The sequence below is a fragment of the Aulostomus chinensis genome, chromosome 16 (assembly GCF_037954235.1).
Source record: "Aulostomus chinensis isolate RoL2024-O1b breed Wild chromosome 16, RoL_Achi_v1.0, whole genome shotgun sequence".
In the NCBI taxonomy this organism is placed as follows: domain Eukaryota; kingdom Metazoa; phylum Chordata; class Actinopteri; order Syngnathiformes; family Aulostomidae; genus Aulostomus; species Aulostomus chinensis.
The window spans coordinates 1,085,957-1,210,287 of NC_141335.1; the positions used below are offsets into that span (position 1 = coordinate 1,085,957).

Below are 124,331 nucleotides of genomic sequence, written 5' to 3' on the forward strand. Positions count from 1 at the left end.
GACGCATCTTTACGTGGTCCGCAGCTGTGGATGCCAGCAGCCCCTGAAGGAGTCACCTGAGACTCCTGATGTCACAGGTTCAAGAGGAGCAGAGGAGGCTCAGGTGGTGGATGGGGACTGGATCTGTAGGAACTCCAGAACACGTCATGCCTGTCTACTACTGCTGCTTGCACACTGGGAGATGTCCGGTCACCTGGGCGAAGGTGTGATATCCAAAACCCCAGAAACACCCCAGGTCCAGGTCCAGGTGCCCTGGAATACTATAATACAGGTGATTCTAACAGTAACAACACGGTGGTGCTGACGTTTGTCTGAGTAAAGTAGATGTTGGAGGAACGAGGCCTAAAGTTTGACTCTTACCTGCAGTTACTTCAGTACTTGTTGTACTTTGTTGGGTGAAAGTACAAGAGAACGTGAGCTGGAAACCAGAATCCTCCACTTTCTTGGACTGGAGAGAACAGAAACTGGCCCCCCTTCACTTTTCTATCCGGTGACAGACTTTGACTGACGAAGTTTTCATGAGCGTGGCGCTGCAGATCCGTTGTTCAGCTCTCAGTCTTTTCTCCTGAGAAATCATCATCACCATCATCATCATCATCATCATCATCTGACCAGGTTCTTGTTGAAGCTGGTAGAACCACTGTTCTCCTGGGACCGTCTCAGTCTGTGCGTGCCAGCTGCGGTGACGACGGCAATGAAAAGAAAGGTGGAACTTCCTGAGTATTCGCAGCAGGATTGGCTGGTCAGAGAGCAGATGCTTGTTTTTGGACCGGTACCACGGAGGATGGACCGCCACTATGGTGGATGGACCGCCACCACGGTGGATGGACCGCCACCACGGTGGATGGACCGCCACCATGGTGGATGGATCGGTACCACGGACGATGGACCACCACTATGGTGGATGGACCGGTACCATGGTGGATGGCCCGGTAACCACGGTGGATGGACCGGTACCACGGAGGACCACTGTCTGTGTACTTTTACTTGTCCATGGTGTTGAAGGAAACATCTCCTGTATGATAATGACTGAAGAAGCGTGCATCTATTCTGTGATAATCGATCAGTACCATAATGACTATAATCGTAGTAATACCATAAGATGGCAACACACACACACACACACACACACACACACACACACTCCTACAGCGAACCAGCCAGGTAACCCAGTGACAGGCCAGTAACTTCTGCTGGTGCACTGGTACCACAACAGGAACATGACATCAGTGTTTTACTCCCTCCTGGTCTCGTGAGCGTTGTCACTTGAGCCCTACATCTCCCTCTGGGGCCCTGCTGAACTCCTCACTGGGCCGCGTGAAGGGAATCAGAGCCTGGTGTCCGTGTGTGATGAGTTGTGAGTGTGACTGTGGAGGTTTCAGCTGGAAGCGTAAACTCAGAGAGGGAGAGGAGACGCAGAGGCTGTCTGGGAACAACAAAGGAAGGCCGACGTGCCTTGAAGAGAGCATGCGGTAAACAAGCTGTGGTACCTTCAGAGAGCTCGCCGAGCTGAAAACACTCGGAAAAAACCCAGAAGGAAAATTCCATTATTTGTGTAAACATCAGTTGTGTGCATGTTTTGTGTGGCCTGACCACATTAGTGTGTGTGTGTGTTTGTGTAGCATCCCCACAAGTGTGTGACATACAAGCAGGGTGTTAATTACTCGTCCGTCTCACTGCAAGCATGAATGTAATCAGCCTCAAAACCAATTAATTCAACATCTGCGCCGATCAGATTTGCTGCTGCCAAGTGTGGATGATGTTTCCACACACGATTGTTCCCTTCTGCAGCCATCGGATCTCCAGCCATCGGTTCTCCAGCCATCAGTTCTCCAGCCAGGACGGCGAGTCACAAGCATCACTCGCACTTTTCTTCTTCTGGATTTAGGAATCTAACCAGCGAGATGGTTTGCTGGTGTCGCAGCTTCTCCGACCAACATCTGATCGTATTCAAGGCATGAAACCTTCTGCTTTCATCGAAGATCTGTTGCTCCACATTGATCCTCTCCTCTCCCTCTTCATTCTTCACTGGTGTTTTTGTCTCAGCAGAAAAACTCAACCTTTCCTCTTGTTGGTCTGACGTCTAACAGTTTTGACTTAAACGCTTTGAGGAAGAATCTCACAGTTCGTCTCTGAAACATCTGGATGAGTTGTGGAGACCTCTCAACAGTCCATGATAGGACAGAGCTGTTAAAACTGTGTTTATCAGAATGAATATTCGTGTGGAAGTGTTAATGTCCAACATGTTTTGAGTCCTTAGACACCAAATATTACATTGACAGAGCAGCTATGGCATCGATCACTGGGATTCCCCCACGTGTCCACCGGCGGGCTGCTCTGACACCCAGGTGGTCACGTATCGTAACTCCAGCTTCTAAGAGGCCAGGTTTTATTTTGGGAAAAGTTCCCGACCACCGTGGGAACTGCCATCAGATTCCAGGCTGCAGAACCAGGAAGACACACCAAGATGGAGGAAACTGTGCCATCTGAGGTACATGGAGCTTCTCCTCCAAGACATCGGAGTACATGGAATCAAGAGTCTCCTGGGATGGAGAGGCATAGAGAGGAGAGAGAACGCAGGGCCAGAGCGAGCGAGTCGTTGGTCCAGGGCAGGAAGCGATCAACCCAGCATCTACGGCCCCAGGTGACCTGCAGGGCGAGAGCACAGACACCTCCAGGAAGACATTTAGCCAAGCAAGAACAGAACCAGCAGGCGGCGGCGTCAAACAGCGCCGGGGCAAACCTCACCGCAGGAAGGAAGCTCTGCTGGCTTGACTTGAGTCTGGCAGCTGGCACACTTCCATTCACTGGAGCTCACCATCCTCTTGTCTGGACTCTGAGGATAAAATTGGGGCTGAAGGGTTAGTGGTTCTGAGTGGCTGTTGGTCTTGGTGTCTTTGCTGTCATTCATGGAGGGGAAAATAACAGTTGATCCACTTTCAGCAAAGTCTAACAGAGGTCGCACCTCTTCCACGGTTGATGATGGAACCCTGTTACATGAGGAGTGGCGTTTTTTGTGTCCACCGCCACAGGAGCCCAGCTGCAGCTTCTGGAGGGAGAAGACGTGTTTGCTCAGCTTGTTTCCTCTCAACTCAGACTAGTGCTGCTCTGGTAAACACAGACGGAGAGCAACAAGCCGGCGTGTTTGATGAGTCATCCTCAGGTTCACATGGTAACAAGAGAGGAAACGCTGGAGGAGAGAAACAACTGCAGGAGAAAGACAAAACAATCTGGGCAATGTCAACCATCTGCAGCTAACATGAACCTGCTAATTACAGATTAGCGTGAGCGTCTGAACAGACGGATGACAGCAACGCAGCTGCAGACGAGAGTCAAAGCGACCCAGAAAGTCGCGAACAAGAGAGTCGCAGGGATGCACGAGCCTGCTGGGTTACTCAGCCAAACGTCCGGCCAGCGCCCAAGATCTCCCGCTCCCTCGCTCATATCCACTCACTCTGACGGGGCTGTCATGCAGCCTTCTCTCCAGCTCAGGAGTAATCAGAGCTCAGTGTCTGGCTCAAGGACACAGTCATGGTCTTGGCGAGTCTCATGTATCCAGACGTCCATCTCGTGCAACCCATGGTAACTCTGCTTGCATCCCTGTTAGCCAATCACGACTGTCGAAGTCCAGGATTCTTTGCAAGATCCCAATCTTGCGACCAGCTTTCTAAGCCTAATTTTGTTGTTTGACATAGCGAGGAGGAAAATGGCTGCTTACAGCAGCTAGAAGAGCACGGCGTCTCATCACGTCGAGAGGAAACCTTTGCCGTCGGCTAAAAACAATAAGAGACTGATGAACAGTCGCAACCCTGAGCTCAGCCTGGCACGGCTCGCCTGCTCCTCATCTCTCCTCTCTATTTGTTCAGATGCTCTGTTGATGTGGTGCTTTCACAGCACGAGACAAAAAAGACAAGAGCAGAGAGAGAGTGTGTGTGTGTGTGTGTGTGTGTGTGTGTGAGGGAGAGATGATAACTAGAATAGAACATAATGAGGTACAGTTACGACATTGTTGAGATGACAGCATGCAGCCAGTGACAGACTTCCTCTGCTGTAAACAGACGTGGAGGACAGCATTGGAACCACAACCCTCCTGGGCTCATCGGGAGCCTCTCACTCATGAAATCCACCCCCGCCACCACTCCTCCACTTCTCCTCCTCACGTCTCGTCCGGGCCACAGCGGACCAGTTCAGGCTCAGTTCTAATTATGGAGCTGAATGATTTGGCTTGTAGTGCCATTGATGGGTTCGTTGCCAATCTTGTTTTCTGTCCAGTTGGAGAGGCGTTTCTGGAGGACACCGTGCCGCTGCTCCTCAGCGTTTTCTCCAAATATCAATCGATAACTTGTTTACGTCAAATTGTGAGATCGACGCCTGACACCAAACGGAGGGTTGTAGCCAACCATGTGGGTTGGGCTCAAGCAGGAGGCCTGACACGTTTGAGTGAGCCAACTGAAGCGCCGTTGCTGAGGTCTGAGAAACAAAAGTCTGAAGAATTCGAGACTCCCCAGGACTGGGAATATTCAACACGTCTGAGTAAAGTCAAGTCAAAGCAGTGACACTGGCTGCGCCCCTCCCTCACTCACGCCCCCTTCAGCGACCAATCCCAGGCTGCCCCACACGCTCTCTCCATCTCCGGGGTCCCTCAAACACAGGACACGCCTCCGGTGACCTCACGACTAACCATCCAAACAGATCGGTCATGCGGCTGTTTGATGTCCCGACAACATCCGAGGGGGGTGATGTTAGGCTCCCTGGGGGGACGCACTCTCATAACCCTCCAAACTTCTACAGGGAGGGATCCAGAGCCACTCTCTCTTCCCGCCCACTGCTCCTGATCTCCCGTTCTGATCTGAGATCAGTGCTCCTCCTGAGCAGGGTGAGAGGGCTGCTGGGCTTCAGATCATTCGTTCTAAACCATTTAATTTGTTATCTTCTGGAACTTCAACTGGGATCTAGTAGATCCGCACCTCGCAGGCTGAGCGCCGTGGTGCTGCCGGCGTTGATGACGAGCTACCTGACCATCTCATCTGCCCGCTGGTCCGTCCGACCATGTGACCTGATGTCTTTGCTTGTCATATCAAAGGGGAGGCATGCTGAACATAAGTGTGTGTGTGTGTGTGTGTGTGTGTGTGTGTGTGTGTGTGTGTGTGCGTGCGTGCACATGTGTTTGTCCTTAACAAGCTCAGAGAGGTTGATGTACGACCGGCCAGTTCCCATTCATTCCCTGCTTGATCATGGTGATGGATTGTTGGTCCAAGTGTGTGAGTGTGTCAGTCTGTGTGAGTGTGTGAGTGTGTGTGTGTGTACAAACCTGGGGGTTGAGAGATGGAGGTGAGTTTTGTGGTGAATTCCCAGAGGCCAAACTTTAAAAAGCACTTGAGAAAACAATGAGTGTGTTGACGCGACTCGGCCGTCTCTTTGTGGCTTTGAGCAGTCGAGACAGCGCCCGATGTTATTGTTGCTGGAGCAAATAACGTGAACCGTTCAGTCGGGGGCTGAGGACAGAGACGACCACGTCTGACCGACCTGTCACAGACGAAGATGAGACCGTGAAGCAGAGTTTGTATCCCTGTGTGGTGACAGGAAGCAGGCGACAACGCAATGATCACTTTGTACTGATTTACTTGGTCGCCACCAGCCAGTGTGAGGTCATGCATTTATATCATAATGCATGTGAGTATTTATCATGGGGGGTTGTCTTCTGTGTCCATTTTCAACCACCCATCCTGGAGGCTGGACACTAACCAGCTGAACCAACTCTTCACGGCAGCGCCAAACCAGACGTGTTCTTGGAAGATCCTTGAATCTCCACTCAAAATGTCGGAGTAGAGGACGTGATCCCATTCAAACAAACGAGGAAGACAGACACGCCTCTGCAACACCGTCACGTCCCGTCCCTCCTCAACACCTCGTTGTGCCTCCAGAATCCAGAGAGAGAAAACGCTACCTGGAACACGTGCTCCGCGAACTACTGCTGCTCCAGAAGGGTTCTCGCTGGTAGAATCCCCGACCAAAATGTATCACGGCGATGACCTGGAGAGTTAGTGAAATGACGTTTCTGGACAGTTTAGCCATTGCTAGCCTCCGTTAGCTTGAAGCTAAATACATGTGGCTGGATCTTCCTGCTCGCTGGGGTCACTAAGAAGTGATGGAGGGGGAGAAACCTCTTAGTGAGTTAATGACACCAGATTTAATCATCAAACTCAGATTTTTCAAATAACATACCTTTTTTTGCAGCAGTGACTTCTTCCACGGCTGAAGACGTGAATGGCGGTCAGCTGATGTCTTTGTTACGTCATGTCTGTAGACTGTTCTGAGCCAAGCAGGTCGGCAGTGTGGCGTCTGATTGGTGTGAGATTTTACATTTGAGGCTGATGGGATCTACGTCCTGGAGATGATGTTTCATCCTCTCACTCTCCTGTAATTAAAAACTATCAAGGGACGTCCAGGTTTCTCTCTGTCCTCTTTTCCTTCCGTCTCTTTCCATGTTTTCCTCTCCTCCTCTCATCTAATCCGCCGAGATTCAAATTACCTGAACGCCCTAATGGTTCCTTTTAGCGACGCATGAGTGGGATCAACTGAAGGGAGTCAAGCAGTGGATTAATTCACACATACATCCACTCACTCACTCGCTGGCTCGCCCGCCCACACACACACACACACACACACACACACACACACACACACACACACACACACACAGGGTGTTTTAATAAACAGCGCAGGAAGCGGCTGCAATAAATTCCAACTGCACTCGCCTCGGAACGACTCCCATAACTGCTGCGTGAGTGTGCTGGTGTGTGTTTATTGAAGGAAAACCTGCCAGGTGCTGGTTTGAATCAGCCACATCTGGAAGTCTGAAGTGAGGAGAATCAATGTCAGGCCTTGGAATGTCCCACACACCAACGCTCACTCAGCCTGTTACAATCAGCCGCCTATTTTCTGCTTGTAAAGGTAAATAGGGGCAGCTAGTCAAACATGGCAGGTGGACGACCTACAGATTCAATTAGACTCCTCTTTACGTGGCCTCAGCAGCAGAACCAAGCCGTGGACTCTTTACAGTCCGGTAAAGGAAAGTAGGAAACTTTCCCCCCTCTGAGGGCAAACGTGCCGGTGGGCCGAGAAAAAACCAACATCGTCTGTGTCTCTGCCTCCTTGGTACCCCCCCCCCCCCCATCAATTCATAACAGAAGAATAAATGAATCAGGATCCTACATATTGAAAGAGAATTTTCACCGCACGGGAAACGGCAATCATTTACAGGGTGTTTTCTTTTTGAGTTATGTTTAATTTTTTGACATCTGGTCTGTAATTTGTCTAAATTTCAATTTCTTTCTTTTCTTGTCGCTCAGCGGGCAGCCCAGTCGGCCCCGGGCTCAGGGGAAGGATGCGCAATCTGGGTGGGAAGTCGGGTACAGAGTTGAATTGTAATTAGTCTTGAAAATTAATCATTATGTTGTTTTTGACGCAAAATGAATAAACTGATCAATTTCATGTCTCGGCTGCCCGGTGGAGCAGTGGTCCTCCCTGTGGCCCCCAGCAAGAAGGTTGTGGGTGGGGCAGTGGTCTTCACTGTGGCCCCCAGCAAGAAGGTTGTGGGTGGAGCAGTGGTCCTCCCTGTGGCCCCCCAGCAAGAAGGTTGTGGGTGGAGCCCCGGCTGCAGCACGGGGTCTTTCTGGGTGAGTCTCCATGTTCTCCCTGTTCCTGCTGGGTTCTCTCTGGTACTCCAGCTTCCTCCACAGTCCAAAGACATCAAGAGGGACCAGGTTAATCCAGACTCTAAATTGACCGTAGGCGTGGCTGGGAGAGCCAATGGTTGTCTGTCTCTATGTGTTGGCCCTGCCATGGACTGGTGACCTGTCCAGGGTGAACCCCGCCTCTCGCCCGTTGACGCTGGGATAGACTCCACCCCCCCGCGAACCTGAATGTAGGAATAAGTGGAAGACAATGCATGGATGGAATTTCATGTCTCATTCTTTCGGAGCCAGTCACACCGCCACAGTGACACCTCACCCTAACACATCGTTCATCAGGCGCTCAGCGGCGGACGTCTCCCCCTGAATCCAGAGCTCAGCCTCAGACTTGGTGCTGGAAGCTGCTGGAGACTAACAGGCTTCGTTTGAATGAGCTGGATGCCACTTCTGCTAACAAACCACACATTCAAGATATTTGTTCTTGATGAAAATGTAACCTGAAATCCTCCAAAAACCTGGATTCATTCAGCAGTAAAGCTTAAATCACCAAACATCTTCAGCCCATCTGAGGTGCTGGGAAACAGGAGTTCCCTGATGCCATATGAGAAGGTGGGAAGTTGTGAGACGCAACTGAACTAAAACGTTGGAACGGCGGCGTCTCCAAGCCGCCATCACGCAGCAGAAACAATACTCAGAGTTGTTTGAAATCCGATGAGTCCAGCTCAGCTTCCCCACAAAGTCCCAAAATGCAGAAAAAAATAGTTTTCCACAGATGTTTATTCCCATTCCAAGTACAACCATGAAAGAAAAGGGGAGGAAGAGGAGGGCAGGACCAAGGCGGGGAGGAGTGGGGGTGGGGGGGCCAGTTTTGCAACTCCGCACTCTGTGTAGCCGTGCGGTCGCTTTGTAGCTGTAATGAAACAGCAGACTTCTGGAAGTAATCTAGGGCCTCGGCTGACACACACACGCACGCACACGCACACACAGTTGCATGGAGTCTCGGAGGCCCACAGAGACGCTCTCGCACACACAGACACACAGCTGGTCATCGCCCTCCATAACCTCCAGCTGCTTTAATGAAAGCCTGTAAATCTATTTGTGGCACCGAAGCTACCAGGAGGCGAGGCGGGGTCACACACACTCTCTCACACTCCTAAACTCGAAAGTATACTGTTATTTTTTATGGCCTCGAGTCCTAAAACTATGTGTCATTGCTTTCCAAATGTCTCCAACCGCCAAAGCTTGGTTTTCTTGTGTGACCATAAAAAAGACGTGATATCATTTCTCTCTTTAAAGAAGCTGTAACTCATCAGAAAGCGAACTCAACCAGACGTGCGGAGGCGCAGGGAGGTGTCGGGTCCTCATTTAGCTCTCCTTCACTTTCGCTGCTCAACAGGCTCCAACACTTCAGCACGGCAGGAGGACTCCAGATGCTGCACATTCAAAATGGTTTTGGTGCCATGCTGACTTTCATTCCTCCTTCCAGCTCCAAACTTCTGTTTCTGTAACTTGATCTGACCGCTAGCTTGACGTGCTGCTTTTAGGTCCCTGAAGCTAGCTGGGGATTCTCAGTACACGCAGAGTGAAAAACAGAGGAGGACAAAACACTCTGGTGCAACGCTGGCTTTTAGCATTTTAGCACATTCTCAACTGCTGTGGGTCCAGAGCAGAGAACCAGTTCCAGTTCCTCTCTGTCCCAGCTCTTGTTTAAGTTGCACCAGGCCGATACTGGAATCACGTATCAGTCAGATCCTGATGTGGCGCTGATGCGTCTGGCTCCGCCCATCATTGCTCTGCTACAGTAGGAAATTCACTCTGGCTTGTCTGCGTTTCTGTAAGCCAATCATAATCGTCATGGGCGGGGCTAAGCCCAGGACGTATACCACGCTCCATACTGGGGAACTTGTTTATACGTGCATGTGTGCTGTGTCGCGCTACAACGATGGCATTCACGAACATAAAAGAGCGAGTTACACCTCAGTGACTTCAGAACGTAATGTTGATGTTTCACGGTTTGAAGGGGGCTGTGCCACGTTAGCGTGCGTGTCACCCCTGACATGTCATCATTTCTCGTTTTCTCAGACTCAACAGAAAGCCTGTTTTATGACTGTTGGACCAGGAAATCTTTGCATCATCACTCCAGTTCCAGAGAAGGAGAACTCACATTTCCGGCGCTGCTCCTGCAGGGCGAGCAGCAGCGAGGATCCTGCCATGTCTCCATCTGCAAGTCAGCCTACTTCGTTTCACCTTTAAGGCCTCTGCATCCACTTTGATGGGAACTTAATTGTTCTGGCTGGGAGCAGTTGGGTGCAATTACTAAAAGAAGAGAGAGAGAGTGACAAGTTCAGCACGTTTATGCGTGTGTGAGTGTGTGTGAGAGAGTGAGTGAGACAGGAGGCCAGACCAGTGTCAGCATGTGGAAATAATTAGATTGGTAATAACGTGCTGAAAGTGGGAAAACGAGGCAGAGAAACACATCAAGGCAGATCATAACGAGGATGAAGACCAATGTGGAGGTGAGGAGGAGCTGAAGGAGCTACAAACCCTAAATAAATGAACACAATGGAAACATGAGCAGGGAACCAACAAACAATAGAAGGAATCAGTTAAAGAGACTGTAGAGTCTCAAAGCGCCCTGCTGATTTAGCAGAGTAGCTAACAGTCACTGTAACAGTTGGGCCAATTGTAGCCTTCAACCCAGAATCCACAAATAATCCCAAAGTAGCGAACCATCACAGGTCCAGGACTCGACCCCTGTGGAACTCCACACTCGGTCCAACTCAAATATTTGGATCCATAACTCATAACCTTGCTTATCATAACAACAACATTAACAAAGCGATCACCAAACTGCATGAAAAGGCTCCAGGTTGATGCTCGCTAAGCTCAGAGCTCTTGTAGCACACTGGAGTCACGATGGCTCCATTCCACTGAGCCTCCAGTCAGCTCGTCACAGCTGGACTCAGCCATCGCTCGCGGCCCTCAACCCACTCCTGTTTCTGCTAAACAAATTGCCCGACATGTAGAGGGCCTGTTGGTATCGCTCTGGTGCAGTTGTTACGCCAGACTGTGAGTGAAGAGTTCTTCCCAGTTGTCTGGTAGAAATCTTGTTTTTTATTTAGCTTTATGAAGACCAGGACCCGGGGAACACCGAAGACCTGCTGGACTCCACATCCTGACTGCACGATGTGGGTTTGCATGTTTGACGGTGCACGGGACAGATGCACAGTGTTCTGGTCCTTTTGTGGCACATGAAAATAAAAATGTTAATTCAGGTACAAGCATTACATTACAGGTTACTTAATTCAGTTACATTGCAACCAAGCAATTAAAGTGTAGTCTCAGTCTTCAATAAACCCTTTGATTCAAAGTCTTCTGGGTTTTAAATAATTTAAACTTTTGCTGCAGTTGCTCAGTAACTTTTATTTTCGTGCCCATTTTGTCATTGCAGATATCCTCCGCGTGATAAACGATGCTTCTAATGCACCACAGGCTGTTGGCAGAAAACAATATCCTCCTCGCTCGCTCGCCCCATCTGCTCTCTCTCTCTCCCTCTCTCTCTCTCAGCAAATCTCCTAAACGCTCTTGGACTCTCTCCATCTGTGGAAGATGAAATTGATCGCAAAGATGGAAATGATCAACGGGAAGCGAAAATGTTTTTTAACTTAAGTAGAAAGCTGTTGAGCGAGGCCTTTTCAGCACAACTGGAGGGCTTACTGGGAATGTCAGTGTCTTCCTCAGACTGGGATCTATATGAGTCCCACACACACACACACACACACACACACACGCACTGGTGAGCAACATAACGAAAGTGAAACACTGAGCAACATCTCAACTCACATCATCAACAACATGTAACTGAAACCTGAAGAGAGGCCGTGAAAATCAGAGAGAACGTTTTAAATGACTGAGCTGGAAATGACCACGTACACGCGTGAATACACATACAAAATATAGTACTTATATGTGGATATTTATGTGTATATACATACATGAATGTACACGTGTGTACATACATACATATACGTACATATATTTATACACACACACATATATGTATATGTATACACACTGCGGCACGGTGGTGCAGTGGTCAGCACTGTGGCCTCACAGCAAGAAGGTTGTGGGGTCAAACGCTGCCTCTCGCCCCAAGGCTGCTGGGATAGGCTCCACCCCCTGCCACACATAACAAGATAAGTGGAAGAAAATGGAAGGATGGAATACGAACACTGTAAACGTACGCTGAATACGTACGCTGAATACGTACGCTGTAAACGTACGCTGTAGACGTACGCTGTAAACGTACGCTGTAGACGTACGCTGTAGACGTACGCTGTATACGTACGCTGTATACGTACGCTGAATACGTACACTGTATACGTACACTGAATACGTGCACTGAATACGTACGCTGTATACGTACGCTGAATACGTGCACTGAATACGTACGCTGTATACGTACGCTGTAAATACAGCGTGAGGGGGTGAGGAGCATAAAGAGGCGGACAGCCCGGCTTGGGCCTGATCAGGTCTCCTTGTCAAATCAATCTTTAACCCTTGACAAATGTCGCCGACTGCAAAGACCCAACAACGCTTGGAGGGGAACAGAAAAATTGCCCAGCACTTCGTCTACTAGCTGATCGCCATCATCCAGATGTGAGATGGGTGCCACTGAGATCCCCGCCGCTCTGATGAGCATCGTTCTTTGTCACGTTTACGTTCTCCGTGTTTGGCAGCGTCACTGTCGTGTGTGTGGAGGAGCGGCTCTTGTCCCACGAGCTGCAGCATTGCATCACACGGCCCATTTCGCATCCGTCGTCTTGACAGTAAAGTTCAAAAGTGTTTGAGCTTTGTTTTGCCAGCAAGAACAAACTGACTCACAAAAAAGAAAAACAAGTTGGTTAAGACTTAAAAAAATGATTTTCATGTTGTTTTGACTTTGAATGACGGCGCTCCCCGGCTCACCAATCCTGCAGAGATGCTGCCCAGGGCTATTGGTACAAACACACACACTCTCAAAAGAAACTGCTCAAACACACACACACACACACACACACACACACACACACACACACACACACACACTCAGAGGCCCTAGAGCATTTCCTCATGCTGCCAGAATGCAGCAGCCATGCCCAGGAGCAAAGGAGCGAAAGGCGATGAATAAATGACACGAAGAGAAAAAAAGAGTCTTTAATTCAGAGTAATTCTAGGCTACGCCCCTCGCATCCGCCGAGTCGCTGGCCTAAAAAACCTCCCCAGATTAGGGGGTGAAGAGAGTGTGTGTGTGTGCTGTGGTGTAGCATGTCATAGGCCTGGTATGTGAGCTCTGAGGTAGGTGGCAGTAAACCAAAACCAGCTCATAACACACACACACACTCATATATACATATTGTCAGGGTGGTGGTGGTGGGGGGCTCCAGTGTGAGCGACATGGCCTAGATTGGAGGGTGAGTCATTTCCTCTCAGCGGTAGAAAAGAGCAGGAATGTCCCTTTATGGAAAAAAGACGCTGCTCCTTTCAAGCAGCTCGTCTGTTGCCTCCAATCTCTGAGGACGCGGAGCAAAGAGTCTTTGTGCTAAATCCTTCGCAGACTTTGCTTCTTTTCTGATATTCTCACTCACCTCGGAATTATTGAGCTCTCAGAAAAGATGGAGTTTGTAATTTCCATGTGACATGGAGGCTGAATGCTGTTTGCTTGGAGAAGTGTAATTACAGTGAATCATCATGATGTAGATGCAGGATGGGAGCAGGCAGAGCGCCGCCGCCTCATTTTGCCCATGAAAACTTCCCGTGTCTGCAGAGAGACGTCACAGCGACCCCTGGTCAGCACGTCTGTGCAGGGATGCGACGCTCGTCGGTGAGAGTAAAGGTGTCACACGAGCTTCATCAAAGTTCACCTTTCCCAGTCACAGGTCCATAAACTGATGAGCAGCACGCTGACGGGGGAAGCTCCGCCCCTTCCTCCTCTGTATTTGGGTAACATTGCCACAAACACCAACAACAATACCAACAGTGGACTTGTTTTTATCAGGAAAACTGATAAAAGAAGCGATGAAAACGTGCATCGATGGCTATTTTTCATCGGAGTCCTGTGATTTCTTGTTGTGGGAGCTGGTTGCTCCTCTGCTTCGGTCTGCTGCAGCCCGGCTGGGATTGACCTCATGACCCTGAGTCGTATTCTCAAATGTGGCTAATTCCAAAATGAGAGATGAACAATTTATGAATGGGCTAGAAGTTTGAGTCATTGAACGATCCGAACAACAGACCTGCAGATGGTAGAGACGCAATCCTGGCGACCTTCCCGTCCTCAGGAGGAAGGAAGTGGTCAGAGGAAGACGAGGACGTCTTAATCAGCCGGGGCCTCCGGGTGGGGGATGACATTTACTGAGGTTAAACTCCCACATGGCGTGACTGGAGGTAGATTTAATAGAGCCGCACTCCCGGGGCGAGAGAATAGCGTCACCTTGACAGGTCCCCGCCATGACACAAGTACGTCTCATTAGGCCCGCTGCTGCTGGAGAGGACGACATCATTAGGCAGGATGGAGTTGCCACCCGAGAGCCTCCAGAATCCGCTTGAAATGAAAGACGACCCGCTAGAACAGAGATCTACAACTGGCGGCCATCTTCAAGCTGCTGAAGCTCCCCATTGGCCCGCGGGACGTCGCACGTCCCTGTGTTTGAGAGACAGACGCTGAAGAGACATCAAATCACTCCTGAGCTGCAGAGTTCATCAGCGCCACGGCTCCTGCAGCCCAGGACGGCCACTTGTCAAGTTATGAAAAGAAACCAGTCGGTTTTATGTGGACGCAAGTGAAGCGAGATCCCAGCACAGGACAAGTAGAGGGAAGGGAGGAGCAGAGGAGCTCTGAACGAACAAACACTGCAAAAGGGAAGTGTTGCTTCGTTTGTTCGACTCCAACTGCCACTTTTTTGGATCCTTTTTTTTCCATCAATTTTCTTTCATGCTGAGGTTCAAATACAAACAGCCTTTTCCATGTTTTTATTAAAAAAATGTTGTGTTAATGTAATATAATCGACTCTTAGATGTTTGTGTGGAAGAGGGGAAAACAAACGGAGCGAAAATCAAAAGAGTGATACCTGGACTGTCACGCAGCCGCCATCCTGAATACTTCTAGAAAAGGACACGGGAACATTAGTGACTTAACCCCCCAGCAGTATTTCATCCATCGTACTGCATTCATCCCTGCGTCCCCTGAGCAACTCTCGTCTGTCTGCTTTGTTTTGACCCAGACGCACTGCTGCAGAAGCTCAGACAAAATAATAAACCTCATCACTTGCCAGTCGCACCATCCCAGCAGCGGAGGAGGACGGCGAGGAGGGGACGTCCCTGCTGTCTCCCCTCTTAAGTCCGTCCATTAATGGACTCAAGAAACTACATCCCAGCTTCAAAACTCTGAAATAATCAGACAACAAAGTGTGTTTATTACCAGCGTTTGTTACCCAGCAGATGACACAGAGGGAGGAGACGCCACCACCCAGGCTGGAGACACGCTGGGGCCGCCTGGTGCCTGGAGGAGCCTCGGCTCTATTCATATATATATATATATATATATATATATATATATATATATATATATATATATATATATATATATATATATATATATATATATATATATATTTATATATATATATTTATATATATATATATGAATATAATATTATATATATATAATATTATATTCATATATATATGAATATATTATATATATACATTATATTCATATATATTCACATATATATCTGAATATTATATATATATAAAATATTATATTCATATATATGAATATTTTATATATATTATATTCATATATATGAATATAATATTTTATATATATTATATTCATATATATATGAATATATTATATATATGAATAAATTATATATATTATATACATATACATCTATATATATAGATGTATATAGATATATATAGATGTGTATATATATAGATGTATATATATACATCTATATATATATAGATGTATATAGATATATATAGATGTGTATATATATACATCTATATATATAGATGTATATATATCTATATACATATATATAGATGTATCTATATACATCTATATATAGATGTATATAGATATATATACATCTATATATATAGATGTATATAGATATATATACATCTATATATATAGATGTATATATATACATCTATATATATACATCCATATATATATAGATGTATATATATACATCCATATATATAGATGTATATATATACATCTATACACACACACACACACACACATATATATATATATATATATATATATATATATATATATATATATATATATATATATATATATATATATATATATATACATCTGTATATATAGATGACTGATACAGGATCAGATTTCTGATCTCTGGTTCTCAGGGTTCAGCTTCACATCAAAGCCCGGAGCAGAACTCCCATCAGAGAAGCCGCTCCAGTGGTTCTTCCTGGCGTCTTCGTCGTACAGCGTGAATCGTCGTTGTGTTTAGTCTCTGCAGATCTCGTTTCCAAGGGTTTCCTTTGTGCCACGACGCTCTCACCTCTGATCGCGTTCTAATCTGGACCTAAACGATGCACAGTGCCAATCAGTCAAACTATTGATCCCCCATTGACTGACATAATTCATGCTGCTGCCTGAACCAATGACAGGCAACTGCTGTATTTTAACAAGGACGATACGGTCAACGCCACCAATGACCTTTGACTCTTTTATTCTGGATTCTCGCTATCATGGAGACAGATGTGATGTTGTGGTAACGAGTAACAAACGACTTTCAATGAGAACAGGAGGAGACACCAGCAGATACATGGCGCTGAGGTCAGATCGCCGTCTCCACCTCCTCTAACAACTCCAGCTCAAAGGTCCAGGCTGAGATGGAGAGCCTGGCGAGGGCGTTGGGTCTCATCGGAGGAGAGCTTGGTGAAGGAGCCTCAGCAGCTGGAGACCATGATGGGAGCTGTGGTGCTGTTTGCATCTGGACTGGCAGAGACTGACTGGCTCCGCTCTTTGGGAATGTGCTCTTGCTGCAACTGAATCTTGATCGAGGCGCTCGGACATGGACCAAGACCACTTGGAGGAGGTGTTCTCTCGTTTCAGTCCAGTCCAGTACAGTCACTGCTTTCTAGCACCCAAACAGAGTGGAGCAGTGGTGGAACTGCGGCAGTAAAACAGGCTTGGAAACTCTGGCAGACGTTGGATATTTCATGTATTTTTCCACTGAGATCATCTGATTAGATTACATGTAGGAAAAGACTGAAGTATCAAAAATGAGCATAAAAAGATGGTGAACATCACAAGAAGTCGACCGCATCTTTTTAAATCTTTGAGGATGAGGGACGACACGGCAGCTGAGACATTTGAGAGGGAGAACTGTCAAATGTCAACATGTGAATGTGGAGTAGAAGCAGCAGAGACACACATGCTGGCGAGGCGAGTCCTGTCCCGGTGATAATTGGGGCCACATCTGGCGTAAATCCCATAAAAGCCATTATGTGTCTCCAGGCCTCCAGCGCGGCGCAGGTGTTTCTACCTCTGGTGCTGTTAAATAAAAATAACGTCTGACACATGCCCACATACGTGCTGAAGCCACACATTAACATGCACAACACCAGCACCTCTCCTGCAGCTTCTCTCTCTCTCTCTCTCTCACAAACACACCCACCCACACAAACACACACACACACACACACACACACACACACACACACCTCACGGAAATAACAAGCCGAGCGGTGCTAAAACCCCAGATTAAGATAGCACGGCAGAAAGGAGACACTGACATAAAAACAATTTAAAAAGAAAAGCTGCAGCTGCATTCAACTGCCCTCGACTCACATTCACAGCGGCGATGCACAGAAGCTGTAACAGAAACAATTATCCAGCAGGATATGATAAAGTAGGTAATTTCATGGCCTGCTGCTTAACTGGTGGCTTTCCTGTCAGCTCGCCGTGGAAATCACTGTCACATATCTCCGTTTTCTTCCACTGCCCCGGAATGGTGACCAACAACAAACACAGCGAAAAAGAAACGGAAAAAGGGTTGGAATGAATTCCAATCGAGGAGCCAGAAACAGACACAAGCAGACCAAACTGGAGATGAGGTCAGTTTGTAGTCCAACAGGAAGCTAGCATGGCAGGGAGGAGGTCAAGTGTGTAGTCCAATAGGAAGTTAGCATGGCAGGGAGGAAGTCAGTTTGTAGTCCAACAGGAAGTTCACATGGCAGGGAGGAGGTCAAGTGTGTAGTCCATCAGGAAGTTAGCATGGCAGGAAGGAGGTCAGTTTGTAGTCCAACAGGAAGTTCGCATGGCAGGGAGGAGGTCAGTTTGTAGTCCAACAGGAAGTTCGCATGGCAGGGAGTAGGTCAGTTTGTAGTCCAACAGGAAGTTAGCATGGCAGGGAGGAGGTCAGTTTGTAGTCCAACAGGAAGTTCGCATGGCAGGAAGGAGGTCAGTTTGTAGTCCAACAGGAAGTTCGCATGGCAGGGAGTAGGTCAGTTTGTAGTCCAACAGGAAGTTAGCATGGCAGGGAGGAGGTCAGTTTGTAGTCCAACAGGAAGTTAGCATGGCAGGGAGGAGGTCAGTTTGTAGTCCAACAGGAAGAAGCTCAGAGGAAAGATGCTGACGTGTCCTCGTGACATCATGTCAGTGCCTTTCTTCCTGGTCTGGTCCTGCTCAGCTCAGTGTGGAGGCACAAGTCAGACTGAGACGCCGCTTTTATACAGCAGACAATCAACTGAGCAACGACAGATAATAAACTTAGGAGAATAACAGGATCAAGTTCCAGAAACAGTTTGTGTTTGTGTAAATGTGTCTGCAGCTGTAATCTACATCTGACTGGGGGGGGGGGGGGGGGGGCAGCAACGCAGAAGAAAATATCAGAACCAAGAGGCACTGAAGGAAAATATACGGTGGCCTTGAGAGATCAATGCACAACCGCTTAGGAAAACACAACACAGGACGAATGAAGCAAACCCCCATACGGCGGCGTGACAGTGAACACTCCCGCGTGCAGGGCTCTGCCGCTCATCTGCATCTTCTCTTATTTGTGCGTTCGGCCTTTTGCCGGCAGTCTAACCTTGAGTGTGTGCAGTGTGTTTAGATAATTTGACAATTCCAGAACGCCAGGAATCACTGACACAGGCGGAAGGTCAGAGTGTTGTTCCAGCTGAAGACATCCACCATGTGGACGTCTGACCTTAAAGGGACATTTCACTCAAAAAGAGTGTTCTGCCACTGAAGTACACACAAAGACGTTCTTCTCTCCTTTGTCACTTCTTTGTGTCTCCAGAATGCAGAGAGAACCAGCCACGTACTGTGTATTTAGCTTGAAGCTAACCGAGACTGACGCTAACAACAGTTAAGCATTTGTTTCCCAACTCTCCAGGCCCTCTGGTATAATCCATGTCTTCTTGATGCAGCCAACTGAGCTATGCTAACACTTCCCACCCGCTACCATTGTGCTAAGCTAACTAGCATTGGTCATCTTTGGTGATGATGGACCAAAAAGACTTTCCCTAAAAACTGGCATGATCCTTAGGTTGTGGTGTGTTGAGCTCTCAGGGCCACAGGAATGTTCAAGAGCTACTAGGGTGCATGCAGATGTGTGCGTGTGTGTCTGCGTGTGTGTGTGTGTCTGCGTGTGTGTGTGTGTGTGTACAGATACTACAGACTGCTCCACAGGTGAACCACCATCAATTTGAGCACCCACCCTACCATCTTGCTTTCTCCCTGCACACTGCATTACACCTGAAAAACACATACATACATACACACACACACACACACACACACACACACACACACACACACACTCACACACACACACGTTAAAATGTCCTTTAACGCATCAGGGGTCTCCTCCTGTATGTTTGTTGCTTGCTGAGAGCGACTGATTGAAAATAACATTTCTCTTACTTTTCCTTCCCTGGTCCCTGGTGCTGCTACACGGTACACACACACACACACACACACACACACACACACACACACACACACACACACACACACACACACACACACACACACACACACACACACACACACACACACTTCTCTATCTCCAGAGTGCACGGAGACTGCAGAGGCAGTTTTGTTGGCACTCTAAATGTGAAGCACACATGTGGCAGCACCTTTTCCAGAATTGCTGTCAGAGCAGGTTTTCACCTTCTGTTTGTCCTTTTTGAAATTGTCTGTAAACTGTGACGACTCGACGTTTTATCATCAACGTGCTGCTGTTGGCACATGGTGGCTAAGGACGCGGCTGGCGCCACACCAGAGCGTCAATCATACTGTCACCATCCCTCAGCAGTGTTGTCGTGTTCCAAGGTTGAGGAACATTTGCAAAACAAAGAGGACAGTGTTCTCTCTGCGAAGCTGATTCTGGAGGGGGGAACATGGATAGTCAGAGGTTCTGCACTGGCATCGCTACGCCCAGAAGCACTGATGTCCTGATGGTAGGAGCGCTGACCAGACGACGTCCTGAGGAAGCGTGTCAGCAGCCCTGAAGATGAGTGAAGGTGATGCTTCAGTCTGGAGTTTCAGGATAACAAAACACACTAATTAATTTTTTTCACTGACTGCCCAGAAACAGCTAGTAAGTGAAGGTGCGATTCCACCAGTCTGAGCTGACCGTCCGTGGGTGGAAAAGGGACTCATTGGAGATTCAAGAGTTCTCTTTTTCAGGCTTCCTGCTCTCCTTTGTTCACATCCACCAGTCTCACCAGCCGTCTCCGTCCCTCGAGGGCTGACTTCTGCTCAATTTGCCCCGACCTTTCCGCCTGTAAACAGCCAGATGGCGAGGAGACTGACTGGCTGTCCGACTGATTCTAAATGGAACGGAATGATACTGGTAGGAGGAGAGAGAGGCCACACAGACGAGCAGAGAATCTGCATCCCAACCTTCCTGGAGGGACAGAGGGAGGCAGCCGGAGCGTCGACAGCAGTTAACGCGCTGGTAACAACCGAGCTGTGAAGGTATATTGTTTTTGGTATATATTTGACTGTCTGGGGTTGTTGAGGGACATTTTCTCTGAGTCTGAGGGTGAAGCCTTGCCCCGACTGAAGCTGAGGAGGAGGTCCGCCTAGGCAGGGGTGATGAGGTCTTCAGAGGTCAACTAACGTGGTGAGAAACTCCACAATCAGACGAGTTAAAGGTGAGGATGATGTCATTGTCTAAAGCTCACCAGTCTGGAACCTCCGCGCCGCCACGTCAGTCAAGTTCCTGACACTTTCTCCACACACACAAGCTAGTAACTCGGCTGAGGGTGAAACACATTTTCATTTTTTTCATCTCAGATTTGTCAGAGACGGTTACTCGTGAATAAAAATGATGCCTTATTAAATGTTTGGCTCGTTTACCAAGCTGAAGTCTGCAGCGGCTGACGAGGAAGCATCAGCAGATGGATGTAGCATTAGCTTGTAGCCGTAGCTGCCACGAAAAGCTTTTATTTCCATGTCAGCTGCAGCTTGTGCAACTAAATGTATTGACATTTGCTGTGTTTTCCATCCAAAACATTCTTGCAGATGTAAAACTGAGGTCTCGCTTCTGGTCGGTCCTTCCACGTGCCGCATACCTGCTGATAGAGAACGTCACAGCCAGTAGAACCCATGAATCCAGAGCTTTGGACCATTTACAGAGAGCATGGGAGGAGCTGTCCAGGTCTTCACCACCGAGTGGGAAACAGAGAGACCCAGTAGGACCAAGTGAGAATGAGCAGACCTTCCCTTCACCCTCACTCAAATTTGGCCTTATGGAAATTTCATTACTGGAGAACCAGACTCTAAATTGACCGTAGGCGTGGCTGGGAGAGCCAATGGTTGTCTGTCTCTATGTGTTGGCCCTGCCATGGACTGGTGACCTGTCCAGGGGGAAGGCTGCTGGGATAGGCTCCACCCCCACCACCCTCAACAGGAGAAGAGGGGGAACATGGAGGGATGGATGGATGGAGGGATGGATGGAGGGATGATGAGTGGATGGAGGGATGAGTGGATGGATGGAGGGATGGATGGAGGGATGATGAGTGGATGGAGGGATGAGTGGATGGATGGATGGAAGATGGATGGACATTCTTCCGTCAGCTCACTTTGTCCATGTTTTGAACCCTAGATCCTCCAGTTTAATTCAGTAATTTTCTCTTTATATTTTAGATTTTCCATCTTCTCTTCATGGCTGGTTCAGTTTTCTTTCCTCATTGTGTGATGTTGTTGTCCTCCACTGATAGAACCTCCACAGAACCCAATCCAAACATCAAGCTCCGCCTCCTGAGGTTCTACAGGGTGGACAAGTTCAGGTGTTGGAGGCATTGTAAATGCAAAATTGGAGCACACAGACACACACAGACACACACAGACACACACACACAGACACAGACACACACAGACACAGACACACACACACACAGACACAGACACACACACACTAGAGTCCACGTGGCCGTGTGGTTCCAGGCTGAGAAGCAAACAGGGAGACCTTCTCTCTCTCTGTGTCTCTGTCTCTCTCTCCTCTTTCGCTCCAACTGTTTTTCTTCTTATTCAAACTTTTTTTCTTTTTCCCATAAATGAAAAAATAATTCACTGCAGCGACTGCAGATTAACGAGTTGTCCAATCGCTGACTTTCCTTTCCCACCCCCTTTAATGGTTCTTTTCTCTTTGGCTAAATCCACCATCCCTTAAATCCCTCTCTCCCTCCCCTCTTCCTCGTCCACCTCTCATCCTTGGGGGGGGGCTCTTCTACTCTCTGTCTCTGTCCTCTCCCTTTGTCTCTCTCTCTCTCACTGTCTCTATTTCTTCCCCTCTCTCTCTCTCTCTCTCTCTCTCTCTCCTCCTCTAAGCCAATGTAAACCTGCTTTGGCAGCCTGGCCTGTGTTCATGTGTTCATGTGTGCTTCCCTGTAAAAGAGCAAGATTGAAGCTTTATGGTAAATCCTCAGCTTCCTTCTGAAACCTGACGGGGGGGGGGGGGGTGATGGAAGTTCTGAGGGCCGAGTCTCTAAAGGGGGGGGGGGGGGGGCTGAGGAGAGAGAGGAGTAGAGCCATGGTGGCTGGAAGGAAAATGACACATCCTGTTGTTCTGAGAAGGCGGAGCCACAGACCAGGAAAAGCAGAGGAAAATAGACAAATTATAGGAGAAGACAGACGGCGCTAAATTCCTCCCCTGAAATAAACCCGAGTTCTAATCTGAGCTGCTGGAGGAGCCGAGAGGAGCGGCGCATCAGCCAGACGCAGACCATCCAGCCAGCTGATGAGGTGGATAATCACGCCCAACACTGCCAATGTGAGGAGTCGAAAGTGCAACAAATAAGACAACGATGAAGTGCACAGAGGACTGATGTAAAACAAACGGTTCTACAGGTAAACACTGGTTACCATGACAGCAGCAGGAGGACAAAGAGAGAATGCACGAAGGACACAAAAACACTGAAAGAACCAAAATGAGTACAGAGAGAATTTGGAATGAAAACGACTGCAAGTCCATCAAATCCACCACAGACACGTGGTTTCAAAAAGAAAAAGTGATTCAAATTGTTGGGGCAGTTTGTAAAAGTGGGTCGTGGAACCGGAAGTCTGCTGGTTCTTCACCAAGGAGCTCCGACCTTCCCTTTGTGTTTTTATCGGCTCCAGAGGCGGAGAAGTGAAGCTCCAGTGGACGGGACCATCCCATAAAGTCCTAAGGAGAATTCCCAGTGCTGTAGTTCAGGCGTGTTGATGAGTGTGAGTAGGCAGGCACGCCGGTGTGACGCCGCTGCAGCAAAACTTGACCCGGGAGCTAAACTAACAGGTCCCATTCATTTTTGTTCTACTGCCCAAAGTCCCAAATCCCGGGGGAGGAGCAGGATTTCCTCTCCACTGGAACGAGATGATGTTCCGCAAGAAAAACACATTTTTATTCGTAAACTTCAACTCTGGTCTTTTCAATTGCAGTGCTGACATTTGTTCCTTATTAGGACTTTTGTCAAGTGATGGTGTTTGAGGGCAAAGATAAAGAATGACTCCATACTTACTGTTTGAGCTGCGATCATCACGATCACTTCTTGTGATTTATTTGTGTGTGTGTGTGTGTGTGTGTGTGTGTGTGTGTGTGTGTGTGTGTGTCCTGGGTGGAATGCCTCTGAGGACAGCATCACACATGGAGCTCATTACCCCGCTCCTGCAGCTCTGGCGTCGGCGTCCCTCTGCCAGGTCGCTTTACTCCCTGATAATCGGGTCGGTTTGACAGGAATTTTCGGGTTCCCTGGATGAAATAACAGAACATCAAAGTATCAGAACCTTTACAAACCCACTTTTATCTCATCACACATTTCAAATAAGAGCCCAATATTGCTCACACACACTGGGAATTGAACCAGTGACGCGACCACATGAGCCCCCGAGGCTCATCACCCCTGACCCAACGCTCCTTTGATCTCTTTAATCTTTGTCACAATCTCATTTTGTCCGGAATTGACAGGTCACATGACTCCAACGGTAGCGTCGTGGCTCTGGCTGACGCTTAGACCTGCACCTGTTGGCTGCATCCAGATTTCCTACAAATTCACTCTTCAAACATCATCAAACATCAAAGACGACCGGAGGGCCCCTCGCCAGGAGGATGTGACATCAGGTCCGATGCTCCAGGGCCATAAGGGAGCCACCAGCCACACAAGGTTCTCTTTTTCAAACTGACTTTCAAAAATGGCGTTAGCATTCATTCAGTAAAGACACACCTGACAATAACGAACTCAAACCTGTGACAACACACACACACACGTACACACGCACACGCACACCCACGATGTGAGTCGACTCCGCTCACAAATTAGAAAAAGCCTAAACAAGCAGAGGACAACTTCATTTCCATAAAGAGATCCCTCACACGCTCCCTCCCAGGGCGGCCGTGCTGAACTCTGCCCATCAGTCTTGCTCAAGGACACTTTGTCTCATGGACAGACGAGATTAGCAGAGTCAGAGCCGCCTCCGTGCGAGATCAGCCGAGGTTCTGCTACCTGGAAACCACGTTGACAGGTGCAGTCGGGGATTTGCAGACTGGAGGCTTGGAGTGTTCCTGACATGCTTCCTATTCCGCAGGGACTCATTTACTTCTCACATAATGACAGTGACACAGTCCTTGGCTCAGAGTCCACCCGTGTCTCCACGCCTCCCCAAGGGCGTCCCAATGTCACTCTAACTGGTGGAGCCACGTTTGTTACTCCAGCGAGTCTTCCAGGCATGAAGCAAACGAACAGAGAACAATTAGCCACTCACCAGTGCAACCCAGTTTAATTGACCCATGAGAGGCTGAGGACCCCGCGCCGGGTCCTGATCCTTAGTTTCAGAAACGCTGACACACAGGGTGTGTTTTAAATAAAGGGTCTCACCCTGGGAGCCAGCAGGCGAGTGAAAGCATTCCTCCGCCGTGTCGAGACCCAGCAGAAACAGATTCACATCTCATTTTAGACCCTGAACTTGTTTTGTCAATGTCTGGTTCAGGACCAGAAGTGGGTCACGGGAAGATTAAAACTGGCCTTCCGATGATTCTCCAGAAATAGATGTCAGAACTCATTGGCTGTGCTGCGTTGCAGGAGCGCCGGGTTAGCACGCTGGCTGCAAGCTAAAGTTTTCCATATGAGTGTAGGCGGTGAGTCAGCAGGCTAGAAATCAATTCATTTCAATTCCACCTCACTGTCCTCCAGGGGACGGCGTCAGAGCCAAGAGTTTAAGAAAACATCAATACCTTCATAAAATCACATATGGAAACCTCACTGATCCGATGGAGCGTACGAGGTACTTCTACTCTGAAACACTGGCCTCTGCTTCCTCTCCAGCACGCCGACGTGAATCTCCGTCTGACTGCAGCTCAGATGCTCCTCATTACTGATCGATCAGCTTCAAGCGGTTTAATTTCCAATAATGACTGCATTATTATAATAATGATAATCTCAACATCACCACAGCCTCAAGAGAAAGTACGTCTCAAACATCCTCATCATCTGTGGGGTTTCCCTGGAACAACAGACACGCACCAGTCAGCTGACGGGGGCGTGTCTTTGTGAAGTGTCCAGGTTTGACTTGGTTTCCTCGCTTTAGTTTTTAGTGATTTGTGTTTGTGTTGACCACCAGAAACACTGAGGTTTGTTCAGTCCAACCCTCACTGAGCCACCGGAGCACTTCCTGCTAGCAGACACGGCTAACATGCCGCGCCACACGTGACCAGTTGACTGTGATTACAGGCGTCGGTGACAGAATGTTTCTCGTCATGACATCATAACCTGAAGAGGACAGTTGCACTGACGCGTGTTCAGAGAGAGAAGTCCCATCCTCCATCATGTGCAGCATTTTTACATGAAAGCATTCGTGGAGGAAAAACCAAAGTGAACAGCTGAGTCATCATATTAAACAGCCAGATAAGAACGGTTCGGCGCTTCCTGATTGGTGCGGTCCTGGTGTGTAACCTACAGTGAGGAGCAGCAGGAAGTGAACAGTGTGTTGGTGAAATAACTATTTCAAAGGCTCACAGCTTGTTAGCTTAAATCTCAGAGCTGCAAAGCTGGAGAGAGAAGCGGACGGTTACTGGAAATCCACTGGAAGTCCTTTAAGCGTGGAAGCAAACTGGCTGATTAACTGGCTGGCGTTCCACGTGTGCCAGGGAGGCCTAATCAGATTTGGGGTTGTTTCATTGACTTGGCTATCTGAGGTAGTGTGAGCACTTAAAGCATGAAAGCCTAACAACCAAAGAGAATATGTTGTAGGGGGAGGTTTCAGTCAAAAGGATTAATTAGCACTAAATGGCTGTTTTAAGATAAGAGGACTCGTTCCTACCGAGGCCAAATGAGTCTGTTTGATCCAACAGCTCACTCTTTGGATGTGGGAGAGGCTGTGTGCTTGTGCATGTGTGCACAGAGACAAGACGGCCTCTGAAAATATCAAATAAATAACCAAACAGCTGCCTTCTCATAGCTGTCCAAAAAAGCATCACTTTCAATAAGTTATCGGGTGAGCGCCAACCCTCCGAGCCACAGGCGACCCCCCAGAGGAGGCTGCGACTGCTGCCTCTCCAACACGCTCCGGTTTAAAGGGAAAGAGAAAGAAAGACATGAGGGAGTTGATGAAGCTCGAGAGAAAGAGCGAGACTGAATGGGATTCTAGAGGAACCTGTTGAAAATGAATGATGGCAACATTTACAGGAGCCGTGTGGAGGATCTGGAACAGGTCTGACACACGTAATAAACATAGATGACTCCCCCAGAAGCTGCGTCCTCGCCACGCGACAGCACCGGACTGACCTGAGTAGAGTGCAGGTATTTATACTGCGACACCGCTTCGCTGTGCTGCACCAGGCCAAACTGAGAGCCACAACTCAAAGAGTTTAAATTCACCCACGAATCGACCTGATTAGCATCTGCGTGGGATGCAGCACCCCCCCATACTAATGAGCGGCTGAAATATAGGATGAATGTAAGGGAGGGAGCATTACCTGTTACACACACACACACACACACACACACACACACACACACACACACACACACACACACACCCCAGCGTGCAGCGGGGAGGTTCATAGATTAACCCCCTACACTCACGGCCATTATTTTTAATTTCCGTATGAAAGATGACACCAAAGTCCTCAAGTTTAACCTTGGGACAACAACAACAGACCCTTGGAGGTTGGCCTCCCGACTCCTCGTTCTCCGCGCCAGACAAGAGTCACACTTGAACTTTGATTTTTGTGTAATCAAAAATGATGTGATTTGGAGTTCATGTGGCTAAATATAAGCGGGGGGGGGGGGGGGGGTGGCGTGTTCACGGTGGAGTGTCAACCTGCTCACCTTCACACACCAACACTTACTCAGCTGTGTCTGAGACTCAGGTTGGATTTGATGTTAAAGAAAATTACTGATCAAATCTGAACTCCAGTCAACAAAACAGGAATGAAATTGTTGCCCTCAAAGTCGTAACAAAGAAAGACGCCACATTGTGTGAGGTCAGCATGAGGAGGTGGCGTCTGATGAGCAGGTTGTAAATGAATCTGGGAAGCAGCCGTCACTGTAGCTGACTCCAGATCAGGTCACAGACTCAGACACCACCAGCCTTCGCAGCAGGATCCTGGTTATTTCAGTCCTGCGTGATGACAGAAAGTGGGAGGAGCCTGTCTAACACCTCCTGTGTGAACGAGATCGGCAGGTTGGTGACAGCAAGTTTCATCTGATCCTTCATATTCAGTGTCGCTGCTGCTTCAGGACACTGAAATCCAAACCACTGCAGCTGAGAGGTACCGGCCCGTCACGCTGCGACTGGTAAAGCCATTCAGGCAATGTTGGTATTCTGGTTCCCACAAACGTCGCCACCGTCTACATGCCAGACTCCCACGTCACCTGTGGTCTCCATGTTTGTGTCGCCGCCGTCCAGCCGACCCGTGATGGCACACACAGCTGATGTGCTGACACGATGCTCCATGGCCTCAGTGACTCTCACACATGTAAAACTAATATGAGTTTGTTCGATTCCTCCACAGCGGCGAACGACCTCTGACCTCGGAGTCGAGCAGCACCAGAATCAAGACGAGCTGCAGGACCATGAATCCACGGGTCACGCGTGGCGGCCGGAGGAGCTGAGTTAGAGGTACAGATGAGGGCTGAGAATATGGAGCAGAGCACAGGAACACGCTTCCCACCATTTTAATAAATGAGGTGTGAGCATGGGGAAAAGGCAGGACCTTCAATATTTGATCACACAGGCCCGTTGTCATGGCAACCCACCTGCGATCATGAGTGGCAGCTGTCATTAGAGGAGGGGAAGAGGCAAACAGATGGAAACAGAGCCGAGGAGAAGAGAGTGGAGAGCCTGAGACTGATCCAAAGAAGGGATGAGGGGAAGAGGGGAAGAGGGGAAGAGGGGAAGAGGGACGTTGAGACGCGAAGAGTGAAAATCCTCATGACTGCACCCAGATGGACGGACGGGTGGAGGACAGATGGACGAGCAGACGGGTCGACACAGACCAGCTGACAGGAAGACAAACGCCGAGCGCCTCACATGCAATTTACAAGTCAAGAAAAGTAAAAATACACTCATGTAAACAGTATATGAGGCCGGAAACCTCAAACTGCTAGTACAGTCAGAGTACTTGTACTGTACTGTATGTAACGGAGTGAATACTTGTTTCAGGGACATTTTTACGCCAAGTATCTTTTAAGCCTCCATCCTGATGACTCAAACCCAGGCCAAACCACCAAGGTGTGTGTGTGTGTGTGTGTGTGTGTTTCTTGATGCAAACAACTCAACAATCATTTCACACACGTTCTAAACCCAGGCCGGGTCAGCACAGTTGATGGACGGCAGTATGACCTCATGACCTCATGCAGACGCCTCACCAGTGGGGAGGGACGTTTTTCACCACGTGAGTTGAGCATCAGGGCGCTTCAGTAATCGAGTGTTTCCCAGCGGCGGCGGCGGTGGCGAGTACAGCCAGTAAACCTTTAATAAGCCTGTAACTTTTGTCTGTCACGTGCGATTCTTAGTTGGGGGTGAAGGTGAAAGGTCATATTTGCTCAGGAGGGCAGCCTGTCCTCCGGGCCCGCTGGTATGAGGCTCCGCCGCTGGTTTATGTTGCCCGTGACCTTCGGTTCACTCAAATGTTTCTTTTTAGCTTTTAGACGCCTGAGTTCCAGGTTTGAATTACAGATTGTTAAAGTGACTGGGAACCTTCTCAGCTCCTCAGACGAGGAAAATGATTTAAGTTGAGGAAAGTTGAGCCAGAGGCGACCCCCCCCCCCCCCACACACACACACACATCCCTCCTCCAATCAGAGACAATCATCAGACGTCTGCTGAACACAGACGTCGCCTGACCTTATAAAACCAGAATGGAGTCCAACAATGTTCCAGGTATTTTACACTGAATGTAATAAGGTTTTATTAGGATGAAGGAGGATTCTTTCCCACATTACCATAAATTTTTACGCTATAGAGACGAGTTGTGGTCTTTAGCTCGGGTTGGTGGCGGACCCGGTCCTCTCTCTGTCCGTCGCTGAGTATATAACGCGGCGCGTGGACGGCCTGCAGCTTTGATGGGTCGTTCAAACCATCCTGATGAGTCTCATAAAACACAGCTAGCTGTAGTTTATTAGCTGCTTTTGGCAAGCAGGGGATAGTTTATGAGCTTCCCTGCTTTATCTAGCTTTTTATTGTTGTGGTGGTGTTGGCTTCCTCCTGAGGAAGCTTCACATGTGCTGCTAACTGTTGCATTAAAGCCTCTGCGCTCCAGAGACGAGGCGCTGCTGCAGCTGCTGCAGCCACTGCAGCCACAGGTACTCTACAAGCGCCGACACGTCCCGTACCGTCATACGTGGTCAGAGTGAAGGAGTCCTCTCAGGTGGAGCTGCTGGAGCCGCGACCGATGGCAGCACGTGAAAGTCAGATGGCTACGGAATATCATCTCAACGTCTGCGTAGTGTCTGATCAGCCTTTTATATTCACATAACACCAAATTACAACAGTTTATTATGACACTTTTTAAATAAGCCATCTTTAGAACCATGGTCTGATTACGGAGGCCCAGCGCTCCCCGTGTGAGAGCAGAGCTATGAAACCATTGAGGTAAAACCTGTGTTCCCAGTTGTGGTTCACTGATCTCTTGACAGACGACAAATCTACATCAACAAGTCAGCGTCAGACAACTGCTGCAACAAAACCTAGGTCTTTGTGTCTTTCTGCATCCAGTGACAATGTCCCCAACCAGTGATGAGTCCATAGATACCAAGTACTTCATTGTACTTAATGTACTGCAGTTTACGATCAGCTGTTTGGGATCAAACTGTGACTGTCTCTTCCTACTTTCAGATTTGAAGTACAGGAAAGTTGGAGCAGTGTGAATATCAGTCCATCTGATGTCTTTTGATGGAGCTACGCTAACACTTCCAACCCACTACCAGTCATTATGCTAAGCTAGCGGGGGTCTCAGCTCCCTAGAGAAGGGGCTCCATCTTCTTGTCTGGCTCTGGAGACGATGGACGACGAGAGGCTTTCCATAAAATGGACATTATGCTAGAGCGCCATCTCCTCAGCCTGACGTCATCAGCGCCGCTCACATAGATTCTCAATGCAGCACAACCAAGAGCAGGTTATTGGTTTTTATAAAATGGGTGTAAGTGTCTGTGTCTATGGCTGCCATCCGTCATGTTGCAGTGGTTAACATGGCAGCAACGAAACACACACACACACACACACACACACACACACACACACACACACACACGTATGCATGCACAAGCTCCCCTGCTTCTCAAAGCTCCATGTGCAGCTGTTTGACCTGGAGAAGATTAGATTGAGGTACTCCAGGTAGAAAGCGTGTGTGTGTGTGTGTGTATGTGTGTGTGTGTTGTCAGGGGAACAGAGTTGATTTAATCTCTGCTCGTCTCCCCTCAGAGCGACTGGAGATGTGGCGCACACATCAACCCACACACACTTTAAAGGCTTCATCTGAATCCACTGAGCTGAAGGGGAATTTGCATGAGATTTTAAATGTTAACAAAACAGCGCCTGTACGCACACATGCACGCACACACACGCACACACACACACACGCGCGCACATATACACACACACACAGGTTTGTGCCTTGGGGCTGAGGTGCTCTAACAGAAAAGAAATCCCTCTGCAGCCGAACTAACACCTTCCTCTCCATCTCTCTGTCCTGGTGACACTGACTCATCTGTGAATGTTCTCTCCCCCAGGTAGAACCCCTCCCCCCCACCACATCCCCTATGCAGCCATTTCCTCCCAAACACACACTTGGTGTCTGTCGCTGCTGTCACATACAGGAAAAACTAGTCATTGTTTCTCAATAGCACAACTAAGAGGTAGGTTTTCACCTAATTTAGTGGAAGGGGGCGGAGCCTGGGCAAGGACATACCCCCTAAGTTTTGGGTCAAATGAGTCACAGCACTGCCAAATGGTTACAGGAAGTAACCCTAATGGTCCTGCCTAGAACCCTCGCACTCTACCTGACAACAGCGCCATATTGGTTCAGCTGCTGAGACGCGTGGCCAAAGCTTCAAAGCCACTCCCCTCCTTGAATACTGGCTCTTGTGATTCTTGATGAATTAATTTTAAATTAACGATCTGGACAGTGGTGCTGGACAGCTCGTTAACACACCCATAAATTACCAAACACCTCAGCCCACATTTACACCCTCAAAAGATCCTGAGATGAAGAGATGAGAGGACGAGGACACTCCCATCATCAGAGGACGACCCAGGTCACTGCTGTTCATGGACGCAATAAAACGGACCTCAAACCGGCCACATCAGACCCTCAGGACAAATAAGAGCTGAACATGACCTTCATCAGTGGAGTGACAGGTGCCACCTGGGGATGGAGCAAATGTGACCACATGACATCAACACATAGACTCTGTTCACTTAGGTGGTTCTGGAGGGTTCTACAGAGTCATGGCCGCTCCAGCGAGCCAGGGTTCTCAATACCAAGAACTCGAACCCTGATGGAACGCGACCCAAGCGTTGTTATTCACCACACCTTCATGAACACGTCTGTAAAACGTCTTCCTGTCAGCCTTAACTCAGCCGGGGCTCAACCATACATTAGCCGGTGAACGTCGTACAAACGCTGGTAATAATCCAGCCTGTCACCCCAGAAGCCTCGAACACAGGTGGTGACAGCGACCTGGTGCCATCTAGTGGCCGTAGTGATTATGACCAGAGCGTCAGTGAGCGTGGAGCTGTTGGCACTGGATATTCAGGTCAAACTGAACTTCCTTCAGAACTCAGGTCTGGAACCTGAAACTTTTAGTCTCCTTAGAAATCTGGTCAAACATGTCACCCAACTGATCGGGTCGCTCGGTTTAGGCCGGCCCACCTCTGTAACCATGGGAACTAGCATCCACATGTGATGATTGTGTTACCACAGAGAAAGATATTCCACAGAGAAAAATGGGCAGCACCAGGATCAGGATCAGGACCAGGACCAACATCAACTCCAGGACCAGGACCAGCATCTGTACCTGCAGCAGGACCAGGACCAGGGAGACAAACATGTAACTAACTGAGACACCCAGACCTTCTTGTTCCAGCAGCTCACCACAGCAGCTGTTTCTCATTCCTAACACATCATAGAGGAGGTGAGAACATCGCCGAGCTCTTAGCACCTCCTGTGTGTGTGTGTGTGTGTGGGGGGGGGGGTTAAACACACACACACACACACACACACACACACACACACACACACACACACACACACACACACACACACACACACACTGTCATTAACAGGACAGTGTAAATGTAATCAGTTATGAGCATTAACATCATATATTGTTGTGATTCCACGATTCTATTGAGTGAGAAGCAGTTACACAACGCACGCAGCATGTTTCCACGTTAAAGTTAAGGTGTGTAAAACTGCGGCCTCCCCTCAGGGTCATGGCGTTTCTATCTACATTGAAAATAATGACATGGACAAAAAAATTGAAACTGAAAAACAGAAAAGCAACAATTGCTCAAAATATACTCCCAACATGGTGAGCTGAGTGTGCTCTGCTCTTCCTGTGGACTGTAAAGGCTCCACACACACCTCTCAGGTCTGTTGTCATCGTTAGCAGTGTGTGTCTCTTTATCAACCCGTCCCTTTCACCCGTCTCCATGTTGTTCCTTCCCTCCATCCTCAAGTCTTTTCCTCTCTTTCCCTACATCTTTCTTTCCTTCTCGCTTGCTTTCTCTTCTGATTTTTCTCCTCCAGTGAGTGTTGTGGATGGAAAGTCAGAGCTGTTAGAATGAATTCAACCTTACTAGAGTGTGTGTGTGTGTGTGTGTGTGTGTGTGAGAGTGTGTGTGTGTGTGTGTGTGTGTGTGAGAGTGTGTGTAGAGTTGTTAAAGTGAGATTGATCCATTGGCTCCAGCTGAGAGGGCCTGGCTGATTTTCATTCCTTCCAGTTTGCTCTCCTCGGAGGAGCAAACAGGTTGGCTGACTCCAGGTTGCGTCAGGCTGCCGCCGCTCCCACAGAGGAGCGCCCACTCTGGCCAGGTTTCAATCCCAGTTTATCCCTCTTTTATCAGCCAAGCGTTGGCTGAGGTCCAACGCTGAGCTCCATGCTCTCACATTATAGCTGTGTTTATTACTCAGGGAAGGAAGTTTGGCTGGAGGTCTTTCCTGGTTCCCCCTGAGGATCTAGGAGACCCCAGGCAGCCAGGTGGGAACAGCATTTCTGACGAGGCAGTGGTCCAGAGACGGCCCACCTGGGACCACACAGGATGACGGTCACCTTCATCTACCTGACACAGGTACAGGTGACATCAGTCAGGTGAAACATGGAAGTTAGGCAACGAAAAGTCTCAGGCTAACATGACGAGAACGTGACTAGAACATAACTAGATTGTGACTAGCACATGACCAGAGTGTGACTAGAACATGACTAGAGTGTGACTAGAACATGACTAGAGCGTGACAAGAACATGACTAAAGTGTGACTAGCACATGACTAGCGTGTGACTAGAACGTGACTAGAACATGACTAGAGCGTGACTAGAACATGACTGGAGTGTGACAAGAACTTGAGTAGAGCGTGACTAGAACATGACTAGAATGTGACGAGAACATGACTTGAGTGTGACTAGAACATGACTCGAGTGTGACTAGAACATGAGTAGAACGTGACTAGAACATGACTAGAGTGTGACGAGCACATGACTAGAGTGTGACAAGAACATGAGTAGAGCGTGACTAGAACATGACTAGATTGTGTCTAGCACATGACTAGAGTGGGACAAGAACATGACTAGAACATGACTAAAGTGTGACTAGCACATGACTAGACTGTGACTAGAACATGACTAGACTGTGACTAGAACATGACTAGGGCATGACTAGAACATGACTAGATTGTGACTAGCACATGACTAGAGTGTGACAAGAACATGACTAAAGCGTGACTGGAACATGACTAGAACATGACTAGGGCATGACTAAAACATGACTACATTGTGACTTGCACATGACTAGAGTGTGACTAGAGTGTTACTAGAACATGACAAGAGTGTGAGTAGAACATGACTAGAGTGTGACCAGAATATGACTAGAACATGACTAGAGTGTGACTAGAATGTGACCAGAACATGAGTAGAGCGTGACTAGAACATGACTCAAGTGTGACTAGCACATGAGTATAGTGGGACAAGAACCTGACTAGAACATGACTAGAGCGTGACTAGAACATGACTAGAGTGTGACTAGAACATGACTAGAACATGACTAGAGTGTGACTAGCACATGACTAGAGTGTGACTAGCACATGACCAGAGTGTGACTACAGTGTGACTAGAACATGACTGGAACATGACTAGAGTGTGACTAGAACATGACTAGAACATGACTAGAGTGTGATTTGAACATGAATAGAGTGTGACCAGAATATGACACGAACATGACTAGAACGTGACTAGAACATGACTCGAGTGTGACTAGAACATGACTCGAGCGTGACTAGAACATGACTAGAACGTGACGAGAACATGACTAGAGTGTGACTAGCACATGAGTAGAGTGGGACAAGAACATGACTAGAACATGACTAGAGTGTGACTAGAACATGACTAAAGTGTGACTAGCACATGACTAGACTGTGACTAGAACATGACTAGAGCGTTACTAAATTATGACTGGATTATGACTAGGGCATGACGAGAGCGTGACTAGAACATGACTAGAACGTGACTAGAACAAGACTAGAGTGTGACTAGCACATGAGTAGAGCGTGACTAGAACACGACTACATTGTGACTAGCACATGACTAGAGTGTGACCAGAATATGACTAGAACATGACTAGACTGTGACTAGATCATGACTAGAGCGTTACTAAATTATGACTAGATTATGACTAGGGCATGACGAGAGCGTGACTAGAACATGACTAGAACAAGACTAGAGTGTGACTAGCACATGAGTAGAGCGTGACTAGAACGTGACTAGAACAAGACTAGAGTGTGACTAGCACATGAGTAGAGCGTGACTAGAACACGACTACATTGTGACTAGCACATGACTAGAGTGTGACCAGAATATGACTAGAACATGACTAGAGTGTGACTAGAAGGTGACTAGAATGTGACTAGAGGGTGACTAGAACGTGACTAGAGTTCCCGGTGGTGGCAGGATCTGTGTTCGGCCCAGGCAGCAGGTCCCAGGTTCTCCCCCTGCTGGGCCCCTGTCATCAGCTCAGGGAGAGCACCAACAGGCAATAATCTCTCCCTCCGTTTAAATCCTGAGGCTCATCAAGATCCTCTGCCTGGATTGGCAGCGTCCCTCACAAACTCAGCGGGTTCTGGTCTGTTGGGTGACGCTGCCTGCCTGGCGCCGCTTGTCAGCGGCGGGCCGATGCCGCATGTCTGAAACACGTTCAGAGTGGGAGAACGTCACATGCACCCGTCCACCCATGTGGCACTGCTTTGATTCTCTCCTCATAAACCAGCTCGTCTTTGACAGCGTGAGAAGCCAGAAAACCAGAACCAACGGAGTCCTGATGAATGTGATTCTTCAAGACACAGGAAGCTTGAGAGGACGTGAACCTGGACTCTGGTGGAGTGGTGGCCTGATTCAAGGGAACCCAGAGGTGACAAACTGAAATATCAACACAAGTCATTCTGGCTGCGGCGCCATAGAGAGAAGAGAGTTTTGATTTGAATAAGTGCTTTAGTGACAAATAAAAACACACACACACACACACACACACACACACACACACTGGGAGAGGAGGGAGGAGTGAGCCCACCTCCTCTCCTTCATTTCCTGTATAGGAGGAAATACAATAAGTGCTCTCGGCCGTCTCCTCCAGTAGCCGTTTCAATGGACTCATTAATTGCAGGATAATTAAATAGAATTTATCAAAGGGAACTTCACTTGTTGGGCCCAGAGGCAGAGCGGTGTTACTGGCAGTGATCAGGCTCCTCCTTCACGCTACGTCCACGTGAACTCACACCATGTCGAGTCTGACGAGACAGAAGTGTCTCCCACGACGTCCTGCTGTCAACCGCAGCATTCGATCACAACCTTCCTTCAGGATTTATCTGTCCTCATCAGTGCCATGTGTCCCGAGGACAAAGGTATTAGATGTTAATGAAAAAAGGCATTAATGGTCGAGTCTGTACATTAAAAAAGAAGAAAAATCAAACCAACAATTTCAACATCTGTTTAAAGGCAAAAGCACTAATGAACAGCCATCGACCTGCACGGTGCTGCTAGCCAGCTACTCGTGTTAGCAAACTTCTCTTGCTAGCGAGCAACTCTTGCTAGCAAGGTACGCTCATTACCAAGCCAATCTCGTTTCGAGCTACTCTGGCTAGCAAGCTACCCTCGTCAGGGTGCTACTCATATTCGCGAGCTACTCGTGTTAACAAGCTACTCTTGCTAGCAAGCTACCCTCGTCAGGGTGCTACTCATATTCGCGAGCTACTCGTGTTAACAAGCTACTCTTGCTAGCGAGCTACCCTCGCTAGCAAGGTACTCTTGTTACGAGCCAATCTCGTTATGAGCTACTCTGACGAGCTGTTGCTGACGTACGCTTCAGCGGTTCCGTAGGAATCACAGGAACTTCCTCCACCAAGCAGGTCATGTGACGCTGGGTGGCAGGATGTAAAGGTGAGGACTGTCGATGGAGGTTGCCTCAGTGGGGTCAAGCTGTTCATCCTCCTGAGAACAAGACAATTCCACTGATTCTCGCTGTTTCTTTATCTATTTGGACTGTACGATGACTCCAGTGTTCCAGCTGTTGCCTGGAGCGATAAATCTGTGACATCATCCGCTCACTTCCTGCATAGCGGTTACTTCCTCTTTTCGCGTGTGTGCTTTTGTCGGCTGTCAGAAACATTACGCACTTCCTCGTTTAAGAATTCATTGAATGTTTTCTGAACAGACCACAACAAAAAGACGACTCCCCGTGTGTGTAGTTCCGGTAATTATCTTGATGAGCTTTTAATCAAATCAAATCCAGTCGTTTGTGTGTAATTAAGGTTGAGCAGCGACGTCCTGTTACAGCGAGGTTGTTTGCATTTTGTTGCTTTCATCTGTTTCCACTGACTAATAAGATGCTCCAGAAATGTCAGTTTTTGTTTACTGCCGATGTCAGCGAGATGGAGACATCCAACACACGCGCACACACACACACACACACACACACACACACACACACACACACACACACACACACAAACACACACAGAAAAACACACACACAGACAAACACACACAGATACACACACACAGACAAACACACACAGACAAACACACACAGATACACACACACAGACAAACACACACAGACAAACACACACAGATACACACACACAGACAAACACACACAGACAAACACACACATTGGCAAAAACACACAGACACACACAAACACACACAGAAAAACACACCCAGATACACACACACACACAGAAAAACACACACAGATACACACACACAGACAAACACACACAGACAAACACACACAGATACACACACACAGACAAACACACACAGATACACACACACAGACAAACACACACAGACAAACACACACAGATACACACACACAGACAAACACACACAGATACACACACAGACAAACACACACAGACAAACACACACAGATACACACACACAGACAAACACACACAGATACACACACACAGACAAACACACACAGAAAAACACACCCAGATACACACACACAGATACACACACAGACAAACACACACAGAAAAACACACCCAGATACACACACAGATACACACACAGACAAACACACACAGACAAACACACACAGACAAACACACACAAACACACACACACACAAACACACACAGACAAACACACACAGACAAACACACACAAATACACACACACACACAAACACACACAAACACACACAGACAAACACAGGATGACGTTAGATGGAAATATCAGTGCGTCTTTTCTGCTTTTTTCAAAAGAAACAAGTAAAACCAACACGTCATCTTCTTGTTAAAATGTGATTCAAAGACACGCAGGACCATGAACAAGGAAAAGAAACACACACACACACACACGGATACACACACAGAAACACATACAAATACACACAAACAAGCACATGGATACACACACCAATACAAACACACACACACTCTCTCAGAGTGCTGAGGCGTGCTGACCACTCAGGACACAGAGCTGCATCCGTCTGCACGATCAGATCAAACCTCAGTGTTTGTGGGAGCTGTTTGGACGGAGGAGAAACGCTCCTGTTGCTCTGGAAACTTCTCTGTGCTGATTGTGCACAGAGAGTTCTATCTGGTTCTCTCCTTTTTGTCCCTCCAAGCGAGCAAGGACGTTCTTGTTATTTGAGGTTTTCAGCACATTCACTGAAGCTCTGTGCTGAAGTGGAGTTTTGAGGTAGACCTTTTTTCTTCCACTAGATTATTTCCTTTCTGTGCCACTTCTTCTTCTTCCAGAGAAATCTTCTATTTACTGGACAGCTTTAATTACATGCTACCTCTCAGGCTTTTTATACCACGGATAATAACTGGTTTGGTTCGAGATGATACTAGAGGGCGAACTTGGCGAGCCAAACCCAAAAGAGCAGTGGGTGGAGCCTCAATACCCCGCCCACATGCCAGTCTGTGAGGGAGTGTGTGAGTGTGTGTGAGTGCAGCCTACATGAAGGAGCAGACTGAGGCTCCACTGTGGGGCGAACATCACTTCCTGTGCATGATGGAGCTGTACATCAGGTGACAACAAAACAGGGTCATGTGACGTCTGTTCCATCAGACTCACTCCCTGTAACCACCAGGTGGCGCTACGTCCTGCATTCAGCTTTTAGACTCTGCAGGACTCTCATCAAAAATCTGACCATGTGACTCCAGTTACTACAGTTTCCTGTTCTGGTCAGATATCAAAGATGGCCGCCTCCTCGTTTTAGTGTCATCCTGCTGCCAGACGAACGCCAGTGACAGCAGCAGCTCCTCAGCAGGGCTCACCGAGGCTCCTAACCCCACTTTTTGGAGTCTTGTGTGTTGTGTTGTGTTGTGTGTGAGTGTGTTTGGAGGTCCAGGACACGGTTCCTCTGAGACGCCCAATCTGGAGTGGTGAGGCTTCATGGACGGTTCAGATGCTGAATGACAGAGGAAACACGTTCAACAAGTGGCTTTAAACCTGCTGTTCCACCGCGGACGAGGCTGGGCTGGTTTTTGAGGGATTGAGGGTGGCAAAGGTCACTTTGGTAGTACTTGATGAGGAAGGAGAGACGATTTCATATTCCAAGATCACACCCGACATCCTCAGCCAAGAACTCGAACCTGCAACCTGCTGCGGCATAATAACAGGTCTAGATGTGAGATTACACGTCGCGCATTCAGGTGTGAGACCCTTATCAGCAGGCGCTGCGAGAGATGATTACTGCGAGTCATTATCTGTCCTCAGCCTTACACCGCCGCAGCTGCTGTTAGCGCCACAATGGCCTTCAGCCAGATGCTGAGAACAGACTCATTTACTGCAGATTTATTACATTTCAGATAGCAGCGATTTTATCTGTGCGTCTGTCACTCCGTCTTTATGAGAGCATGCATGTGTGCCTTGAACAGGCCAACAGATTACTTCATTATCTCAGTCTCATTCTCGATGGCCACAACTTTATTACTGCTGGACCTCTCCTTCTCTTCTCAAGCATTCATAACTTTCACTGCTTTAACTCTTTATTTCTCATTATCTTTCATATCCTTTTCATATGACCTGACATTAGCGGGGCTTGACAACTGGCAGCAGAGGCAAATGAACAAAAACTTGGAGGGAAGCAACTTTCCTGCTGTCAAGAAAACCTGGAAAAGCCATCAAATTTAAAAATAGCCAATTCCAGATCCGGAAAACTTTTAAAGCACGAATAACGCCAGAAATCTGGGTATTTGATTCCTTAATATTAGTTCCGTGTTCTGGCGTCCTGGCCTGAGGTTGGGTCACGACCCACTCAAGAGTCACAGCCGGTTTGATTTGAGTCACAAAGACATTTGAGAGAATACAGACAGAAGAGGCTGACTTCCTCAAAGGCTGACAGCTTCAAATGGTTTGGGTACCTTTTCTAGAAAATGAAGTGATCCGGAGCGAAAGGCAGCCAGGAAGGTTCATCAACGCTCATTCAGCTACGTGAGCTACCTTTACAATCTTCAAGTTAGGAACAAAACCACTAAAACTGAAAACATTTCACAAATATTTTTCAAAAACCTTATTTTCATTCATTCCTATTTTTCCAGCAAATTGTGGCAGATGGAGCGCCACAGCGTGTCTGTGAGTCTGAAGGTCACTGGAGTCACGCCCAGTTAGGAGTCACAACTCTGATTGGTGGACCAGACTCACTGGCATGGAGACAAGAAATCGGCTGCCTTCCGCATCAGAGCTGTCAATCAACGTGGCGAGAGCAGAACTGGGCCATTTTGTCTGTTTTAGCCAGAAACGCCTCCAAATGTGACAGCGTCGTCCTCCACGCTCACACAGCAAGAGTCAGGAGGGTTGACATGGTAGTTTCCTGTCATCCCGTTAACTCACAAACAAACAAACTCACTCTCACTCAGACGCCGCATCAGAGCAACTGTGTGTGTGTGTGTGTGTGTGTGTGTGTTCTCACAGGTGTGGTGCTTTTGACATGAAGTCGATGTAAACTTTGCCAAGTGTGTGTGGGTGTGATTCAGTATAATTCCACCATCATCTTGTCAGTTCTACTTTGTTACTGAAGCCTTTTTACTCACTCAGCTTCGTTACAATTCGAAACGACTCATCGCAGAGGCACCCGTCCATATTTGAGTGTCCTGGCTGAAGTTTGCCGTCTCCTCCTGGCGCTGTTTCACGCTGACATCATCTATTTCACCTCCTGTTCCCACTTTCACAACCAGCCAAAGCTACCGTGAGCAATAACACTTAAGAACACATGGTGGGAATTCGGAGACCAAAGTGTAACTGAAACCTCATATGCTAACAGTTAGCTGTTAGCCAGCAGTGTCTGTCCAGGTGGTGCTGATGTAAGCAGCTGTCCAAGATGGCGGACACTCTTGTGTATGTGCAAATACAAGCTGAAGCAAATCTGGAGACCAGCAAGAGAGGAGGAACAGCTGGAAGGACATGTTCTTGGCGAGGACGAGGGAGGCTCTGTGCCAGGAACACACACACGGTGGAAGACTACAACTGACACCAAGAAGGCCTGAAGCATTCCGAGTCCACAACAGAAGAGATGATTAAACTGGTCTTGTTGTCCTGACAGGCATTGGTGTGGACTGGTCTTGAATGTGACACACGTGTTTCTATCTGGGACCACTCCACCATGCAGGATGTGAGCATTACCTCCAGTGAGGACTTGAGGCGCAGGGAGGTCACGAGGGTCCAGAGCACGTTTCTCATTCTCCTCCTCTTCAAGGATTCTGTCTCTTTCTCTGGTGGCCTTGCTGCTGTCCAAGGTCTCCACCGAGCTACAAGGCCTGCAGTGAGATTATTAAGAGGCTATTCATCTCACACTCTTCCTGTCAGTATTCTACATCACCGCTGGACCAGCCAATTATGAATGCGGCTCCTATTCAACGTTAAAAGGACCTATCATGCTTTCCAACTTTTCAGACTTATAAATAGGTTTAAAATGTGGGTTACTTGTTGGCAGTTTCAGGCTCTGCACTGCTGAAAATGCTCAGATTTGGAGAGTTTTTCAAAAGACTCATTTTGTAATGTCACAACTTTATGGGATGCTCCATATATGGAAACTCACCTGGCTCTGGTCTCAGTGCCAGGTGCCCACTCTGCCACCAAGTACACGGTGCAGACAGCAGGGCTACAGCCTTAACGTCGAAAAGGCTAACAGTGTTTTGCCAGGAGCCAACACTTCTTATCTTTGCATGGACTTCCCAAATAAGACAAATTAAGGCAGCAATGGGAAGATCTTTTGTTTCTGGGGGGCCAGTAACTCTTTTGCCTTCGCCGCCCGTGTGCTCTCGGCATTTCATGGACAGCAGTTTCCTAAACAAACCTCAGCTTGACACTGGATTTACAAAAAAGCGAAACCTGAAGGCAACTGCTGTCCGTCTTTCCATGGTCGTGAGGAGGACACGAACCACAGGCTGGGAGTAACGTTCTGTCAGCGTCTGGTGTGTCTTTAGCTCTGAACGGCAGTGAAAGCATTGCTCATACAAGCAGCAGGGACACACAGAACAGAGCTGAAGTCTAGTGTCAGGCTGCAGCGACTAAAGCACAGTAACAGAGCAGTTAGCAGTTAGTAGATCATGAGATGAGGTGGGATTTAGCGTTCACCATTCAGAGACGTCTTGCAAAAGTCGTTGCTGCAAGAGAGGTCCAGGTTGTGTGTTGTCGTTGTCTGGGTCAGATTCCGGGTCCAGGACGTATGGTTGAATCGCTGAAGTTGACATTTTAAAATGCTAAAATTGTAAACAAGCCCGTTACCGGGTCAGACAACTTCTGCAACAGTTAGCAGTGCTAAGCTAACGTTAGTCTATGAAGGCAATCCACCAGGGTCACATGACTGAAAGGTCACCACCTCTAAGCTTCAGGCTTCTTGTGTTTCCCCTGATGACCTTTCATGACCTCCAGGACCTCTGTAGGCTCCTCTAGACTCTTGTTAGCAACCCAGGTTTTTAAGACTCCACCACTCCAACATCCACCAGTCTGGTGTTACTGGTGGATCTGATGTAGAACTGAACCTCCACCATCCACCAGTCTGGTGTTTACTGGTGGATCTGATGTAGACCTGAACCTCAACCATCCACCGGTCTGGTGTTTACTGGTGGATCTGATGTAGAACTGAACCTCCACCATCCACCGGTCTGGTGTTTACTGGTGGATCTGATGTAGAACTGAACCTCCACCATCCACCGGTCTGGTGTTTACTGGTGGATCTGATGTAGAACTGAACCTCCACCATCCACCAGTCTGGTGTTTACTGGTGGATCTGATGTAGAACTGAACCTCCACCATCCACCAGTCTGGTGTTTACTGGTGGATCTGATGTAGAACTGAACCTGCTGATCTCTTCAGCTGCTGGGAACCAGTCACCTGATTACAGGTCTCTGACCTGGAGACCAGGAACCAGACGTTCTACTGTACTAACACATTAAGTGGTTCTACACGTCATGAAAAATAACTGAGCTCAGTTTGTTTGTGCACAAATCCTTGCCAAGATATACAACTTCTGGTTTTTATTCCAAAAACAATAAAAATGGAAGAAAATCCATATATTTTAAGGACATTCTATAAAGGGTGGTACGTAGAAGGTGTATATAATACAGACACACACACACACACCTGGGTAGACTGAGAAACTAGTGCCGAACTGATGACTTCCAGACACACATCTGTATTCTGGTATTGCAAGGACTGAACTCATAACCTGGGTCATATTCAGGAAGAACCTTTTTAATGCGTCTTCACATTTTAATCACAAAAAATACCTGCATGCTGAATATTTAACTACTTTTGGAAGCTGCAGTGAAAATAAAAGTTTTAGGAAGCAGAGAAACTCAGTAAAATGCATCATTTTGCCATCAGGTCTGAATATAGATGTGGTATATAAATCAAAGTAAACGCTGGTCTCCTGAAACAGGAATACATTTTTATGTAAATGCTCTTCCCGTCTCTTCTTCATCCAGTTGCTCTCTTTGATGTTTTTGTGTATTTTTTAAGGAGGAGGATGGTGGCATCGTCACAGAGGCTGCTCGACACGGCGCCGCTGCTTTCTCTTTGTCGTCCTGCCGCTGCCAATGTTTGCTAATGCTGTTACATGAGCGCCGTCTTTGAGGGCAAATGAAGAAAAAGAAGCAGCAACACGCTGTACAGCAGATTATTCCTCTCCTGCTAATTAGCATGTCTCCGCCTCTCAGCGCCTCGGATTCCCTCACACACGGATTATTAGACAATTCAGCAGCAACAGTTTCTGTATGTGAAAAAGAGACGAGTAATCGCTTATTAAGAGTTGATTAATGGATACTAATTAATTATCAATTAATTAATGCTGTAAACATTTGGCAAAATGAACAAATGAAGAGTTCATTTTTAAAATATCTGTTAGAACCTATCAGACCTTTTGAAGACAGATGCTCAGAGTTGAAGAGCTGCAGTTTAGCAACCAGGGCAGTCGTTAGGACAGCTGCTTCAGCGGTGGAGGTTTCTGCAGCAGCACTTGAAGGACAGTGTTACTGGTGGATGAATACAACAGTAACTTCCATCTGAATGTAAAGCACTTCAATTAAAAAGTGCTATATAAACAAAATGATTCTCATCCCACTGAGAGCATCGCTGTGAGCTGTGACAAACGTGCTGCAGCACTCACTGCAACCAAGAATGTATCTTGAGAACATTGAGATGAAAGCAGCTAAAATGTTAAAAATGTAGCAGAAATGTGAACTGATGTTGATCTGAGCGCCTCCACGGAGAAGTCACCTGACCCAAACCAGCCGGAGCTACAGACGACCACCTCAGAAGAGTTCCCAGAACGTGACAGCAGAGTTGAATAAAGACGAGTTCAATCATAGGAAAGGATTCACCTGTAAAACCCGTGCTGACGCTTCCATCAGGACACCTGCACTCACAGGACGGAGGAACACCTCTGGGGTTGCTGGGGGATTAATTACTTGTGTATCTGGTGACTGGACTCACTCACTATCTGACTCAGCCTGACCGTGGCTGAACTCGTCTCCACCGGGCCGCTTGAGTCACAGACTCATCGAACCGCTGACAACGCTGCTTACTAGCGGCCTGACTGATGAACCATCTACACAGCTGTCTGTCAGGATAACTGGCTTATTTTTGCAATTACTACGCCCCGCAGGGTGCCATGTTCAACCTCACTCCAATGGCAACAGGCCTGAGGCAAAGATGTTAGCAAAAATATCCGCAATCTGACAGTAATGCCCCTCTACGGCACCGCTCAAATGAGGCAAGTGTGGTGAAATTCCCTTTGCAGACGTGCATGTAAGAACACACACCGACTTTCCTGAGGACACTTCCTCCTTCTCATTTCCTGCCGCCCTTGCCGTCTTTTCCCCAACACTTTCCTGTCCTTAAAGAGCGGCCTGTGTGCTACACGATGGTAATTAAAGTCGGCCGTGATTGGAAATACACCCGCACACCATATCATTTTAATGCCAGGGCCCTAATAAGCCAAGCTACTGGCTGTAATTGGATTTTGATTGGTTACTAATGAAGATGCACTTCCTGGGAGACAGACGTGACAAGTCATCTGTTTTACCCCGACACCCCTGGAGTGTGTGTGCACACACACATAGTTATGAAAGCTCGTATGCAGAGCAGAGTGGATATCCATATGCATGCACACGTGCAAAAACATGAGGTGGGAAGATACGTGAATTTACACACACACACACACACACACACACACACACACACACACACACACACACACACACAGCTGGGGCCACCACCTCACACTCACCAGCGAATCATGGAACTGCATTCATTCATATTTGGCTTCTAGAGTGGGGGGGGGGGGTATACCTCTGCCTTACATCTTACACCACAAACATGAATGTTTCAGAGAAAATTCGCCTCAACACAAACGCCTGTAGTCCTGGTTTGTGAGCCCAGAATGCAGGAGGAGCCAGCCACGTATATTAGCTTGAAGCTAATTTGACGCTAGTTTTCAGTGTGTGGAATAATCCACATCTTCTTTATCTGGCTGTATGATCAGTGATCAGTAGTTAGCGACATGTCCGTCCATGTGTGGACCGCCGCCGTAGCTCATTACAGCTTTGCGTCATTAGCTAGCGCCTCCACGTGTGACGATAATGATGAGGAGGCATCGTGAGGTCCAAACATCCAGTGAAGCTCACAGCTTCATGACAGCGGAGGGATCCACCCACACTGAGCGTGCTCAGACCTTCCTGCTCACATCTCTCCACACAGTCCCTCGCTCTATTTTTCTCCACCTGGATGAAACTCCAGAGAGCCAACACATGTAATTAAATGAGCTCCTGTATTTCATTGTTCAGGCGAACGCTTTCTCCAATAATTTGACGTGTTGGAGCTCCGGGAGGCTTGTTACTGTACGATGACGAGTACAAACTGAAAATGAGTCTAAGCAGCAGCTTTGTATGGCGAACACACAGCATGATGACAGCTGTCATTCAGAGCGGATCATGGAACACTTCAATTCACTCTCTACTGCACATGGAAAACAACTTTATTGAATGGCGAAAAGATGGGCCCATCCAGGTGAGACAGCTACCAGACTCCTTCAAGCCCATTGATGCTTCAGGATGGAGTCACTTTAATGTCTTCAGACTTCCAGATTAATATTCCTGTCCAGTAGCATCATGCTGCTAATGCTAAATTAGCCAATTATCTGAGCCTTAACTGATCAATTAAATGTGTCTGTAAACAAACCCTCCCTCTTCCATCTGTGTGTGTGTGTGTGTGTGTTTATGTGATGTAAACACGCCTCTGCTGACATCTCATTAAGCATTAATTAAGAAGCCAAAATATCTTCCGAATGCATCGGTTACAAGACTGCAAGGTTCAGATTAGACTAAAAAGCATCTTTCTGCCTCATCGTGCCTCCAACTCCCTCCCTCACAAACACACTGATACATTTATTTTAGAGACTCCTTGCTCTCCTGTTAGTCACAGAAAAACCCAAAATATCTTTATGCTCCCTGATTACCCTCAAACCACCTCCCTCTCCTCCTCCTCGTCTCTTTAAAGCCAAGCTCTCCTCACTCTCCGTCCCTGTCCTGAATCGAACATCTCATTTAGTGGAGCTAAAAGGAGGTCAGACACAGATTTCAAATGAGCCTGCCACCCCTCCCTCATTCTCCTCCTCTTCCTCCTTCCCCCTTAATTCATCTGCTTCTCTCCTTCTTTTTTCTTTTCAGTTTTGTTTCAGTTTCTTATCAAATATCGACCCTCTGTTACATCAAATTTTTTTTCCCGATTTCGTCCTTCACCTCCCCTTTTCCAGAGACAGCACCAGGCAGGAAAATTTGGCTCAGGATAAAAAAGGAGCACGGCAACTTTCAGGGAAAGTCTATAGCTGTGTGATGATAGCTGAGACCCCGCTAGTTAGCTTAGCTCAATGAATGGTAGTGGGTGGGAAGTGCTAGCATAGCTCCATCTTTGTCTTGTCTTTGAACGTAGGATTGTTGTGGAGGGCGGGAGAAAATAATGTTTCCTGTTGAAACTTTGCTGCGTCGCTGAAAATCTCAGGTTTCCCGGTTCTGCGATGGTTGGACTGCAGGATGTGTGTCAGTGCGTCTGCTCGTGCGCGTATGGTGAGACATAAGGGCAGTAATCTGTTTAAGCATCTGCGTCTCAGTAGACTGCTAATGATTTCCCACCAGGACCACACACACGCACGCACACACACACGCACGCACACACACACACACACAGAGGATCAGATGTCTGGCCATGTTTGGATTCAGCAGCTCATCTCTCTGAGGTGTGTGTGACAGAACTCTCCAGAAATATCACTGGCTGTGTGTTTCAGTACTGAAAACTACTTGTTCCTGGGATCAGAGGGGGCGGAGTTAAACTGACAGTAGAACACAGCGGGGCATCAAGGGTCTCCTGCCTACCTAGTTCTCATGAGTCCCGCCCATCTCTCAGGGATGGAGGAGGAGGAGGAGTCAGCGTCACCATGTGGTGATGTCACCTGTCTGGCCTCGGCATCAAGGGTGATACGCTAAAGATGAGCGTAGGATGTGAACACCATGTTTGTCCTCAGGTTTCCATCTTGGTCTCCAATCAGTGAATGAATGTGTCAAAGGTGCTCTTGTCTCCTGCCAGCAACACCCCCAACAACATAGGTTCCTACCCAGAGGACATGAAAGGCAGAGTTTGAAGTATCACTGGTGGGTATCTGTTGCTGGCGCCCAGCAGCAGGAAGTGTGTCACTGCAGCAACAGAGAGGCGAGCGGTTCTCCTGTAGATATTCCTCTGATTCCTATTTAGACCTCAAAGCACTAAAACTCCACTCTGGAGCGATGTTAATGAATTTCTTTGAAATGACACGCAGCACTGAGTCAATAGTAATGAGGGTTTTTTCTCGAGCAGCATTGAGACTATTGTGCACGATCGCTCTTTAATGAAATCAATGACGGCTCAGGTTCACAAGCTTCATGTCTGCTTTGAGAGGCAGAGAGAAGAAGCCAGAGCTGGGCTGAGTAACCACACCGAGCCTGAAGAAGACCAAGGACCAAGTCAGCATCTTCTCAAGAAGCATTTCTGGCATGACTGACTGAAAGTTGTCTCTAGGTACTCCTGCATCACCCTACCAATGTCCAGCAACACAAGCGGCCGCGCCTGTGCAGCGCCAGCCAGCAGGTACCTCATCTGAAACACACACCTGAGTTTGGCCTCCATCTCCCAGGCTGAGGTCATGAGGTCAACTGTGACACACGACTGCAAACTCCTGCATTCCTTTTCTTCTCAGTGAAAAAAGGCAATATTTATATTTTTACTTTAAGATTCCACAGCTCTGTGGTTGGGCTCCGATCGGGTTCGGACAAAAAAAAAACCCCATGATCGTGCATCTGTCAGTAAAAACGGAGGACCCTCAGTTGTAGGCGGTCGCTGGCGCCCGCCAGTGTCAGACATGTCGCTGCTTCTCCGGAGAAGAAAGTTTGGGAATAACCGAGAAGACCGTGGCAGTCACATGACTTCAACATCCACGACATCATTTTTGTGGACAAACCCCCCGTGATGTAAATGTAAAAACTTGATTCCATTTTTCCCCCCAATTCCATTGTTTCCGTTAACCCTTTCTGGAGCGTTGCTATGCTGATGGGCAGGCAGGGCGAATGCCTCCGAGCTGTCAGAGCTGTAGGGGGCAGCAGACAAACTTCAACTTCACTCATCAGGAGGGAAAATAACAGTCCAAGTTACGCCGTCCCTGTTGACCTTCCCCTAATCTGAGGAGGCGGCTTGGAGAGGAGGGAGGTGCAGAGGGAGACAGACGATGAGAGGAGACTGACATTCACATTTGTATGACCTCATCTCCTCGCCAGCAGCATCGCTCACCTCTGCTAAAGCCACATGATTACGACCGGGGGGGGGCCATCTCCAGCCCTCTATATGGAACTGATATCTGGTGTCCGTCTCACACACACACGCACACAAACACAAACACACACGCACACACGTTTGTGTGTGAACATGATGAAACTCCTGATGACTTATTTTAGAGATGTATGCGGCCTCAAACATGTGTGTTCACGCCACAAACAGCATAGACATATGCATATGTGCGTATACACACACACACACACACACACAAACAAACACACACACACACCTTGGAGGTTTTAGCGTTGAAATCCAAATGAAGCACTGATCTGTTTTTAGCCTGAAGAACTCACTGCAGTAGGTATTTAGCTGCCTCGCACACACAATGAGAACTCATTATACTCAGGACCACAGGCTGTGTGTGTGTTTCTGTGTGTGTGTGTGTGTGTGTGTGTGTGTGTGTGTGTTTCCCGTCACAAGAAGTCATCACACTGCTTTAATTAGAAGTAACTCTGTGCTTTCGGAGGTTGTGAGAGAGCTCCGGAACGGCGGTCGGCCTTCATAACTACAATCACACCCAGAACACTTGAGAGGCAGAGAACCATCACATGCGGGTGCACAGGAACTCTACTTTCTCCTGAATGACCACAAAGAAATATTTTTGGACCGCATGCAAGAATGTTTGTGTGGGCGGAACATTTTTTGGAACTTGTATAATGTTCTTCTTGGAAGGTTATGGATGGCTTGCAGTTCAAAGTTCCCTCCATGGCTGTAAGGAAGATCATTCAGTAACAGCAGAGGAACGTTCTACAAGAGACCCTCGATGGAACATCTGACCAAAAATCCCCCTCAATGTTCTTGAGATTGGTCTGAATGTTCTCTTAAAAGTCTGCCTCCTTAAGAATCCCACACGGTGACGGTCTGGGAACGTTCTACCAATGTTGTTACATGAGGTTCTGTACACCGGGATGGGTGTTCTCAGAACATTTAGTCTCTGTTGGTGTAAAGAACATTGCACTGTAACGTCCCTCGAGCTCTGTAAACAGTTAGGGCACGTTTCCACGGGCTCGCTACAGCTCGGGTCGGTGCAGGTGCGTTCCCACTGGCACCGGTACCACGTCAGCCTGGGTAGATTCAGTGGCCGAGGGTTCCCCGGCGTGATTTGCCGTGACAACAACAACAATGGAGGACGTGGAGGCGGCGTGAGAACATAGTACTTCAGACAGACATGTTTAAAAACACCTTTAGAACATAGTACTTCAGAATGTCACGTTCAGCTGGGCGATGGTTATTCCTGATGAAGTACTTCTTCCCAATCCTACTTCAAGTATGAAGTTCTCTCACAAAGGTCGCAGGTAATAGCGGCGCGTGAGGCTGGCCGAGACGTCGTCGACGATCATGGCGGCGGCAAGGAAACCCGACGTGTCCAAACATGAGTCGAGAGAGAAACTTTGCCAACAAAGTGGAGATTTTTCCTTTCATCCTCCCGTTTTGTCTCCTTGTCATATTTTTCATGGTGTGCGCTCGTGGTATTTGTCTTATTTACTTTCTCAGCACTTTATTCAGACTTTATAATTATTCAAGGTTCAGGGATTTGCACTTTGTTTGTTGCTGCTATTATTGCTGATGTTGGAATTGAAAAGCAGGCGTCTCTGGCTCTCAGTCATTTTAAGTCTAAGTAACATCAAAAACCTCATTTATATGTTAATCTCCCTCGTGACAAACTCCAAGATGTCTTAAGGCGTCTTAACAATCACTACAAATCAGACCAATCCATTAAATCATTATTCATCTCAAAATGTCGTAAACAAGGCGGAACAATGAAACTCGGGCGCTGATTGCAGCATCAGGACCATCGGGTGAAACGATGACCTTTTAACTCCCAATTAATGAGCAAGACCTGTTCAAGTTTCTGGCCAGAACCACAGAACCACGGGAGGGACAGACATCCCGACCTATGACTTCACGTAACCTTTAGCTTAGCTTAGCCACCAACAACAGAATTCCTCGACTTCAGGTCAGTTTTTAAATTTTGTTTAGACGAAGACTGTCAAAGCAACTCTGATGCAACAATAGGAAAGAAAACATTGCTGCTTTTATTTAGAAGGCAAGATCACCTCACATTTTTGGAGGTAACTGACCCAGGATCAGTTAACAAGAGAGTTGACAAGCGAAACAACTAAATAAATGAATGATGGTGTTTCCCAATCAGACGGACAAGCTTCCTCACTCAGCTGAGAGCTGACAGCCGTCCCTCCAGGCTCTGTCCGTGTGAGCAGATCCATCCCAGGTGCTGATGTCTACTCAGGTGAGCATGAGACCAGAGCCCAGGACACATTCAGGCTCACAGACACCACAGCAGGGATGCATACAGCTGCAGATCTGCAGGTTTTTAATCTACATTCAATTCAAGTGAAACTAAAGACATTTTAAACTCTTCTTTCATTTCTTAAACTGAACTCCTCACACTGGAAAAGCACTAATTATGATACTAATGATCTCTTGCTGATTCGGTGAAGTCTAATGAGGAATCCGTGGTTCTTTGATTGTTTAATCACATTCACCCACGTTCCACTCGCTGCAGCTATGGTAACTGATTAACATTTACTGGGTCTTCCTCCGTTTTTGAAAGTTCCCTCAGCTCAAACCCAGAAGCTGCTAGTGCATGGCGGCGAGGTGGCTGAAGACGCACGTGCTCACCTGCACCACGCATCATGTCGGCAGCTGGTTCTCATCAAGTTCCAATTACCAGAAGCATCACTGAGTGTTAATAATGCCAACGTTCATGTGCTGGACTTGATGACTTCCATGTTTGTAGTCCAGCAGGTCAACATGTCAGTGATGAGATACTGTAGCCCAACAGGAAGTGGTCATGTCGGGGATGAGGTGCGTTCATAGTCCAACAGGAAGTGGTCATGTCGGGGATGAGGTGCGTTCATAGTCCAACAGGAAGTGGTCATGTCGGGGATGAGGTGCGTTCAAAGTCCAACAGGAAGTGGTCATGTCGGGGATGAGGTGCGTTCATAGTCCAACAGGAAGTGGTCATGTCTGGGATGAGGTGCGTTCAAAGTCCAACAGGAAGTGGTCATGTCGGGGATGAGGTGCGTTCATAGTCCAACAGGAAGTGGTCATGTCGGGGATGAGGTGCGTTCAAAGTCCAACAGGAAGTGGTCATGTCGGGGATGAGGTGCGTTCATAGTCCAACAGGAAGTGGTCATGTCGGGGATGAGGTGCGTTCATAGTCCAACAGGAAGTGGTCATGTCGGGGATGAGGTGCGTTCATAGTCCAACAGGAAGTGGTCATGTCGGGGATGAGGTGCGTTCATATTCCAACAGGAAGTGGTCATGTCGGGGATGAGGTGCGTTATAGTCCAACAGGAAGTGGTCATGTCGGGGATGAGGTGCGTTCATAGTCCAACAGGAAGTGGTCATGTCGGGGATGAGGTGCGTTCATAGTCCAACAGGAAGTGGTCATGTCGGGGATGAGGTGCGTTCATAGTCCAACAGGAAGTGGTCATGTCGGGGATGAGGTGCGTTCATAGTCCAACAGGAAGTGGTCATGTCGGGGATGAGGTGCGTTCATAGTCCAACAGGAAGTGGTCATGTCGGGGATGAGGTGCGTTCATAGTCCAACAGGAAGTGGTCATGTCAGGGATGAGGTGCGTTCATAGTCCAACAGGAAGTGGTCATGTCAGGGATGAGGTGCGTTCATAGTCCAACAGGAAGTGGTCATGTCGGGGATGAGGTGCGTTCATAGTCCAACAGGAAGTGGTCATGTCGGGGATGAGGTATTTTGACATGGAATTTGAGACGTTAGAGTCCTGGCGGGGCGGGTGAGGCGAGCTGAACGGGGGTGTGAGGCTGGGAGTGAAGGACTAGGTGAGTACTGGAGTTTTCAGCAGAAGAGGTCTTAATTCATCTCTATCATTCTCTTATTGAGCGAATTGCCAGGAAAGGTCCCTGTCCTCCGTCCTGGCTGCATCGTTATCCACTCATTATGCAAACACTGCCCCCAACATTGATTAATGTTTAATGACTCCTTAGCGTGGAAGTTGCAGGACAAAGCAACCTCCTGTCACCCCACACTTGAGTGTCAATCAGCAGTTGAAGACAACAATGATGCTACGGCCGCCGCCTCCTCGGACTGAACCACTTAAAGCACGCTCAGACCTTCACCTTCATCCACCTCTGAAGATATCCACCCACCTGAGATGGATTCTTCCATCGTGCATCTTGTTATTGAGCTCATTACAGCGGACATGCAAATGGAAGGACTTGCTTCCCTGAGTAATGGAGGTCGGGTATCTGCTTCCAGCCAGCGCGCCTCCATTCAGAGACACTCAACTATGTCAGACGTTCTAAACATCTTTCACTGGCTGTAGTTACCACAGCAGAGGAGGGGATGTTTGTCTGATGGACCGGGGTCCCTCATCAGTGGCTCTCCATGAGGTTTCATCACCTGGATCCAGGGCGCAGCACCTCACCTCCACACATGGGAGGAACGGAACTATCGACGACTGCCATCAACACAACTTCATTCTTCTTTCAACACCAGGGAGGCAAATGTTGCAGCGGGGGCTCGGACTCACGGAGCTCGAGGCCTGACTCCTGGCGAGGAGGAGAATCACCTCTAGTGACCCGCTGCATCGAGTCACCTGGTACTCACAGCGCTTCACAACACACTCACAAAGTGAGAGTATTTAAAAGTTTTACACTAAAACTCCACTTTGACTAGTAAATCAGCCAAAGGGAGCGGCCTCAACGGAGACATTTAAAGACTTGGAATTAATCTCTCGTGTCAGGAGGTATTGACTCCAACTTTTTTGTTCCTCCCACATCATCAGCTGGTCATTACCAAGCAAAGACCTGGGACGCTGGTTTTTGGGTGCGTGTTCCACTAATTGTGCAGATATTGAGTGCCTCAGGAGGCTAACGTTCTCCTCTGTGTTCCTCCCACATCATCAGTTAGTCATTATGAAGGCTGAGTCATTAGTACGCAGACGGATCGTTAATGCATAGACAGATCGTTAAGTGAGGCCGACTCTTTGTCCTTATTGAACAGGGAAGTATTATTTTCACACCTTTGCTATTCATCTTTGTGACGCTGAAAGGGAGAACCGAGCTGGATTTATGGACACTGATGCGGTGGAACGCCGCCGCCACCTCATATCTCATCACGCAGGAATCGTTCAGCTGGACGTCGGCGACAGAGCCTCTGCTCAACCCCACCCCAAGGAAACAGGCCAGGTAACTGTCCCAGCTACCCTCTCACTGGAGGGGGTGCAGGCCCTGTGGTGACCCCTGTGACCTCTAACTCACCCACACCAGGAAAAAAATAAAACACTACAGTTGAGTTTTATCATGAAAGGAAAATGTTTGTCCAGACTCAGAACAGACACACTGACTGAGATGATGATGAATAGGGTCAATAATACCATAATGTCATATCGAAGTTGACCTTCGACCTTTTGAATATGAACGTTATCGCTACAACAGGAAAATGATTTATGTGTGTGACCTCTGACCTTCAAAACATGACACAAAGACATCACAATATTTAATCTAAAAAAGCATTTTGATACAACTGGCCTTTCATCACGTTTTGCATCTTCCAAAGATCGGAAACAGCTTTTTTTGTGGTCGATGTGTCAGGTAACAGAGCAGCCCTGGAGGAGCCCGCCCCCCTGCTGAGGGCCGGCTCAACCTGCAGCGCTCACCTGTAATCACTGGTAATGGCAGTCCAACTCTTTCTGTTCAACAGCAGTCGTCCAGGGAGGAGAAGATACAGTTTCCCCCCAGATCTGCGTCACCGCACCTCTAACAGTCCTGGACAGAGACCCCCGCAGAGCGTGAACTTTCCCAGCTCGCTGCATTCAGCCTGATGTGAAATGGAATCAATATGGCCGCCATTCAGAGACACACTGAGGCGCTCACTTCAGGTTCATTTCATTCTCCGTCCAGTTTGCTCTTTCTCTCCTTCAGAAGGAATAGATAGTGGGGGGTGGTGGAAGGTGGGCACACACACACGCACACACACACACAAACACGCACACACACACACACACGCACACACACACACACACACACACACACACTCACACACACACACAAACGCAGCCATTCATCCAGGCATTGAGTTGAGTAATGAGTGGTTTTAGTGAAGGGGACAGCTCACCTTCTTACCAACCCTTCTCAAGGAGACTTCTGATCATTGTTGTCAACTACAGCTAAGCAGATTAAATGGATACTGCACCGTCCGAGCGCACACATGTGTGTGCGTGTGTGTGTGTGTAAGTAATTGAAGATGGAGATAAATGTTTAAATGCATGAGAAACCAACAGAGGAGGGAACCAGAGCTTTTTTAAATGCATGTTTGAGTCTCTGCATGTAAGTAATTTGTGTGTGTGTGTGTGTGTGTGTGTGTGTGTGTGTGCGTGCGTGTGTGTGTAATAGTGTGCTTGTGCGTGAGTGTACATATGAGTGCTACATCTGTCTCCCATTACATCAGGACAGATTCACTGATAGAACTATAATGAACTTTCCTCTCTTCCTTTGTGATGCTGTGTCTTTCTGTGAGTGTGTGATGCTGTGTGTGTGTGAGAGAGAGAGAGACGCGTGTGTGTGTGTGTTTTGTATTCAATCAATTGCAAGGTGGCAGGTAGACAGATGATGAACAAACTTGGGAATTCAGTGCTAAACTCACTTTGCAATGAGCAACTAAATGTTCTAAAGCTGTTTTTAAACATGTCTGTCTTAAAGTAAATTTATTAAAAAGTCAATTTTAAAATAAAAAACTATGACGTTTGTCATCTGGATGTATCAAAGCACAACTAACCATCTTGCCCTCAGTGTTTTTAGTAAAGGTCTTGTTGATGCGGCGCAGCGGTCCTGGTCCTTCCCTGTGAGGCAGGGGCACTGAGGAACCCTCGCACCTTCCACTGCCTGAGCTGTGATGCTTTCACCAACCCAGAGGTTCCTGCGCCTGGCGGTCAAATGTTGCACTTTCGTCTGAGCAGCAAAGGACGACCAGCTGAAGCTGATGTCAGTCAGACAGTCCAGGGAGAGACGGACGTGCGAGCAAGGAGCCACACCCACTGCTGCTAGCGTCCGTCCCCAGCACGTATCTGAACTATTTAAATATAATACAACAAGGACGCTACTGACTGTAGCATACAAGCAGTCACTGATCAGCACTTTGATCAGTTTGTAGTTTTATGCTCTGAAAGTTTGTTTGCATGCAGAAAGAAGAAGATTCATGGTGACGGAGGAAGTCAGAAGCCTGAACGCTCTTAACCTCAGCCACACTTCATGAGCAAATACAAAGGAAACAAACAGAATAAAATTAGCTGCCAACGACAGGATCTCCTAAATCAATTTAACATAATCCCACTGGACACAAACAGGATCACACACACATGAAATCCCAGTTCAGTACAAACGGAGCTGCCGATGATCTGCTGTCAAACATGAGCAACACAATCCAAAGACAAATATTTGTTGTGACGGGGGACACACGCCAAATGCTAATTTTCCGACGCCGTAGAGAATTAAAACTGTGATCAGCAGCGAGATTGACTGGAAGGTTAGAGGAGAAAATCAACAAACTAACGACAACAAAACAGAATGAAAAACAAGATCATCAAGAGAGGAAGAGATGCTCCAAACTTAGAGAGGGGGAGGTGAAGTCTGGGTGAGGAGTGCATCCAAAAGATTTCATTCAAAATTTATGGTATAAATCTGGCAACGCACCCAGTTTGACCTCCGTAAAACACACACAAGCATGCGCACACACCCCATTCATTTCCTGTCCCCCGACCTCTCCGTCAACAGCGCGTTGCATCTCAGTAAAATATCCGGAGAGGATTTTGCTTGTCGCTCGATAACCTTGTGTGGACGTTTGCTTCACATGAGCACATTTGGTTCTCATAAGGATGCAAATACAGGAAGGCTGGCGGTTCCCCCTCCCAGCTCAGCGCTGCTTCATTATTCAGGGTCGAGTCCCGACGGGGATAAAATAAGAAGCTGTTGAAGTGTGTCTGTAAACGTGTGCACATGTGGATCGCCTCAAGGACGTTCACCTCCGATGAGGCTCTTTAGCCTTCTGAGAGCAGCTGCAGGCTCCACTGTGAGTTCAGGATACGGCCACAGTGACTCACTCTCTGAGCCAGAAAGGCTCATTCTGCAGCTCTGAGGTGCCCACCGACAGACTCTTACACACCAATAGAGAGGGCGAATGCAACAGGCAAAAATAACCCCCCGTATTCCAAAGTCACTGATCAAGCTCGTATCTACCATCATGAAAAAGTTCAGCAGACAGCTGGAGAACTGCAGCAGACACCTTGACTCAGACCAGGACCCCAGAGTTCAGGATCTCGCTGAGGCTGCAAACCTTTCGTCATTCATCATCATTAATTACTGTTCCGTCGATCAGAGGCATCGTCCGTCCCTACGTCCCATTCCAATGAAATATCTCTGGAACGCTTTGATCCAATTTCCCCAAATTTGCCACAAACACCAACTGGCACTCACTGATGAGATGTGGATGGTGAGATGGAAAGGTCACTGAGAGAGGCATACAGCTGCGTTACTGTATTGGTAGTTATATTTCTATCATGATACGAAGGCCACACTCAGCAGAAACTATGGGATTTGCCCCAGCCTTGGTGCAGGGGTGTGGGCCAAGAGAGAACCGTTCCTCTGGTTGAGGCTACTTCCTCGTTTAAGCCTCTGTAGCCCACAGGGACGAGGCCATCACACAGACGTGCGTAGAAGAACCTCAAACAAAAACAACACAAACTCTGAACAGCCGTGCTGAGGAGGCCACAACACAGAGCTAAGCTAATGGTTGCTAACAAACAACAGCAATTAGCAATTTTAGCCTCGGAGAGCTTCAGGTTGTTATTGTTAATGTGTAACGCCATCACCATGGTGATGAGATGGCCCACATGACTTGTCTGTCTTATTACCGCTGTTCCAACTCTGACCACATGAGGTTGGTTGAGTCAACCTGATGACCAGGAGACGAGATTAGTGCAGCAGGAGGGAGGGAGACACCTGCTGGCCGGGAGGTGGAGGTGTTCAGCACAGCACCCTTAAGATTAAAGGTGACATTTATTTTGGAGAAATGGATCCTGACGTTTACGAATTCTATCTCCGCACTAGTTTGCAGTTTCTTCCCCCAAAAGGTGCATGTGCGACTCCGCGGGTTGCTCCATCAGACAGAACCGTAGTGTCGTTTTTTATGTCGCTGCCTGACCGTGTTTGAATCTGCAGCCTCAAAGGAAGAAGTCCATTAACATTAGAATGAAGGTGCCTGAGAAAATGACGTTGAATGGATTTTAGAGACCCCAGTTTTCGACCTCACTGAACTGTTGTTTGATCAAATGTGCATTCAACGCACGGCTCGGTGCTGTTTAATTTACACATTAGCGGTGTGTGATAGCACGTATTCAGAAACCTTTCTGGACATCTCTTCGTCTGACTTGATAAACGAGCTGCGCTGTGAGAAAACAGCCCTTTCTGAGCTCCAATAAACCCTTTAAACTGATTACAAAGACTTATGGGTAAATAGCGGCACTGGCAGCAAAAAAAGTGGACATCCTTCTTAATAGCGCTTCCTGGAAGAAGAGTGTTTCTCTTCCCGTCACTCGCTGATGAGACATAAATGAATGAGATTAAGGCTCTGAAGCGAGCGGCCGTAGATGTGAGTGTCGGAGGGAAAAAGACAAAGTGGTGTTATGATGCGAGCCGGTCAATGTGGCCGCCTCTCAAAATGGTTGGAGCCGTGTGAGGTTTGAGTCCACAGGCGGGCTTCATTTATGACCTGAGACCAACTTGCAAACGCACGAGAGACTTTAAAGGTCATTCACACCGCTGTAATAATTACAGATGTAAAACATCCGCCAATCATTGTTGGACCAATCAGCAGAAAGTGAATGTTCAACTTTCCTCAAGTGAGCATCTGACGGGAGAACAGGGGAGCAATGAGGAAGTTACAGGAAGTCATGTGTTTCATACCAGCACAGTAAAACACACCTTCGGTTTTTATGCAGTGAAAATCTGTTCTGCCAATTTTAAGCAGCCCTTGAAATTACAGCAAGACGCCGTGAGAGCTGTGAGGCGCGAGGTCAAACTGTCTGACGTCGACTTTCACGTTCCCTTCTGCACCGATTTTCTAACCTTGAAAGAACTGCTTTCTGTTTGCTGTAGACAATCTGCAGGGCGTGGTCTGCAGCTCAGGTGCGTTCTGGGCGGGTCCAACTCATTCAAGATTGTTAATTGAGACATGCTGCAGGTGCAGACTGGCTTCATATGCAGAGAGGCTTTATTTCAAGTCTCTTAATAATTCCATGGTTCCTGCAGGCTTCACTTTAGTTAAAATTCTGATTTTTTTTTAAGTGTCACGACCCGGCTCAGAGATCGTGACATCGAAGGAGGGAGGCGCGGAGTCAACGTGACACACAACTAATAATTTATTATTAGTAACGCAAAATCAACACAAGGCAAACCATAACGTACAATGGAGTGTGGTTATCAGTAGTGTCAGTGGTGAGTGCGAGTGTGTGCATGAGTGTACAGGGGGTGTGTGTGTGTGTGTGTGTGTGTGTGTGTGTGTGTGTGTGTGTGTGTGTGTGTGAGTTGTGATGGATGCAGAGAACTAAACAAGACATAACTCAAGAAATGCAACCATCGCTCCGACGTGGGCCAGGAAGAGTGAGCGAGAGACAGCCGGCCAGGTTGGCCGCCTGCTTTATAGCTGGGAGACGCCGGGGCCCAGGTGCTCCCAATTAGTCAGCAGCTCCGCCCCGTAAAGCTCCAACTTGAGAAGGGAAGGAAGTCACACAAATGATGCCACGCCCCCATGCCCATGACCATGGGGACGTGGCATAAGACATTTTAATTGGGCTTTGAATGCAACTCAAGACCTCGTTTGCAGGCAAAGGTTCGAGCAGGGTTCTCCCACACGCTCACGCAGACGCAAAGCTTGCAACTTTTGGTTCAGTGATTTATTTCCAGTTGTTTGGGACCTGAGAAAGACGGTTCCTGTATCGCCTCCTTCAGACATCGAACATTGACATTTTTTAGTTGTCAAAATCATTTTGAAAAACAAAAGCCAGCAGGTGTAACTGTGTCCTCAGCCGATCACATAATTGTCCTTGGAATGTTTTCTGTTCAGACATCACAAGAATGATGACCTCTCTCAAATTGTGAAGCTTCAATATTGCAGCTAAATTATCAGTCGCGATAATCACAACGAGGTATTTTTCCAAATCGTTGTGCTGCAGAATGAATATTTATAGTCATTAAAGCGTCAAAGATGATGAATCTGACAGGAGCCTTCTGACTTGAGCTGCTTGTCTTTCTCTCACAATCCAGTCACGCTCGAGGGCACAGCGGTGATATCATCACCCCGGCGATGGGATCCACTTTGTTTCCGCAGGTAATTCACTTAGAGACACATTACACTGGACGAGCGGATGGAGGGATGAATGGAGGAGAGGCGGAGTAACAGAGGAAGAGTGAAAGTGATACGTTCAGGAGCAGGAGGAGATACAGAGAGAGGGCAGGTGGAGATGAAGAGGGGAGGAGAGGAGGAACATTGTTGGGAGGTAAATAAGAGATGAGAGTGACGAGAGGAAGATGGTGGAGCAGGAACGAACAAAGCAGCTGAGGTGAGGAGTCAAACGGAACATGACGGAGACAAGTAAGATAAACCAATTACAGTAGACCCTCGCCTTCCTGCACTCTGGCTGCCTTCGTCTATCTCCATCCATCACTCCAGCCCATCATCGCCTCATCCTCGCCGCCCTTCCCGGAATGCAAGCGCCACGTTTTCCCGCTGATGGCCAGTGGCGCTGCTTCCCGCAGGCTCTTTAAAGTGAAATCAGATACATGAACATGCAGTCAGAAAGCTTTTAACTAGCGGAGCGGCGGGTTGCCAGGTGGGTAAAGTCTTCAGCTGCGTGTGTGTGTGTGTGTGTGTGTGTAAAGCAGTGGTCAGAGCACTCACTGGAGCTCTTGATGTGCGTCTGATTTCTGGTTGCGGCCTGTTTGACTCTCACACTCGAGATGCACCGACCGACTTGCTTCACTTCAGTTTTTTTCTTTCCTGAGTGTAATGGCGAAGAGTCTGAGAATCTGGAGTGCATTTGTTCAGTGTTGACGTGTTTCATTGTCTGCTGCTTGGACGTGTTGTTGTTAATGACTTACGGTGGCGTGTTCAAGAGTGTGTGTGTGACTGTCAGGTGTGCGGGCAACTGTGACCTTTGACCACCAAACTCTTCAGTTCATCCTCAAGTCCCAGTGGACATTTGAGCTGAATTTGAACGGACTCCCTCCCCTCTGGGTCGTTCCACTAACAAGAGAACATGAGAAGATGGCGCTGCTGGTCCACGGCGGCACCAGCGAGGAGGGTCAACACCACCGCGCACTTTGATTATTCATGATAATGATTTATAACGCTGGCTGATGCTTTCATGACTCCAGTCAACCGAGGCAGAAAACACACAAAGCTGGACGGCTTGCACCATCTATCTTCATATCACTGCTGCTGTTTATCCTGGAAACATCGACACGTTTGACATTTATCAAGTCACACGCCACTGAGAGGGTTCACAGAGTCAAAAGGCAACTGAAAATAGAGCAACGTGCCAGCGAGGCTGCTCTGATCTTTGATGAGCAGGCCGCCGAATGAAGCTGCAGCTTCACGCCATTGATTTTCTATCTGTTGGTCTGATATGGCCGACCTGTCCGATCTCTCACCACACACACACACACACACACACACACACACGTGCGCGCGCACACAAGGATGAAGGTGCAGGATCCATATCAGGTGTCTGACCCCTCCATCTCATAAAAACATGGATTTGAGATGGAGTTGAGACGGTGGATCCAGAGATGACATAAATGTGTTTTTCTGACAAACTAACCCTTCACCTGCAGCGTTTACATGCCAGAATCAATCGCTGGGTCAAGAGAGAATACGGAGCAATAAGAGCACAAAAAAATCAAAATAAAATGGACTGAAAAGGCCAGCCTAGCATGTACGGGTGAGCTGGTCAGCATAGACATCTCAGAATCCCAGGGGCGCCTGGTGCAACACATTTATGTGATCTAGTTACTCTTCTCTTTACTTTTGCTTGGTCATGATTGTTTTCTGAAAAGTGTGGTTGCCACGTGGAGCGGTGGGGGGGGGGGGGGGGGGCACAGAGACTGGCTGACTGCAAACTAGCTTAGCACAATGACAGAATTAGCATACCTCGGTCCAGACTGTGACAGTTAGCTGATGACTCACTTCTCTCAGTGCCAGTAAAGACAAACACAACTTTGTGCTGATTGTTTAAGAGCTTTGACTAACGCTCATCTCAGATGAGATCTTTTCATCAGGTACAGGAGTGTTGCCACGGCAACCACAAGTGAGCCACCCGGTGTTGTCACCACAATGGCTGCCTCGGTCGGGGTGTTCCGTCCCGCGTACTGAGGGAACCATGAAAGAAACTTCAAAGGCCTGGCCGCTGTTTCATGTTCCTCAGTGTCACAGGTTCTCTATCTGAAGCGCCGCAGCTCCTGATCCGTGGACCTCTCACATTTGAGTCAAACAACACGAGCCCAGGTTTGCCGCCTCAACACTGTGACCCCCCAGATACTGCGTGTGCTACATTTCCTCAGGTAGAGGGACAGCGTGAGGACACGCAGCCTGATGCTGGACATCTGAAGCTCGCTGCTATTTCAGGAGTACAAATACAAATGAGCCACTTCTGCTGAATCCTTCATGGTTAATCAGTGAATCGTTACAAAATATCAGGAAAGTTTGGAAAATCTCATTTTCCCAGAACCCACAGAGACGTGTTCACACTGCTTTTCCTACAGGCCCAAACCTCAACTCATTCTCTGTCCTAAATGCCAGCGCGTACAGTTGCTTGAAAAAACACACAAACCCTGAATTATCAAAATGTTTGATTACTTTTACTACTTTCACTTTGATTGACTGATGAATTGTTGCAGCTGTCACTGATTAAATAACTAACAGCTCTGTCACCGCCCCGTCTGGGCTTTTAGTTTGGGAGCATCAGGTTTTGGACTCTTGTTTGTGATGTTCAGTATTTTCTGTGGTTCCCTGTTGTAAGTTCCTGTTTTATTTTGAAATGTTCTTCCCTTGTGTGTACTCTGCCACTTCCTGTTGGCTTCATCACCATTGACCAATCAGATCCTTGGCTGCCTTGGCGTTCTCCGGCCTGTTGCGTCATGAGTAGAGGTGTTTGGCTCTCTGTCCCACTGTCCTGCAGCCTCAGCATGTTGGGCCATTTAAATGAACAGCTCCTTTTCCTCGTCGCTGATGCTTCAACACTCCTTGAGAAACGGCAGGAAGTGACACAAGAGTACATGCAAGGGAAGACCCTTTCAAAATAAAACAGGAACTTACAATAAGGGAACCAACCAAATCAGTGAACAGCAAAAACAAAAGACTCTCCCGTCCACGTCTCACCAGCAAGACACAGGTCTCCTCTGGACCAGGTCAGCTAGAGCCTCATGCAGATGTTCAAACAAAAGCCCTGTTCCCAGTCGGGGCGGCGCGCTGGACGTTAGTCTGAGGGTTCGAGCTAAAAGCTCTCGCTGAAATCATCCGTCTGCTGCTCTGGATTACAGCTGACAGCAGAACAAAGAGGATGGAGGGAGAATGAAGGAAGAGAGAGAACGTGTGTCCAGAATGACCTGTTTGTGTGTGTGTGTGTGAGTGTGTGTGTGAGAGAGAGAGAGAGAGAGAGAGAGAGAGAGAGAGAGAGAGAGAGAGAGAGAGAGAGACCATTGTTGTTGATTCTGTCTGTTCTTCATCTCTTTTCACAGTGCGTCTTCTCATTTAGGTCACCGACTCTCCGTCTCCTCCGTTCATTCATGTCATTTGTCTGCCTCGCAGCATTCTCACATCAGAACTACTTCCTCGCAGCATCGTGTCCTCCAGCTCTCCGAGAGCAGCCACCATAATCCCATCCTGTGGCAGCGCGGCAGAATTTCAGAGCCGTTGTCCCTTCACCCACCGGTCAGGACCTCAGGGTGGGGGCAGAGGGAGGAAGAAGGCTTTTGTTTTCGTGCCGTCTTCGCCGTCACAGGACAGGTGTGACACCAGGGATGCCGTAGCTCTGGCACCTGCTTCAAACCCTCATAATCAACAGGAAGTTAACTACAGGAGCCAGAGCCCCTTGTGGGCGGAGCCTGTCAAACTGACGCAACTACCGACCAACTGAGCTTCATTTCATTGTCAATGTTTTCTGAAACATCGTGGAGTTTGTAGGGGTGGCCATATTTGTAGTACTTACAGGAAGTAGCTCTTTCCCTCCCCAGCTGTACGAACCTGTTCTCAATCACCTGAACGGAGCCTCCGCCACACCACAGCCCCCCCCCCCCCCCCCGGTTCATTATATGTTCCTAAAACTGAACACTGCATCAAGCATCATCTTCCCCTCCTCCTCTAACTTCATATTTCCTCTTCAACCTCTCACCGTCTGTCTCTGCCTTATTTCTTTTTCTCCATCTCCTCTTTTTCACGTCTCCAACTGTTCTGTCCTGCCGTCTCTCCTCCCGCAGATGTCGGATCGAGCCACACGGCTAACGCTGAGGGGCTGAACTCCCTCTGATATCAAGACCGCCAGTGTGGAAGCTCGGAACGTCGTCCTGACAGCCGCTAAACGGAGGTCATGTAGGTGGAGACCATGTGTCCACTGCAGGCTTTGGAAAACAAATCTGCTGAGGAGTTCCTGCTGGAATCTGTAAATGTGTAACCCCACTGATCCGATCACCTTCTTCTCTGTTCAGAGGGAAGACAATGCAAATCCGTGCAGTAAAATATGTTGTGGTTAGCGGCACAGCTCTCTGCTGAGGTGCGACATCTCCCCCAAACAGTCACGTTAACGTGCCGCGTCTTTTCCTCATTGAGACCGTTTGCTGCTGAAGAACAAAAACTACTCAACACGCCGAGCTAAGCAGCTGCGTTTTGCTGGCGAGACAAAGATGTTAGGCTATGTGGTTGAACCAACTGGGTCATTGCAGCACGTTCTCAAGCTAGAACAAGTAACGACACCCTTTAGCTAATTTGACAGCCTTGCTCCCTCACGCCTCTTCTTGGGCACCGTTGGCGTCTTTACAAAACCTCCAAAATAACCACGGCTCAACAGAGCCGCAACGTTTCAGTTCAGCAGAGAAACAAAAGTTATATTGGATCCCACGGAACACGGGAGGACACACATGATGTCAACGGATGAAAATAAAAGCTGATTGCTCACGTTCCAATTCAAGCAGGCGTGCAAACGTTAGCCGGTAGGTGTCAGATGTGCAAGTGAATATGATTGAATACGAATGAATATCACGACCACAAAACCGTCTCAGCTCATCTCCACCAGTGCCGTGGGAACGCGCTCAGGCATTTGGTTTTCAGTATAAAATACCTCCTGATGTGAAATAGGCTGTTCATGCAAGATCTTTAAATCTCAATGATGAAAGGATGAACGTCGATGACAGTAACAAATCAACTGAAGACCAACAAAAAGAGAACTCAGGAGGCAGAAATACATGTGAACTGTTCTGGTTCTGGTTCATACCAGCCCATACTTTAACAGCCATCTGCTAGGCTGCTTCAGGGAAGCAGAGCGATCGTTACATTCGTTAGCACATCTGGGTTATATGAGTTCGCAGTAAAAGGGGCAGCGCGGCGTGATATACGGTGGCGAGTCACGGGGAGAAGTATGTCCCTGAAACATTAGACTATTACACTAATCCCTCCTATTTCCACGCACTTCAAAGAGACTGTTAAAACAGAGAAAATGAGCCCAGAGGGGGGTGTGTGTGTGTGTGTGTGTGTGTGTGTGTGTGTGTGATAGCTATATTGGGTGTGCATCTGCAGGGTGTGTGTCTGTGTGGGTGGGTTTGCATGGAGAGGTGAGGACTTGACCCTTGAGGTTAATCCCAAACCTTTACCATAAAGAAATGTGATCCAGACCAACAGAGCAGCACACGCACACACACACACACGCACACACACACACACACGCACGCTCACACAGGAGGGAGTGGTGGGGCATCCAGGCAGTATTAGCAGTATTTCTAACTTTCTTTGACTGGGTTTCAAACAAAGACGGCCTTTCACCAGCTCGGCCGGCCCGGCCCAGCCCGACCCGGCCCGGCCCACCATTCTCTCCTCCCTCAGCCTCCTTCCTCTGTTTTTTTTCCCCTCCCTCCCTTCCTCTTCCTCCTCTCAACTCGTTTTTCTAATTCCTCCGTCGTCTCCTTCTCCCTCTCTCCCCATCCAATCCCTCTCCTCCCTGGAGACCCATTCATCCTGCAGTACTGAAGGAAAGCCCGCCTCCCTCTTGTCCTGCCTCCAGTCACAACTTTATTCCTCCGACTACTTTGTCTCCACCACGGACCGGCAGCTTTGGCTAAATAAACACCGGCACACAGCTGGAGATCAGGTTTATATTCCCCCTCAAATCCCTGGGTTTTCCTGTGCTCCTTCCCTCCTCCCTCCCTCCCTCCTGTCTCTCCCTCTCTCTGCCTGTCCGTCGGGGCACTACAGAGGCTTTGGAGCCACAGATGCACCAGCGCCCACAGTCACACTGGAGCTCCACTTAAACCCTTCTCACTGCACACACACAAGCAGCTTCTTCAAACCCGCTTTAAACAGCAGCTTCAGTTGGCTTTCTGGTTTTCTTGTTTTCTGGTGCTGCGTTTGTGATGTGAACGTACACGACGTCATCGAAGTCGTCCGTGTGTCAGAGCAGCATCAGCGTGAAGCGTCGGCTTGTAGAAAACCTTTGGTCGCTACAGCAGCATGGAAGAGGGTGACGGAGTTTCTGTTGTAGCTCCGTGGGAGCTCCATGGCCCCTTTCTGTTCGTGATGAACCATCATCATCGTTCTGTCTACGAACTCTGACCAACTCATTTCTTCATTTGTCAACCAGCTTAAGAACACACACACACACGTAACGAGCTTCCAACTCGAGCCTCCTGAACGTGTGACGTGGTGGACGGACACGAGGTATCAGTCTCACTCCATCAGGAACGCTTTAAAGATTAAGCTGCATCGGATAAAGGCGGCCATATCTCAACACGCCAGGTCCCAGGCAGGCTTAGCCACTGCACGGAGGGTGTGTGTGTGTGTGTGTGTGTGTGCATTTCAAAGAGACGGAGAGTGTGTGTGTGTGTGCATTTCAAAGAGACGGAGTGTGTGTGTGTGTCCATATTTACTCAAGTGTATGAGGCTCCCCTCACTCTTATTTTGTTTCAAAGGGAGAAAGCTGAGAGGTGCTACGCATTAGAGGAGCAGCAGCTGATGACTGGAGCTACGCTGGTGTGGATAAGATGGGGCAAGCGACCACGTCTCCGCCGCTGCGTCACAAGAGGTTGATCTGTTCAGGAATATTCCGTCTGAATGAATCCTGTTACTGGTCTTCCTGGCTCGGCCTCTCAGGATCCGGTACAGCACCAAGATTCAGTTTGTCCCTGCGCAGCTCTCAAGTTAATAAACTGCAGTTACTCTCTGTTTGTGGGTGAATTACGAAAATCGAATTCTCTTGACAATCCTTTTTTTCTTTATCTTCTGAGATGTTTTATTTTGACATCCTTATCACCAAAGGTTCACCTCCAGACTGAGCAGTTGCAGGGAAGTTGCGTTCCTGTCCGTCGTTGCACGTCATGATGAGTCTTGATGCAAATCTTTGGTGAAGCTTGAGCTTCAAGTGTCCCACCAGTTTAGCCGCTGCTGTGTTTTAGCTGCTAACTGCTAATCGTCAGAGGAACCTGAGGGATGTCTTGCAGTTTCTCTTTTCTGTCGACTGTACATTCGTCTGAAGGGAAGCTAATTCAAAGTGCGCCGACTCAAACAGTAATTAACATAAGGCTTCTTTAATACTGAGCACACGCAGTGTTTCTGACAGATTTTGATGCCAGATTAAAGTGTTAGAAGTTTTTATATTTCTCACTGCATCATCGTCGGGGTACGAGCCCGCCGGGAGAGCAGATTCCTGATTTAATAACCAAACCTCAGTTTACAGAAGGAGAGTTGATGATCATCTCAACGCTGAATGATTCGCCGTCACCCAGACGCCTTCGCGCAAACAACGCAATGAGGCATGAAAAACAACTCAACGCTAACTACCAGCGTTTAATATCCCAGCATGCACCAGCCTGCTCTCCGTCATGCTGTCATAACCCAAATGTGCACAACAACCATCATTTCATGGGCATCAGACAGGCCTGCAGGGAAATATGGAGGTTAGTGACAAAAATGCATGAATCAAGTATTGGGAAATAACTTAGGAAACACTGAGACGGAAGCACTGAAGGCTGCCACACACACACACACGCACGCACACACACACACACACACACACACACACACACACACACACACACACACAGAGTTTCCTTAGGGACAGTTGTTAAATGCACACACACACATTAAGTGATGAAAAATCCACATTTATTCATTATCCAACTCCTCCAAGAGATGATTCTTTTATGTGAGCTGATTAAAATTACCCGGTGCCAGGAAAAGATAATGGGGCATTTGTTTTTCTTTCATAATGATTGGTACAACTCTGAAATTAATAGGCACCCGCTTGTTGTTTCTCCCAGAAAAAAAGGTGGGTGAATTTAAGACGAGGAGGAAGAGGCTGTGTTTCTGAATCCAGCTGAGAGGGTGAACCTCAGAGGGAAGACAAGGGCAGGAAACTGAGGCGGAGCTCCGAAAAACAGCGTCCGAGGAGTTAAGATCCTCTTTTGCATATTAAGGTTGACGCTGTGGAGTCAAACCAGGTGAAAGTGCCCACTGACACTCCAGGAAATAAGAATAGACAGCAGCAGCATTTTTGGAGTCCAACAGGATTTAGCATGGCAGCGATGAGGCGTCCTTGTTATCAAACAAGAAGCCAGGATCTCCATGGGACCCCCCAGCAGAAGCCAATGGTTTGCTCCCTTGGGTTGCCCACAGACCGTTTTAGACCTTTGACCATCAGTCCACTCACTTGGAGGCAAGGGAACCAGACAGTTGGCCAGAAAGCTTCTACTTTCATCTCTGCAGGCCAGGCCAGGCCAGGACTCCCCCCCCCCCCCCTCCCTCCCCCACGTTGGAAGTCTGGTATGAAAGCACCTTTAAGGGTGGAGCAAGTGTGTTGTGATGTGTTAAGGGCCGTCACAAGACACCGCCCACATCCAAATAGCTGGAAGAGTTTGCGTTCAGAGACGCTGAAGGAGCAGCTGCCAGTCTGCTGTGAGCCACGGTTACAAAAATGAAACGTTACATCACAACACTTGGAAGAAGTCGGCTAAACTTTAAGAAAAAGCACTGACGTGAAGGGAGGAGAGGAGAGGAGTGGGAGGTGTTCTGATGTCTTTTCAGTCGTGTGCAGTCTTTCACTGATCGGAGTTTCCTCGCCACTGTCGCCAGGGGCCACGACTGGGCCTCTGCGTGTTTGTCACCCCCAGCTCTGATGTTGTAAATGGCAGTTTTCCATTGACGCCAAGTGCTTGCTCATCGTAGAAATGTTAGCTTTCATTAAATTAGAAGTGCAATTAAATCAATTCCATGTATTTGATATTAAAGAGTACAGTTCCTGACCTGCGTCATTCAAGAGTAATAAAACTAGGACTGCACTGTAGTTAACCTGCTACACAAATCAAATCATCTCAGTGAAACATAAGGACGGTCATAAAGGTGTAAGTCTTGGAATATTTTGAGGCTGAAGACTTGCTCAGGTGTGACGCTATGGCCACCTGTATCATGTGACCATCCTGTCCCTGCGGTACGAGGACATGATGTGTCAGGGTGATTCTGCGTTGGTTCCTGAAGTAGCACGACGGCCGTCAGAGGAGGATCCCGTCAGTGGCGTTGAAAGCATGAAACGACCGGGATGAATTATCAGCGGGTTAAAAGAAGAGTTTCCTTCAGTGATCAAGTGTTTGAGGTGCCTCAGAAACACTCAGCCTCTGCAGCAGCTCACTGACAGGCTGAACCACCAACATCAGAGCCTTCGCTGGAACTACAAATGTGTTTCATTGGAAACGCAGAAGCCCGCTGACATCATCGCTGCTCCTCACCACCGCAGACTTCCTGTCTGCATCCTCCCGCCTTGTTTGGCTCTGATTCCAGAGAAAGTAACAATAGACAGAAAAGGAAGAGAGCAAAAGGAGAGGAGGAAGCAATAAAAAGGAAAAAATGAGTGGACGATGGCGCTCGTCTCTGGATGATTTCACAGAAAGGTCGACTGATGTTCCTGCCTAAAAATGCCAAACGCCACCATTGTTCTGTCTGTAACACTGAAACAAAATGGCTTCTTTACAGCGTGAACACACACACACACACACACACACACACACACACACACTCCTGAGCTTTCGCTCCTCGGTTGAGTGTTTATCTCCGTCGTTACCAGTTGTGTTCTGACCCAGACAGCGGCTCCTCGTGACGGCTGCATCCGTCCGTCTGTCAGCTGTAGCGAGACCGAGGAAGGTGGAGGTCCTACAATCATCTGACGGTCCTCTGGAATGTTCCTGGTTTCACAGGTGTGAACTAAACTCAACCACCTGAGCGGTCGGGACGTCCCGCACGTGTTCACGCATCACTCACAAGTTTCTTGTAGTTTCTGATCCGCTGCTCTCGATGAGCAGGAATATCACCTGAACGTATCCCGAAGGAACCGCGTCATCATGACTCTCAGGAAGTTGTAGTAACTGGATCTTTATAAGAGGCCAAAGGACCTCTACTGGCTGAATTTAGGTCATAGCGCCACCTCGTGGTTACAGGAATTAAGTCTGGAGAAGAACACAACACATGACTGTGTTGTCTTTACCTGAGCTACAGCTGCGTCACATGCAGGAAGTGAGTGTTTGTTAGCGCCACCTAGTGGACACAGCATTAAGGTCGCCTCCTTGAGGGAGGAACTGTGCTGCCTGGTTATTAATGACATCATAAGCAGCTTCTAATGGCAGGAGTTGTTGAGAATGTGGCGGTTTGTGTTCGTGTGACTGTTTGTGTGTGTGTGTGTGTGTGTGTGTGTGTGTGTGTGTGTGTGTGTGAGTGTGACTGTTCATGTGTGTGAGTGTGTCTGTGTTCATGTGACTGTTCATGTGTGTGTGTGTGTCTGTGTTCGTGTGACTGTTCATGTGTGTGAGTGTGACTGTGTTTGTGTGTGTGTTCGTGTGTGAGTGACTGTGTGTGAGTGTGTTTTGTGTGTGTACCTGTGACTCTGTGTGTTTGTGTGTGTGTGTGTGTGTGTGTGTGTGTGTGTGTGAGAGACACTCCAAGGTCTCTGTGATGTTTAAGTGTTCAGCTGTCATCTCAGTGACGCCTGTAACTGTGCCATGTGTAGTGACACTTTCTCTCAGGTTAAGCTCCTCCCCCTCGTGTCCCACGCTGATTTTTAAAAGCTCTTCAGTGTTGCTTCTGACTCGGCTGTAAAACAGCTTGTTAGTTTTTGTCACCGGACCCTCGGGGGTGCTGAGGGGAAGCAGCTTAGCTCAGCAAAGAAAAATAACGTCCCCGGGCCCTGAACGCCTCGCTCACACCGCTGATGAACTTTTGGCTCCTTCACGGATGCCGGATGCCATCAGGAGAGGAACGGGGAGACCCCCGTCTGAGCTGCCAGCTCACGTCTTGAGCACAGTGAAGTCAGGTGTGTGACAAGTCAGTGCCGGTCTGTGTGGGAAACTCAATCAACCTCTGACAAAGTTAGAGAAGAACAGACGCTTCACCACATCCACAGCAGAAAGACTTCTTTTTAAAATCCCATGAAGAACCTTTGACATTCTCGTCCAGGAAACACAGTGAAGGAACATCGCATACCAAGACGACTCAATCAGAGAGCGCTTCAGACAAACTGCAGAGACTCCTCTCTCTCAGGTTGTCCCGTGGTTTGTGTCCCTGCCATTTCATCTCAGGTGTTCGTACGCGGGGCCTCCCGTCCTGCTTCTGCCGTTGACTCTTATGCCAGCAGGTGGCTGGAGGTGCTGCTGAAGCGACGACACACTCGTTTATGAGCCTGAATTATTACAGCTCAACACAAGTCCAACTTTCTCCCTAACACCGCCATCTTGGTTCCCCTCCGCCTAGATCAGGGGCCGTTTGGACCTGATTGTTAAAGAGCCACAAAACCCTTTTGACATCTAAAATGAAGATACTGCGTGTCATCAATGAACTGCAACAGAGAAAACTAAATTCTATTTCTACATGCAACAAAAACATTTCCTCAGAAACTTTTATTTCTTGGATTTATCCATGGTTGGGCTACCGGGAAGAAAAAAGTTCAATAAATTGCGTGTCGGCAGGTTTCACACAGCCACCGTTGGAACGAGTGTTTTGTGTGACAAGAGACTGAGCGCATTCTATTTTGATGCTACAAGATCACCATATTTTCAAGATCTTTGAATTTAGAATCACATTAAAAATCTGACGAATTAAAATAAAATAAATTGAAATCAAATCCTCATTATTTACTTTCCAAAGCCACAGGGAGCCACAGCAGAGGGATGGAAGAGCCACACGCGGCTCCGGAGCTGCGGGTTGCCGACACATGGCCTGGATGATACCAGCCTCTTCATCTTGCACACACGCGCAAGCACGCACACACACACACACACACACACACACACACACACACACACACACACGCACACACTGGAGACAGGACAGGACTGGTGAACAGAGAGACAGACCCAGACTGATTGAGTCGCTGGGTGAAGAGACAGCCTGCCAGCTGGAATAACTCCACCAAGACCCTCCAGCCCACCTCTTCCATCAGAACCCTGATATGTTAGCCAGTGTCCTCAGACAGGTGAGAGCTCCGAGAAAATGAATGAGCTCGAGTTAACAGCTGATCTGTGACGAAGAACCCAACAAACATTTGTTACAGATCAGCAGAGATTAGACAAGAAAAGAGAATCTAATCCGTCTGAATCTTCTGGTGCAGAATATTAAATCTTTCTGTCAGGAGACTCAGGAACAACGATCCTGGAGAGGAACGTAATCACCTTACAAACTGGGGTGTCTGGTTATTGCCAGACACAAACACCACCAGGTAGTTGTGGTTCAGAAACATGAAGAACACGAGAGAAACACAGGAAACACAAAGAAACATGCATGGTGGAAACATGGAGGAAACACTGAGGAAACATGGAGGAAACACTGAGAAAACATGGAGGAAACACAGTGGAAACATGGAGGAAACACTGAGGAAACATGGAGGAAACACTGAGGAAACATGGAGGAAACACTGAGGAAACATGGAGGAAACACTGAGGAAACATGGAGGAAACACTGAGGAAACATGGAGGAAACACAGTGGAAACATGGAGGAAACACTGAGGAAACATGGAGGAAACACTGAGAAAACATGGAGGAAACAGTGGAAACATGGAGGAAACACTGAGGAAACATGGAGGAAACACTGAGGAAACATGGAGGAAACACTGAGGAAACATGGAGGAAACACTGAGGAAACATGAAGGAAACACAGTGGAAACATGGAGGAAACACTGAGGAAACACGGAGGGAAACACGGAGGAAACACGGAGGGACACACCGATGTGCCCTCAGGTAACAACAGAACCACTGCTCATCGTGTGACATTTCTGAACCACTGTTACCGTGGCAGCGCTACTTGATTTTAACACAGTAGAGAGAACGGGATTATATATACCTGGCCGGACAGCAGACCGGCCAGTGACAGCAGCGCCGCCAGCAGGCCAGGAGGTACAACAACATTATCAATCATTTGTGGAGCTGCTGGACGTCCATGATTGCCAAGCTGGTGAGTAGTGGAAGGATTTCAAGAAGTCACGTGAATGAGATGAGTTGTTCTGCTGCCGTTGGCAGCAAGCTGCCTTTGAGCAAGGCATGTGCCGAGTAGAACAGGCCGGACTCCTCGTCTGCTAAGTGGCTAACAAATGACAGAAGTCCTCTGGAGGGATAGGGATGTTCTGTTAGCTGGCTTCATACATACATTTTATTTTTTGACCATCAGCCAGTGGAGGAGAAACAGTGAGACACGACGGAGGCGAAGCTCAAGAGGAAGCTGTACTGTGCTGATTGAGTGACAGGAGGAACAAACGCAGAGAGACAGTCAGTCAGGATTCCTGGTTGTTTTTCTGACTGTGAGTCATTATCAGCTTCTCACCTTCCCCGACTCTCTCTGCCTGTCGTTCTTTCTCACATTTTAAATAACATCCTACAGAACCAGAGAGTCAGGGAGTTCAGACACGGTATCAGATTTGAGCTCTCTGTGCCAGCTCTCTGCTTAGCTGCCATGAACGCTAGCAGTCTGGGGTGAGAAAGAGCTCTCAAAATCATCCAAAAGACTTTTGCCAGCATTAATTGAAGCAGAGCTGTGTTCGACATCCACCATGAAACATAACGGGAACTAGGATGAAGGACGAAGCAGACAGCGACTTAAGCGGCAAGCACACGAGTGTCTCGTGGAGTTAAGTGTTTCCAGTCAGCTTGGATCGAGCACAACACAGACTGGCCAGTTGTTGCTGTTGTTTTTTTATTCAAAGTTGCGCAAAAATATTGCGTTTGGTTTCATCCTCTGAAAGTCTTCAGTCCCAACCAAAGTGCTGGGCGTCCCCCGACAAGGAGAGAGCAGCAGGGCTACGGTCCAGGAGTGTCAGGCTGTGATGGGATTCTGTACACTGAGGAGCAGCAGTGTAGCGTTGACGCAACAAATGAAGCGCTGGCCCTCCATGAGAGAAGGTTCAAGGACCTTAGTCGTCCGTGCTGCCCGCCACCTTCTCCAGCAGTGTTCTCCACCTTCCTGTAAGAACCAGAACTTGTTCCACTCAAGAACTTTAGGAAGAGTTGGTGGAGTGGCTGCCAACCTTTGAGGAAATAAGAAGAAAGATAACACTTTTGTGTTATAACCACCGTCAAGGAGGTCACATGACCGCCAAAGGTTTTAGCAGAATATCCCAAATACGAATAGGAGTCTTTTGATTGAAGTTACAGGAAAAATTACAGGAACAAGAGATTAATTCCTGACGGTGTTGTAGATCTGTAGTGTGATGATTCACCCAGGTGGCGTGCTTCACTTAGAGGGAGCGATACTGAGCTCCTAGGGATGTTGGGAAGGAAATGTATCAACAGACTTTGATGATGCGAGTTCATACTCCGTATCCACGTGTAGCCTCATTGGCTGCTACTTGAATTTACAAAATTAATAACTACATCTTTTAGAAAAAAAGACAATTAGATTTGGAAGAAATGGGGGCAGGCGAAGCTGAGGGAGGCCATGGCAAACCAGAGAAGGAGGACAGGCTGACCAGCTGGGAGAGGAAAGAAAGGCGGATGACAGGAGGGAAGAAGCGCCTGGTGTGCCGGCACTGAGTAGGTGGTTCTCGCTACCAATGTGGGAGGCTTCCTAATGACTCCGAGTGTGTGTCTGATGTGCACCTGAGGCGACGTGGAGTAAGTCGGAGGCATGACTGCTGCTGCGCATCATTTACAGTATCTCTCTCTCTCTCTCTCTCTCTCTCTCTCTCACACACACACACACACACACACACACACACACACACACGCTGGTAATCCTGACTTGCTTTTTAATCGTTGCGCTTCATTGTGTCTGTATAAATATTTCTGTTGACTGAACGGGACCTTTTAACGTTGCTCTGCCTCCAGCTATGTTTCCTCTTTGTAAACCAGCCTGTGTAGCTTTGATATGCAGCACTCTGTGTGTGTGTGTGTGTGTGTGTGTGTGTGTGTGTGTGTGTGTGTGTGTGTGTGTCTCAGCTGGATAGTCGGTGTTGTTCCAAACCCAGCACATGAGCTGTCAGTCAGACACCTTTAGCTGATAAATGATTGTCGATCTTTCGAGTGAAGCCGCTCTTCTTGGCGAGTTTGAATTGAAGGTTTGTTTTCTATTACAAGATGAAAAGAAGCCAAAAATTCCCACGGAGAATTGTTGTGTCATCTTGTAGAAATTGTGTCAAGCTTGAAACTGCTCAGCCGTCACATTTCCATACATGAGAACGTGTCAGACAGCAGAGGTTGGCGTGAATTGGCTGTAGTGGATGGATGATGGACGCCAGCAGGAGAAGACCTGTTCTGATTGGTGATCAGACTCTTGATCAATGATTGAATGGATGGATCGCCATCGTTTTCTCCAATGACGACTGGATGGCCGATAAACATTTCCAAGGAATGAAGGCGTTTCATAGGCTGCATTTATTCTCTCCTGCTTGAAACGAACCGGAATCTTTGCTAAATATCTTGGAATAGCCGTCGTGCACTCGACCATCCAAGCTGCCGTTATCAAGGAGTGGCGAGGAGCGCTAGCGGTGGTAATAACGGCCCCTGGAGTAATTACTGATTAATGACTTTGACTGCTTTCTTATTTGCATCGTGGCACTTTCCTTCGCCTCTATCTCAACGTCACTGCCCGTCATGCTTGCTGCCCATCAGTGATGTAACTCCTCCCACCCTTTGCATGGTTGGATCGTAAACAGTGTTCGCCATGACACACAGGTGGACGGTCTGGAGCTGAGCAGAGTGGATCCTGTATCACGTTCCCTTGCTGAGTCTGTCACATCCGGTATTGAACGTGGGCAATCCACGATGGCTTACGGACCCTGATCATGTTTTTGGAAGCACAAAGCAGGTCAGCAGAGGGGGAGGAGCAAAGACCAGGATGACATGGAAATGTGGTCCTGTTCAATTAAGAAGAATAAGGAGGAAAAAACCTAACTTTTGCTACAAAGAGCAGTGAGTCAAATTAGTTGATTAACCCTGAAAACTGATTCTTGGACTTCTGTTGTAGCGGACATGCATGGAAGTTATTGTCACATGCTGGAAACAAGAGCAGCATCGACACACCTTCTTCACAAATAGAGGGATTTCCTGTTTACGTGCTTGTATGAAGAGAATATAAATGATGTGACACGTTGAGATGCAGCAACACTTCTTCTGACCGCTGACCATCGACTGTGACTCACACCGTGTGTGTTGTTTAGGCTCAAGGACGCGTCAGTAATCACACTCCCTTCAGTCTCTCTTTATTGCTGGACATCTGTATCTCAGGGCCTCTGCCCCCCCCCAACTGAAGGGTTCTTGGCCCCAAGCAGAATGATCTGGGGTCCAGTTGTATGTACTGTATAAGAGTAGATCACCATGAGCTGGAACCTAGAACCTCCCCCACACTCCTAAACACACCAAGGCAGCCAGTGGCAGCTGCTCACACACACCTCTGATAAGAGGAGCGCCATCTGAAAAGGTCCCAGATGACTGTTAACATGTATGAAAACAGCAGCTCTTATCTGGCTCCTCGTCTTCCTGGAGCGCTAATGCATGGATGAAGGTCAGCACTGCTATTAGGAGGTTCTGGCTCTCATCTCATTTGATAAGGATGAGAGTGCTCGCTTGTGGACACGAGATTGTGTGTGCACAGGAGTGCAACACACACAAGAAACTACAACACACACAGCAACAATGGCATGCTTTATTCATGCGCTCCTTAACGCGGATGAAGAGGAAGGTAGAACAGGGCAAAGAAACAATAAAAAGGTGTGGAGATGAGTAGGGGGTGAGAACGGAGGGAAGTGGGAGGACGAGTGTGTAGGAGAGAAGTGAGGGGACCAGGCTCGCTGGTGTTCAAACCACTCGTCAAGGTGTGATTCTGCTCTTAACTGGGTTTTACTAAATTATGTCCATTTGTTCAAATAAAACAGGTGATGGTGAGGACACACACACACACACACACACACACACACACACATTGTTTGAACTATCACATTAGAAAATGGTTGATGGAAATGGTCAAATTTGTGGAAAAAGTCCCTCAATTTCATAATCTTGAGGTGGCTGTGGCCATTTATCTGGAAATATGAACATGCCAAACTCCATCCATCCATCAATCCCTCCATCCATCCATCCCTCTATCCCTCCATTCATCCACCCATCCCTCCATTCATCCACCCATCCCTCCATCCATCCACCCATCCCTCCCTCCATCCCTCCATGTTCCCCCTCTCCTCCTGTTGAGGGTGGTGGGGGTGGAGCCTATCCCAGCAGCCTTCCCCCTGGACAGGTCACCAGTCCATGGCAGGGCCAACACATAGAGACAGACAACCATTGGCTCTCCCAGCCACGCCTACGGTCAATTTAGAGTCTGGATTAACCTGGTCCCTCTTGATGTCTTTGGACTGTGGAGGAAGCTGGAGTACCAGAGAGAACCCAGCAGGAACAGGGAGAACATGGAGACTCACCCAGAAAGACCCCGTGCTGCAGCCGGGGCTCCACCCACAACCTTCTTGCTGGGGGCCACAGTGAGGACCACTGCTCCACCCACAACCTTCTTGCTGGGGGCCACAGGGAGGACCACTGCTCCACCCACAACCTTCTTGCTGGGGGCCACAGTGAGGACCACTGCTCCACCCACAACCTTCTTGCTGGGGGGCCACAGGGAGGACCACTGCTCCACCGGGCCGCCTAACGTGCCAAACTAAAATAGAGAAATCTCTTGATTGAATCAGCTCAATGGAAGCAGATCTTTCAGTCACATGACTGACCAGATGTTTCTGCCGGCATCTACACGCTTCACAACCTTTGTCTCCAGAAAGCAGCATTTCGTGCAACAATGCTACACTTCAATTAAAACTGACTAGAAACCCTTTTGCTAGGAGTCAGTGAGTCCAGCCGGATCATCTCTCACCGGGGCCCGACTGAGCCGGGACCCTGAGATGGTCCCACACTCACCACACAGACATTCCTTCATACCAGCTCTCAGACGTGCGCTACCTCACATGCTACAATACTTGTATCCACTCAAACACAGAGGAGCACAGCAACTGTAACTCAGAATGCTCGCAACACTGAAGCAACATGAAATCATCTGAGATATCTGAAGACATGGCAACAGCATCTGTCACCGGTTCTGTTTCAGAACCCTCAGAACAATTCATCCTGCTTGTCTACAACCAGGGAGTCAGCTGGGTGACGCTCAGCTGGTGAGGAAGCGCAACTGACCCCAAACTCACTTTTTACACTGGAAAAGATGCTAAATCACAATAGAACTTTACAGATTATTAGTTTTCAATAGCAGCCATTATAATATTATCATTAGGGGTTTTTAGCCGGCATGTGTGTCCCTCCCTCCCACACTCACACATCCAAAAGACTAGTGTGTATGCAAACACACTATTTATCCAACAGTGTGAGAGCTCGCTCACACACACACACACACACACACACACACACACACTGGTGAGCGAGTGGGAGGGAAAACCTTTTAGTGCTCCTAGTGGAGAGGCAGCACTCTGATAATAGTATGTGAGTTTGTGTGGATGATTTTTTATTCATGTCATTAGATGCAGCTGCATTTGTGGGGAAACACAAGTACAGTATTTATGAGATGTGATTTCTATGTTTGTGTTTGTTTGTGTGTGCGTGTGTTGTTGGGCTGGTCATCTGCTCTGGCTTTAATTGAAGCTTGTGCATCGTCAGCATCGGTCAAGTGGTCCTCACCACTAAATGACTTAGTTGGCTGGAGCAGCAGAAGCACTGCATGCATAACTATCAGTCTATTAGGCCGTATAAACCCAGTGATTACTAGAATAGAGGGGGCGGGGAGGGATGGAGAGGCATGAAACAGGATGACCTGCAAGTCAGTTTCACCTGCACATCATCATGACAACTTTATACTATTTTAAAACTAATGTTTGGACCTCTGAGCATTTACCAGAAAACCTGCCTGCAAGAAACGATCTTTACATCATAAAAAAAGCCAAAGGGATGAGGTATTCTAGTCCAACAGGAAGTTAGCACGCCAGCGATGAGGTATTCTAGTCCAACAGGAAGTTAGCACGCCAGCGATGAGGTATTCTAGTCCAACAGGAAGTTAGCACGCCAGCGATGAGGTATTCTAGTCCAACAGGAAGTTAGCACGGCAGCGATGAGGTATTCTAGTCCAACAGGAAGTTAGCACGCCAGCGATGAGGTATTCTGGTCCAACAGGAAGTTAGCACGCCAGCGATGAGGTATTCTAGTCCAACAGGAAGTTAGCACGCCAGCGATGAGGTATTCTAGTCCAACAGGAAGTTAGCACGCCAGCGATGATGTATTCTATTCCAACAGGAAGTTAGCACGCCAGCGATGAGGTATTCTAGTCCAACAGGAAGTTAGCACGCCAGCGATGAGGTATTCTAGTCCAACAGGAAGTTAGCACGCCAGCGATGAGGTATTCTAGTCCAACAGGAAGTTAGCACGCCAGGGATGATGTATTCTAGTCCAACAGGAAGTTAGCACGCCAGCAATGAGGTATTCTAGTCCAACAGGAAGTTAGCACGCCAGCGATGAGGTATTCTAGTCCAACAGGAAGTTAGCACGCCAGCGATGAGGTATTCTAGTCCAACAGGAAGTTAGCACGCCAGCGATGATGTATTCTAGTCCAACAGGAAGTTAGCACGCCAGCGATGAGGTATTCTAGTCCAACAGGAAGTTAGCACGCCAGCGATGAGGTATTCTAGTCCAACAGGAAGTTAGCACGCCAGCAATGAGGTATTCTAGTCCAACAGGAAGTTAGCACGCCAGGGATGATGTATTCTAGTCCAACAGGAAGTTAGCACGCCAGCAATGAGGTATTCTAGTCCAACAGGAAGTTAGCACGCCAGCGATGAGGTATTCTAGTCCAACAGGAAGTTAGCACGCCAGCGATGAGGTATTCTAGTCCAACAGGAAGTTAGCACGCCAGGGATGAGGTATTCTAGTCCAACAGGAAGTAAGCACGCCAGCGATGAGGTATTCTTGTCGTCGAGGCTGGCGGAGGCCCACAAATCTCAAATGGGTAAGAAGGCGTTGGGCTACTGGAAGCACAAACCAGTGAAACTCACATCCCTCATCTTGACTGAACTCCTCGAAGCAGCAAGGTGACGAGTCAAGCCGCCCAATAAACAACAGCAGGGATGAAATCTCAACTGTGTGTGCAGAGGAACGAGAGACAGAGAGCAGCTGAACTCATAGGAGCGAGCTGGAAATGGTGGCCGCAACACTCCAGCCAAGAGAGCTGGAGGAGCAGCCACGCCGCCTGAATAGATATGAGTCTATTAGCGGGATGGAGATGCAGGGATTACCGTCACAGGCCCTTTGCAGTCGCTGAGAGGCTGCGAGAGCAAGAAGAGCGGAATCGTTTTCTTTATTTATCCACGAGTACTTCAGAGTACCAACACGGTGGCACGTGTAACCTCCAGTCATCCCAGGCCACATCGCTGGTGAGGACGGATGAGCTCCGATGAGACAGATTGTGATTTGTATGTCTTCAGGAAAAAGACCAAAGTAAACAAGTCAATAACCACAAAGGCCAGGAAATCTGAGTACACATGTTAGCATTTGAGGTAATTCCCAGGGTTACTGTCCTGTCAGAATCTGCAAGGGGAACAATTTACACTTTCTACTTTTAGGAGAAACATATTCATGGGAAGCCATGGTGGCACATCATCCTCTCACACACACACACACACACACACACACACACACAGACACACACAAAGTTCAGTAGGCAAATGTTTAAGGGTAACTTTAATAAACCCTCAAAAATATTCCAGGAAATTTCCAATATTCATTAGACAGAATGCATGTGTGTGTGTGTGTTCTTACCTGACTATACACACAAACACATTGAGTGAGCGTTAAATATAAAAAAAAGATAACTATGAAGTTCCCTGATCATCCTTCTGTTCTATAAGGAACTGGAGAGAACCTTCCTGGAACATCCAACCTCAAGCCTCTGTCTCTGAAATCTGAGTCGTGTGTTTCCCTTCCTGTTCCTGTCGCTGCCACCTGCAGCTCTCAACAGCTGAAGGTTAGCGGTCAATGCTAACAGGAAGCCAACCTGTGCTGTATCCAGCTCTGTGACCAAGCCACAGATCAGAACATCAATAATCAATCCCACAAAGTCCCTGGGAATCACACACACACACACACACACACACACACACACACACACACACACACACACACCAGTAAAAAATAATGGCTCCTTCTTACTCTGTGTAGCTTGCTTGTGTGTGTGTGTGTGTGTGTGTGATTAGAGAGGGGAGATGTGGATTTGTCTCCAGTTTAAATATATGGAGATCTATGCAGACATCTATTTATCACCCTGAAAGGGAGAGGAGGAGGAGGAAGAAGGAGGTAAGGACACACACACACACACACACACACACACACACACACACCAGCAACAAGGTTTGTGAGTGAAATCCATCATCTTTTTCATGTTTAAACACACAGATATGTCATCGTATTTACGGTACAACATTCTTGAGTGTCTAGAAAAAAGTGTCCACTTAGCAGGTTTTCTCCTGACGATCGTTTTTGTGAATAAGCAGCTTTACAACTCTGAGTATCCATCAAGAGTTCAACAGACTGATACAAAAATAGACAAGAAAAATTTGCAGCCCATTGTATCACTCCAAACCTACAGGGGGCAGCATATAACCTGGTTGTTCAGGTGTCCACCTCCACCGTAAGCACAAGGAGAAGCTAATACTTAGCCTGAGCTAAGGATGCTTCATTAGCAAAGAGCAGCACAGGAATGAGTCGCTACCTCTGTAAATGCGTTCTTTTCGTTTAGCATCAGGTTGTCTGGTGTCCAGGTCAGTGACCTGAAACCAGGTGTGCTGAAGGTACTGCACGTGAACTGGTTGTGCGACTATTTCAGTGCTTTGTTCTGGTTTCAAGCCGTGGATCCCAGCAAAACATCCCATGGACTGGGTTCTGGCCTTTGTCCCTGTTTTACAACTTATAACTTTTACTTGTGGCATTTAGGAGTTTCTCATGACGCCTTCAACAGTGACGTGGTTATTTTCGCGCTTCATATCCGTGTCACTGCCTTCAACGGTGGACATCAGCAGGAGCAGTGAGGCAGCGAGGGGAGCTGAGGTCTGGTTGGCTGGATCAGCGCTCCGGGCCGCTCAAACATGATGAAAGTTTAACAGCACATATGATGAAATCTCCGGAGCAGAACTCACGTCTGATGGACGGAATAAACAAAGCCGGCGACAGGAACCGGGTCGTCCCGACACAACCGATAATGTGAATTTCAAAATGTAAAAGACCATTTTGGAGACTTTCAGCGTGATGGTGTCAGCCCCAGCTGTAGCACCAGACCGGGTCGATGACATGCTGGTCAGTGAACGTGGCGCAAAGTCATACCTGGTTTTCAATGAAGTATTCACCTATTTGAGGTGATATATATATTAGAAATTGATTTAACTATTGTGTAAACAGGTGTTCTGTGCTGTCTACGACTCATTATTGTGATGTCATTTCCGTCAGGTCTCTCTGGAGAACCAGAACCCGGGTCTCAACGAGATCACCTGTACAAGGGAAGGTTCCATTAATTTCCTCTCAAACCTGGAAGCTGGAAAATGGAACCTGGTGACATGCTCCTCCACATACTTTGTTAGCATGTGTATGTGCTGCTGTGTTGCATCCACAGATGAGTGTGTGTTTACACGTGTGTGACAGTTAACCTGGATAGCTCCTGATAGCTCTCACAGTGTGTGTGTTGCTGCCAGGCAAACATGCTATAACGGATGAAGCCTGCAGGCAGGGAGCAGCTAGCGAGCGTCAACAGTGTTCAATAATTCATATTAAACAGTATTATTACACTCAGCGGTCACAGTAAGTTGGTCCACACACACTCAGCGAGGAGTGAGGGTGTCATCGGCTCCCGGAGGAGGAGGGTCTACATCTGTAAACAGGAGCTGCTGCAGCCAGCTCTCTACTGAGCAACAATAGATACCCAATAATCACTTCCTGTCAGTTCTGGGACTGATTAGATGTTGCACGCCATCTACCAGGACACACACACGCTGCTTCAATGAAACAGCCTTTACTTTATCGCAGCAGCTGCTATTGTAGATGTTCTGCTGCTACTGTCATCACACAAACACACTTGCATGGAGACATGTTCAGCCACAAGAGAAATTTCTGCAAACAAGTTTGACGTAACCATGGTGACATCTTCTTCCTGTTCCTGGGGGAACGCAGCAGGGGGGCCCCAAAGCTTCTCCCCCTCCTGGTGAGTGGGTCGAGGCCATTTTGTTACAATCATGGAGGCCAATAGGGAGTTGTACTCCAGATGAGACCTTGTCTAGGTGGTCCAGGTCCAGGTCCAGGTCCAGGTCTCGGCTGATGGGAACCTTCAGGGTTACAGGCTAAGCCTCGCCAGGCTCTGCTGCACTTCCATAGGGGCCACACCATCAAGCAAGCAGAGAACATCAGCAACCATTTTCAATGAGTAGCAGAGATACAAGACTCTGGCGATGCGCGTTCTGAGGCTGGCGAGCAGTAAATCACGCTCAGTCACCAGCACGTCCACAGCTTCTCATGGCTGGTGACATGAATGGAGTCTTAACAATCACAGCACCTTGATGGTTGTTAAATGGACCAACAATCAGTGTGTTGATTTCATCAGCTGTGGAAGTTCACATCCAAGGTCAGGGAGGGTCACATGACACTCTGGTCATATCTTACCCCTCCTGGCCGAGGCTCTGCAGCGACAGGCTTGACCGCTCTTTTTGCTCACTAAACATTTCAGCTTCCTGCAGCTGAAAAAGTACAACAATCTGATGCTACTTTTTTTGTTTCGATTAATTGCAAGGCAGCGATGGCGGCCGGCAGCGAGCTGGCGAGCGACATTTCATTGTCTTGTTAATGGCCTCCGTCTCTAGCTGGATGACATCTGTTACGGGCATCTGTTCGGAGGAGAGTGGGCCATTACTGTCACACACAAACACACTAAAGAGTGTGAGGTAAGCAATAACAGCAACTCCCGCCAATGAGGCTGTACCATAGGATGGCCTGCGGGTAGAGACTCCCCGTCTCGGTGTCTCTGCCCGTCACTCCCTGCTCTGTAAATGTCTCATCCATCATAAAGAGATGCACACATGATCCCACTTCTCCAATACCCTTTTTATCCTTGCTAATATAGATATGGACGATCAATGTGCAGTTTTAGTCAATTGCCATTTCTTCCTCCTCTCCATCCTGACGGTGTGAAATGGTGATGCATAATGGATGAACAGATCGACGGAGAGGTGGGATGAAGCGTGGAAGACAAGCCAGCTGCGTTCACACCCTCGTCCCCTTCTTGCACGATGTCCTCTCATCCGTGTATTTCTGGAGTGTCACGTGTGTTTTTGATGGACGGCCACGACGTCAGCAGCACCAACGATCATATCTGACACCCGCCAACGTCCTCTGACTCCCAAACAGCCAACCATCTTCACTCTAACAAGCTCTCAGACTGCTGATGACTTAGCGATGCCTCAGTGAACAGACATGTTTAAAGCAGCCCTGTGTTAGCGACGTCTGGAGCAGGAACTGGGTACACGTACAGGCATGTAATATTCATGACTACATGTCAACATACACGATCAAATCAATGAAACCTTGTGTGTCACTTAGAATCGTTCTCTTACTCGTGTCCTCAAGTAGATCAAAGTTTAGGTTATTCACACTGGTGGAAACCGTCTCACTGCAAAGGTCCCAAAAGTACTGACTGCTGTCCTGAAGAGTTCATGTCAGATATATGATGGAACAGAATGAGATAAAAAGAGGTGGGGCTTGTATTTCCAAATGAGTAGGAATTGGTATCGATTTGGAGTTCTGGAGTCACGTGATTTTGAAGTTGTTGGGGGGGGGGGGATCTATGAATTTACTCTTTGTGTAAAGTACAGGAGGGAGAGAACAACAGAGGCTGCGTCCTTTAGCTGCGGTCTGGTGCTCACAGTTGCTCCTGGTTTGGACTCCCATGAATTTGAAGCCGTTAGAAAACCTAACATAAATTTGCGGTTAATGACAAGACCTTCTGTACCAAACTCCACTTAGGAAACAGGCGTTGCTGCTCGTCTCGTGTTCAGACCTGACGCAGCTTGAATTTCTTCTTCCTATCGATCAGCGTCATCATCTTGGCATTTACTTTGGTCAGTTTTAATTCAGTGCCACAGAAACAAACGGCCCCCTGGTTAATTGACTCACGGATGAAGGAGGACAGAAATCAATGGTGTGATATTAAGCCCTGCTCCCCTGATCTGAGTGTGGACTGATAAACAAAGTAGTCGGAGGAGACGAGATCCAGCACCAAGGAGGACAGTTGGAACTCTTTAACGTCAGGTGTCCGCAAAGTGAAAGATGGGTCCTCGGAAATTTGTGGGTCCTGTTCTGTTTGTGCAGACAAGAGGAACCGCAAGCGCTCGGCGTTCTAGAGGACCATGCTGTCAGCTCTTTAAGATATGAACCGATTGTTCCCATCTTTGTATGACGATGCATGAACACCAGGACTCTGCGTGCGTGCGTGCGTGCGTGCGTGCGTGCGTGCGTGCGTGCGTGCGTGCGTGCGTGCATGCGCGTGTTGTCAGGCCAGCAGGATGAGGTGCAGATCAAAAGAAGTGGAGAGGAGAGGTAATGAAGCGCAAGGCTCAGTTCAAAGGGACCACAGCTCAGGTAATCGCTATCGCCAGTCATTTGACAACATTATAAAAATTTAACCTGGATCTCTTTGATATCTCACATCTCCAAAGAGCTGCTCTCCAGAAGGAGTTTTGAAACAGAAACATGAACTGATCTTCTATCAGTGAGATCATTCCGGAAGTGATGAAAGAGCAGGGATGTCTTTGTTACTGTGGTGTTAGGAAAGGTTTCTTGGTCTATGTCCTTTACAGTGAGGCCTCTAGGTGTGTGTGTGTGTGTGTGAGTGAGTGTGTGTGTGTGTGTCTGTGAGTGTGTGTGTGTGTGTGTGTGAGTGTGTGTGTGTGTGTGTGTGTGTGTGAGTGTGTGTGAGTGTGTGTGTGTGTGTGAGTGTGTCCTACCCACTGTAACATTAGTAGTTTCTCCTGTGTGCTCATCTATGACACAAATCCATCCCCCTCACCAAGAAAGGTTCTCTTTCATTACTCCGCATATTATTTCAGCTTAAAAGTCTACTTGTTGTCATGGTGACGGATGAGAAACGAAACTCATTTATAATCATAATATTTTTTTTGCATTTAGCATAACAAACATGCCTTCCAGTCCCCCCCACTCCGCTGGCCAGGGTGGCTGTGTCGGACCTTGACCTTGGCCAGTACAACAGGATCGTGACAGCTTGATCAGGTCATTGATCAGGTCATTGATCAGGTCATTGATCAGGTCATTGATCAGGTCATTGATCAGGTCATTTTAATTGGATTCCTGATGTTGTCCCAGTGCACGAGAGCAGGAAACATTCATTTGTAAATGGTGATAACTTTGGTATTAATAACATGTTTCTATTATGGAAACATCAACTCCACAGCTGTCACGTCAAGACAAACCCAACATGACCTGCTGGAGGGAGGAGCTACAACTTTATTTTCAGTCTCGATCACTGATTGACCGCAGTCACGCATCTGGACTCGCTTCATTTATAACAGCAAACTATGTGAATGAGCTGCCCGGTAAAAATATCTGTAAAAGGATGTCAGCCTCCAGAACACTAGGTGGCGTTACGCCCCCTACAGCAGACTTAAACTCAGACTATTAAAGAATGCGGTCCACTGTCAGCTGAGACATCGAGAAGGTCGTTTCCTCTTCTGTCCAGAAACGTGTTTTCACTGAGGTTTTGTTTGCCATGAAGCGTGTTCAGGGAACGGAGAACACACCATTAGAACCTTTTTTTAACATTCAAATATTAATTTTCACAATCACAAAGCACAAATTATTTCTAGGGAAATAAAGAGCACCTGCTGAAAACCGGGGAATCGTCCTTTGGAAGAGCCATCAGTGAGTGCACGCGTGTGCACCCACGAGTGGGAATCTGGTGCCATTTGCATGCAGGTCATGATGACCCTCTCCTCTCATCTGAGAGCCTCATTTATTCAAAGATCAGGGCATGTGCGCGCGCACACACACACACACACACACACACACACACACACACACACACACACACACACACACACACACACACACACACACACACACACACACACACACACACACACAGGCCATCACATTCTAATCACTGCTCTCTGCCCCTTCAATCTCTTTCTCCTCCATCTTCCTTTCTCGCTCTGCCACCACCCACCTCCCCCTCCATCTTTATCTCCTCTCTGCTCTTTTGCCGTCTTCTCCTCTGCTGTCTGCCCTGCGGTTCTCTCGCTCCTGCCTGTCTCTCTCATGTCTAATTGGGGTAAACATCCAGAGGGGCTTATTAAGGACACCTCCACACCACGACACCTCGTTGTGACACTTTCGCCATTACGTCCCCATGACTGTCAGACACACTCTTGTGCTGTGTGATGAAACCCTGGTGACCTCGTTATGTCCTCATTATGACGCTGTAACAACATTGTGACGCGTGCTCGTTAAAACCTTGTTCAAGATCAGGTTCTAATCAGAAGGTTCAGTGATTGGCTGCCAATACTGATACTGGCGGCGTGTCAGAGGGCCGACTGGCGCTCGCAGGTCAGTTCTGGCGGTTCGCTGGAATAAGGTCATTGGAACGCTTTCACCTGCCATGATGATTCAATTCAGACTGTTAGCGTTCGTCATTGTGTCTTCCTGGCTTTGATCCATTCGTCAGTACCAGATATTATTACCAGGTGCAAGAATAGAACTCACCTCGTTTTATTGCCTCTTATATTTTACATGAATGTAATTTTTATATACTGCAAAATTCAGTTTTCATTCATAGCTTCAATGGGACAAGACTCCAAATCAGCATCAGGTAGTACCAGAACACAAGAACACACACCGTTACTGCGTTTGACTTCCTCTTGTACATTATGGGAATCTGTGAGTGCAAGAGTAGGTTTTCATGTTTTTCACTGTGTCAAATAATTAAATTTAGAGACAAACAGTTTTCCCCTCACATGTAGAAGAACACGACCTCTGCTGTGTGTCTGGTTACTTAATCACCTCCTGAATATTTGCTCTTCATCCTCATCAGATTGTTGAAGTGCTAAATACAACCACAGGCCAACAGGTGATACTGGCCACCTGCATGGCCTCCATATGTTCCATCTTCTGCCTTTTAAAATTCTATTATGAACCAATGACTTCAAACAGTCGTGGAATCACACATACACCAAGTCAGGCATTGTAAAAATGAGCCCTGTGGATTTATAAGCTCATAATGAGCTCCTATGGAAACTCCCCGCCTGTGAAATGAGGCCGAATTAGAGAGGATTAACCACAAACTAACCCCATTCATGTCTATTGTCACCACATCTGTCTGCTCTCGTCCTTTGTCCATCTTTAATTTCCTCCTCTCATCCTCGCCGTCCCTCTCCTCCCGTGATTATGAATTTATAAACCTGTCATCTCCACCACTCTCTGGCCTCCTCGTCTCCTCTCCGCTCTCTCCTCCCCGCCATTCTTCTCTCCTCATAATGTATTTGATAGAGCCTGTCAGATTAATTAATGTGATTAAGTGTCCGGGCCCTCGCTGATAACAGACCTTCACAATTCAACAAGGGGACAGACCTTCACGTCTCAGCTGGAGGATGGGGGACCAACCAGTCCTCCAACCCAAACAACCTCTAACTTGCCAGCCCCGACCCTCAGACGTGACCCTGAAGCTCATCAACTCAGGCGACAGGTCAGATAACCACAAACATCTGAAACCCAAAGTTTTGTCAAGTGAAATATTTTGCCAGAATCACTTCCCAACCTCATTCATTTGTGAAAACATAAACCAGAAGTAAGTTTATCTGGGAAGGTCGTCCACAACATCAGCCCCGGTGACCACGCCACACAGCCTTGAGTTAAATAAGGTCACGTGACTTCTCCTGGCCTCCACGCTGTGGAGTTAATACATGCCTCGGTGCGTCCAGGTAAACAGGTATTCACCCTGTATGGGCCTACACCCCGCTGCTGAGAGCCAGACGCTGGAAGGGTCCAACAATAACTCTGTCGACCTCTGGGGGTCGCAGTCTACACCTGATGGCCTTCAGACGAGTGGGTGAATCTCTAGCCAATCCAAATCTATGGTATTCACAGGTGGCAAGACAGTCGGCGTCACAAGACAAGACTTTTTACCTCACCCAGATGCATGAAACACACGTGTAGAGGCTCTTAAATCGCCGTGGTTGGCAGGTATCATGGAAGGTGGACGGAGTTGTGAGTCTTTACATGCCTCCTACTTTCATCTCACCAGGAAACTCAGGTTGTCAGAGGCAGATGTGATACTCTGAGGTATGGAGATTGAATATGGCCATGCAGAGGAAGTGCCGCAACATTCTGGTGCTGATGTTTCTGCTTGAAGCTGCAGGTCTCCCACAGCGATGCCACGCTGGGCGCTTCAGCACGAGTGATTCTTTCACAGCTGCTGCAGCAAAAGTTCCCATCTTTCTAATCAAACGCAAACTTACTTCACACTCAACATCTGCTGGACAGCGTCCACCTCCGCACCGTCTGTCAAAAGTATCTTTGATGCCAAAAAATTAAACTTATGAAGGCTGAATGTTACAGGACAGAGGCGTTCACACACAACGTGAAGAGAAATTTCACTTTGACCATTCGCTCGAGTTTAGACGCTGGATCATTTGTACATTTTCATCTTAGTGGTAAAACATCAACCATCAGTCAGGCGCCGTGGCCCAACCACACCCACCGAGCAGAGATCGCTGGCGTGCTCCAGCTGCCCCATCCTCCACTGACCAGACGGTCTGTTCTCACAACCCCCTCAGCTCAGATGCTTCAGTGAGGGCGGCACAGTGCCACTCCCATCATTCACAGTGTTCAACAGAAGGAATACAAATACGTGTCCAATTAGACGTTTGCATTGACTTCATATGTACAGGAAGCACAGTCCAGCAGTGTAATGGGTTCAGGCCCTCGGCAGCAGAGACAAGATTGCTCATCTCTCTTCACTCTGCCACATCTTAATTTGAGCATAAAATCAGGAGATATTTGTCAAATTCAAAAAGGAGGTGAGGTAATGATTCCAATTACAAAGGCAGTCCAATTAGAGTGGTGCTTCACCAATCATCACCAATCACTGGCTGATGGATGCAAACCAGATGAATAATAAAGCTCACACCGAGGCGGTTGAAGCCCTGTGTGCAGTCACTCAGTGTGTGTCTCTCTCTCTGGCTGCAGGCAGCACTCACTGTTGTGCCTCGAGTGTTCTAATTGGAAAATAGCGACTGACTTGATTTACATAATTGGTCCTAATGAATCTGCTATGAACTGAGGTAAGCTGCTTGTAAAGTTTTGGTGCACTTGAATAATCAGGGTGCCTCGTTGAAAGACAAACCAGGTTTTCACTATTCATTCACAAACATTACCACGTGTGTGTGTGTGTGTGTGTGTGTGTGTGTGTGTGTGTGTGTGTGTGAGATTCTCCTTTTTCTCTTTTTGTTTCTGCAGGAGACGGAGGACGCTGGGGTCAACGGTTCTATTTGGAGGGCAGATAGAATCCTCATGTTCTCAGTGAGATCACTTATATTCTCACCTACTCTCCCTCCAACACACACACACACACACACACACACACACACACACACACACACACACACACACAGTGTGTTTAATATGGTCCTGCTTCAAACCGCGCTAACTTCATTACACACAGCTGAATGAGAACCATATGACATCTCTCACAACAGCAATATTAGCCCTGTGTGGGGGGGGGAGGAAGTTCACTGGAAAGTCTAAACCATTAAAACATTAGAGGGGTGTTTTGTCTGGCTCCTCTGCACCTGTGAATACCCTCCTAGTCCCTGCGAGGTCGTGACCCCAGGACAGGTCACCGTCTGCTCCACTGAAGGCGTTTGATATCCAATTTATTTGATCATATCATGCAGACATGTTACATATTGAAGCAACATCTGAATAAATGAGCAAAGCTCCATAGGGAGGGGCTCCTCTGGCTCAGGAGTTTTTGCAGTCACTTTTCCCTGATGGTGTGTTTTGTCTCATCTTACTTGTGTGCTGCTTCCAGCAGTTTAATTGAGGAAAAACTAGTGATGCTGCCCGAGAGATCAGGCTTGTAAATGCTGGACCTCCTAGGAAGACAGCAGGAGAGGAGCTGCAGCTTCATGTAGGCGGTTTCTTTTTGCCGAGTCTTGCTGTCATCAAAACCGCGGCTGGATTTTGCCGAGGAGGAAACTGCAGATTAGCCTGCTACGTTAGCTGTCACCTAATGACAAAACTGATGTGAAAAATGCTTCCAGTCTTTCTCAGTGGACTTCAGCTCCAATCAGTGAGTTTGATAAGTCACAACAAACACGCACAACGATCCCCAACCCCGAGCATCCCTGCACGCTCAGATAGCTACTGTTAGACTGTAGCCTGCTGGCAGAGAGGGTGCTAGCTCCTCGCGGTTATATGGGACCACTGGCTACAAGCAAGGATTGCTCATTTAAAAATGTACTGTGAATGGCGTACACACACACACACACACACACACACACACACCTTTACAAGAGGGGAACGATTAATTTCCAATTAGCCAGGCCAGGCAGCACCAGGTGTTCAGTTAGGTACCTGAATATAAGAGTGTGTGAATGTGTGTTTGTCTCAGTTGAGACGGTGTAGAAACATCAAGGCGAGAGCGGCGGCACCTGCATGAGTCACGGAGGGAATGAGATTGAGAGTCTTTGTATGTTAATTAGTCTGAAATTGACTCATTGGCATACTGGGGCGAGGGAAGATGGCACTGGACACTGTGTGTGTGTGTGTGTGTGTGTGTGTGTTAATAGGGCCTGGATTGATTCACTGGCAGGCCGCACTGCATTACACCGGTGGCAAGAGTTCATTTCTTCGGGGAGAGAGACGGACAGATGGAGAGAACAGTGATTGACGAGGTGTGGATCACATGACACTTCAATGGTGAGTTTAAGGCTAACCACCAAAGCTGCTGCATGCGGTTTAACTATACTTGTAAGGTCCAAATGTGCTGTGCTGAGGGTTCAGAAGGGTGGTGGTTCCGGCCTTGGACGTGGCTCCAGGATGAGGACTAACAAATGAATGTCAATGGCTGTCCCCTTAAGGACTGGAACATCGACTGGTGTGTGACTTGATGGAGCATCTGGAGGTTTTGACATTTCCAATCCTGTCAGCAGTAGCTTGACAAGTCACAGCTCAAGGATTTTTAACTCTCTCTCACACACACACACACACACACGCACTCCAAACTCCTCAAATGAAGGACACTTGGTCAGACACCCAACACTTCTCACAGTGGCACTGCAGTTTTGACAAGCGTGTTTTACACTAAATGTTTCAGGAACCACCTGTTTACAGGATGTTGCCTTTCAAATAAAAGAACACACATGAAAATTAAGGTTTCATGATTCTTGGCTGCTCTGGTTAGATTTCAATGTAAATCACGTTAAAACATCAGGTTTATGACTTCCTGAATGAACATCACTTCCACAACAGAACAAGCCAGTTCAACATTGTTTTCTCATCGCTGAGTCGCTGCAGCTGCGTTGGCACAGAGAAGCAGCAATGGAGGTGCTCAGAGGTACATCGCTGTGCTCTGAGGAGGTGGCGGTACATAAGAAGAAGAACAGGCACTCACGTTGGTGCCCACAATGAAAGGAAGAGGAGGCAGCAAATGAGGAACCAAGATAAGAGAGGACAGAAACGGATTGACATTTCAGTCTGGGAACGCTACAGATTGAAGCATAATCAGTGCTGCACACACACACACACACACACACACACACACACACACACACCATACATCAAGGTTTATGCATTCCTAACAGAACATTTGTTCCATGTAGGACAAGTTAAACACTTTAATGTTTTAATAGAGCAGTGCTCAACACTGAGCCTTTCAATTTAGCAACCACTGTGATGGAATAATCTCTTTTTATGGCTGAAAGTTAATCTACCTATAAATTGCTTCGTTACAGCTTTCAGTACATTCACACTGAAACACTCTCCAGTTCTGAGAGTCAGGGGTCTCTCTAGGAGGTTCTGTTCATCTGTGAGCAACAAGTTATTAGACACAATTTTTGTCAGGAGTTCCCGGGTCATGGTCCAGTCCAGCCGCTCTTTGCTCACTTCTTCTCCATCCACCTTAACACCTCATCAAAGTGCAAGCTACTGTAACACTTTACTTCTACACCTGCAGGTTTCCAGCAAAATCTGAAGCTAGAAAACATGGAGTCATTGATAACTCTCTCTGTGTATCGCTAAGTTTAAATGTCAACCTATGGGAGCAGAGGGGATGTGACAGTGGAACGTTCTGAGATCTTAGATCAAGTCCACAATTACCCTCGTCTGTACGACGTGTCATTGCCTCTGCACGGTGACAAACACTCTTGTCAGAGTAGCTGCTCTGAGATCAGTAATATTTTGGAAGGTGATGAAAGCCTACTCTGAATCTTCCTCTTTTGTCGCTCTAATGTGGACGACAATAACCAAACCCTGATGTCCTATTGTGCCCTCTAGTGGAATCCTCCAGTAACACACATCAAACATAAGTGTGCTCGTTCACATACTCGCCCAACACATGGACGTCTGATTGAAAAGAGAGCAAGAGTGACCCATGCTAATTAGCTTTGCACAATGAATGGAAGTGAGTGGGAAGTGTTAGCATACCTCTGTCAAAAGTCATCCAATAGGACAGGTTTGGGATCTTGGCTTGTCCAGATGTAGCCCTCCTCATTCCTCCCAGTGCCCTCTTGTTTATTCTGGCTAAGGAGGAAATGGGAATAAAAGGTAGACAATGGATGGAGGGATGGATGGATTTTTTAGGCCAATGTTAAATGTACAACCTGCATTGCTGAAAAATAAAGAATAAATATTGTTCTTTAATGTCATATTTACTTCTTTCAATGAGCAATCGGACGGAAGGGAAGGCAGCTGGAGGGAGAGAAGAGACGGCCTCCTCGAAACCCAGGTCCAATCAGCTCCGCCTCCTGAAGGTCAAAAGAGCAAGTGAAAAACCAAGATCAGGCCCGAGGTGAATCCAAGTGGTCGAGGTTCATGTACTGAGCAATTAGAGTTAAGCTGCACAGTTCCAGCTAATTATTCATTCAGTGTGTGTGTGTGTGTGTGTGTGTGTGTGAGAGAGTCAGTGAGTCAGTGAGTGAGAGAGAGAGAGATCCAACGTTTGGAGGTTGAAGGAAACGTCTATTTGCTGAGAGAATCAGTATCTTACAGCTCAGAGGAAATATTTTTCTCACTAGCCTATTGACAAGCTTTTAGAAAGGAAATACCATCTTTTGTCCAACTGAGAATTCAGAAAATACACATTATATGAGAAAAGGGAGTAAGAACCGTTGTACGGGGGAAATATGCGGATCAGAACCAGCAGAAATCAAAAACATGAACTAGTTCTCAGTGGCCTGACTGAGCGTGGGGGTCGCTGCTGCTCGGCAGTCAGGTTCTCAGGTCTAGACCAGGAAGTGGTGAGGGCACGCCTCAGCGGCTGCACTGACAAGACACACCAGCTCCTGAACTTCCACCAAGGACCTGTGTGACCTCTGGTAGAGAGGTAGAGAGGTAGAGAGGTAGAGAGCGAGAGAGGGAGAGAGAGAGGGAGAGAGGGAGAGAGGGAGAGGCCCCCCCCCACCCCCCCACCCATGATTTGTAAAACATTCAGGTCAACCCTAACTACCACCAACTTGAGGTTCCATGACAGCGGAACGGTGCGGACCAGAAAAAACCCCTCCGACCATTCCGACTCAGCTGGAGGGGCCAACGATGCAGCGAATGCGATCCTCCGTTATGAGATTTGTGCCTTATGCTGAGTCAGGATGCTGAATATTTTGAACAGGACTTTTCTGGAAAGTGGGAAGATTTCAGAGACATTGCAGACGGAGACAAACCGCAGGACTCCTGAATGCCGAGGTGGGTGATGCAGATGCAGAGAAGACCTCGCCTCTCTCTGACGTCACAGATGATCTTGAGCTACATTACAAGTGTTTCACCAAGATGGTGGCTGAGTGGCGAAAGTTGCTTGGAGGAACTTTGATTGGTTCAAACTTTTCCCATCAAAGCAACATCAAGTGCAGCAGAGTGGACCACCCCACATCAAAACCCAACCATCTGGCAGCATCTCGCCTCAGCGCTGCCGCGATCCTCCACGTGTCAGCGACCCACTTCTGTAGAGAAGGACCAGGAACGACGTCCTGACAGGAAGCCATTTCTCCTTGTTGTTCAATCAGTTGCATAATAGGAGCTTTCAGGAACCTCTTTGAGGCGGCAGTAGCAAGGCAGCTGATGGTGGTGGTGGTGGGGGGGGGGGGCCGTTGAAGCGACAGGCTGATCTGTTGGTGACTCAGCACTGTGACCCACCACATGAATGGGCGCTCTATCAAGGCCCCCTGACGACCAGCGGCACTGAGACGACTTCTTTGACAATACCCAGAGCCGGAGCTGGCACACGTCCCGGCCGGCGTGCCATCTGTTTCTGGAGTGATGAGGATTCATCATGTGGGCACAGTGGGGAGAAGTCAGGAGGATGCTGGATGGAAGCGAGGCACAAGGAGGAATGTAATGGATGGATTTAAAATGGCTACTTCCCAGAACTGGTGATGCCAATACAGAAGTGCTGAAGTGCAGAAGTTGGTCAAATGGAACATAAATCCTGGCTACAAGGAAAGCCAGCGAGTACAGACATGAAGTATCCTGCCATTTCTTTTAGAATACAGAACACATTTGTCCTCCCAGAAAAAAAAAACACTGTAATTTTCTCTTTTTATAGGATAAGAGCCTAAACAAATGCAGACACTGACACTGTAGAAGCAATAATTGGATTAAACCAATCTTAATCACATTATTAAAGTTTTTCTGAACACACTTTGAAGTCTGCTGGAGTTTTCAAAGCATTTTGTAACGATTCAGTCAAACTGCTTCACCGCTGCCAGCAAGTTTCACAAACTAGCTTGAGTCTTCAAAAACAATCAAGCGAACACTCAAAATGTACCGACACAACAGACAAGACGTCACATCATGCAGGCAAGCACCTGCAGTTGTTCACAGGACTGCAAAGGCTGCAGGATGAGGTGGGTTTGGAGTCCAACAGGAAGTGGTCATCTCCTGGTTCCTCCCCCAGCAGGAAGTGGTCATCTCCTGTTTCCTCCCCCAGCAGGAAGTGGTCATCTCCTGGTTCCTCCCCCAGCAGGAAGTGGTCATCTCCTGTTTCCTCCCCCAGCAGGAAGTGGTCATCTCCTGGTTCCTCCCCCAGCAGGAAGTGGTCATCTCCTGGTTCCTCCACCAACAGGAAGTGGTCATGCCCTGGTTCCTCTACCAACAGGAAGTGGTCATCCCCTGGTTCCTCCACCAACAGGAAGTGGTCATCCCCAGATTCCTCCCCCAGCAGCCAATAGGATCGCTCCATGTGATTGTGGTGATTGAACCAGTAAATTAGCTCTGGTGAACAAAAGCTGATGATCTTCCAGGTTTAGTTCATCAAGATCATCTTCACTAATGAACCCTCTGATGATGCTGGAAGCCTGGATGCTACGGTTAGCAGTGCTAAGCTAACGGTAGCCTAGGAAGGAACTACACCAGGGTCACATGACTTCAAGGTCATGTGAGCCATGTTTACCTGGAATATTATTGGTTAGTCTATAACAGAAATACTTTATTCAGAATAAGGTCAAAAGTCCATGTCAATGAAGTCCTGGTGAAGCATATTAGGGGGGTGGGGCAGACACTCAGGAACAGGAAGTGGCCATGAAACCCGATGAGATCTACACCAACATGGAACAGGAAATGCTTGAAGAGTGAATGGAAATGAAAGCGTGAGCTCAGGTGCACAGAGACGTGACAGGCGAGTGTCAGCGGTTCTCAGGCCGTCTCTCTGCTCCGCTTCTTTCCTGCCTCCGTGTTTTTGTTGGACTGGCTCCCTCCTCCTCATCATCATCATCCCTCTGCCTCTCTTTTTCCATCCCTCCTCAGCTCATTTCTTTTCTGTTTTCACTGGACTGCCTCCCAGTGGGACGACATGCTGATGACAGGAAAGAAAAAAGCCACAGCTGACTTCCATTAAGGAAAACCGGCAACTGAGACAATCCCATACTGTCAGTTTCCAACTCAGTCTGGAGCTCCAAGGCTTCTAAGAGCTGAAGTCTGCTGAGGCTCCAGAGAGGCAGCTACCAAAAACCCCTCCTTCCTGTGACCCGTGCGCTCCTGACTGCACATGAACGGAGTCGCCACGTTCCACACAAGGTTCTAGATAGACGTCCTCGAACCCTGCAGAACAATGCTTGACTTGTCTGAAGAGTACAGAGTACAGGTGCCACATCAAATATGATTAATGATGCAGCAGCCTGAAGTGGCACAGTGAGAGTCCAGATACATCATGGAGCCCATTGTGTCCCAGGCATGTAATTTCAGCACTTTTAAAGCAGACGTTCCTTGGCAACAAATAAACTCACAGCAGGAAGTGGCTTCCTTTTAGCTCGACTGTTTGAAGGGTCTATTTTATGGATTAATACAAGACCTTCATCTGAACCAGCGGCTTTGGCGACCTTCCCCTGGCAACATCATTAACACAAGTAGCCAAGAAGGCAGCAAGACTTTTGAAACTCACATAATGTGACAACTGTTGTACTGAGATGAAGATACAAGGTGATGTCAATGCAGGCAAATGAAATCCACAGCTCTGCTGAAAATCCATGGTTCAAAAAAAAAAAAAAGCATTGATTTTTTTCTCTCAGAGTGAGCCGCCCCCCCCCACCAAAAACACACACACGCACACACACGCGCGCGCGCGCACACAGGCACGCACACCGGCTGCTGGGTGAGCAGCTCTGGTGATTTGTGGATGTGTGGCTAAACTGTAATTGTTTCAGACATGTAGGTTACATCAACATTGTTCTGACCTGCTTCACCCAGAACTACACCCATCTGAACGTTGTAGGAACACCGTTAACTTCAGTCAGTTCTCAAATGACTTTAAATCTTTTAACCGATCAATCAAGAAAATGCTTCCTGGATTCCTCAGCTCTCAGAGAGCATCAGGAAAGTTGTGTTATTTCATAGATTTATTACGTGATAATTTAGGTTTTGAACCTCATTGTAGGAGGAAAGTACTCCCTGGAATAGTACTTAACATGGTTCAAAAGTACCACTACTCAGCTGAAGAGGAGTGTATCACCCGTGACCATTTACACCCCTCAGATATTTACGATGATGTACATTTTTACTATTTTACGACCGCAGACATTGTCTCTAGATTCCTGTTTAGTTTAAATGTTTGCAATCTGGGTCAGAGAAAGTCACTTTGGAAACATGTGCTCAACAAATAACCTTCAGCACATTGAGAAGACGTGACGATGACTTCAAGAATAAAACCTCGTTCACAGGGACAGGCGTCTGGAGTCGGGAGTGCCAGATTAACAACTTTTTTCCGTATGGAACCCTGCAGGATGTCTGGCGAGTTGGTGAAGCTCCTCATGCTCTCACAGTTTAGCTTCAGACAGATACTGGCTGTCTAAATACTGAACGTATGCAGATTTTGGATCAACTGGGTTGAATGTGCTAGCAAACAAGCTATGTAACAGGATCCCAGTTAGCTTAACAGCAAACAACAGACGTGTACCAGTTTTTAAAACCATGCGGTTCTACTGTAGTTACTGTTATACAGTTGTCATAATTTTGACTTAGAACCATATATTGTTCTAGTTATCAGTGCGAAGGCCCTTCTACACCTGAGCTTTGATCCTCTCTGCTGGTGCGGGCGGCTCCTGACCTCCCTATGATCTCAGGTGCGGCTCTCAGAAGTGGGCCAGTTGATTAAGATGGAGTAGCGTCCCTCCGCTAAGTGACCGCAGCTGTCAAGTTCTCACGTTCCTGCTGCTGCTGTAGCGACGGGGTTCACTTTACCACGGCGCTTAGGAAGAGGTGGAGGGGGGCAACTGTCTGAGACTGTCAAGACTGGCTTTTAAAAAGACCCCGAGAGAGACAGAGAAAGTGATTGAGTGAGGGAGGGAAGGAGAAGGGGAAAAGGAGGGAGGGAGGGAGGGAGGGAGGATGGAGGTGAAGGGAGGAGGACAATGAGGCTTTTGATGAGGCCTTTCTGGGGTGCATATGTGGGTCACAGCATGAATAAACAGACTCACTACCCTCAGTTGATGATTTGTACACACACACACACACACACACACACACACACACACACACACACACCAACAGCCACGTTGACTTGTTACTTGTTTACATCCTTCTATTTCACTCATTTATAGATATAACCTCTTCTCCCCCTTTCCTCAAATCACTTGGCGTGCGTGCACACACACACACACACACACACACACACACACACTTTACTGGAGTAGTGGTACCTCAGGTAACCTGAAAAGACCTCAACCCTTGAACAAAACTTTAAAATCATTCCCATGTTTAGGTTCAGTCTTGCCGACTTACACAGCTTTGAGTGAAATGTGATTCAAATCTGAGATCAAAGTGACAGACCTGCCGCTTCTGTGGAGCTCCCACCTGCTCACTCCTGTCAAAATGGCACAAATTGGAACAATTGGTTTATGTGGCATTTCTCCACACCTGTGGGCGGGACAGAGATCACATGGACGGCATCGCAGCAACTGGATCAGCACCACGGAGAGCATCAGTCAGTCCTGACACACGGGTACCGGTGTCATGAATGAGGGAACAGGCCACAAACTTGCTGGGGCTGTAGGCTGGGTTTTAACAGACTTTACCAGCTCAGGCAAGATGGCCTGGTTCTATGGTTCTATGGTCATAGAGCCTCCTCATCAGGGTTAACTACCAGGAGCCAGGTTACCAGGTGCTTGTTCGGTCCTAGTAGCTTCTAGCTAGCAGCATGTTGGAAGCCTGGACACTTTGGTTGCTATGATACGGAATAATGGACGCCATCTCACTGGGTGCCATCAGCTTGAAGCCCTTCTTGACTGTAACTGCTCTGCACTCGCATGTTTGGGTTGTTGTCCCGCCCCTCCTCCCCTATGATTGGACGATTTGGTAAAAGTGACGCGGTGAAGTTTTTCAACTCTTGGTGACCAGAAAAGAAGCTCGTCATGCTGCTGGTGTTCGTAGCCTCATGTAAAAGCCCCCAGCCCCCAGCCTCCGGTGGACCGGACTGCTGCGTAGGGTCATCACAAACGGAAGGCTTGCTAGTTCAGACCCGGGCCCCGTCAGAGAGGGACACCCTGATCCCACCTCTTCCTGATGCCATCTATTAGTCTCTGGGCATCAATAAGTATTGAGGGGTTTGTTTCACATCAGAAACTTAAACTATGATTTCAAAAGATGATCAGGTGCCAAAGACACGATCCGTTTTGAGTTACAGCAAACAGGGAGAAGCTTGTCAATCACTCTCCAGAAGTAAGCCAGGGCCATCCCCTCAGACCGCCGCCAGATGCCAGGCAGCATAAATCCTCAACTGTAATATGAGCTCTGCTGCTGCTCTTTTCCCAAAACTTCAATCTAAACTCAAAAATTGGTTCTTTCATATAATCGTATTTCACACGTCACACTGTCATTGTCCAGAAATCAGTCACTGTATCGTCAAATTATGACAGGATTCATATTGTAGAGGGTCTTGAGGCCATTCCTGACCCCTCCACATTCCATCATGTCCCCTCCATCGGGCAGATATTGTTTTATGGTTTTCATTATTTCTGCATGTTGTTTTTTCCTGCAGTTGTTAACTTATGATCTCATTTCTATTCTGGGCAGCAGCGTTGCATCATACTGTTCACCGTGAAGAGCAACCATCAGTCTAACGGGTGTTTTTACCGCTGTGATTCACATCATCCTGCCATTATAACTGAGCCGGACCCTCAGCGCAACACGTCAGCCAGACACGTTCCTGCGCCTCCTCGTCCTGCCGCCGAGTCACCCCGCCTCATGAAACTGCTGCAGAGTCAGAAGAGAAGTTAATGGCAGTGCGTCACCAAGCCTCCTCACAGGGTCCAATCTCCCCCCAGGACTCACTCTTACTTTTGGTTTGGTTTCTGTTGCAACTCAGTCCACATTTCTTGTTCTTAGAATATTCTGCTTAGAAAGGAAGTAAATTAGAACGTAAAGTTAAGTAGAGTTGCAGAGAGACTCTGACACCAAGTCCCCTCACTTCCGATTGTTGCCAGAATTGCATTCAGCTCCTGAACTGACCTATAAATTGAGACATAATTATCACTTCAGACTCATTTTTATGTTTTTCTACGGTATCTGGCCGATAGGATGGAAATATGAAATAATGTATTTGTCAGTGGGTTCTACTTCAGGAGGATCAGAGATTCATCAGTTTTAGGGTACTGCAGCACTGATGTGTCGAGGGTGGCAGCCTTTTCAGTTCGGTGGGAGCTTCGGTTTGATGATGGTGAGCTGCAAAGACCAGTTTAGTCCCTGGTAGGAGGATTCCTTGTTCGATCCCTGGCTCCTCCTGATTTCTCCTGACAATACATTTATTTTATAGGATGAAGAGTCTCGTCTTCAAGGAGCTCCTATACACCACAAACAAGGTTATAAAACAATAGACACACACACGTGTGGTGTCCAGCCATCAGGGTTATCCCACGATTGGCTGCTGGCTCTCTGGCAGGAAACGTAACCTATTCATTGTGTTTAAGCTGCAAATGGCATCACACACTGAAAACAAGCTGATGTTTGATTGTGTGATGAGACCTTCTCCTCCATCAGCAGACGGCAGGATGAGGATCCTTTCAGGATGGCAGATTTGCCGGCTGGTTCCAGTTTCTCTCCTGGAACAGCGACTGTTTATTTCTTCTAACCCATCTCTCCGCCTCGCCGCTGTTTCTCTTTCTGACCTCTGTGACTTCCAAAAACACCATCTGAGCTACATTTTCAGAGCGGTTTATTTTAGGAATGTAATAAATGTGGAGTCGTGTGAAAGCTGCTTATTTGAGCTCTTGTAACTGGTCTGAGTGTTGGTCTTTTGTACTTTAAATCCTCACTTCAAATCCAAGACAAGCTTCAGAGAAATGTTTGGCTAATCACGAGCTGAGCCTCTGACAACATTTCTAAAGCGTTACACAAGCTGGTGTCTGGTCTCATTTGAGGTCTTTAACTTGCCACCCTTCCCGCTCTCTCTGTCTCTCACTCTCTCTCACACACACACACACACACACACACACACACACACACCCTGTATTTTTCAGAGGCAACGGTCAATATGCTGATCAATACCACTAACAATTAGAATCATTCATCTTTTATTCTTGTCAAATCTAATTCAGTGGGTGCAACAGAATGAGACTAACTGACACCATTAATTGGCTGATTGATAATTGCGTCCTCTTGTGCCCATGAAGTCATATTACTCAACTAGAAATGACAATACAAAGAGTTGGACTGCTGCCATCAACGATCAGGCCGGGGAAAGTGCTCAGCATGCAGAAACTATCTTCAACACCAAACTCGAATCACTAGAAAGTTGAAGCTGCTCACAGGTCAAAGCAATGATGGTTCATTAACTCATTTTAAAGTTTGACGTTTCCAGGAGTGACCAGGAATATTTACTGTAAATGATATATTAAAGGATAGGAAATCAATTCTGCAGTCAGGTTCATTTGAAAGGCCAACTGAACTCTTTTGCTTCTTCGGAACGATGCTAGTTTTCATGTGGAGGGAAGTGTATCAGATGGGAAGCACCTGACAGGTTCACATGGAAAGGTTACATTTAAAAACAACAATAAAAAAAGAAGTGGATCTGAAGGAGGTACACGCCCACATTCCAGTGTCCTGGGGTCAGAGAACCGAGGGACCTGGGTCCAAAAGTCAAACTCTTCCCAGACAGTCCTGGTCACTCGGTGGTTTTACAAGCACAGTTGCAGTCCAGGTCAAGTCCTGTGGAACATGTGCAGGTCACCAGGCTGACTGAAGTGTGTACATGCTGGTGATCTCCTCTCCAGACCTGTTCACATGACCTCCTAAAGTCCTGCTGGAGTCAGAATCACACAAGTAGACTTTTTCTAACATCATGTGAACATACTGACCAAAGGGGATCTAAAGGTGCAGCCGCAGGGACAGCATCTGCTTTGGAACTAAATCGGGAGTAAATGACCCCCTATAATGGCTCCCCATGAGAGCCAGGACTTCATCGATGGAGGATGGGAAACAGTGGGATGCTTCAGGTTCAAGTTGACCTGTCGATAAATGATGTGATGAAGGCCCTGCACAGGGCTGCCACTGTAAGGAGGAACTGGAGCCTCAGGGGGAGGGGCTCGGACATGGGGGGCTCAGAATAGAAGTTAGCAGCATCTGATAAGGATGCTTCCCAGGCACCGAAGGCATTCCAGCCACGTCCACCTGGTAAGAAGCCTCACGGTGGACCCACAACACACAGCAAGAATTATATCTCACCTGGCCAGGGTGACCCAGGAGGAGCTGGCAGTGTTGCAGCAGAGGGGGTTACCTCACTCAATCCGCCACCATCCAACATGAGAAAGACTGGTTTGTCAGACGAGGGAGGGGGGAAGTCCTCCGATTCAAAGCAGCAGCTCGTGCTGCATTAGCATCATGTTTGACCACTTGAACAGTCCTTCTGGATCAGATTCCTGAGAGCTGGGATGAACTTGGTGCTACAAGGCTCCTCTTGTACCAGTCAGTTTAGCTCATCTCTTATCAGTGATTGTGGCTCCCAGTGGCCCAAGTAGACATGTGATTCCTAAAAAGGTTGAGTCCGTGGCGATGCCCAGTCTTTGATCTGACAGCCAAGACAGCTTTGATGCATGCTTATCAGTAAACGCAAGGCTCTTACTCTTCTCCAGACGACTGGTCCTCCTCATGTTTTCCCTGGCAACCTCTCACTCCTTCCCTTCTTAAGCTCTCCATTTCCCTCTTTTCTCCCCCTTCTTCTTTACCCTTGCTGACCCCCCCCCCCCTTTTTTTTAAACAGAGCCTCTTGGACAAGTTCCTGAAAGACCTCCTCATCATGTCCTTGTTTCTGCAGCTCTACACTCGTTTGCTCCTAACTCGTCCTGAGATTGAGTCAATCAGGACCGATGGGCTGAGGGAGAACTGCATTTGCATTTCGTCTTTCTCACATTCTGGCTGGTCCTAAACATGACACAGCCTGGAAAAAAGCCACGGGGGCTGCTTTTGTCTTACTGTTTGCCTTCTTTTGATCATCAGCATCTTTGTTTTTTCAAGACCAAGCTCAGATCTGTCATAGCCAGAAATATAATATCAGGAGAAATGAGATGTTGGATAGTGGACAAGCCACAGCAGCTAAACACTAAACCAAGGAAGAGAGAGCAGAAAGCAGGTTAGGCAACATCAAGCGTCTCCGGAGAATCTCTGGACACGTGCCAGATCGAAGGTGTCCAATCTGATCACTCCTTCAACAGACAAAATGTATTTTAAATCAACCTGATCAGGGGAAGATAGGAGACGAAGGTGAGGTTAACTTGATAACTGTAATGATGGATGTGGGCCAACCAGCAACATTTTCCTTACTTGTGAGGTAGTAACAGCGGTACCTTGACCTCCTGGCTTCAGACACGTTTGCTGACTGGACTGCTCAAAATCTACGAGCCTATCAGGAGGTTCCAAGGTCCTGCTTGCCTGTTGAGTGCTTGCAACTGCAAAATATCTGACTGACATGCAGATATTGATTTACAAACAGTTTGAAAACCTCTTTAAAGATTCATGGCACACAGCCATGTTACACACAGAAAAAGGTCAGAGGTCAAGGTCCATGTGGCACACACGGCTTCTGGCAGTACTTTAGATATGATATTTCATATCTAAATGGTCAACTTCAGCTTCTGACATTATCATTTTAACAGTCATCATTTCAGCTCATTTCTGCTCCACAGCCCAGTATGAGTCACCTGGACCGGCTCCTGAGGTCCAGAATGGCCCCCTGTGACCAAAGACAAGATGAGAGCAGGAAAACTCCATTTCCTACCAAACCCGGTCGAGCCCAGGTAACACGTCACAGGTGTGGACATCACCGGGTTAAACAAGGTAGAAAAAAAACAGTTCCTGTAGTCGAGTAGAAGCTTTGAATGACATTCATGTGTGTGTGTGAATTCTCCGTGTTTTGTCTGGGAGAAGGATGTTCGTCCTGGGAGAAAGTGAGCCGATGGCAGTGTGACACCATAATCCTCCACAGAACTCCATCTTTGAAACAGCACTTGTAGCTTCTAAAGCTGCTTCTTGAGCGCCCGAGCCATGAAATTCTGTGTGAAGTCGCAGCTGTCAGGCTCGCACGCTTTCCATTGACTTTTCCTTGTCACTTGCTGGAATACTTGATCTTTTAACAGACAGCACACGACACTGTTAATCTCAACAGGTTTTACATTGTCACAGCATCAACTTCTCTTGCGGCGTTTGTTGGTCTTGATGGTAAATGTCAGCGAGAGTGAAAACTAAACACTTGCTCATGCCATATTTGGCCCATCTGTTTTATCATTGATTCTGTTCAATGGAACATTTCATCCAGTTTCTTTTTTCTCAGAAAGCCTCAAAGTAACTCTGCCTTAAATAGAGGCCATTAACTGAAACACACCACAGAGGAAAGAGAGATAAAGAGGATGGAGGAGGATGAAGCGGTTGAAGCAATTTAGCCTCCTGTTTTACTGTGATGAGAAGTCAGAGACGCCGGTTAGATGAGTCTTCAGAGAACAAGCTGAGAGCATGTTGTACTGTTACTGCGTGCTTGCAACAGAGCAGGAATGAACAGGGTTACCATCGACACCTCTGTGACACGTGCAGTCAATGTCAGAGGCACGTTTAGCCCCTGAGGACTCGTCACCCAGTGACACGAGACAACACCGAAGAGGGTTTGAAATCTTTACCCATTTAAAACGTCTCAGCTCACAAACGCAGCACGACGATTTTGTACCAACTATCAAGACAGAACAAATGTGTTTTCCCTGAACATATTGAATATTGTGGTTACATCATCATTGGGTTAACAGAGGCTCTTATTTGCTTCCAGTTTGAGAATCCAAGCCAGTCCAGGATTCAGATCAGCAACATTTATGATCTGAATCCCAGCATCTACTGGAGGAAACCCCAGAGACGAGAGGACCCATCAAAGGCAGCACACGGTGGTTCCAACGACAGCGATGGACAAGAATCACCTCCTGTGTTCCTGTTCTTAAATCACCCAGACTGCAGCTGTCAGATGAAAGCTCCCCGTCAACACCAACGTCAGGTTAAACTGCTATTCTTAATTTGCTACCTTCATAACTGAGAATCAATCGCTGAGGTTGAAATGATGACGCATCAAAACACTCAACACGTTTTTCTCTGGAACAGCTTGTGACAGTGAGTCCCTTCAGGAACCTGGCCACAGTCACTCAGAGCTGCTGGCCGCGGCCGACCACAGGACGCTCAGCCATCAACGGGGGTCCTGACGTCATCATGTCTACAAATCAACATCACCATGTAGTTACTCTGGCATTAATGTGATGTGAATGTAAAATTGTAATGGACTCCAGGCGGTTACACGCACAGATACGATGGCGTTTCGTTCTCCGACAGCGAGGACAGGGCAGCACTGGCTATTAGGTCAGGAAAGAGCCGGTGCATCGCCAAGGGGAATCCCACCTGACTCAAACACGTTCTAACACACACCTACAGGGTTCACACACCAGGCTTCGAGAAGTGGCCTGAGAGTGTCAGTCGTCACTATCATCCAAGTAGGATGATAGGAAGGAAGTGCACACACTAAATATATAATTATGAATATATAAACATTAATCCACACACACAGTCCTCTGCCCGGCTTCCAGAGGCAGATTTGTGAAAGCTCCTCTCTTGGAAAGAGTTGAACACACCAGTACACACGGACACAAACATACACACGCACACATCATAATCCCGCCAAGTGCAGAGCTTTGCCCCCCTAAACACCCCCACCCTGCACACCAGAGACAGATGTTCTCTGTGATATTACATCTGTTTCCGCTGCACACACAAATCACACAGACTGACACACAAAACAAAGCCTTAATATTGAGGATGACACCAACACGTTTCCTCACTGGAACAAAAGCTGTGTGTGTGTGTGTTTAAATCCATGTCTGCACAGCAGATTCTGACTGCTGGGGAAAGAGAAACATCGTGGTTCTCCAGCAGCAGGAACTGACTCACTGGAGAGCTGCTTCAAGTCCTTGGCTCTTCAGGCTGTGGGGGGGTGGGGGTGGGGCCCTTATCAAAGTGTCATTTAAGACTATAAACCATGAGGAGAGTCAATTCAGCAGCGAGCATTCCACCTCTAATCCCTCTGTGTTGTGTCGATGATGTCACGTCTGATAAGCCGTATTCTTCCACCAACAATCGCTGTGAAATCAATTACTACTAAACCCAGGCGAGGATCGTATCAGCGCTCGGGTGTTCAGGCGCGACGTGGAGGGGGAGAAGAACGCCACAGGTGAGTTAATCACCCCGCTGACACCAATCAGTCACACCAGTGAGAGCAGCTGCCTAATACTTGGAAGGTCATCTGGGAACAACACAGGTGTGAGGTGGGCGGGTCTTCCCACAAGGTAGGTGGTCTGTGTCAAGGTGACATCCACAGGAATGGCACTCTGGTGGCATCTCTTCCCCGCTAAGCGGTCAACTCATCAGAGCAGCATCTTCCTCAAGCGCTCTAGGGTCCAGTTCTGGTGCTCAGGCTCATATTCAGATGGCGCTGCCATGAGCGTGGGCGTGGTCAGCAGCCACACGGCGAGCTGCACACTGGAGACATGACGAAATATAGCAGCTCCAAAGTTCAACTATTTGAATCTGAATGGGGTTCAAAAGCTGTCGGACTAAATTCATCTGCAGCTACAGAGTTTTTTCCATGAAAGGACAAAAGTTAAGATTACAGACTTCTGCTGCTGAACTCAGTCTAGGCAATCAAGTCATCAGTCAGCCATTATCAAACGCCCTTCCTGCCCCCCCCCCCCGTCCCACAGTCTGTCACTCTCAGCACACTTTACACGTTCACAAACTCACATTCACACACAAAATGTATATGCACAGACACACAACGTGGTCTCATTTCATACAAAGACCCCCCACCCTGCCCCCAGATTTAACTTCAAAATAGGCCCTTTTTTGTGGAGCTGTCACAGAGTCATCACACCCCGATTTAGTCAGAGACGCGAGAGGAGGGGAAACTGACACAGAGAATGAGTGAGAGTGAAAGAGTATGACAGAGAGCGATGTCACCCACGCTCTCTCGCTCCTTTTTGAACAAGTCACACGGTAGCGGCTGACTGACACAGCTCCCACGTTCAACTTTAAAAAATACACGTTCGACTTTCTGCCTTTTTTCACTTGTTAAAAGGCTTTCTGGGACTTTGTAGACTTTGGCAAAAGGCAGCAGAAGAACAGAGGTGTGTGTGTCTTCCCAGTGGAGCCGGAAACAGGAATCCAGGTGTCTGGGGTGTCGTCGCTCCACTGAAGTGAAGCCCTGTCAGCGCTCAACCATGTGAAGTGCGACGGTTTGCGTCGGAGAGTTTGAACAGTTACCTTTGGCGGTGGATTTAAGTTAGACAATAGAAAAGTATAATGTCAAAGCAAAGTTCCCTGCTCTGCTTTGACTGGAGCGGGAATTTACAGTCAAACTACATGATTACAGCCTCTCCTTACAGAAGAGGACAGTCAAAACTCCACCCGTCTGTTCTGCTCTAGATTTCAAATGAATAAATACTGATGTGTGACACTGAGATTAGCAGCAATCCCAAAGCTGTCCGCATCCTCCGTTCCCTCTGACCAGAGTGTCTGGATGAGGCAGACGTTCCTCCCAACAGCCATGATGGTCTCCAGGAATGAAACGACAGATTCTATAAGTGATGTCACCATATTTCCCTTCACAGTAAATGAGATTCAGATTCGTCTCCAGCTTTTCTAGCAGGACAAATACAGAGAGGAAGTACAGTAGAAAGTACTGCAGCGTTACCCTTCTTCAGGAAAGGTAACCAGTACCACAGAATGTAAAGGATTCTCAGTTGCAGTACTACAACAACTTTCAAAAATAGGACAATGAAATCCACACATTTAAAAATAAACTCTGTCTGCACAGTCTGCCTGAGAGGGGGGTGGAGAAGGACTGACGAGCAGTCTTCACCAAACGGAGCTCCTTTCAGAGTCGCTCGGTGCATGTGACGTACATCAGGCAGGCAGGAAGACGCCGTCTTCATCGTCTCAGCTTTTGTCCCCACAAATCTAAATCCAAGCCCACACAAACCTGAAGTCTCATATTCCAGACTGAAGTGATCGACATCCCTGACACACATTTACCTTTTTCTCATTTCTGGCTGAACTCTCTTTACTCCATCAGCCGAGTCAGGGACAAGATAATAAGCCAGATGTCCTCTCCTAAACATTCATCTTCCTCCACTGCAGTCTTCCATCATCTGCTTGCCCAGCAGTGATTCTACACCTCCCTCCCTGAGAGAGAACTGCCCTCCAACAGCCCCGTCTCTGTCTGGTCCCCAGCCACTGCACCAGCATCCTCCCGTCTCCTTCCTGTGCGTAGTTGTGAGCTGTGATCTACTGTCAGCTCCCATCAGACGGGTCAGCTGGCAGACGAGAGGAAGACCTGCCACTGACCTCTTCCTCCGTCTTCCAGAACAAACCGAGAGATACAGGGAGGTGGAGAGATTTGAGCTGACAGCGCAGAGAAAACGAGTAATTATCAAAACCAAAAATGTCCAGTCAGTATTTCTACCATTGTCCTTTTGTGAAAACAAAGAACTTTTCTGTGCAATAGTGAGAGTGAGGCAGCTCTGTGTCCAAATCCCATTAAATCAGTTCTTACAGTTGGACTCTACAGCATTCCTCCAGAGCGACCCAGGTTTTATCTCACATACAGTAACATGGCTTTGACCTTTTTGATTTTCAAATGAATTAAAGTCATGTTTTGTAAGCCCGAGCGTGTCCAGGTCACATTCACCACTCAAAGAGAGAAGCCCAGTGTGTAGAACTGTGCTGCAGCACGTACCTGCAGGTTCGTTAGAGAGCCTCACACTGAAGTCTGATTCAACCCAAAGTGAAACACCAGCCGAGCAGCCAGCAGGCCCCAGTTTGATATGTAGCTTTGGCTTGTTTTCTTCATGCAGATTTCCCATTTCAGCAGGTAAATAACGATGCAGGTACAGAGACGAGGTGGTGCAGGAGGAGACATGATTAAGACCATTTCTTCTAGAGCCTTTGGTGTGGTTATCATATGAGGAGGAGAGCAAATCCCTCGCCGCTCGTCTCTAATAGGAGCCGATAGAGCCAGTAAATGAACTGTGGCTGTATTACAAGTACCCGGGGAGCTGGACAATTGGGTTACTGGGAACACACACACACACACACACACACACACACACACACACACACACCTCTTTATTTCTTTGAATAAGACAAACTTGACTTTTGACACATGCACCACAGGCGAGTTACAAATAAATACCTTTGTGATTTCAGAAATGCTGCAGCGTGGGTGAACATCTGCCATTCCAAGACAAACTTGAGGGTTTCCTGCCAGCACTGCTGACTTCAACCAGTTGACAATAAAGATTGATTTGAAAGCCCAGAGGCAGGAGGAGATTTGTTAACATGGCTAAAACACGCCACCGTCCTCAGAATAACTAATAACCTGGTTGCAACGTGACCTACTAATATTTTCAAACCTCAGAATGACACGTGTTCAAAGGTCAATTATGTGTAAAAATACCATTTAAATCAATATTGTGGTGCTGCAGAGACATTAGGACTGCCAGCATCTGCTCCAGAACGAACATCTCTATTAGTTCATATTTTCAGGTCAATGAGGACATCTCCTTCTGATCAGGTGGATTCATGAGCTCATAGAAACACCTGGAAAACCACACCCCTCTCAGCCTGGTGGAGCCTGTTAGCATTCAGAGGCTAGCAACAGCTACACTGCTAATGACAGGACACCAATAAACACATAATTACACATAGAAGCACCAAAATTGACTTCCACAGATCACTAAAAATGTATGCTTCTGCTAGCATCAAGCTAACTGGCGGTTGCTAGCTAACGTTGCCCCCCCCCCCCCCCCCCCACACACACACAAACACACACACACACAGATAAACCAGCAGGAGACTCACCTTTAAACCGCCATGATGGCTGTTGAACAGGTGTCATCCAGATGATCCAGTCAACGGCGTTCCACTGTGGTGACGAGGTGTGACGTCGTCGCAGAGCAACACCAGCTTTCACCGCATTCCCGCCATGAAGAGCTCTGTCCGGTGACGTCATCATCTGCGTGTTTGGCTCCGTCTGAACCCACGCAGCCTCCCGAGGACGCAAAAACAGTTGTTCTGGCGCGTCCGAAACATCAGCGCCTACTCAGTGGCACGCGCTACCTGGAGAAACAGAAATATCCCACAATGCAATGCGGCCGTGTTTGCTAGGTGCTGCGCAGGTGTCAGTCCTACAGGTACACAATTTCTGATAGATGGTAATGGGTAGGCTACTCTGAATGGCTACTACTACTACGACTACTATCACTATCACTACTACTACAGAAAGGTCCAGACACCTCTTTTGAAGCTCATACCAGGACGTAGATTCTGTCAGCTTGTTTTAAATAAAGTAACCACGAAATACACAAGTATATTTCAGTGTACTGCAAATGTGTGTACTTTCGTGTGTAGCCAGGTCAGATATGAATGACATCACCTGAGGAGGTCTGCTGCCGTCATCAAGCAGATATGTTCACCAGAGATTCTATGGCTTTAAAATACACCATCCAAATATCTTATGGTATTTATTACTCACGTGGTGTGATATCACTGTAGTATATTTATTGTCGTATATTTATTGTTGTGTGTTGAATACTACTTGGTGACTGGTGTTCCCTGAGGATGGTGAATGATGTCAGAACCAAGTGTCAGCCACGCTCACCTTGTCCTCTAAGCAGAGGAGGATCTGGCGATGGCGTTCCGGTCGTCCATCAACTCTTCTTCTGTTTCTCTCTCCTTGTTGTGAGGAGTTGAACAGGCAACAAGGAAACAACTCAGTGCAGGAGCAATTAGTGGCATTAGTGTGGCGTTTCAGACGCACCGTGTGCCCAGGTAGACAGGCTAGGCACTGCCACCTGTCCTAACCCAGAGCTGTGATTGGTGGAGACAGGGCTGCATCACAGCTGAGAGCACCTGATTGGCTGGTAAACTTAGTCAGCGCTTTCAGAGTTTCTCCATTGCGCCTTGAACTCTGGCTTGTGTTACCGTAAAGGTCAGACAACGGTTGCACTCTGAATTTTGGGGGCCACCCAGGCGACTGACAGGCTCCAGAAAACCACAAAAACACAAAATAGCAAAGCAAGCAGGAGCCGGAAGCGCAGGTACAGAGAGGAAAAACAAAGCAGTGCCATAACCTGCAGACGAGGCATCTAAAGAAAATAATAAATACTTAATTACTGGCACCATGTTTCTGACACTTGTTGACACTCAGACCCCTAAATGTAACTACTGTCACCTAGAGGCACCTGTGTGTTACTACACCAGTGGCAGGCACTGGGCGCTGGTGGAACCTCCACCCTCTGACTCCTCCAGGCTTGGATGGAGGGAGGGGTTTACTGCTGGCCACCTCTGGAGGAACCACCGTGTGGGAGGTTTCCTCCACACACACACACACACACGACCTGTTTACCCTCCCCTCTGAGACCGGTCTGTTCATTCCTGTGCGATTTAAAGGGAGATAAAACATTTTCACACCTCCACGCAGGGGAAAGCTGTTGGTAGGAGAATCATCCCCCTGTTGGAGAATGTACATGTGGGCTCTGACTGGCCAGGTGGGGGCCAACATCCCCGTGTCAGTAGATTGGTGCTGCGAACCAAACACGTAGGCCTGGCGCCTGCTCGCTCTCGCACACACACTCGTTCTGGAGCCCTGCAGCACTTCCTCAGCCTTCAGTTCAGTCTGACAGACGGCAAAGCAAAGCCTGATGGCGACTTTTAACTTCTGGCTTCTGGAATCTCTCGTTTAGTTTAGTTTATTACGTGTATTTGTTAAGGACTTCACAAAAGATTATCTCAGGCTGCCTGTTCCTGTCAGCCGTCTCTGGGAGGGTTGACAAAGCATACAGCATACTTGGTAAACTCCAACTAAAGCGCGCACACAGAGCAATTACATATCAGACCATGTCACTTTTCTGCTGTGGGAACAAGTAGAAATCAAGAGCCCATCAGGTTTTGTTTCCTTATTGTGAGACTAAATTGAGAAGAAGGAGAAAAGCAAAGTGTGACTGTGGTGAGAGAGAGTCAGGCTGCAGTGAGCGGAGAATCATCTGATTCCCTCCCTCCTCAGTGGGATTCCCTCCATGCTGGGGTGGTCCTGTGTTTAATCTCCCCCTTTTTCTTTGAAGTCTGCCCAACTTTCTCCTCTGTTCCCCCCTTTTCACTTTCCTCCCCTCCATATTTCCTCACCTCTGCTTTCTTCTCTGACCCTTCCTCTCATCCTCCTCTCTTCTTCCTTTCCTCTGCTCTTATCACCTCTCAGCGTACCTTCTTCCTTTCAACTGGCCTCTCATCTCCTGCTCTCCCCGTGTAGCTCGCCGCTACGCTGTGTGCCCATGCATCACTGTGACCACCCTGCCTGCACCCGCTGTTCAGCCATTCCCAGGAGAGATCACCTGCTATGGAGGGCTCGGCAGAGGAGGGGGGGTGCGATGACAGTAATGGAAAAACAAGTTCAATCATCTCGACCAGCTGGAGGTGACCAGATACGGGGATCCGTTCATCCTACACAGGCTGGACGGATGTATTCACGTGTGTTCTTTATTTCCAAGCGTAACTTGTGGGTCCTTGTATCAAGCGAAGGAAGAAGTGCAGTGGGAACACAAGAAAGGAAGAGAAGCCTGGAATATTCTGCTGCCACGTTAGCTGGAGGACTACGTTCAGAGTGGGTACGTACAGGATGTGACATCAGAGGACGATTACCTGCCAAGGTGTGTGTGTCTGTCTGTCTGTCCTTTTGCTGGGTTATGAAAGTAATGAGGTGTTTTTGTAGTCTGACAAGAAGTTAGCATGTCAGAGATGAGGTGTGTTTGTAGTCCAACAGGAAGTGGTCGTTTCAGGGATGATTGTGGTCTGTAACATCTCAGAGCAGCGCCTCAGTTCCAGCACCTGAGAGAAGCACCTCACACCGACGCAGGTTGTGACCTGACGGCTGTCTGCCGATGGAAAACTTTCGACCTGACTGGAGCAAACAGTACTCCTCCTCTCATTCGAACTGAAAATGCCAAAACATCCAACCAGATCCCGGTTTGACGCCACAGAGAGCTGAAGGATCGCTGTGTATCCAAGCAGCTCAGAACCCTTCTTGGTTTTCCGTCAGAAGGAACATTCTGGTCTCCAGGTGCAGAAATGGAAAACGTGTCCAGCTGCTTGGGAAACTGCAGGGTCTTCACCAAAGAGTCCAACGTGATTCAAACTTGTTACAGAAATACAAAGCTGAGACGCCCACATCTGCCGGCGCTCTGACGATCCCCTCCAGGTTCTAGCTTCCTCCGGTGCCCACCTGCCCCTCTTTCTCTCCATCTTTCCCTCACTGTGTCTCCCAACCCTTCTCTCAGTAGGTGGTCTTCATGAAAAGGTGTTCCACTTTTGAATCTGCAGCTTCTTTGAAGTCCAGCCATCTCTTCCCCTCCTCTCTGCAATCTGTCTCTCCTCTCGTCTATTTTCCCTCTCATCTGCTCTCTTATCTCCTCATCTGTCGAACCCCCCCTTCTTCTTTCCTCCTCTACCTCCTCCATCAACCAAGTTTGGGTTCTCACTTTTAGTGACTTTCCTTCTCTTTCTTGTATTTTTTATTTTTTGAATCCCTCTGTTGTCTCTTCTTCTTTGATCCAAAGAGTTTCAGGTATTTCTACGTTGGCTGGGAGGCATTTCTCATTGACCTGACTCGACTCTGACGTTTGAGCGCGTTACTGAGACTGAATGTCTGCACTCACTGGAAACACTGACGGAGCTCAGCAGGGCCGCACCTTCCCGTCGATGTAACACTTCTCTACTGTTTCTGTCGTCATCCAGTGGTGCGTCTCCAGCAAGTGTAACTGTGCTGCTGCAACATTTCCTCTCATTTCACTGTGAGAAAAAGATCAAAATACATCATTAGTGTCTAATTATGGTCATAATTTCAACAAATCTTCAAGGTTGTTTGTATGCAGGACGACAAGCAAACAGCCTTTCAAGAACTAGTTTTCTGACGGGAGTTTGTCAGATCTGCGTCTGTGGCGGTGATGCGGCTCCCTCGACGTTTTGTCCTCATCTGCATCTTCTGCTGGGTCCCTGGTGTACACGTGGTGCTCATGCATCCAGAGACAAAGATATTTCCATGGAAAAAGCAAAGAATGTTGTCTTTCCTAACTTGCTGTGAGACCTCAGAGGCTAAAAGTGAGAGTCAGTGGGTGTTTCTGATTGTGACGTGGCTGCGATGAGTACGAGACATCCCGCCACGATGCTGCCAGAGACGTCACGCCACAGCAGAATAAACGTTGTTGTTATCGTAAAACCGTGGTTGCAGTGATAGTGCTGATGTGATCACCATGCAGGCCCTTGGCACCTTGTAGCACAATCCAAGTCATAGACTCTGACAAGTACCGCATCAGCTCAGACATCGTTTCCCACAGCAAACTTACCATGACAACAGCAGCACGGAAAAAGCATGAGAGGCAGAACAGAGGTGAGCTGATCGCATCCTTCCAGTTAGAGCAGGGGTGGGCGACCAGGTGCCATGGGGGGTCGTGTGGATGCAGGTTGTCCTTCCAGACAAACACTTGAACAGGTGATTCCACTGATTAACACACCTTCAGCCACAGAAGAGTGTTAATCAGTGGAATCACCTGTTAAAGTGTTGGGTTGGAAGGACAGCCTGCATCCACACGACCCCCCATTGCACCTGGTCGCCCACCCCTGAGTTAGAGGATGTGGGATCGGCGCCACGAGGTGCTGCAGTCTTCCGTTTTACCACCAGATGTCACTATGGCCAGGTCATTGCCTGAAATTTGGATATGTGAAGCTCAGTTGAAAAAATTCCATCTTCCAACCCTAAAGTGTTCCAGGTGCTTCCTGGTTAACAAAATGTGGTGACTGACTGGTGGTAAGACAGTAAAACTACCTGAGGTGCGACGCTGTTTAGCGACATCAATAAATGAAGCTTTCAGTTTTTCCTCCCTTTCCTCCCTGCAGAGGAAGAGAGCCGTCAGATGTTTGCTCATCACATCAGTGTTCCTGCAGAATGTTTTACTATGTGAGGAAAAATGACTTTTCAGTTTTGTTTTCCCATGAATGATGTGTGTGTGTGTGTGTGTGTGTGTGTGTGGGGGGGGGGGGGGGTCTGAGAGGGAACCCGGACTCTGAGTGGTGTCCAGAGCCCTTTATCAAGTAGGACGTCAGAAAAGTCAGAGTTCCAGACTGTCTGGAACACAGCATCTCCTTTAATAAGGAAAAGACTGAGTGACTATGCTCTTCCTCTCCTTGTACTGGTAGATGTCAGGCACCTTCAGCGTTGGACGTCACATGGTGGGTCTGCGTGTCTTCTCTAGAGTCCTGCAGGACTCCTTTAGGACGGCTGGATGACTGTGTTTGCTGTAGTCAGGCTGGATGGGAAGTTCAGGTCTCAGGAGAAGGCGGGAATCTATAGCTGTCATGGAGGAGGTGCAATGGGTTCATTCTCTTCTTTTTCATGATTATTCTTGCACGGTTCGATCAGGAAACGTCTCACAAATCAGATGAATGTCGATGCAGGAGGGAAATCCATGTATGCTCCATAAATTATTTGAAATTCACAGGACTTCGCTCCTTGGAGATGCAGGTTAGTTCAATGCAAGACGTTTGTCGGCTGATTTTTCACCCCTGATACACGTCTTCACAAGACAGGACCCTGCAGATCGTCAGCAGCTGTTTTTACAACTAGGATTTAGCTTTTTTTATTCACAAACACAGTGGCACATGGCTCTCAGAGTGTAAATTAGTTTCCTTCATGTAAGACATGCCAGGCCCTTTATCAACACATTACATAATCAGTGGCATGTCAACACGGTGGCAAGTTGCCTGAGGGAATATCTGGAATGCCCGCCTCTACACGTTGGTCCATATTTTCAATTTGATGGTAAAAACCAAAGAAAGTTTAATATACACAACTTTGCTCCTGCTGTTCTTGAAGAGAACCCTGCTGCTGGATGTTTCATCCATCACTAGGAGAACACGTGGTCCCCTGTAGTTCCTCTCCGGTTCTCTCAGTACAATCAAGACACAAAGTCAAATGTGATTGGTTCCTCTCCTGGTGAGTGGAATTAACCATAAAACTACATTTGCATGCTAACATGTTTGCTAACATGTTAGCATGCAAATGTTCTGTTGGGGGGGGGGGGCATAGGCATAGGGTTGGCGCTCTGAACTTGTCAGGAAACATGCAGGACACCACTGTTCCAAGACTAAACATGAATGATTTCACTCTTCATCCATTTGGCTTTTAATCAGACTATAATTCTCCATGATAACACACACACACACACACACACACACACACACACACACACACACACACACACACACACACACACACACACACACACAGGCTCCTGGACGGTGACATACATCCTGGCTGCTACTTTGAGCACCTACTTGATGCAGGAGCACCAGTCTGATGGCTGCATCGATTCATGTGGTTATTAGATTACCGGCAGGCTTCAGTCCACTGACACGGCGCTGATATTCTGTCAGCCATGAGTGACGCTCTCCGCTACAGTGACCCGTCACCTTCACGCTTCTTTATGAAATCAATAGCTGGAAATACAGTCTGATGATTTTTATTGAGTTCTCATCTATAATTGCAAAGAAGAATGTCAAGGATCAATAATGAGCCTTGATGAGATGATCGAGTCCTGCAGTGACAGCACTCACTGAATTTACATCTCCAGAATATCCGAGTCATTGTTGCATATGAGAAATATTTCACGTTTTCATGTGAAGTTAAGTTGTGGAAGTTCCTTGAAGGACACACTAACTGGTTTTGATGGCTTCCAACCCCTGGCTTTCCACTGGGAGGTCAACTTACTGAGTCGACTCTAATTTACGGCTGCTCTGAGTGCCACGCTCCAGGGCAGGTTCGCAGTGTTTGTGGCCACTGCTGAATCGCTGCGAGTCCCGTTTGGAAAAATAGTGCTGACGCCCTGCTACATCTCCACCTATTATTCCATTTTGTGAGTGTGAAAACAGCCTATTAGCTGGCGAGGTTGCACTCTGTGAGGCTGATGTGCTTCTAATGGTCCCTCCGGATTCACCGGAGAGTCCCAATATATCAGGCCAGCTCGGTCCTCCGCCGTCTGTCTTCGTTTTCTGGCTCTTTTTCCTGTGACAAGGCCGGTACCACGGCCAAGCTCCTGCTGCAAGCATCATTAGAGCTGAAGGTGCCTTCGGCTTGCTGGATGAGAGAAGGTGCGCTCCAAAACACGACAAAGTATCCTGAACCCAGCACAATTGATATCGTATCAATAAGCAATACCAATTGATACCTGTCATCCGTTTATTGAGAGAGTGATCAAGCTTGTCCACCACAGACCTACTGCAACCATCCATCCATCCATTGTCTTACGCTTATTCCTGTTGAGGGTCTCGGGGGGGGTGGAGCCTATCCCAGCGGCTACGGGCGAGAGGCGGGGTTCACCCTGGATGGGTCACCAGTCCATGGCAGGGCCAACACATAGAGACAGACAACCATTGGCTCTCCCAGCCACGCCTACGGTCAATTTAGAGTCTGGATTAACCTGGTCCCTCTTGATGTCTTTGGACTGTGGAGGAAGCTGGAGTACCAGAGAGAACCCAGCAGGAACAGGGAGAACATGGAGACTCACCCAGAAAGACCCCGTGCTGCAGCCGGGGCTCCACCCTCAACCTTCTTGCTGGGGGCCACAGGGAGGACCACTGCTCCACCCACAACCTTCTTGCTGGGGGGCCACAGGGAGGACCACTGCTCCACCGGGCCGCCGAACCAACTGCTACCCAACAAGCTAACTCTGGCTAGCGCTTTGCTAATTTGAATGTGGATAACTAATTTAAAATGATTATTTAGGGGAATATTTTTCAATGGAAAAGGGGTGAAATGAAAAAGCGTCCAAATATCTGGACTATCACAGCACAACAGAGTCCTTCCATAACCAGAGGGACTGCAACAGGTCACGGCTCAGGTGAGGCTCTCTGAAACTAACGGATGTCACAGAAACAACTTCACAACGAGTATGAAAATCATGTGAATACATTCTGAGCTTAATGACAGAAGCTCAGAGAGAGAGAGAGGAGAGTCGATGAATTTAAAGGTCAAGTCCATTTTTATTTGTTTGATGTCAAATCCCAACAGAAGTTCCCTCACGTCACTTTTTTTTTAGAACCCACTCTTTCACTTCATTTTGACCAGCAGCTCCCCACGAGGACGCACAGCTGTGCAGGTAACTCAAGTTTTTGAAAGTTTTTCATTTCATCACTGCAGGCAGACGATTTTTAACAAGCACGTCTGGATCCTTAATTGTAACATATATTTATGTTTTTACCTGAAAAGATTCTCCCACAGGTGCTAAGAGGAGCAGCTGAAGCTGCTGTGGTTTCACTCAGATCTTCGTCATCTCATCTCATGGTCAGCATCGTCTCTGCAGCCTACCATGAATCCCAAACACAAGCATCCACACCACATCTCCCCAGATGGGGAACTAAAACAGACAGAATTCTTCCCGACAACGTAAACGGCACAAACAAGTGCTTTTACATAAACAGGACACGTGTTCCATGCTCAGTGTTTTACCACCCTCCTTTCCCCTCGACACGTTCCGTCTGTAGGACGTGGCAAGTAAAAATGTCGGCACAAGGTGCTTCCTCCCATCCCCTCGCTCTGGCAGGAGTACACCAGACACCTGAGAACCTGTCGCTCGCTAACATGATCCCTGAGGTTAGCAAACACCTTAGATATTAGCTCGGCTGCATTAGCTACGTGTTAGCTCACTCCTAGCTTTGTGGGACATTATGAGATTGCAGTTCGCTGAATAAATTACAAAGATTCTTCTACATCCCGGCGCTGCGACCTGCTGGCTGACGTTGAACTAAGAGTTGGTGGTGGAGGGACCCTGCTCTGGGTCCATGCAGCAGCTGTGGGTTGCAGATGCTAACTAATCCACTGCAAAGTCACTTCCTCGGAATCAAGAAGTAAATGTCAATCAATTCCAGTTTAGTGCAAAAGAGTGAAGAGAAGAAGTTCAAGCCCCAACCTTCCTTCCTGATTATTCATTTTCAAGAGTGCGTCTTCAAACGGGTCAGAATCGATAACATTCCTCTCAGTACAAATGTTTTCAGCGAGAGCTCTCGCTAGGTGTCAAAAACAGCTGCATTTCAACACGGTATCCTAGCAACACCACATCCACTGGTGTTGAAACACTGCTGTCTAATGAAAGCAGGTCTGTCGGGGTCCCTGAATCACATTTGCAACTTTGAGTGTTCAATCAAATAGGTGTTAATTTCTAATTTCAGCTGAAACACCGAAGCAGTCGAGTGGCCACTTCTGAACACACAATCTAAGCGGCCACTTGACGAGCGACTGAGTGGCTGAGAGGCTGCTTTGGTTGCGTCGGGACATTAGCTTGCTGCATTCTCTCAGAGAGAGACCGTCGCTGCAGCAGCGAGTTACACAAGCGCCAACCTCCAGGTTTATGCTAATGAAGATTCTGCAGGTGTGTAGAGGGACTAGCGCACACAAAAGGATGAAGCCAAGAATGAGACAGACGGATTCATTTGTATTAAACTTGTGACCTCAAAATCTAACTAAAGCGAGGAACCAAGTTCAATCTTGTGGCTACAAATTAATCGAAGATGATCATCAGAGTATTTTGCACTTCAGCTTTCTCCTCCAGACCTGGACATCACATCCTGTAGCCTGGAGTCACTGAAAATGAGGTAACAATTGATATCTTGTGGCTCCAACATTTATGCATTTTTATCCCCTGTCCCTTAAAGACAAAAGCAGTCTGATAATTAAATGTCTCCCAGGAACTACAAGCAGCAAAATCGCGTCCACAGACTCATAAGAAGCTGAATATCTTCTCTAAAGTGATGCATGTGTGTAGAAAACTCGATTAACACCGAAGACTTGTGATAACCAAACTTTTTGTGATATTTCATGTGATTTGAGAATGTCAGGTATCTCGTCAGGCACCTGCCCAGCAAGCGTTTGTGGCCAATTCAGAACCAATCAGACGAGATGTTGTGGCTTTTTCAAATTCCTGCTTCAATTTACGTTTAAGGGCACTCTGGATTAAAGCATCCATCACATTTTACAAATGATCCCTCGTTTCGTATTCATGAGACTCTGAGATTCTCCACCAGGTCGCACACTTCTGTTTTTGTGCGTCAAAGGCTGAATTCCAATAAGCTTACGATACCTGTGAGCTGTGATTGAATATGCAGCGTATTCCCTCCGTCTAATTTAGCATAAGAAGACCCTCTATGTTAATTATTATTCCTTGTTTTTTGTTTTTAGTCATGAGGGAATTCGGGAGGGCAGAAGAAGTTCTTTCTGCCAGTCCGGATATCCAGACTCCTCAGGCTATCTGACCATCTGTGAACGGTTGCACAGACCGACAAAGAGCTCACGCGAGGTGAAGGTTCGATCCCCTACGTGGCTGGCACAAGGAATCGAACCCTCTCTGGGTACACGCGGCGCTGTGGAGCCAAACAGCCGTCCTCCATTAATATTCAGCTGATGTTTAATGGGTCTCTTTCTTCAGCGAGAGGCTGGATAAGTGCGCCAGCGCCAGTAGTTGTGATTATCACCCGTGAACAGCCTCTGAATATGGATTATAAATGTTCCCCTTCTCCTGCTCTTTTTGTTTCGAGTGAAGCCTGCCAACAGTGGCGCTATCAGCATGATTACACAAAAACATGAGCGCACAAAATGTTCAGATGTGACACCGTCCTCGCCACGAAAAAGCTCAAAGGCCTCAGTAGAGGAGCAGAAAATTGGACAAATCACGGCTTTTAGCAAATCAGTTATGTAACTAAAGCACCAACAAAAATGTAACATCAGCACACCAAATGGCTTCGCTAAGGAGAAGATGTGAGTTATTTGTGGTCTCATGAAGGTTTCCTCCCTTTCCTCGTCGGCTGGCAGTTGTAGCTCAGCTGAAAATGATCTGCCAGGACACAGAGCTGCTTTATCCAGCTGGTTCTTCTATTTAAATGTTCGTAAACTATGTAGATATTAAACTGAGTCCAATAAACGTGTCACAACAAGACTTAACCCATCTTAGACCAAAATACTGATCTTACAGGTCTGAAAACCAGCCCCTGAGAGAGACACCACCAAGGATGCTAGAGGAGCTAATGCTAATGGCATGGAAGCTAGCAGTGAACAGAAGGCAGGCGGGGTTGCGAGATGGCTAGCATGTTAGCAGGACATCCCATAATTCATTTAGACGCCATTTAACGTTCAAAGTTTAGTTCTCCGTGCAGTGCAGTGAACGGTAAACAATAGGATGGCGGTGACGTGAGTGGAAAGTTACTTCCACCCTGTGAGATCAACAGTTCTCTGGAAACCCTGCGCGTGTTTGGGAAGTTGAATCAGAACTTTGATAAACCAGTTAAGAAGCATTTAGTTGTGCCAACACGCCGGAGCAAAGACCCAGCTTGAATGACTCACGCCTTCACCTCGAGGCATTAAACT

At 47.7% G+C, this 124,331-nt stretch overlaps 1 long non-coding RNA gene across 4 annotated transcripts; it reads right to left on the minus strand.

Annotated features, from left to right (window-relative positions):
* Positions 1-8,070: 8,070 nt before the first annotated feature.
* LOC147247079 (uncharacterized) lies at positions 8,071-113,663 on the minus strand. Of its 4 annotated transcripts, XR_015109447.1 has the most exons (7): positions 113,532-113,663; positions 112,733-112,990; positions 95,537-95,628; positions 95,309-95,404; positions 23,881-23,971; positions 9,859-10,010; positions 8,071-8,144 (listed from the first exon to the last, which is right to left on the minus strand). It is a non-coding gene; the product is annotated as an uncharacterized LOC147247079 (long non-coding RNA). The 4 variants fall into 4 exon arrangements; XR_015109449.1 differs by lacking the exons at positions 8,071-8,144; positions 9,859-10,010; positions 23,881-23,971 and adding exons at positions 44,380-44,662; positions 44,810-44,924; XR_015109450.1 differs by lacking the exons at positions 8,071-8,144; positions 9,859-10,010; positions 23,881-23,971 and adding an exon at positions 70,334-70,881.
* Positions 113,664-124,331: the final 10,668 nt, after the last annotated feature.